Source organism: Balaenoptera acutorostrata, chromosome 3 (assembly GCF_949987535.1).
Source record: "Balaenoptera acutorostrata chromosome 3, mBalAcu1.1, whole genome shotgun sequence".
In the NCBI taxonomy this organism is placed as follows: domain Eukaryota; kingdom Metazoa; phylum Chordata; class Mammalia; order Artiodactyla; family Balaenopteridae; genus Balaenoptera; species Balaenoptera acutorostrata.
The window spans coordinates 135232237-135373505 of NC_080066.1; the positions used below are offsets into that span (position 1 = coordinate 135232237).

The window sequence follows — 141269 nt, forward strand, 5'->3', positions numbered from 1 at the left end:
TTCTGAAGAGGCAAAGGCCATTCCTGTCGGTAACTCCTTTTTAATACTCATAGGTTAGTCACTTACTATGGATGATTCTTTCAAGTCAGTTGGTTGCCAGGCACCCTCTTCAGAGAAGGGGTTATAGTTTCATAAACAATCCCCAGCATACAGTGACTTCTATGTATAAGCCCAGAGGGGACAGCAATGGAAAAACAGTACCAGCCACTAAGGCACTTTCAAATGTATCCTAAAGGATGCAAGACACCTTCCAATTCCATCAAGTGAGTCCTTCATGTGCACACTTCCCTCCTATGGTAGAAAACTGGATGAAAGAATTCATCTTTACACAATTAACTATTTGGTTATTTTAGAGAGGACAGGAATTATTTAGGAACCAGTTATACCTGGTTTCCTCCCTAGTTTACATAAGCCAGTCCCTGCGAGGATTCACTGCTCTGTGTTTGTCTAGATGAGTTGTAAAAGTCAGGACTTCTGTTTTGTTCCTCGACATGGATGAGCTTGGATAAGTGTCACTTTCCCTGACAGTAAAAATGAGATGATAATACTTATCTATGTCTTCCAACAAAAGGATAAGACAAAGTTAAAAGGAGAGTATACATAATTTGACTTTCCTGTGCAAAATGTACTAAGGAGTTGTCTGATAACTGCTTCAGAGTTGCTTATGCAGTTGTTTTTTTTTTTTTTTTAATAAATTTACTTTATTTATTTATTTATTTTTGGCTGCATTGGGTCTTCATTGCTGTGCACTGGCTTTCTCTAGTTGTGGTGAGCGGGGTACTCTTTGTTGCGGTGCGTCGGCTTCTCATTGCAGTGGCTTAGGCTCTAGGCACTTGGGCTTCAGTAGTTGTGGCATGCAGTCTTCAGTAGTTGTGGCTTGCGGGCTCCAGAGCGCAGGCTCAGTAGTTGTGGCGCATGGGCTTAGTTGCTCCAGGGCATGTGGGATCTTCCTGGACCAGGGCTCGAATCCGTGTCCCCTGCATTGGCAGGTGGATTCTTAACCACTGCACCACCAGGGAAGTCCCTGGAGTTGCTTTGAGACTAGGTCTATTCATTCGAAACAAGTGGTCAGCTTTTAGTTCCCCATTAAAAAGTGGTTTTTTTGTTTTTTATTGTTTTGTTTTGTTTGTATTTTACAAACATAGCAACCTATTAATTGAATTATTCATTATTAAAATTTTAATCATTTTTAAGAGGCATTAAATAGTTAACTTAGAGGGAAAAGCACTGAAAGTGATAAAATCAAACAGCCACAGGGTTTTTCTCCAGTGCCCACACTATGAATTTATTTACTTAGCAAATATTGAGTGCCTACTATGTGCCTCTTGGATTCGTCAGTGAATAATACAGCAAAGAACTCCGCGGTCACGGAGGGGAGTAGAAGAAAGTCAGGGGGAACCAACAATAAACAGTAGATATAAGAAATAAATCAATTCTATAGCATGCTGGAAATTGATAAGTACCATGAAGAAAAGAAAAATTAGAGCAGGGTAAAGGGGGATGAGCAGCATGAGGGACTGGGGAACGTTTGAGCTGCGATTTTGAATAGGGTACTAAAATATTGAATAGTAGACTCACGGAGAAGGGCCATTCGAGCAAAGACTTGAAGGAGGTGAGAGAGTTGGTAATGGGAGGAGAGAGTTTCACATATGGGGACAGCCGGGCAAGGATGCTAAGGGAGCGAATCTTGTGTGCAGGGAGGAACAGCTGGGGGCCCTGGTGGCCCCGGTGGGTAAGCAAGGGGAGGAGAATAGGAGGGAAGTCAGAGTTAAACTCCAGATATAAATGTTTGTTTCCTTCAACTTTCTTAGGGGCAATACAGCTTTATATATTACATATCCTTCATTCTCTGACATCATAGGGCCCACGCAAGCAACATTGTCAGGCTACCTGGGTCACCTTAATGTAGTGTCGGAGTTCATAGGAACGTTGCAGCCCATCGTGAATCACACATTTTAAAAACATTAATGTATCTTAGTTTTCAGAGTTATTTACGGATACATGGAGTGATAAATATTTATACATCTAAATATATTTTGGGGGCATAAAAGGTAATTTGGACTTTTCATAAATTTCTATCCTTCAATCCTATTGTATCAGAGATTACACCACGAGGCCACATTTCCATTTTCCACTTTGGTTTACTGAGTGAACTCATTGCCCAAAACACAGAACACATGTAACTATCACCAAGTTACATCACAACTCCCAGTTGGCCAGTTCTAGAGAGGCCTCCTTTGTCCCACTGTGGGACTATGGCTCCCATAGTCTGTTCTGGTATAGAGCAGAGCCCTTCCCAGCCCTTCCCCTGCTCAGTGCACCCCAAAGAAGTAACCTGTGTGGACCCCACTCATGCTAACCAACCAGTGTGCCGGCCACCCCACCTCACTCCCCTACCCCCCACCCCACCCCCCGGCAGATGCAGCATCTGCCCGCCCCTTGGGAAATATCCATTACCTACATGAGGGAACTCCCAGTGCCAGAGGTTCTCCCTGGGGAGATCGCTAACGTCGGTCCCGGGAGTCTGCTCTGGAAATCTGCAAAGAGCCAGAAAGTCCTGGGGTGTGTGCAGAAGGGGAAAGGACAGATGCCTCACACCCCAAAGCTGTATTTTGTCACTTGGGCCTTGATGCCACTTCTCAAAAAGCTTTCACAAAGACAGCCCCATCAGCTTCTGGCCCCATTCCTCTCTCCCTGGGGCTCCAGCCCAGCAAAAGTGGCTGGACTGGAATTGGTTTCGACATCCCCTCCCTAGTTCTTTGTCCCTACTCCATTGTCTAGCACCAAGTCCTTTCCTCCTCTAGCCAAAAACCCAAAAGCTCCCAGACACAGGTCAAGCAAATACGGAGGCTTTCTCACATATGCTATCAGCCAGACACAGAATCCCACTATAAGATAGAAAACTGTCCCTCAGAATTGAAACACTGGAATCAAAAGAGCAAGTCTGCTCCTCTGTTCTTTCAGAGATCATTTCACTGTGAGGTCAATTCTTCTTTCCTTTTCTGAATGATGCCCTCCAACTTCTAAATCTACCACTTTTTGGTGGCCTGCTGGCAGTGGCGTTTTCCCTCCCTCCCTCCTTTCCTTCCTTCGTTCATTGGTGTATTCTTTGTCTCAATCTGTGGAATAGCAAATCCCATTTCCAAAGGCTTATTTCTTAGACCCTGACATACTTTCAACTTGATCTGTGTTGTGATCTTGGTCATATCTAATTCTCTATGCCTCAGTATTTTCATATTTAAAATGGGGATAAAAATACCTACCCCCCCATATATGCATGTAAAGCACTAGGTATAATACAAAGCACATAAGAAGTGCTTGATGAATAGTAGCCATTAATATTATCTAAATTTCATTTACATATACATATAAAATGAGATATATTTGTATATAATGAATATATATATATATATATATATATATATATATATATATATATATATATATGAAATGATTACCACAATAGTTACCACATCCATCACTTCACATAATTACCTTTCTGTGTGTGTGTGATGAGAATATTTAAGATCTACTCTCTTAGCAACTTTCAAGTATTGTTAACTATAGTCATCTTGCTATACATGAGATCCCAGAACGTATTCATTCTGTAACTGGAAGTTTGTGCCCTTTGACCAACATCTCCCCATTTCTCTCATCCCCCAGCCTCTGGCAACCACCAAACTATGTTTCTGTTTCTATGAGTTCGACTTTTTTAGATTCCACATATGAGTGAGATCATTTCAGTATTTGTCTTTCTCTGACTTACTTCACTGAGCATAATGCCCTCAAGTTTCATCCATGTTGTCACAAATGGCAGGATTTCCTTCCTGCCATTTTTTATGACTGAATAATATTTCACTCTGTGTGTGTGTATGAATGTGTATAGATATAGATACAGTATATAGCTATAGATATATATCTCACATTTTCTTTATCCCATTCATTCATCCACGGACACTTAGGTTGTTTTCAGGCCTTGGCTATTATAAATAATTCTGCAATGAACATGGGGGAGCAGATATCTCTTCAAGATAGTCATCTGATTTCCTTTGGATATGTACCCAGAAGTGGAATTGCTGGATCATGTGGTAGTTCTAGTTTTAAGTTTTTGAGGAACTTCCATACTGTTTCAATTTACATTCCCACTAACAGTACACAAAGGTTCTCTTTTCTCCACATCGTCTCCAACACTTACCTCTTGTCTTTTTGGATAACAGCCATTCTAACAGGCATGAGGTGATATTTCATCGTGGTTTTGATTTGTCTTTCCCTGATGATTAGTGACGCTGAGAACCTTTTCATGTACCTGTTGGCCGTTTGTATATATATATATTTTTTAATTATTAGCACCTTTAATTATTATTTATTTATTTATTTGGCTGTGTTGGGTCTTCGTTTCTGTGCGAGGGCTTTCTCTAGTTGGGGCAAGCGGGGGCCACTCTTCATCGCTGTGCGCGGGCCTCTCACTGTCGCGGCCTCTCTTGTTGCGGAGCACAGGCTCCAGACGCGCAGGCTCAGCAGCTGCGGCTCACGGGCCCAGCTGCTCCGCGGCACGTGGGATCTTCCCAGACCAGGGCTTGAACCCGTGTCCCCCTGCATTAGCAGGCAGATTCTCAACCACTGAGCCACGAGGGAAGCCCCATTTGTATATCTTCTTCGGAAAAGTGTCTGTTTGGCTCCTCTGCCCATTTTTTAATCAGATTTTTTTTTTTTTTGTAATTGAGTTGTATGAATGAGTTCCTTATATATTTTGGATATTAACCTCTTCTTTGGATATACGATTTGCAAATATTTTCTCCAATTCTGTAGGTTGCCTTTTCACTTTGTTGATGGTTTCCTTTGCTGTGCAGAAGCTTTTTATTTATTTATATTTATTTATTTATTGGCTGCATTTGGTCTTCGTTGCTGCGCGTGGGCTTTCTCTAGTTGTGGCGAGAGGGAGCTACCCTTCGTTGCGGTGCACGGGTTTCTCATTGTGGTGGCTTCTCTTGTTGCGGAACACAGGCCCTAGAGCGCATGGGCTTCAGTAGTTGTGGCTCGCTGGCTTAGTTGCTCCGAGGCAGGTGGGATCATCCCGGACCAGGGATCGAACCTGTGTCCCCTGCACTGGCAAGCAGATTCTTAACCACTGCGCCACTAGTGAAGTCCCTGTGCAGAAGCTTTTTAGTCTGATGTACTTCCACTTGTTTACTCTGAGCTTTTATTGCTTGTGTTTTTGGTGTCATATCCAAAAAAATCATTGCTAAAATCAATGTCAAGGAGTTTTCCCGTTTTCCTCTAGGAGCTTTATAGTTTCAGGTCTTACATTTAGGTCTTTAATGCATTTTGAGTTAATCTTTTTTTTTGAAGTATAGTTGATTTACAATATTTCAGGTGTACAGCAAAGTGATTCAGTCATATATATATTATTTTTCAGCTTCTTTTCCATTATAGGTATTACAAGATATTGAATATAGTTCCCTGTGCTTTACAGTAGTTCCTTGTTGTTTATTTTATATATAGTAGTACGTATCTGTTAATCCCAAATTCCTATTTATCACCCCCCCCTCACTTTCCCCGTTGGTAACCATAAATTTGTTTTCGATGTCTGTGAGTCGAGTTAATTTTTGTGAGTCTAAACTTAAAAAAAAATTCATCTTTGACATCCTTAGCCATTTCACTCAGCTATTACCCAGCTAAATGCTACCAAACAAATACCATTTCTCTTGGAAGCATCATTACTTGTTGTAACAACCTTTTTGGAGCCATAGCTTTATTTTATTTTATTCCTGCCTTTTCCAAATATACACTTGTATTTAATTCTTCCCTCCTTTATCAGGACCCTTCCCAATAGGAAGTGATTCACTATTTCAATCATTCATTCATTAAACAAATATTTACCAAACACAAGGTAGATGCTAAGGAGGCAGTAGGGAGCAAACAGCAAAACAATTTAGGGCTCCTAGTCTGAGGTGTGTACCCACCTCACAGTTCATAATGGGAATGAAAGCAAGGCCAAGAACATGGAGCATCTCACCTAGCATCTCAGAAAACTGTGACCCAAGTCACTGTGCGAAGGCTTTGACGCTGAGAAGGGATTTAGGTAAAGTAAATGCAGAAGGGCTGAGAGTGCCTGAGATTCAGGCAGAAAAAGAGTACACACGGTTAAAGCAAGTAAGCAAGCAAAACTCCCCAAAGAAGCACACACAGAAAGCTTCGCCGACTCTCCCTATCTTGGTCTGAGGAGTTAGCAGGTGAATCTGGTGAGAGGGCGGTGAACCCTGATCTCCAGCGGCTGCGGAGGGGACCGACTGGACGCTGCGGGGATGGAGGCCTCGGGTCAGGGTCCCACCCGCCGCTGTCCAGAGTCAGGCGTCTTCTCCGCGCCCTGGAACCGCGGCGCCCGGGTGTCCAGCGGGGCCGGGGACTCGCCCCGCCTCGTCCGCAGAGAGAGGCCGGGGGTGGCGGCCCCGCCCCGGGAAAGGCGGGCCTGGCCCGGCGTATTTGAGGCGCAGAGCCGGCCGCCGCCCAGCCAAGAGGACATCACCTCTGCCGAAGCCACCCCTGCGACGCGCGAGCTAGTGCCGAGGCGTCGGGTGAGTGGCGCGGGGCGCCGGGACGGGGGCGCGCACGGGCTTGCCGGGGGCTGAGCCTGGCAGGGCGAGGGCGCCCGGGCGCTGCTCAGTGCGCGGCCGCCTTTGGAGGGCTGGGCCGGAAGCGTGGCAGGGGCTTGACTTCCCGGGGGCCCGCGGGAGGGCGTCGCCGAGAAGGGAGAGCGGAGTCTGAGACTCGGGGAAAGTTAGCAACGCCTTACAAGGACTCACCTGCATTTACTCGCGGCGGACGGGTGTGTTACCCTCTGCGGCGACTGGGAGGCTCAGCTGCGGTGACTGGGAGGCTCAGCCCCGGCGTCGCGCCCTCCCGTCCGCGGCCGCCCGGGGCCGCCGGCGGTGAGGGGTGGGCGCGCGCGCATCACCCCAGCCGCCGGCTCCAGCTGGGCGGGAGGAAGCAGGTCCTCCTGCCCCCAGTCCACAGAGGGTACTGCTCCCGGTCTCTGTCGGGCGGCTCCACGACCCCTGACTTGGCTGTCGACCCCTTGATCTTGCTGTGGTATGGGAATGAGCTCTGCTACCAGGCCAACAGGGTCAGGGTCTGCAGCCTCTCTCTGGATGCTGATCCCGCAGAAAACGGTGCTGCCCCAAGGCTGAGTGGACATGTGCCCGGCTTGACAAAGACCGTACACCCTCAGTTTTTGCAAATCAGTGACTCATCCCTGTCCAGATTTGGGCATTAACGATCTCACATCTGTGCCGGGGATATGTGGGGTGTGGCAGAATGTTGGTCCCAGGGTGCAGAGGCCTAGCTGAGGCGGGGGTCGGGAGACTTTTCAAACATGTTTGAGGATCTATTCTGGATTGTGAGTTGCTCTAATCAAAGCACTAAAATGCATGCACTTTGAGGAGTAGGAGCTCAGGGACGCAGGGCTTGAGGTCGTGCCTTAGGCTTCATGCCCTCCCCTTAGCGATTCCTATTCCAGATACTGGGGAATATTTGTAAAGTGACTCCTGGGAGTTGGGTTGCTGGGCAATGAGGACGGTTGGACCTCAGTGACCCAGTCTGTTTCTAGGATTCTGGAAAGGGAATGGAAGAAAGGCTCATTTAGTTCTGAAGAAAATGATAGCAATGAAAATTGACCTCTTGGCACGGAGCATGAGAGAAAATTTTCACCAGCTTCCAAAATTCTGACTCATTTGCCTCAAGTTTATAAAGTTTATCCTTCATACTAGGAAACTGTTTCCATAAAAGTTAAAGTTTAATGATAAAAATTTATTGTTCCACAATAGTCTCCTTTTCAGACATTGATGTTGAATCCCTAGAGGAGAGTCTTTCATTCCTTTGATGGCTGTGCCTCATCCTTGATCTATGGGAGATTGGAGCTCTTTCCTAAGTTAATAATGTGTGGGTGTTATACTTAGAATCAGCATTTACTTCATATCCTTGGGAGAAGTTTGATGATGGGTCTTGAATGTTTTGAGCTTAGAAATATTAGGTGGTGCCTCACTAGGTTACATAAGAAGCAGAAAAGGAGGAGCATTGCTTGATAGATTGACCTCAAAAGCTAGTTTTTTTTTTTTAAGACATGCTTTTCTTTTGTAAGTCACCAATGCTTTTTTATTTTTATTTATTTATTTAAATTTATTTAGTTTTGGCTGTGTTGGGTCTTCGTTGCTGTGCGTGGGCTTTCTCTAGTTACAGCGAGCGGGGGCTACTCTTCGTTGCGGTGCGTGGGCTTCTCACTGCGATGGCTTCTCGTGTTGCAGAGCACGGGCTCTAGGCGCGCAAGCTTCACTAGTTGTGGCTCGCGAACTCTAGAGCGCAGGCTCAGTAGTTGTGGTGCACGGGCTTAGTTGCTCCGTGGCATATGGGATCTTCCCGGACCAGGGCTCGAACCCGTGTCCCCTGCATTGGCAGGAGGATTCTTAACCACTGTGCCACCAGGGAAGGCCAAAAGCTAGTTTTTAAAAAAATGGAATAGCAAGTCTCACTCTGTTGAGGGGTCCTTAACCAATGACATTTTGCTATGCCACAAATATGCAGAAGTGCTTTATAAAGACTTTTTACTTACTGCTAGTGAGGTCAAAGGCCAATATTGGTCTCACCTATGATTTAGATACTGTTTGCCTAGAACCTTCATCAGCCAGACTCTAAATTTTAACTGTAATAGAGATATATATTCATATAGTAAAACTTGAGACTCTTATGTTACCTTAAGTACCAGTTGGCTTGTAAACTTCATGTACCTGAGACTCATAGTAACTGATCTAAAACTTAGCCTCTCTTTTTTTTTTTTTAAATTTTATTTATTTATTTATTTATTTATTTATGGCTGTGTTGGGTCTTCGTTTCTGTGCGAGGGCTTTCTCTAGTTGCGGCAAGTGGGGGCCACTCTTCATCGCGGTGCGCGGGCCTCTCTTGTTGTGGAGCACAGGCTCCAGAGCGCAGGCTCAGTAATTGTGGCTCACGGGCCTAGTTGCTCCACGGCATGTGGGATCTTCCCAGACCAGGGCTCGAACCCGTGTCCCCTGCATTGGCAGGCAGATTCTCAACCACTGCGCCACCAGGGAAGCCCAAACTTAGCCTCTCTTTCCTGTGATAGTTTGGGACACAGGCTTCTGCTGAGAACAGCTAGTTAACATTTTGTGTCTGGTGCCTGAATGGGTTCTTCTCATTAAATTCTGAGTGGTAAGCCTGCCAGGGCAGTAATTCCAATTTGCTGCTGACTAAGTATCATGTGTTCTCTCTTGACTGATGTTCAGCTTTTCCATAGGGAAAAAAAAATCAGTAACTGAGAGGCACAAAGTAACTTTACCTTCCTTGATGCTGAGGAACAATGATGAAAAAGAAATCCTAGTAAAGGACCAGTTTCCTTTATTCTAACCAGCATCATTGAATTTGGTTTTGGTGAGTGGGCGTTCCTCAAAGCCTGTTCCGTGTTTCAGTAAGGCCAGGATGTAGACTGCCTGTCCTGTGTTCTTTGGGGAGGAGCGTGGGCAGTGCTTGGGGTTCTGAGGAAATACGTTTGTGATTTACTTCCCTTACAGCTCGTGTAAAAGCTGGGGCCCTTTGTGGGCAGAAATTTCAGAAGTGCTCCTGGGAACCCTGGCAACTGAATTAATTGCTACATGGGCCTAGAATAGCATAGTACAGTGGATAGCCACTCTTTATTAAAGGGCAGAGCTGCAATTAACAGCCGATTAAAGTGGTCTGCGTTCTGACTCATGTCTAAATTCCTTATTCCAAAGCAATACTGAACTACTTCCTGTAGGTTTTTCCAAATGTGAAGACTCAGGTAGTAGTTTTTAAATGTTTTTGTCTTTGATGTAGTGTTTCTATCCTGACTTTTCAAAATTCTCTGATTCTGGGAATGCCAGAGTTCACAAACCTATAGTACCTGTGGAGTGGGAAGATTTTTTAAATTTTACATTTGATTGTCTCTATAAGCTACTCCTCTAAAAAAAAAAAAAGAAAAAGAAAGAAAATTTCCAGGCGAGTAGGGAAGATATTTATCCAAATAGATGTGATTTTTTAAAATTCTTTTTTGGTTCTTTTTTTCATTTTTCAGTTCTAAGGTTGCTAACCTTGATTTCAAAAGAACATTGGTTAGATAGAACCTGTTTCATCAGAGATCTGATGGTTGGGAGTTGACATAATCAAAACAATGCTTACCCAATTTTTGGAAAAGTAAGCTTTATCGGTTTAAATGTGGTTATAATTAGCAAAGTGACTGTGCAAAATGCCATCCTTGTATTCAATATCACTGCACACTGAGTCACCCAGCTAGTTTTCTGACAAAAACATGATCTATTTTTTAATTTGTTTACAATTTCAGCATGTTTATGCAGTTCTGAATGTTTAAGCCAGAGAATTAATTTCTAAATGAAGTAACTAACACTTTCGAAGGACTATACTTTAAAATTTCAAAGTGTGAGGTTTTATACTAGTGTAAAATCAGCCTGAATTAGGAGTCAGGATGCTTGGACCCTGGTCCTTGGCTTGCCAGTGACAGAATGACTTTGGGTCACCACGTTACCTCTCTGAGACTCAGTTTCCTCACCTTTAAAGTGAGGATATTAACTTTTCCCTGTCAATCTCATAAGATTATTATCAGAATCAAAATAGGTAAGGTATGTGAAAGTGCTTTGTAAACTGAAAAGCACCACAAAAATGCAGGGTGTCGTTATTCTAATGGGCTTGTCTAATGTGTCACAACACAATCCAAACTGTCATCCTTGGTGTTATGTGAAACACAGTAGAAATAAAGTGGAATCTGCTTTGTTTCTTAAATTGTTTTGGGCTAGTTGGAAAATAAACTGAATATGCTTGAACAGAAACTTTGAAAAGAATAAATGTTACATTTTTGAAATGTAAATGTAAATGTCTTTGTGTGAGTTTCTGGTTATGATCAGCCTTTAAACACATCTAAGTTTAATTGGATTTATGTTAATAAGACACTTTATGAGGCCAATAGAACAGACTTAGCTAGTTTTAACAATTGAAACTACCTTTCTGTTTTTTATTGACCTGCATAGGTACATTTATGTGAGGATACATATGCTAATTAGCCTACACGAGTGGTTCTCAAACCAGGCACAATTTTGCCCTCTTCCCGATTCCCCCAGGGTTATTTGGCAACGTCTTAAGACATTGTGCGTTATCACAATGGGGGGGAGGGGTGCTGCTGGCATCTTGTGTGTTGAAGCCAGGGACGCTGCTGCACATACTGCAGTGCACGGGACAGCCCCTCCCTACAGAGTATCCCACCTGAAATGTCAGTGGTGTGAGGTTGGGAATAAGCCCGAACACAATGGGGATATTTAAAAGAAGTCAAAACACTTACAGTGTTATTGCTGAGGCTTTGATACGTTGCCCAGGAGTGGAAGAAGAAGTTGTGTCATCAAAGGAACTAAGCTTTCTGCCCACTATGAACAACACAGCCAAAAATAAAAATTAATTAATTAATTAAAATTATTTTTTAAAAAAAAGAGATGGGCCAAAAGAAAAAAAAATTCAGTGAAAGATAATATTTGCGTGTTATAAATAACAGCAGAGTAGGATAAAATATCTGGTGTATAAATAAAACATACATTAAGTTCTAGGAGGAGGTCTGCCTGTTTGGTTTTTTTAACAATAAAATCTAATATTTTACATTTTTAGGACCTATCAAGAAGCCACCATTTACTCAATTATTATTATTATTTTTTAAAAATATTTATTTATTTATTTATTTATTTATTTATTTATTTGGCTGTGTTGGGTCTTCGTTTCTGTGCGAGGGCTTTCTCTAGTTGCGGCGAGCGGGGGCCACTCTTCATCGCGGTGCGCGGGCCTCTCACTATCGCGGCCTCTCTTGTTGTGGAGCACAGGCTCCAGACGCGCAGGCTCAATAGTTGTGGCACACGGGCTTAGTTGCTCTGCAGCATGTGGGATCTTCCCAGACCAGGGCTCGAAACCGTGTCCCCTGCATTGGCAGGCAGATTCTCAACCACTGGGCCACCAGGAAACCCCAATTATTTTAAGAATAATAATTGAATAACTATCACAAATAGGCGACTTAAGGAAAAAGAGATTCTGATTGTTAAAATCCAGGTAATTTTGGCCACAACACTAGTGATCCTGAGCTGAGAAAACTCACCCAGGCCTGAGGAGTCCAAAGCTACCCTCCTCCCCTCACCGCTAGAGAGCACCAGCGGCGGGAGCAGGTGTAAAGCATCCTGTTTGGATGGGGACTTGGCACAGGCGGAGGGGCAGGAGAAGCAAGAATGATGTCTCGGGGCCACCCTTTGAGGCAGCTTTGGGCAAGGCCAACCCTCTTTGGTAGCATCCTACCCAAAAATATTTTCCTCCACATTGTCTGACTCTTTTTTTTAACTTTAGTTGTTTGTTATACTGCCAGAGATTTCATTTGGAATAACAAGTATCTTTAAAAAAAAAAAAAAAAGGGAATCACCTTGTGCCCGCCTTTCTTCTTTATTGCTCCACATCCCAATCTCACCTTTCCTTCAAGGTTTAGCACAAGCAACACTGTCTCTTCCCGTTAGAAGTCACCTGTGACTTCCCACAGCATGCAGTCTGGCTCACAGCGTCCATCACTTGTGACCCCTTCTGGCCTCTGGACCCTTTGGCCATACATCTTGGTCGATTTCACCTTCAAACCCAGACAGGAGCCCCCCGGTGCCTGGCCCAGAGTAGGCATAAATGTGTACAAATGAAGGAATAAATCAACAGCAGCAACTAGGTCTTGGCGGGTGGGGCGGGGAAGGCAAGGATTGTCTTTCAAATCTCAGTAGAAAGAACCAACTGCTTCCTCCCAAAACCCAGAGGAGGGCGTGGGGCTGTTAGAGGGAACCGGAGGGGAGGTGGGTGAGATTAACGCACTGAACACTTTTTATGAGGTGGTAGAAAAAGAACACAGGAAGGAAGGTGAAGGAGGACCAAAAACCCAGGACTGTTTACATTTGTTACCTAGGAAAGGGGCAGAGCATTTTATTCCCCCCTCTCCCACCTGCGTTGGATCGCCTGGTACTCCCAGGTTTCAGGCCACAGGCTAGTGTGATTAGAGTTTAAAGGTATGAGTTAAATAGGGCGTGGTGATCCAGGTGGAGTGCATCTCCACCCTTTGATGAGACATTTTTGTGGTTCCCTGCTAACGATTTCAGCGTATTTGAGGAATAGACTGGCTTGTGTTAGGAGAATGCCTGTACATTGACTAGACCTGCACAATGAGCTGTTTGTGATGTTAAATTCATACGGAAACCAGTGAGGAAACCAGTGAAATCTTTTAGGATCAATAACCTGTGTTTGTTTGTTTGTTTTTTCTCTCCTTTCAGGAAAATGGCAGACAGTTTTTCGGTAAGTGTTTTATGTCTGTTTTCCTAACCTAATATGTATACAGTCATGCAGGTGGAAGGTTGTTTGTTTTTTTTTTAACCACTCAAGTTTCCCTAACTCTCCCACCACGTGGCTTCCTCTGGCCTCACCCGTCCAATGAGGGCTCGTTAGCTGGAGTCTTGTTTTTCCAGCAACAGATTTGGGAAGAAAGCCAGGCAGAGAGAGGCCTGGGCCTCACTAATAGTAACCCCTTTACCGAAGGCCTAGGACAGAAGTGGGTGGATTCCACTGGCAGGAGGTGAGAAACCAGCTGAACAAAGGGCAGTGTGGTACAGTCTGAGCATCCTGATTTTTTTTTTAAATCCTGCAGTGCTCTCTACTCCTCCTCCTTTCCCAAATGCTGGAGTAAGAAGCAGCCAAAATAAATTCCTATTAGCATGCTTATGTATTCTCAAATTCCTTAACAGAATGACTCACACCACCTACAGCCATGAGCTTGAGTTGTTTTCTAAATCCAGTTTACTTTCCATCATCATCCAGCCCTCTGTTTATCTCTCCCCCTCCCCCAGACCCCATGGGCTCCCTTCACAGCCTTACTCTGCTGCCCCGATACCAGGTCTGGGGTTGGGTTCCTGATGCACCAAAGGGTCAGACAATCCTGGCAGATCATATTCAATCAACATAGAAGTTTTTACTGAGTATCTTCACTTACCACCTAGCACTCTGCTAAATACTGTAGAAGTCAGAGAGGGAGAAGGCAGAGTCTCTTCCTGGAGAGAAAGGACACAAACCAACACTGGCACAGCGTCTTGCAGTCTATAAAGAGCCGTCCCAAATGCTGCCTCATCTGTTTGTCACAACAATCACATGAGATAGATCATTATCCCTGTTACACAGACAAAGACACTAAGTCCTATACAAGTGACATGATGGCTCCAAGAGTTTGGAGCTCTTGAAGGACGGTACTGGATTTCAAACCAAATCTTGTGATTCCACATCCCAGGCTCCTTCCTGTGTACAAGGCAGCTTCTCTGATACTAGCCTGGCTGCCACTAAGTGGTGACTAGCCTGGTGCACCCGAAGTGCAGTAGACATCCAGTAAAGGGAAGGCCAAGGCAACCAGCGCCAGCTTGGTGGAAGTTTTCCAGCCCAAATGCATCTTGATTTTTGTGATTGTTTTTCTCATGTCAGTTAGAAAATATGTGCTTTTACATAGAGGATGGCTAGCTCCTGACTTTAGCAAATTACGAAAAGGCAACCCTTAATGATCTGAGATGATGGGAAGCAAGAATCAAATGATAAGGCATGTATAATCCTAAAGTCTAATTTTAGGCTTAGGAACTCAAAACTAATAGGTGGGGAAAATTTTATTGATATGAATTTCATATCTTCACCATATCACTCTAATTCTTAGATCACATATTCCTGAAAATTCTGTTGTTGTGAATGTCTTTCATCCTGTAATTGTTTATGTCTTTCTTTCCAGCTTAACGATGCCTTACCTGGGTCTGGAAACCCAAACCCTCAAGGGTGGCCTGGTGCATGGGGAAACCAGCCTGCCGGGGCAGGAGGCTACCCGGGGGCATCCTATCCTGGGGCCTACCCCGGACAGGCACCACCCGGCCCCTACCCTGGCCAGGGACCTCCTGGGGGTTACCCAGGCCAGGCACCTCCAGGGGCCTACCCTGGCCCAACTGCACCTGGTTATCCTGGCCCAACTGCACCTGGTTATCCTGGCCCAGCTGCACCTGGTTATCCTGGCCCAACTGCACCAGGTGCCTACCCCGGGCCTGGGGTCTACCCACCTCCTGGACAGCCAAGTGCTCCTGGAGCCTACCCTGCTGCTGGCCCTTACGGCAGCCCTTCTGGACCCCTGGTAAGATGGTGTTAGTCATTTCGTATGCTTGAATGTGACCAGGACAAAGCTAATGAAGCACGTAGCAATTGTCTGGAGCGGTGGTACCATCACTTTGTAGTGCTCTGGCTGAGAGCTGGCCCTGGGTACTGACCTGCAAAGGGCTTCCGGGAGAACTGAAGCTTTAGACTCACTGCTTAGAGCCACTTTGCAAGGACCAGCCACAGTGTATGTTGGTCCAATAGAAAAAAATCGTTGCTCATGTTGAGTTTAGTATGTGTACTGTTAGAATAAGAGTAAAAAGAAGCTAATGCATCTTTTGAAGGCATCTGTAAAGCAGCTTTAATATAAATCAAGTTAAGAGCATAGCGATGGGGGAAGTTTTGGTTATTATTATTAATAAACACTGAGTATATAACGTGTGCCAGCTGTGTGCTTCTACACGGATGATCTCATTCAACCCCATAAGCACCCTCTAAGATACTGTTATTATCCCCACTTTACAAATGAGGAAATGGGGCAATAAAGAGTTATACAACCTTCCCATGGTCGTAGAGGGAACCTTTGGGGGAACCTCGGTAATCGGGTTTTTAAAAACCTTCTAAAGATAATTTTGTGATCTAAGGATTAAATTTTCACTTACATTAAAACCCATTTTAATAAATGAATTCTAAGCATAAAACTCTGTGGGGCTCCAGACACATCTCAGACACAGACCCTTCCCTTCCAAATAGTGTAGTTGGGAGAAAAGATCCAGATGTGAGGAAAGAGTTCAATAGCAGTGTGGGATCAGCCCCTTTCAGGACTATGATAGCACAGGGCGCATTTGCTCTGCTTGTGGGTCAGCTTAGAGGAGACCAGAGAGAGAGCGCTGGGGGCATGGGAGGCGTTGAACAGGACCTGGACCACAGGCAGGTAGACAGCTGAGACGGAGGATATGGAGGCTGTGGAAAGGAAGAGGCGGATGGGAGAGAGATCTCAGAGGAAGAGCCCCAGCATCTAGTGGTTAAGTCTTAGGAGTCAGAGACGACTCTGGCTTTTCAAGGCTGGGCAAGGAGAGCACCAGGAGCTCAGGGTCAGCCCAAACCAGGAACTCAGGAAGGGGATCGGATGGGGGAGGGGCAGGGGAGACAATTCCAGTTCACACCTGTTGGATTTGTGGCACCAGTAGCAACTCCAGACGGGAGGAAGCACAGGACTAGTACAGATCAGACAGATCAGGGCTAGAGAGAAAAGACTTGGGTGATGGTTGAACCCAGGGGGAAACAATTTTACAGGAAAAAGAGAAGAGGCCAAGGACAGAGCATTGGGAATATTTACAGCGTCTTGAACATAGAAGGTCAATAAATATGTGTAAAATGAACTGGGGAAGGTATTAATTGGAAAGTGTCCATTCTACAAATAGCAAGTACCTGCCACATTCAAAGCACTCCTCAGGGCCTTGTGTGAGTGGAACATAGGGGGCCTCAGAAGCCCAGAAGGTACCACAGTGCCTGCCCACAGGGAGCAGAACAACCCGACAAAGAATGTTATATGACAAGGATCTTTCCAAAAAATAGGCCAAGTGGATGAGTTATAGATTGGGATGGACCTTGTCATGAGAGATACAGTGCTCTGAAAGGGAACGTGTTCTGCCTTTGGCACCAATTAACTGATGGCCTTATTCTCGATTAGTAGCTGCAGTTGTGTAGGGAGCCTTCTCTCTTCAGGCCCTGGGCAAGGTGGCCTGAGAGTCTGAAAAGATGGCTAAGGTAGGGTTATGTGTTATTCACACATATTAAAAGTGGTTGAACTTTAGCGATATCTTTTTCTTTCTTCCCTCAAGAAAACATGGCTCTTTATTGATATATATATATATATATATATATATTTTTTTTATTCCCAGAATGTGCCTTATGACCTGCCTTTTTCTGGAGGAGTCATGCCTCACATGCTGATAACAATCCTGGGCACAGTAAAGCCCAATGCAAACAGGTAAAGAGCAAAGTCAGCAAGTCTAACATATTTATTGATTGCTTTTGGAATAAAGGGTGATCTGTATTGAATTTTGATAGAGTTTTTAAAATTGCACATTTAGAATCTTGGCTATACCATAGTTTGGGATTTTTCCATAAATCAATATGCATTCCCACCAAGAAGACAAGGTTTCCCTCACTAAATCTTGTGTTTCTCCCAGAACCAGAATAGAACAGAGTTCTACTTTGTGAGGACAAAGAGGAAGAGCAGGAAAACCCATTCTGTTGGTTCTTCTAGGCAGTGAAAGCCTTAGAATTAAAGGAAAGTAGAGCCTTTGTAAGGTAATGTTTGGCCATCCCTCCACCTCTGAGCCATAGATTGTCTAAAAAACAAAGCGCATCAAAAATTAGTGTCAGGGACTTCCATGGTGGTTCAGTGGCTAAGACTCCATGCTCCCAATGCAGGGGGCCGGGGTTTGATCCCTGGTCAGGGAACTAGATCCCACATGCCTCAACTAAGAGTTCTCAGGTTACAACTAAAAAGGATCCCACACGCCACAGCTAAAAGATCCTGCATGTCGCAACGAAGATCCTGCATGCCGCAACTAAGACCCGGTGCAGCCAAATAAATAAATAAATAAAAACTAGGGTCAAAGACAAAAAGATGCCTAGTTGATCTGAGAGCTTAAATATCATACCTCTCTGTCCTCATACTGGTACAAATCTCCCTGCAATTGTGCCGGTCTTGGTGCACTCTCAGATTTGTGAGCTTGGCCGCCATTTCTGTCTTCATAATGGGTGAAACAGCAGAGTCACAGATTCCCATGTTGTTGGCCTGGTCTACAGATGATAAGTGACAAGGTGGGGAACCCCAGTCTTCTGAGAAGACACTGTTTACTTAAAAGGTTTGAAAAGACTCTACAAGTTAAAGACTTTGTAAAAATAGATCAGCCTCTGCCATTGGTACTGGTTAGGTTGAGGTGAGCTCGGGGCGGGTAAGACTTTGAGCTCACTTAGGAAAATCCATGCTGATTTACAGGCTGCCCTGGGATGCCTGGCTCTGGTTATCACCACTGGTTATATTTATATATAATACAAGCAGGCTAGGGCTATCCTGAAGCTGTTCAGTATGTCTGTCCTTGAGGTTAGTAGTACTATTAAAGCTCCTAGATTAATTATTATCTGTTTCTGGGTCTTACAGACAGTACACAAAAGGTACAGATTCAAGCTGTGTACACAGGTTTATTTAAGAGTCTATAAACAGCCTCTGTGAGAGCCTGTCATCTCGATCCTCATGAATCAGCAGGAGCAACTTCCTGCGTTACCAGGAGGTGGACTCAAGATTCTGATCTGATCATTTCACATTCAGCTAACCAGTTCCCTCCACCTCCAGCCAGCCTTCTCTGGTTCTCCGTGGTAGTCACTACCCTAAGCCAGCTCTTCCTTCCACACAGCCTATACAGCTTCTCTCAGCACAATACTTCCCTACACAATAAAGCTTGTCTCACAGCAAGTTACACAATATATATATCCTCTGCCTGTGTCCTTATCCATCTTGCCTCCCAAAATAACATAGGACCCAGCACCCTGAGCCTCTGCAGACAGCACTCACGATTCAGTAATATCTGCTCTCCTCCTGCTGCAGCTGCTGTCACGCAGGACCACACTGGTATCTTTGCCTTATTTATGACTGTTGCACTAAAAAGGTTAGTTCCAATAACAATAGAGATGTCGACTAAGACTGTGGCAGGTCAAAACCAATTTTGGTTGAAATGATTAAGGTGGTAGTAAACTGAGAAATGTATTTTCTTTGATCTGCAAAATCTATGTGAGGAATTACATGAAAGAAAATCCTTACGGTGGTAGAGTTGACAATTATCTTCCTTTTCACTGCTGAGAAAATACAGGCATTGCATATTTAGTCAAATACAAATTCTATTGCCATTTGACCATATTGGTCCTTTCCCTGTGAATTTAATCATTGGTAGTTGTATGTGTCTGTTACTGGGTGAATGAAATACCCAAGGAATCATTGTTAGTAGGTCTAGAAAGCAGACCTTGCTTTTTTTTTTTTTTACTCAATTGAATTTTCTTTTTTTAAAAATTTATTTTTGGGCTTCCCTGGTGGCGCAGTGGTTGAGAGTCTGCCTGCTAGTGCAGGGGACACGGGTTCGGGCCCTGGTCTGGGAGGATCCCACATGCCGCGGAGCGGCTGGGCCCGTGAGCCACGATTGCTGAGCCTGCGCGTCTGGAGCCTGTGCCCCGCGACGGGAGGGGCCGCGATAGGGAAAGGCCCGCGCACCGCGATGAAGAGCGGTCCCCGCACCGCGATGAGGAGTAGCCCCCGCTTGCCGCAGCTGGAGAAAGCCCTCGCACGAACCGAAGACCCAACACAGCCAAAGATGATAAATAAATAAATAAATAAATAAATAAGAAAATCCTTTAAAAAAAAAAAAAATTTATTTTTATTTATTTTTGTCTGCATTGGGTCTTTGTTGCTGCGCACAGGCTTTCTCTAGTTGTGGTGAGCGGGGGTTACTCTTCGTTGCGGTGCACAAGCTTCTCATTGTGGTGGTTTCTCTCGTTGCGGAGCACAGGCTCCAGGCACGTAGGCTTCAGTAGTTGTGGCACATGGGCTTCAGTAGTTGTGGCTCACGGGCTCTAGAGCGCAGGCTCAGTAGTTGTGGTGCACGGGCTTAGTTGCTCCGCGGCATGTGGTATCTTCCCGGACCAGGGCTCGAAACTGTGTCCCCTGCATTGGCAGGTGGATTCTTAACCACTGCACCACGAGGGAAGCCCGCAGACCTTGCTTTAAAACAAGAGCACCAGCTGCTTCTGAGGTTAGCGCTCTGGGGAGCACACTTTGAGAAACTGTGGGGTAGGGGTAATACTTTAACAGCCAGATAACTTGTGTTTGTATTAACATCCAAGGAGAGGGAATAGGGTAGAAAGTTTATCCAGCACCTCCATTAATTCCACTTCACATCATGGAATGTTTAGTACATTTATTATTATGACTTTACAACTTAGCAATAGGATACTGAATATTAACTATGTTTTCTCATTCTAGCTATTTTAGGACTAGGTTTTTGGTTAACAGTGAGGAAGCCAGGTATTTGATAGCACTTTTTTATGTGACTGCCTTACTTTTAACAGGGATTAAAAGTAACCTGGCAGGGCAGGAAAAAGGTAGCCATCATTTCCACAATGTCAGGTATAAAGTGCCCTCAAAGTGGCCCCAAATCTCTACAAGGAAACCTTGACCCATTTTTTGTTTGTTTGTTTATTTTATTTTTGGCTGCACTGGGTATTCGTCGCTGCGTGCGGGCTTTCTCTAGTTGCGGCGAGCAGAGACCACTCTTCATTGCGGTGCGCGGGCTTCTCATTGCGGTGGTTTCTCTTGTTGCGGAGCACGGGCTCTAGGCACCCGTAGTTGTGGCTCGCGGGCTCCAGAGCGCAGGCTCAGTAGTTGTGGCGCACGGGCTTAGTTGCTCCGCGGCACGTGGGATCTTCCTGGACCAGGGCTCGAACCCGTGTCCCCTGCATTGGCAGGCGTATTCTTAACCACTGCACCACCAGGGAAAAAAAATGGAACGCTTCATGAATCTGCATGTCATCCTTGCGCAGCGGCCATGCTAATCTTCTCTGTATTGTTCCAATTTTAGTATATGTGCTGCCAAAGCGAGCACACCTTGACTGTTTTTATGTGTAGAGAGTAAAAAGGGAATTATAGCTGAATAGAAGGATATGACCAAAGACAACGAGGCCAAAAAACTGAACACATATCGTCTTGTTTACTTTGAGATACTGTGGTAGTACATCGAATGCAGTAGTCCCCCCTTATCTGAGGTTTCGCTTTCCACGATTTCAGTTACCCAGGGTCAATCGCGGTCTGAAAATGTTAAATGGAAAATCCCAGAAATAAGCAGTTCATAAGTTTTAAGTTGCCACTGTTGTGAGCAGCGTGGTGAAATCTCACGCTGTCCAGCCCCATCCTGCCTGCCCAGTATGTGAAATCATCCCTTTGTGCAGCATATCTGGCCTATTAGTCACTTAGTAGCTGTCTCAGTTATCAGATCCACTGTCATGGTACCCTGGTGTTTGTGTTCAAGTAACCCTTATTTTACTTAATAATGACCCCAAAAGCAAGAGTAGTGATGCTGGCAATTCATATATGCCAAAGGGAAGCTATAAAAGGCTCCTTTTAAGTGAAAAGGGGAAGGTTCTTGACTTAATGGAAAGAAAAAAAGTTGTATGCTGAGGTTGCTAAGATCTATATAGTAAGTACAAATCTTCTGTCCATGAAATTGAGAAAGGAAAAAGAAACTCATGCTAGTTTTTTTTTTTCCTGTCATACCTCAAACTGCAAAAGTTACAGCCCCAGTGCATAAGTGCTTAGTTCAGATGGAAAAGGCATTAAATGTGTACAATATTTTGAGACCACATTCACATGACTTTTACAACAGTATATCGCTGTAATTGTTCTATTTTATTATTATTCTCTTACTATACCTAATTTATAAATTAAACTTTCTCATAGGTATACATGTATAGGAAAAAAGTGTGCGTGGATAGCTAGCCAGCTAGCTAGCTAGCTAGCTAGCTAAATAGATATTTGATTCGGTACTATCCATGGTTTCAGGCATCCACTGGGGTCTTAGAACATACCCTCTGCACATGAAGTGGAACTACTATACTTGGCCCAGTATACTTTCCACTTTGAACCCATTCTCTGGTTTATTTGCTTTGTTTAGAAATTTTTCCTGTATTTTATAAATGATTTGCTCTTTAGAAAATTGTATGTTCTTCACTTGATACAAATGTACAACTTAAATAATTTTACTAACTCTGGTCCTTGGTTTAAAACAGACTTGCTTTAGATTTCAAGACAGGGAATGATGTCGCCTTCCACTTTAACCCACGCTTCAATGAGGACAACAGGAGAGTCATTGTTTGTAATTCGAAGCTGAATAATAACTGGGGGAAGGAAGAAAGACAGATGGTTTTCCCATTTGAAAGTGGTAAACCTTTCAAAGTAAGTTATTGCTACTGTTATATATTGATAATATATATTTCTCATGGGGAATCACTCCTAAACCACAATGCACTGGAAATGAATTTTCATCAGCTGTCCTGGGACACCTAACCAGTATATCTGCTCTGCATACCAGGGGACTGGTCTCGGAAATAGTGGCACTGTCCCCAACTCCATTCAGGCACCTTACCATCACCCGTTACCACCCTTCTGAGTTTAAGCTTTTCTGGAAGTGAGAAAAATAGCATCTTTAATTAAAAAAAGGCAGAAAGTCTTTATGGTACAGTTGGGCTGAGACTTAATTCCTCAAAACAACATAGTTAGCATGGCAATCAAAACGAAATTTTTATTGGATTTCCCTGGCGGTCCAGTGGTTAAGACTCCGTGCTTCCAATGCAGGGGGCATGGGTTCAATCCCTGGTTGGGGAACTAAGATCCCACATGCCGTGTGGCGTGGTCAAAAAAAAAAAAACCTAAAATTTTTAAATTCTAAAAGTAATACATACTTGTTTTATGAAAAGAAAAATTTATAGATTTTTAAAATTAACTAAAAAGTCCTCCATCCTTTACCGCTTCCCCCATCCTCACAAAGGTTGCAACTTGAGTACCTTTCCAGGGTTTTCTGTGACAAGCAACACACTTTTTATTTTTAAGCACTGCTTCAACAAATATTTATTAGGTCCACAGTATCGGGTAAGGGTTGACTATAGAGTGGGTTATAAAACAGCTAGATAGCCAGCTCCTCAGGGGCAGGGTCTAACAGGGACTATATTCTACATTTGGTGGACATCTTTCCTTGTGAGAACATTGCCACCTAATAGTACTTCATTGTTCAGATGTGTAATAATTCAGCCAGTACCCTACTGGTGAAAATTTGGAGTATGGAAATATTCCAAATAAATAAAACCGGGAAAGTTCTATTTATTTTACTAAAATACTGTGATAGCTATCCTTATAAATCTTTGCTTCCTAGAATAACTTCACTCAAAGAATATACACGTTTAAAATTTAGATAAGGATATTGCCAAAGTGCTGCTTCCAAAAGGATGTAAGGATTAACACATTCTCTAACTACTGGGAGAGTCTGTTTCCCCTACTCTTGCCAAAACTGGTTATCATCTATCTTCATAACATTTGCCACTCTAAGTAGAGGATTCCTATTTTAGCATTTATTTTTAGTTTTAGTTTTAGGTGTTTGAGGCCATACAAAAACTTTAAGTTTTTATGTAGATAAATTATTAATCTTTTCCTCTGTGGCTTCAACTATATATCCTTCTAACAATTTTATCATTTTGTTTTGCTTAAATCTTGAATAAGTTGGAGTTTATCTTTGCTGTAAAGTTACTTTTTCTGACTTTAATTAGTTCTACAATTGATCATAAAGGTGAAATGCCAGACATCCTGAGCTCAGGCCAGACTGGTTTTGAGATGAATGGGCATTCCTAACAGTTTTGTGTATGTGCCATTTCAGATACAAGTCCTGGTTGAAGCTGACCACTTCAAGGTTGCAGTCAATGACGCTCACTTGTTGCAGTACAGTCATCGGGTGAAAAATCTCAGGGAAATCAGCAAACTGGGAATTTCTGGTGACATAAATCTCACCAGTGCTTCGCACACCATGGTATAAAGGGGCAGATACTTTTTAAAGAAATGAAATTGAACGTAAACCTTACACATTTAAAAGTTTCATGTTCACTATGAGTGAAAAATTTTACCTTTATTCATCAGTGTCCTTCTTGCAAATCATCCATTTAATAAAGAGTTACCTGTCTTTATATGTCATTTAATTGGGGCAGTTTATTCTTGATAATGCGCAGTGGACTCAATAGAAAAGGACTCAATGGAAAAAGAAATATGTAGCAATGTTAATACTGCATTAGGGTCTCCCAAAGTTTTCAATATTTGCTAAACTATTTTTTAAAAAGGGGGGACTTCCCTGGCGGTGCAGTGGTTAAGACTTCGCCTTCCAATGCAGGAAGTGCAGGTTCGATCCCTGGTCAGGGAGCTAAGATCCCACATGCCTCATGGCCAAAAAACATAAAACAGAAGCAATATTGTAACAAATTCAATACAGACAAAAAAAAAAAAAGTAAATAGGAGTAAATACTACCCCCAAATTAACCTCTCCAACAGATGCTACAAAGAAATCGTTCTATTTTCTTACTTCAGGAAACATAATATATTCAGGAAATGAGAAAAGCAGAAAGAAAAAGTTTACATATAGAAGACCCATAGACAATTACTGTTAGCATTCTGGTATATTTCTCTGGACTCCTTTTAACTATTTCATCTCTCTAAACTATACTTCACTGCTTTCAAATCAGTAATTGATACCAGTATCAGACAATCTTCCCGTGGGTTCTTCTTTTGGTTTTATGAAATCTCCAGATTTGTAGAGGGAAAAAAAAGTAGGTTTTTAATTAGAAATGTATCAGCTTGAAAAAGTTAATAGCTCCCATTGTTAATACTCTCACCCATGCCTTTCTGCCCTTCCTCGTTACCAGCAAGGCCAAAGATTAATATAATTTCAAAACCAGGATGTGCTCACATCACCTCATTTTATAGGAGACCAAATATTATTTGATCTATTATTGTTTCTACAATACCATCTTCTCAAGTATTTTGTTGCCACAGGTTGGGTCCCCCAGGAGGCAAAGAGATTAGAATGCAAGAGGTTTATGAGGGAGTGTCCTTTCTCTCAACAGGCGTGGAGATGAGAAGGCGCACAATTAGGCAGAGTAAGAAGTTGAGCATCCATGCCTCAGCCTACACTATAGGGGTTATGAGCTGGGATGATGTTTTGGAGCTGTCAAGAGGGCGATGCCTTCATATTTTCACTTCAGTCAGTGGATACAGGCCACCTAGGAAGCAGTCTGATCTTGGGTGAAGTGGCTTTCTTCACCTGAGACAGTTCTCACACGGGATGATTCCCAAGGACTGTCTGCTAGCAGCACTGATAGCAACAAAAGAAATGAGTCCTTCAGTCCTAAAGTGGGATGTGAGCAGCACATCACGGCTCATTTCAAAAAGTATGTTAATTCCTTATTCTAACATTCTCATCTTGACTGTTCTACTCAAGTGATTAAACAGAAGAACACAGTAAGCTATGGAGAAAAAAGGAAATTTGGTTTATACAAAATTACTTAAATCCTCTGAGCCTTGGTTCCGTTGTCTGTAAAACGAACTGTATAATACATTTTATAACACACCTTTTGTCTATAAAATGGGTTACTATGACCATTGAATAAATATTGTTTGCAGAGAGGTTGTCGTATAGTAGGTCCTCAGTACATGGAAATTCCATTTTTTTTAATTTTTGGAAAGGCTCTTGTTCTACCCAGTTTTCTTTCATTTTGTCTTTAAAGATTTTCTTAATACCTCATAATTCTAGAGTCCAGTAGCCCAAGGACACTCTCTCTAGTTGTAGGAGACACTGATGGCTGCCTACCCAACTCATTCCCTGCTTCCTAACAGTCCTGGTTTTACCCAGGTATAATCCCAGATAAAATAGGGAAACCTGATTAGTTTAAGCAAACCCCAGCTGATCTGCAGATGGAGATGTGGCATTAGCTGGCCTAACCAGACTAAAGGGAAGGACACAGCTCTGATTACCACTAGCAGCCATCACGTGGCTCCAAAAGGACCCAGCTTTAGAGACACTGACACCAAGGATGCCAGAATGAACTATGAACAGATGTTGGACTTCGATGCCATCATTGAGCTGTTGATTGTAAAGTGCCTGAAATCACCCTGACAACTTGTGAAATAATAAATTTCCTTACTGTTAAGCCAATTCGAGTTCAATTCATTATCACTTAATAGCCAAAAGCTTTCTAAATGATTCAATAGTACATCTTATTAAACCTACAAAAAAAAATCATGTTTACTCACATTGTTTTATTCTCATCTACTTTATCCTTGGGGGCAAATGTTATTTTATTATTATGTTGCTTTTTTTTTTTTTTTTTTTTTTATTTGGTTGAGCCAGGTCTTAGTTGCGACAGGCAGGCTCCTTAGTTGTGGCTCCAGGGCTCCTGAGTTGCGGGGCTTGCCAGCTCCTTAGCTGCGGCACACGGGCTCCTTAGTTGTGGCATGCATGTGGGATCTAGTTCCCTGACCAGGGATCGAACCCGGACCCCCTGCATTGGGAGCTCGGAGTCTTATCCACGGCGCCACCAGGGAAGTCCCATTGTTGCATATTGCTTTATATAGATTCTAAGTCTTGGGTTGCTTTGTACCCATCTCTTTTACATGTTCATGGCCCAGGACCCTTAGAAAACCCTAACTTTTACATAAAATGTTTCTTTGTTCTGAATGTCTTGCTTGAATTATTCATTAATGGGCTGTTAAAGCTGCTTTTATATTTTGTTAAGACTAGGCATTCTGAGAATATGCTTCTAAGCCAGCACCTCACATAGTCTCCTAACTGCTCACGTGGCCTTGATAATAAATACTGTCTTTTCCACAAGCCTAACATACCTTCCTCTGACAACAAAAGTAGATGTGCTTTCCTTTCTTGTTTGGAAACTCCTCATCTTAAAGGACTAGCCAGAAAGTTGCTGCTTGCTTGGTGAATACCTCGAACACTCACCTCATTTGCAAACAGAAATAACTGGATCCAGGTCTGGTGACAAGCTTTAGCTACAATGAGTCATCTTGGTGCTCTGTTATTCTGATGACCTGTCTTCTACAAATCCTGTAGTTAAGAGTTTTATAAAAGAGAAAATATTTTGAACGCATTAAGTGATATAATTCTCTTTAAGGGAAGGCAGCATTTCCTTCAAAGGCTGTCAGTCACGTCAAGGGGAAAATGAAAAAAAAAAAAAATACAAGAATTTAATGGGGGGCTTCCCTGGTGGCGCAGTGGTTGAGAATCTGCCTGCCAAGGCAGGGGACACGGGTTCGAGCCCTGGTCTGGGAAGATCCCACATGCCGCGGAGCAACTGGGCCCGTGAGCCACAACTACTGAGCCTGCGCGTCTGGAGCCTGTGCTCCACAACAAGAGAGGCCGCGACAGTGAGAGGCCCGCGCACCGCGATGAAGAGTGGCCCTCGCTCGCCGCAACTAGAGAAAGCCCTCGCACAGAAACGAAGACCCAACACAGCCAAAAATAAATAAATAAATAAATAAAATTAAAAAAAAAAAAAAGAATTTAATGGGAACTGCTTATAATTTAACCATTTGAAACTGCAGCATGTAAACTGACTTCAGAATCCAGAAAGCTCATCTAAAGAAAGTCAACATACCCTGGAAAATGCAATATGCAAAGCTGTTCAACATCAACAAATTTAAGAGTTCAAATTAAGAATAAAGTATAAAAGAATGCAAATATTTCTGTCAAAGTTTAACATTGTATTTTGATTAAATGAAAGAATGTTCATAAGCTCTGAGTAGGTATACTTAACTTTTAAGCTTATACATTTTAAACAAGAGAGGCAAGGCACAGTACATTTTTATTCTGCATGGTTAATATACAAAATATCCCCACTTCCCTTGAGAAACAGTATCATATCTAAAACATACTTTGATGAACACTGAATATTGAAATAGTATACAGTTGTTCCTCAGAATCTTGGGGTGGGGGGTACTGGTTCCAGGACGCCCCCCTCCCCTCACACACACGCACGGATATCAAAATTCAAGGATGCTCAAGTCCCCAACAGTAGGCCCTCAGTATATGGAGGGCTGCTGTATGACACTATATAAATGGATTGAATAGAAGTGAACACAAATACATATTCTTCAACTTTTCAATATTCTAAGAGTATACCACAGCACTGATAACATGAAGAAAAATGTCTGGATTTCTTTTTAAATTCAAAATTCTTCTGGTTGATCTCCACTGAGGGGCCTTAGAGGTGAAAACGTAATCAGGTTACCACCAAAGGGAATGTGTCTGGTATGTTCTTGATGTCTTCTTTCCACCTGAGTGAATGTATTACTGCAGTTTAGGCCTGGCTAGAGAATAAATTTAGAGAAGTCACTAAAGTAACCATCAAGAGTTTCACCAATTAAATTTTCAACATTGCAAATTAGTAATGGATTAATTAATAATATAAATGATATTTCTTATACACAATAAAAAATTATTAATAACATGATTATGCTACTTTCCATGGATCTAATTTCAAATATATAGTTTTTAATTGAAAAGTATATTAGGAATATATGCCTTAAAAGGTGATTAGTAATATGTAAATGGACTTCAGCAACATATGCAGGATGAATAAAACTGAGGCCACTTATGCAGATTCCACAAATCCTAATCCATATAATTGTACTTAATAGGTCTTTTACTAGTGTGATCCTGCTGGGATCCTTTTCTTTGTTCCCTCTCAAACCCTACTTCAAGTTCAAATGATGCACAGAGCTAGTAATAATGTGGGTCTAAAATAGACAGGTGGACCTATTAAAAAAAAAAATTCTAAAATTTATGGAAGTGGAAAACAATTCACAGGGAGACTAAGTTATAAGATACTAAGATTTATCAACAAGATAATATATGATAACTGTGAAGCAATTTTAATCATATTACTAATATATCAAAAATAGAATATTATGATTAACATCCAGATTTACTTATAATAACACATATTATCAGAACCAATCATTCAGAATTCAGCTCTGAGAACAAGTTTAATCAGGTTTATATAAATTGGCCTTATGCTGAAATCCCTGTCCTTCTAGGTCTCAGCCTAGGATTAAAGAGGCTAAGACTGGGACTTCCCTGGTGGCACAGTGGTTAAGAATCCGCCTGCCAACGCAGGGGACGCAGGTTCGAGCCCTGGTCCGGAAAGATCCCACATGCCGCAGAGCAACTAAAGCCCGTGAGCCACAACTACTGAGCCTGTGCTGTAGAGGCCGTAAGCCACAACTACTGAGCCCGCGCGCCTAGAGCCCGTGCTCTGCAACTTACAACGAAGAGTAGCCCCTGCTCGCCACAACTAGAGAAAGCCCGCGGGCAGCAATGAAGACCCAATGCAGCCGAAATAAATAAATAAATAAATAAATTAATTAAAAAAAAAAAAAAAAAGAAGCCTTCGACTGGGACTTCCTAGTGGTGCAGTGGTTAAGAATCTGCCTGCCAGTGCAGGCGACACAGGTTCAAGCCCTGGTCCGGGAAGATCCCACACGCTGCGGAGCAACTAAGCCTGTAAGCCACAACTACTGAGCCTGCACGCCTAGAACCCATGGTCTCCAACAAGAGAAACCACCACAATGAGAAGCCTGCGCACTGTAACGAAGAGTAGCCCCCGCTCACCACAACTAGAGAAAGCCCGCGTGCAGCAACGAAGACCCAATGCAGCCAAAAATAAAATAAATAAATTTATTTTAAAAATAAATAAAGAAGGCCAAGACTAAGAACGAACAGTGTGGTCGCAGTAACACATTCCATTCAGCTCCTGAGATGCAGCCAGCCCAGAAGGCTGAATACAAAGAAGGCATCTTTGAAAGATAATAAAAGTCAACATATTCAGAGGTCCTTAAGGAATTAGTGGCTTAAGGAAGCCAAGCATTCGCCAGGCTTCATGAGGTTAACAAAAATTGTTTCTGTTTGATCCTACATTTGCCTTAATGAATTTTTTATATTCTGAGATCGAAGATGAGCAAACCAAAGCCACTCCCTGATTCATTTTAGCAATTGGTCCTGGAAAATTTCAAGGTAAGGTTATAAACCAGAGTTGTTGACCATGGCCACATGTTAGAATCGCCTGATGAACGACCTAATCCAGATCATTGAAATAAAAATATCTGGCAGTAGGGCTGAAAGCCAATGCAGTAAACACTTAGTAGGCAAGACAGCACTATTCCATTCATGCCCTACTATTCAGTACCAGCACCCATGAATGCGAATCAGACAGCTCTGCCTAAAGAGGAATTTATAGTTAATAAGGGAAGTAGATCCCTGAAAGTACAATATGTTTTAGGAATACAGTATCATTTATTCATATTATACTCTTTTTTAAAAAAATTTATTTATTTAATTTATTTATTTTGGCTGTGTTGGGTCTTCGTTGCTGCGCGCCGGCTTTCTCTAGTTGTGGCAAGTGGGGGCTACTCTTCATTGTAGTGCGCAGGCTTCTCATTGCGGTGGCTTCTCTTGCTGCAGAGCACGGGCTCTAGGCATGTGGGCTTCAGTAGCTGCAGCACGTGGGCTCAGTAGTTGTGGCTCACAGGCTCTAGAGCACAGGCTCAGTAGTTGTGGCGCATGGGCTTAGTTGCTCCGCGGCATGTGGGATCTTCCCAGACCAGGGATCGAACGCGTGTTCCCTGCACTGGCAGGCGGATTCTCAACCACTGCGCCACCACGGAAGCCCTATTCATATTATACTCTTAATAAGAGATTCAACGTGTGCACTGTATGCATTGTGCACCTGTGCCTATACAGAAATTAACATGCGAGAGATGAGAGCTATTACAGGAAGGCTTCACAGATGGGCAAATGTTTGAACTAGATTTAGAGGCAAGAGGTCACTAAAAGTAAAGGCTGGGGAGCTTCCAAATAAAATAGCAGGACATAAATATAGTAATCTAAAAGAACTAGAATGAAAATAAGCAATGACTGAAGGTAGGACAGACATTATCTACACAACTGTAAGCTTCAAAAAGGTAGAAACCTTGCATTATATTTTTCATACATCACTGGGAACTACCCAGCATAATCCAAGCTACATATTAGATATTCAAGTATTCAACCACTTTGTCACAAACAAATTTGATACATACACCATATAGAGAATTAAATCTTCAGAGTTTAATACTAAAGCACACTATATTTTAAAGTATTAATATCACTTAATACAATTTTTCCCATTTTGAGAAAAAATGAATAAAAGTGGATTTCAGAGTAAATAAAACAATGACAAGACGTAAACTTTGCACATAAACTGAAAAGTGAGTAATATTCATTTTATAAAACAAATCTGGAATATAAAGAACTTTTCAAATCAAGTTGGAAAACTTACTGAATCAAGAAGATGGCATTCAGTAGTGAGACTTTTATTATCAAATAGTACTGAAAAACAAAAAGGAATAATTTTTAACTTTTAAAGTAATATTCTCACAGTTAAGGGTTGTTAGAAATGGACAAAGCCTTGAAAGATGAAAAATTCCATACATCATATGCTAAGAAAAATATGGATCATCTTATGCTATAATATTTTTGAAATGTAGTTAAATTTCTTTGTAAAATTCTCATCCTTAATTTCAGTATAAAAAAAGTCTTCTATAAATAAATCTCATGCTTGTAATTTAAAGGTACCCAAAAGATGCTAGAAGAACATAGCTGGAGTGCCGTAAATGTCTGACCAAGGTTATAATGTTTATTTTGCCTTAGACCCCAGCCAGAAGAGCACCATGCAGTAGCAGATGAAAACAGTAGGTGAAACCATCACACATTATATTATAACAAAAATACAAGAGCCATTTCCTACAATCACAACACAGTAGGTAGGAAAAGGCATTAGGGCAGAAAAAGAGGGTGTTTTGAAGAAAGGTTTGAGGATGTTTGATGGAAAAGAAGAGAACTAAAAAAACTTCAGGGAATTCTTCTGAGTCTTCACAAACAACAAAGGTTCCCACATAGTTAGGTCTAATGTAAAGTGCTGCTGATATCCAATATGCATTAGTATCTGTTGTTGATTTTTAATGGGTCTACCTCAAAAGGTTTGGGTGGATAGTAGGGTACCACAACACAAACTAATTCTCACAAGATATTTACTGCAAGTGTCCAATTTCTCAACCTTCATTCTTGGAAACTGTATCCCGAAGTGTTTATAATAATCTATACTTCAGTCCAAGTTCATTTATTTAACAAAGCCTCATTTAAATACATTAAAAGACTTTACCTGACTGAGAAATTTTTGTTTCTTCTTCCTGTGAGATGTTATTTTGTGATGGTACATTTTTTTCAGGGCTAATCATCAAAACATCCTGTGCTGTAACTGAATTTAGTTCCATTCCATACACAACATCTGAAATTTCTTCCTTTTTGTTAGTATTAACATCATCTGCCACTTTGCCAGCAAGGAGAGCCAAATTCATTCTTTCACTAGGTAAACAATTTATTTCAAAGTTTATCTTATTTACATCCTGGAAGTAAAAATGTTATTACATTTAATTACCCAGAACTGAAATAAACAGAAAAAGTCTTATTGCTATTAAAAATAAGAAATAATAGAAGGATGACATTCTGAGCACAAGCTAAAGAACACTGTAAATCCTACTACCTTGCTTCTTGAACAATTAGATCATATAATATTACAGCAATAGTATAAATGAAGGAAAGTTTCTTAGCAAGTACCAACAGTTCAGCTCAGAGATTGGCAAACATTCCATGTGATGGGCCAGGTAGTACAGTTGACCCTTGAACAACATGGGTTTGAACTGCGAGGGTCCACTTATACACAGAATCTTTACAATGGTAAATACTACAGGATCCGTGGTTGGTTGAATCCGCGGAGGCGGACCCACAAATATGGAAGAACCAAGTATAAGGGGTGCACCAACTGCTAGTTATACGTGGATTTTTGACTGTGCAGAGGGATGGCACCCCCCTCATGCTGTTGTTCAAGAGCCAACTATAAATATTTTAGGCTTTGTGATCCAAAGAGTCTCTGCACAAACACGAACACTCTACCGTTGTATTTTGAAAGCAGCCAGATACAATACATAAACAAATGACTGTGATACCATAAAACTTTATTTACAAAAATAATCTTGATGTGAGCTGAAAACCAAATTGGCACTATGATCTCAAACAAGCCAAAGGTCTTTGAAATAAGAACTATCATTTTATATGACTGCTTTAGATTTCCAATGGAAATTCCAGAGGTTGTTTATGGAGTTACTATATATAATGATATAAACAGATAACATACTGGGCTATCTAATGCACTGGAATAGGACTTACATGGTTTACTTCAATTAAATCTTGTAATCCAGGACACTTAGCATCTTCTACTATGCTGTTCCTGAAAAGGAAAAAAGCAGCACTGTACTCCGATAATTAAACAGTTTGCTATCTTTTGTCTTGTGTTTTGAGACTCTCCTTATGGGTCAAAGGTGGAGCCTCATCCAAGATCAGGCCTGATCCAAATAGATTAGTTTCGGATGACAGCTACTGCAGGATGGCCTTACAAACCAAAGGCATTTTCCTCGGAAAGCTCACAAGCCTGTGACCATGCTGGTCAGTCTACTGGCAATCTTTTGAACCTCGGCCAAATCCAGAGCCACATACTAGAGAAAGTCAGGAAAAAGCTTACTTCTGGGGAATTAAAGCATCAACTCAATTATTGTATGGCTGGAGTTGCCTACATTTACTTGTTAGCTAGTTATAGCACAATATATTCTAATCCTGAAGTTCTTAACTTGCATTTTACTAGAAACATCTGTCTCAACCTCTTGGAGTCATTTCAAAATATGTATATATACTCTATTTTTCTGGTTTTCAGCTTCACTTTGCCTTCATTGTACGAAGTTGTTTATTTGTAAGATGCTCTTGCAGGACTATTATCGGAAATAAAGTAAAAAAAATTTTTAAAGAGTACTTGTAATATCACTTAAATACAATTTTGGATCTTCTTAGTACAAGATAATGAACTACAGGGTATACAAAGTAAAGTAACTTGCATTTAAGAAATGACCATAAATTGGTATTTTATAATCCACAGATTTCTAAAACATCTAAAATATTTTAATCCCTACAAAGGCTAAATATACTTTAGTTTATACTGAAAACTAGGAATTTTATAACTTGTTCCATGAAATATTTAAAAAGAAAAACTTTCATTTGTTTCCCCATTGAAATAGTCAATGCATAGGGTGTTCTTTATTTTTTGACAGCCTTGTTTGGTGTGACGGCAGAATATTCAATGCTGTCCCATCTCCAGATTAATAATAAATCCAACAGTCCTATCTTGGCTCCAGACTACAATTTTATTTCCTACTTAAAGTATCTTTTTCCTATCATATTTCTGGTACATTTATGTTCCACGAACAAGGACTATATAGGTAATTTTGATGCATCTGTGCAGAGGCAGTACTATGTAGCATAAAGAATGTAGGTAACATCCACTCCCACCAACTGTAAGCTGAATTTGGGTAAGTTACTAACTTTTCAAGTTTCCTCATTTTTAAAAAATGGAGATCTAGTACCTCACATGGTTGTTTTGAGGATTAAATGAGATAATATATGATAGGAACCTTGAACAATGTCCAGCCCATAATAATTGTTCAGTACATATTAGCTCCCCCTTCTCTCACTCTGCCATCTGTCAAGTCAGCAACCTCAAGGTACTTTCTATAATGGCTGGTACAAAAGTGCCTACCTCTCAACGACCCTGCAGGGAGGTATCAGCACTGTTTTGTGGATGATGAAACTGAAGCTTAGTGAGTTAATTAAACTTGTCCTGAAGTTTCATAGCTAGTATGTCATAGAGCTGGTTTTGAGCTCAGATCTGTCAAGCACCAAAGTTTCAGGCCGTTTATCAACAAAGAACACTATATTACTTCTTTTCTTCTTGGTTCTGCAGCATTTACTTTGCCCATCTAGATATGACCATTTACCAATCTGAAATCTGAGGCCCTAATTTCCTCATTTGTAAAACAGAAGTATTGCCTATATGTTACAGGGTCATTGTGAAATTTAATAAACAATACATATCTTGCATACTTAACCAGGTTAACAATCTGAAATGGAATTTAATGTCTGCATCTGTTAAACTCTTAATAACATATTAAAGAAATACCTGTTTCCAGGAATATCTGAAATCAAAGTCTTATCAGCATGTTCACTTTTGGTACCCTGAGGATCAGGATTCTCTGGTGATGTAGTTTGTCTTAGAACGCCCATCTCAGCCCTGCTCTCAGATGCAGCTTTGCTGACAGACTTAGGTATTCTAAGTCTTTGAGAAAGACATTCAGAAGAAAGTCCTAGAAGATGAGAGAAATCATCTTAATACCAAAATCCTCTTTCATTCATTTTTCATTATAACTAGGAAGACAGTGCAAATTCTTCCTATTCCCCTACCTTTCTCCTATAAAATAATGTTTGTTAAAGTCAATGCCTGGGACTTTCAGTTAAAGATAGTACTGAATACACACACTAAACTGCTTCCTCTTGACATCCCACTACTATAAATAGTAACAGATAATCTTGAAAGGTTGAATGCTACAAGGACAAAGCATCCTTTTTTTTAAGGTCAGTGGCTTTTAAAATTTGAAATATAATTTTCAAGGACAAAGGAAACTAAACCAGAAACAACAAAACTCAGAAAATTTTGGAAGCGTAATGCAGATAGATGAGTGGGATATTACTTAGTAGACTCAAGAAAATAAATCCTAAGCCACTAGTCAGGTTGATGTGAATCAACCCAGTTTATACCACAGCACCTCTCAAAAGAATTGGTGGCCTCAAGAATCTCTGCAAGCAGAGGTAAAAACAGGATTGGTTCAAAGTCAGTTTAAAGAACAATTAGAGTCAAGATTCCTTTCCTCATTATCCACAGCTGGGAAACTTTCACCAACCCCCTCCCACCACCAAGATAAAAAAAACTAGAGGCTTATCTCCCCAAAAAGGTGAAACAGGGCGTCTCTGGTTTAGGGGATAAGGTTGAGAGACGGGTACTATATGGAAAAGGGGGGATTAAATGAGTATTTTTTAAATTGTTGATACACTCAGTTTCCCTCCCCCCATGTGGCTCCTGAAAGACTGGAAGCCAGAATAATACCCTCCAGGCAACAGATCGGAAGGGTCTTCTCTGGGGAATCTAACTAGCCCATGAGAAAAGACTTAAATACAGTGATGATGTGCAGGTTCTCAGCGTAACGGTGCAGCTAAATCACCCCACAGTAAAGACCTTATTACCCACATGCTGTCGTGCAGAGTCCTGCTCTTAACCATGAGCAGGCAGTGGATGATCATCGGACACCCGATGGAAGCCTCTAATACGAGAGACAGAAACCAAAACCAAACAGATGAGAGTATCTTGGAACAAACTATCCAGGGGAAGAATACATAAAAGCTATCGTTAACATCTGTAGAAAAATAAGACAGTGCACTTATGAAACAAGTACAGAATGTTATAAAATGGAACATTCAAAGACTAAGAAAGAGTTCTTGGGAATTAAAAACATGATAGCTAACAGGAAAGTTGAAGAAAGTCAGGAAGTAGAAGAAAATGACAAGTACAGGAAAGAATGATAAAAATAGTCTATTTACCAGGAGAAAGATATGAGTTTCTGAAAGAAAGATCAGAGAAAACCAAGGAAAGTACATCAAAGGAATAATTCAAGAAAAAAATCTACACCTTGTTTAGAGAGGGCTGCAAACAACCCAAGACTCCTTTAAGCACTGGAAGTGGTTGCCTTTAGGAAGTAACAAACGGGATGAGTGGGGCTTCTTGGGGGACCTCTGTTTTGTAACAAACCTCATATAAACTATGAGTTCTACAATTAAAACTTTATTGAGTTCTATAATTAAAACTCAATTTCAGAAAGATCAATTTTGGTCAAAAACCTTGATCTCTCTAGTCATAAGTGCCAAGATGACTACCTGAAAGAACAGACAGCGGTGGGCCCATAGTCATGGAAACCACTAGGATCCTTGGGAAGTAAGTAACAAGGACACATGCCATTAGCAGTGAGGCAATTCCTGGAGTCCAGGGAGTGCAGCTGCTTGGAGTAAAGGAAATACACCAAAACCACACACTAGGTGTGATACCTAAATTGACAGGGAGGTAATAATATACTTGAGGTGATAAATTTACATTTTAATGTAAATATTAAATAGCAACTCAAGTTTATGGTCAGAAATCTTCCTAGTGGACACAGTTAAATAATAGGAAAAAAAAATCCCTTCTGCTGATTAGCACTTAAAGATGACTTAGCCCCTTTCTCCTTGAAAATAAACATCTAGCACTTAAAGCATTAATAGAAGTGTCTACCAAGATTGAAGGAACAGATTACTTCAACTATGACCTCTTATTATATGGCTTATATATAATTTTAATCTAGGTAAATAAATTCAATCTAATAAAGATAGCCTATGAAAAACAGCTATTGAAAAATACAACCAGAGTTAGAAAATCATAAGAAAGAATGGTTTTCTGAAGTAGTAAAAGCTGGTTACACTGCAATATTTTAAAATTAGGAAAATGGGGGACTTCCCTGGTGGTTCAGTGGCTAAGACTCCACGCTCCCAATGCAGGGGGCCCAGGTTCGATCACTGATCAGGGAACTAGATCCCACATGCCGCAACTAAGAGTTCGGATGCCGCAACTAAGACCTGGTGCAGCCAAATAAATAAATTTTTTAAAAAAATTTTTTAATAAAATAAAATAAGGAAATCGGTGCATTTACTGTATTTCAAAAAGATTGGAGGAAAATTTTTACTCCAAATGAAAATTAAACCAAACCCACCTTCCATAAGCTATTTCTCAGAAATCACAGAAAACACATAAATCTTCATGTGAAAACTATTTTTCATCTCTTACACAAGCTCCCATCCAACCCAAATATTTCCCTTTAGTAGTCTCAGCAGAAAAACTAACCTGAGAATGATTTAACGGGACTTTCAATTCTGAAAAATCCAGCATCAAACACTATTTTATCCACTTCGTTTGGCATTGCAGAGGCTGCAGCCTCAGCATGTTCTTTCTGCTTAATTCTCTCTCTCACTGCATTTTTTATGGCAGCTAGGCGATTTCTAGCTGCAATTCTTCCACCATCATCCTGTTTGGGTTTACTCGCTATACCTGAGACAACTTTTTTCTGTGAAGAGAAATTATGACTTACTAAAGGGATTCATTACCATCTTATAAGAAAAACAAATAAAGCATACATGAAATACTCAACACATTCATCATATACTTACCAAGCTCCTAGTACGTGCTAAAATGCTGGGGGGGGGTTGGACTTCCCTGGTGGTGCAGTGGTTAAGAATCCACTTGCCAATACAGGGGACACAGGTTCAATCCCTGGTCCGAGAAGATCCCACATGCCGCGGAGCAACTAAGCTCGTGCACCACAGCTACTGAGTCTGTGCTCTGAAGCCCATGGGCTACAACTACTGAGTCCGAGTGCTGCAACTACTGAAGCCCGTGTGCCTAGAGCCCGTGCTCCACAACAAGAGAAGCCACTGCAATGAGAAGCCTGCGCACTGCAACGAAGAGTGGCCCCGCTTGCTGCAACTAGAGAAAGCCTGCATGCAGCAATGAAGACCCAAAGCAGGCAAAAATTTAAAAATAATAAATTAAAATAAATAAATAAATAAATAAAATGCTGGGGGTCAAAAGGTAAAGGACAAAGTTCCTGCCCTCAAGGAGTTCTCAGCTTCACAGTGGAAGAGCTAGATAAGGACACTGAGAAGAATAAATGTCGTGTTAGAAATAAACTCAGAGGGCTGAATTTATCAATTAATCAACCTTCAGAGGCACCAAGAAAGGCTTATAGGAAATAGCACCTGAGCTGAAATCACAGCTAGGTGGGCTACAAGATGGGATGAGGAAAGGGCTAGGTAGAGAGAATAGCATGTTTGCAAAACCAGAAATGAAAGAAAGCACAGAGGAGTTGGCAAGAGGTAAGTAACAGCTAATTATAATCCCTCACATGTAACCATTTTGAGGAGCTACATTTACACAGAGGACAAAGTAATAGAGGTTACTGATGATTTTTAATCAGGAGGTTAACATTATCAAATTTGCATTCTGGAAAATCACTCTGTGTCCAACCTGGAGAATGGATTGGAGGGTTACAAGCCAGTTAGGAAGGAGATTACTTCAGTGATACTGGAAAAAGATGCTAGTAGATTATGGAGGGAAAAAATGGAAAAAAGTAAACAGATTCAGGAGATATTTAAGAGGAAGAATTGGGAGGACTTAGCAATCTTTTAGATAGGTGCAGGTGAAGGTGGTGAAATACAGAAAGGAAAGGACCACAGAAGATAGCCAGGTTTCTATCTTGGGCGCCTGGAGGGATGATAACACCATTCTCTGAGACAGGGAAACATCAATGTGTGTGGAGATGACTTCAGTTTGGGATATACAGATTTTAAAGTATTACTGTGTTAGCAGTAAGAGTGGTTTGAAATACAGATTCGGGAATCATCGCCGAGTGAGTAAGATTGCGCATGAAGAATATGGAAGGAGAGAAGAGAGTTGAGGTAGGAACTGGAGTATCACAAACACTTAAGGGATAAATGGAAAGGAACTTGCAAACATGACTGAAGAAAAGGTACAGAGGTAGGAGGAAAATCAGTATAATACAATTTCAAGAAAGAGGGAGTAGACTGTATTTAATACTGCAGAGGGACTAGATTTTATAATTAAGTACCTAATAACTGCAGCAATTAGTGGATCAATAACCTTGGTTATAACAGTTCTGGAAGCATAGAGGGGGTGAAGCTAAATTGCAGTGAGTTGGAAAGGTAAGTGGGAATCAAAATAGTAAAGACAGAGTATAGACAACTTTTTCAGGAAGCTTGTCTGTGAATGGGAAGAAAGAAATGGGAATAGGGAAGAGGAGGTACAGATAACTGGAAGAGATGTGGACCTCACAGGTTTAGTTGTTGTTTTGCTTTTTCCTAATGTAAACAGAGATAAGACCCTTAAACATATCTAAAAACTGATGGAAAAAAGAGGGAAAGATGAAAACAGGATAAGTGATGGAATGAGAGGCAATGAATAGGAGGTAGAAGGGAATGGTATCAAAGTATAAGTAAAAGATAAATTTTATTTTATTTGTTTGATATCTTAACAGCAGACTATAAATAAAGTAGGAGGAGAGAGACACCTGGTGATAAGGGGCAGAATTACAAGGCTCTGATATACTGCTGTACTGATACAGCCATTATCTGCATCACTGATGATATTAATGTTTCCAGGACTAAGTACTCAATAAGAAATATCCACAGTAGCTTCAAAATGTTCAAGCATCCTTCATTGTTTAGTAGATTTAAAACTCAATCAATTTTGTCAATGTCCTTTGAGTCTTTTTCATAACAATTAGTAAAATAATTTTATTAAAATGTTTCTTTAATACTCTAACAGCTTAGGGGCTTCCCTGGTGGCGCAGTGGTTGAGAACCTGCCTGCCAATGCAGGGGACACGGGTTCGAGCCCTGGTCTGGGAGGATCCCACATGCCGCGGAGCAACTAGGCCCGTGAGCCACAACTACTGAGCCTGCGCGTCTGGAGCCTGTGCTCCGCAACAAGAGAGGCCGCGATAATGAGAGGCCCACGCACCGCAGTGAAAGAGTGGCCCCCACTTGCCACAACTAGAGAAAGCCCTCGCACAGAAACGAAGACCCAACACAGCCATAAATAAATAAATTAATTAATTAAAAAAAAAAAAAAAGAAACCCACAAACTTACCCGAAAAACTTTTTTGCTTGTATTGTTATTGTTTTGCCACCCAGATTCCTCAAGTTTGGTCAGATTGTTGAATTTTTGATTTATGTCTTCTATCTATTAATAAATAAAGCACAAGTTTATCAGATTAATGCTAACCACATTAAAATTACAAACTAATAAACTGAAGCTTCAAAAAAATTGAGAATGGCAACATAAAATTAGACTAAATCATCCTGAATTTAGTATTCAAGTGAAAAACTCTTATAGTAAAATCGTTCATTGTTATTTTTGGTCTTACAAACCTTCAAAATCTACATAAAGAATGTCATATATGAATAACTCTCCTAAATTATTTTTGATCACTAAAATGGTAGGAGAGATATCCTAAATGTTTTTGTTTCCTAAATTACACAATATGAATACAATCTCTCTCTCTTTTTTTACAGTTTGTTTATCCATTCCCCTACTGGAGGACATCTTGGTTGCTTCCAAGTTTTGGCAATTATAAATAAAGATGCTATAAACATCTGTGTACACATATTTGTGTAGACATATGTTTTCAGTCATTTGGGAAAATACCAAGGACTGTGATTGCTGGATTGTATGATAAGAGCATGTTTAGTTTTGTTAAGAAACTGTCAAACTGTCTTCCAAAGTGGCTGTACCATTTTGCAATGTACCACCAGCAATGAATCAGAGTTCCTGCTGCTCTCCATATTCACCAGCATTTGGCGTTGTCAGTGGTTTGGATTTTTGCCATTCTAACAGGCATCCAGTGGTAGCTTATTGTAGTTTTAATTGGCAATTCCTTAATGATCTACGACGCTGAGCCTTATCTTGTCATCTGCTTACTTGCCATCTGTATGTCTCCTTTGGTGAAGGGTCTGATCAGGTCTTTTCTCCATTTAAAAATCAGGTTGTTTGAAGGGTTCTTTGTATATTTTGATACAGATGTTTGTATCAAATATCAGATGCATCTTTTGTAAATATTTGTCTCCCAGTCCGTGGCATGCCTTCTCATTCTCTTCACACAATCTCATTTTAAAAGATTCAAATAATATCCCCATCCTTCTGGTATTTCCAATCTCCTCCAAAGAGGTAACCACTGTCAAGAGTTTGGTAAACTTGCTTCAAGTCCCCTTACTATGCATTTATATTCATATGTACTCTCAATCTCTCTCTCAAAAAACAAAATTTAAATGTCAAAACGACTCAGGATTACATTTATGATCACTGATTTTCAACAAGGTGCCACTGTAATTCAATGAGGAAAAGACAATCTTTTCAAGAAACAGTACTGGGAAAATTGGATATCCTCAAGAAAAAAGATGAATTTAGACTCTTATCTACACCATACACAAAAACGAACTCCAAATGGATCAGACCTAACTGTAAGAGCTGAAACTATAACCCTTTTAGAAGAAAACATAAGAGAAAATCTTTGTGACCTGTGGTTAGGCAAAAAGAGTTCTTAGACATGAACACAACATAAAAGAAAAAAAACTGATAAATTGAACTTCATCAAAATCAAAAACATTTGGGACTTCCCTGGCGGTCCAGTGGTTAAGACTCTGTGCTCCCAATGCAAGGGGCACGGGTTCAGTCCCTGGTCAGGGAACCAAGATCCTGCATGCCATGCAGTGTGGCCAAAAAATACAAAAATCAAAAACATTTACACTGCAAAAGACATCATTAAGAAATTATAACAGAAGCCACAAATTGGGAGAAAATATTTGCAAATAATATTTCTGATAAAGGACTTGTATCCAGGATATATGAAAAACACCACTCAATAATAAAGGCAAACCAATTTAAAAATGGGCAAAAGATTTTACTAGACATTTTGCCAAAAAAGACATATGAACGGCTAATAAGCACATGAAAAGATGCTTAACATCATTATCAAAACTATAGAAACACTTCTCACCCACTAGGATGGCTATACTAAAAAAGACAGACAATAACAAGTATGGATGTGATGAAACAGGAGCACACATTGTTGGTGGAGACATAAAATGGTGTAATCACTTTGGAAAACAGTTTGGCAGTTTCTTAAAAAGTTAAACATAAATTTACTATACGATCCAGCAAAATCTAGGTATCTACCCGAGAGAAATGACAATATATATCCACACTAATATTTGTATATGAATATTCATAGAAGACTATTCATAATCACCAAAGAGTAGAAACAATATAAATGTCCATCAATTGATAAATACAGATACAAGCTACAACATGGATGAACCTCAAAAACATCATGCTAAGTGAAAGAAGTCACATACAAAAGACCAAATATTGTATTATTCTACTTAATGTGAAATGTCCAGAAAAGGCAAATCTACAAAGACAGCAAGAAGATTAGTGATGCCTGGGGCTAGGAGTGAGAATGGGGATTGACTTGTAAATAGGCAGGAAGGATCCTTTTGTGGTGCTAAAAATGTTCTAAATTTGGATTATGGTCATGGTGTACAACTCTGTAAATTTACTGACAATCACTGAATTGTACACTTAAAACAGGCAAATTTTTTTTAACGTCTTTATTGGAGTATAACTGCTTTACAATGTTGTGTTAGTTTCTGCTGTATAACAAAGTGAATCAGCTATACGTATACATATATCCCAATATCCCCTCCCTCTTGCGTCTCCCTCCCACCCTCCCTATCCCACCCCTCTAGGTGGACACAAAGCACCGAGCTGATCTCCCTGTGCTATGTGGCTGCTTCCCACTAGCTAGCTATTTTACATTCAGTAGTGTATATATGTCCATGCCACTCTCTCACTTCGTCCCAGATTACCCTCCCCCTCCCCCCTCCCCGTGTCCTCAAATCCATTCTCTATGTCTGCTTCTTTATTCCTGTCCTGCCCCTAGGTTCTTCAGAACCATTTTCTTTTTTTTTAGATTCCATATATATGTGTTAGCATACGGTATTTAAAACAGGCAAATTTTATGATACACAGATTATACTTCAGTACAACTCTTAAAAAAAAAAAAAGGCCCCAGCAGCCAGTTTGAAGAGGCTGTCACTGGCCAAAGCTGAGAAATGAGTATCAATAAAGATAGTAACTGTAAATAATGAAAATACATCAAATATCTTTAAATCCATAAATTAACAATGATATTAAGAAACACAGAATTAATTGATCACCATCAAAGGATACTACTTAACCGACTCATCAATATGAAAACTGGTAAATATATAAAAACTGCTCACAAAGTAATGCTTATATTATGACTACATAAACACTATTCACATCTGGGCCATAAAGTTATTGAGACTATTATGTTCCCTTACTCACTTTTCTCTAGACTTAATAACTGTTTTGCTTTTTGCTTGCTTAGTTGTTCATGTGTCTATCATCGATTCAGTCTAAACTCTGCACAGTAAGTATAAATCTCCTCTTAAGGACTTCCCTGGTGGCGCAGTGGTTAAGAATCCGCCTGCCAATGCAGGGGACACGGGTTCGATCCCTGGCCCGGGAAGATCCCACATGCCACGGAGCAACTAAGCCCGTGTGCCACAGCTACTGAGCCTGTGCTCTAGAGTCCTCGAGCCACAACCACTGAGCCCACGTGCCACAACTACTGAAGCCCATGCGCCTAGAGCCCGTGCTCTGCAACAAGAGAAGCCACAGCAATGAGAAGCCCGCACACCGCAACAAAGAGTAGCCCCTGCTCACCACAACTAGAGAAAGCCCACGCGTAGCAACGAAGACCCAACACAGTCAAAAATAAATAAATAAATAAAATGAATTTTAAAAAAAGAAAAGAAAAGAAAAAGAATGCATTAAATATCCTCTTAAGAAAAAACAAATCAGGCATTTTACTCAATTCAGCTTTCCAAGGACAGGTCTGGTAGAGCCCCTGGTCCCCCTGTGTTGATCAGGAAGTGCTGCTTCCTAAGCGTGCTTCACACATTCTTGTCTCCCCTCGGCCTCAGTTCTCTTGGCCCCTTGCTGGGGATCCAGCCCACCTCCTCCTCCATTCTTGGCTTACTCCCTCATTTTTGTGAGGTACTTTCTCACTTAGCTTGCTGAGAAAGAGTGCTTGGGAGGTAAAATCTGAGACTGTGTGTGTTTGGGAAATGCCCTTCTACCCTCATACTTGATTGGTTGACTACAGAGCTCCAGTTTGGAAGCTATTTCCCTCAGAAGTTTGAGGGCATTGTTCTCCCAGCTTTAAATGTTGCAGTTGAGAAATCCAAGGCTATTGTGATCCTTGACCCTTTGTATGAAACTTGTTTTCTCTCTGGAAGCTTCTACAGTTTTCTCTTCATCCCAAGAGTTGTACAGTTATGCTTAATGGCATACGTTGGTGTGGGTCTACTCTTGATTCACAGTGCTAGGCACTCAGTGGGCTCCTTCAATGTGGAACTCATGTCCTGCAGTACTGGGGAAAATTTTTAAACCATTTCATTGATGATTTTCTATTTTTTCAGTACTCTTTTTCTGGAATTCCTATTATTTGGATACTATACTTCCTAGATTGCTCTACTTCCTCCATCCAAATACCTTTCTTCTTATTTTTGCCTTGGCTTCTTTCTTTTAGGTTTAAGGCTTTCTTGAAATGTCTAATAGTTGTTGACTATAGGTTCTTGAAATAGTAATTTATATGCTTATTTCTAAAATATGCTCAAAAAGCTACAAAGTATCATCTCCTCCCATGCCTTTACTGATCTTCCTAGTGATCCCCTCTCTCATAGCACTTTTTTACATTAGATTGGAATTATATATTTTGTCTAACTCACTAATCAAACTACAAACTCCTTTGGGGCAGAGAATGTGCCTTATTTTATCAACTCCTAGTACAATGTCTGGCACACGGTAGGAACTCAGAAACTGCTGGATGAACGGAACTACTAAAGACTAGATTTATTCATCTTCTCACATATAGAATCATTACAGATTATTCAACAGTTGAATATAATCTCAGTTTCCAACCCAAATAGAAATCATACTGACAATATAGGGGGGGAGAAGATATCAGTCATCAAATTTAGACAGCACTTGGGACTTCCCTGGTGGTCCAGTGGCTAAGACTCTGCACTCCCAATGCAGGGGGCCCGGGTTTGATCCCTGGTCAGGGAACTAGATCCCACATGCTGCAACTAAGAGTTCATGTGCCGCAACTAAAGATCCCTCATGCCACAACTAAAAGATTCCCAAATGCCACAACTAAAAGACCCCGCATGCCACAACAGAGATCCCGTGTGCTGCAACGAAGACCCGACGTAGCCAAATAAACAAATCAATAAATAAAATAATAAAAAAAATTTAGACAGCACCTTACAGTTTATAAAGGTGCTAATATCTCATTTAATATTACAGGCACAAGGACTTCCCTGGTGGCACAGTGGTTAAGAATCCGCCTGCCAATGCAGGGGACACAAGTTCGAGCCCTGGTCCGGGAAGATCCCACATGCTACAGAACAAAACTAAGCCCGTGCGCCACAACTACTGAGCCTGTGCTCTAGAGCCCATGAGCCACAACTACTGAAGCCCACGTGCCACAACTACTGAAGCCCGCACGCCACAACTACTGAAGCCTGCACACCTAGAGCCCATGCTCCGCAACGAGAAGCCCCCCCCCCACCGCTCGCCACAACTAGAGAAAGCCCACACTCAGCAACGAAGACCCAACGCAGCCACAAATAAATAAAGAAATACATAAATAATATTACAGGCACATAAGTAGCTAATACTAACCCTTTTACACTACTGTTACCTCATTTTCAAAAAAACCAAAAAAACAAAAAACAAAAAAAACAGACTCAAAGTTAACATATTCAAAATACTTGACCACATACCTGAAAACTAAGCATATCCCAAAATCCATCCAGATCTGTACAGGTAGTTTCCTTTTCACCTCGTTTATATTCACAATTGTCCACCAGTCCTTCAAACTGTTTGAACCTTTCTCTCATAAGGAGTCTTGTTTGACCAACTGCTGTGCGAATAAGATCTTTAGCTAAAAGAAATATGAGGTTTTTAAAAGTTAAAGGACAAGACAGGACCTTTATTGCAAGCCAACCAGCTGATAAGACGACCTCATTCCAAATATCCTACAGTTACAGAATCAAATTCTTACTTTAAAGCAAAACAAAAAATATCTACTACAAAACTTTGTCATACAAATATTGAGCATTTACTATCTGCTTCAATTCCTGCTAAAAATTAGCAATATACATTCTCATACATATTGCTACACAGTAAAGAGCATTCTACCTCTCCTTGTATTTTATAAGAATTCAACATCGAACAACTCATTGCGCATCAGTATCTAAGGACTGATGTGGCAGCACACAAATGACTTTTTTCTAAATAGCTTTCCTGAATAGGTAAGGTTGGAACTTTTCAGAAAACTTGATTGATTTTGATTTGATTTCATATTGATGTAAGTAATTTTTGTTCAGAAAATATTTTTGTATAATTAAGCAATACTAGCTATAGCTGTCATTCATAAAGTCACAGTAAAGAAAAATCTAATAATAAAATAGGCAAATGTCTAACTCTCAGGAATCATAGTCAATATTCTAACTACTTATATCTTTTAAGTCAGGTACCATTTTAGCACAGATATTAGTGAACATATGTGAGATATGAAAAATTCTTGCTATTTTGAATAACAATGAAATTATAAAGTTGGACAACACTGGATTTTTGTGTTTCAAATAAATGTAACCATATTAAAATAAATAAAGGTAAGACATAAATAAATACAAATGTTCCCTCACCGTCATCTGGAATGTCCAATTCAAGCTTCCTGTCCCACTCAAGGCAGTGTGAAGTTAACTTCTCAGTTTCTGACTGGAGAATATTTCTAAAATGATGACATACATTAGCACTATGACAATTATACAACGTTAACTTCCCAGAGCTGATGCTTAATTATTTTATGAAATGTGATATGTTAAAATCCATAAATACAATTTGATATTCTATGTATGTCCATCCTTCCACACCTAAAACTTAACTGGATGGTTAATGCCAAGAGCCCATTTTTCAAGCTAATATTTCTAGTCTTTTCTGTTCTTATTTTTCAGTGGCTAAGCAGAAAGAATCAGTCATTCCTTAGTTCTGTTATTTTCCATGGAACTAAGATGAATTCAATTGCCAAGAGTAAGATGAAGCTAAAAACATTTAAGTCTCAAATTACTGTTAAGTCTCAAATTACAGAGATAGGGCCTTACAGATTCTATTAGGCTTCGCTTGTCCAAAGGCAGTGGTTTTCAACTGGGTGAATTTTTCCTACCAGGTAGTATTTGGCAATATCTAGAAGCATTTTTGATTGTCACGAACTGGAGGAGTGCTACTGGCCAGGGATGCTACAAAACATCCTGCAATGCAGGGGACAGACCCCACAACAAGAATTATCCAGTCTAAAATGTCAGTAGTGCCAAGGTTAAGAAACCCTGGCTCAGGCTTCCCTGGTGGCGCAGTGGTTAAGAATCTGCCTGCCAATGCAGGGCACACAGGTTTGAGCCCTGGTCCGGGAAGATCCCACTGCCACGGAGCAACTAAGCCCACGCCCCACAACTACTGAGCCTGTGCTCTAGAGCCCGTGAGCCACAACTACTGAGCCTGCACGCCCAGAGCCCGTGCTCTGCAACAAGAGAAGCCACCGCAATGAGGAGCCCACACACCGCAACAAAGAGTAGCCCCTGCTCGCCACAGCTAGAGAAAGCCCGCGCACAGCAACGAAGACCCAACCCAGCCAAAAATACATTTGAAAAATAAAATAAAATAAATAAATTTGGGCTTCCCTGGTGGCGCAGTGGTTGAGGGTCTGCCTGCTAATGCAGGGGACACGGGTTCGAGCCCTGGTCTGGGAAGATCCCACATGCCGCAGAGCGGCTGGGCCCGTGAGCCACAATTGCTGAGCCTGCGCGTCTGGAGCCTGTGCTCCGCAACAAGAGAGGCCGTGACAGTGAGAGGCCCGCGCACCGTGATGAAGAGTGGCCCCCGCTTGCCACAACTAGAGAAAGCCCTAGCACAGAAACAAAGACCCAACATAGCAATCAATCAATCAATCAATTAATCAATAAAAAAAAATAAATCTTTAAAAATAAATAAATAAATAAATAAATAAATAAATAAATTTATTAAAAAAAAAAGAAACCCTGGCTTAAGGTAAATTTAATGTTTCTTTACAAAAACATCCGAGCAGGAAAACTGAGGACAGTTTTTCTTAGAAGAATAATTTAGCTGCCTGTGTCCAGTGGCAACAGAGAACAGCTTAATTAATGAGAAAGAGACCTGGCTTAGATCTCACATTATTTAGTTGGATAAATTGTTTATCATCTCAATGTCTCAGTTGAACAACACAGTGGATTAGCTAATCTCTGAAAGACTTTATAATTCTAAAACGTAATGCTCTAAAAACAATTGAAGTGGTTCCCAAAAATATAAAAAGATACTCATTCATAATAGAAAGAATGGATATTAGAACTTGAGTAAGGGGAATTCCCTGGTGGTCTAGTGGTTAGGACTCTGAGCTTTCACTGTAGGGGGCACAGGTTCGATCCCCGGTCGGGGAACTAAGATCTCATATGCCATGCAGTGCAGCCAAAAAAAAAAATAGAAATAAAAAATAAATAAATAAAATAAACTAGAGAAAGATAATATTTTTATCTGTTTTGATTGGTAAAGCTCAAAAATTGTTAACATTGTATTGGAAAACGTATGGGAATTTTCTTGCTATATTCACTCAAAGATAACAGAATGTAATCATTTTCTGTGTGATGTGGAATGTTAAGGCCTTTCTCGAAATGCAGGCCTCTGATATGCTTCCAAGGCGTTTAGGTGACATGTTGAAGTTCCCCAAACAGGATGTTAATTTTCAATTCACAGTTAGAGGAACATAATCCTATCTCATAATTTGGTGGGCCAAAGAGCCTCCTACCATCTCCCATTATCCTTCTTTTATAAAATAAACTTTAATTTAGTTCTTTGTGGGGGAAAAAAAAAAGGTATGAGAAAATAGGAACTCCCATACCTTGCTGGGGGGAATGTAAATTGAGGTCCTTATATATTTGTACATGAGAGAATTGAAACATATACAAGTTTGTTGTTGGCAGCCTTGATTGTAATAGTAAGAGACTGAACCCAATGTAAATAACCACCAACAGAGACCTATTAAGTAAATTATGGTACATCCATATTATTGGATACTATGTGGCCATTAAAGAACACACACACACACACACACAAAGCTCTTTAAGTACTAAAATGGAATGTCTACTACATTTAACATTAAATGAAACAAAGTAGTATGCTATTGTTTATATTTAAAAAATATATATATATGTTTATGTTAGTTTACATATGCATTATCTACCTCTGGAAATATTCACAAGAAATGAGTAACACTTGCCTCCGTGGAAGGTTCGAACTATCCCCTGGGAGGCAGAGTTGGGAAAAAGACTTCTCACTTGTACCTTTTTCTACCTTTTTAACTAGGAACCACATGAATGTACTAGTTATTGAAAAAAAATCATTAAAATTTAAAAGATAAATGAAAATCACCAAAATTCAATTTCCCCCAACTCATCTATTATATTCAGGTTAAAAATAGTATAATTTTGGTTTTCAATGTCTAGACATTGATACAAAATTCTTACACTAGGAACAAATGGACAAACCTGAAATACGGCACATCATGTTGTGGCTGAGATACCTGATCTGCATGTACTTCAAGTGATGGGACTTCTTCTTTTATTGAAAGGCCATCTGAATTTTTATTAGTAGTTTCATTTTTATTTAAAACATGGTCTATAGATTAAAGAAAATATTACATATAAATTTCAAAGCAGCAACTCATAAAATGACATCCCCCACAAGACAAATTTTTTTTAAATCCTTTAATTTTTTTCAATGTTGAATTTTAAAATTTTATTTCTGACTCAATTTCATTCACCACAAATCCTCTAAAGTGTCTCCTTATATTCATCTCCTCAAATTTACATTTATTTCCCCCCATCTTCTCAGTCTGTATTCCTTATTCCAACTCTTTCTCTCTCCAGATATCTTTCCCCATGTTTTCCCATCTCTCCTGACCCTGAGATCACATCCCTGAACTATATGTTGAAAAGGGCTCTAAACAAATGTCTGAGAAATCACAATCCACAAAATCAAGTAAAAAATTAACTAAAATACAATACCTTTATTCCAAACTGTTAGAGAACCCAAAGGACATTGTAATTTACTTGAATCTTGATGTACTGTCTTGGCAGACAAAGTTTTACATTTTTGTGCCAAGATTTCTTTTGTTGCTTCAGTCTTATCACTAAAAACAATAGCAAAAAAATACTTTATGAAACATGAGCCTCATATATCCAATTGAAGGATTTCAAAATGATGTTACTTTTTAAAAACCTGGGATTAAATAGAAATATGTTTCTATTTTTTTTTAATGTGTCTTTCTGAAGGGGAAAAAATTTAAACACCTATAGTGGGAATGTCCATCTTTACTAATTATAATGAGATCCAAAGACTGTGAAGATCTCTTCATGGAACATAAGCACTCATAGCCTTGGATGCTGCTGAGCAGTTTCTAGTAAATTTGCCGCCAGCCAGTCTTTGCAAAACAACCTTGCTGTTTCTCTTAAAGATTCCAACTGATCTTTCCCCCACTTTGCAAGTTAATTATCTTTGGCTTTAGAAGTAGTTTTTCTAAAGTAATACTCGGCAAAAAAACAAACAAAAAAACCCCAAACCATGTCTGAACTACAGTATTATAGAAATTTCTTCCTTCTAAACATTTATTTCTAAGTATTATAAAAGCAAAAAAACACAAAGTGTACCATGAAAATAATGATAAAAACAATGTATAGGAAATATCAAAACTGTCAAACACATTACTGTAGGCTTCTGAAGAATTTTTTAAAAGACCAAATTTTCATGATTTATAATTAATATAATTTACTAACTAAATAATAACTTTTAAAAAGCACAGGACAAATCTAAGAAAGGCATTTGTTAACCATCTTAGCAAGGAATTCATTATTAACATTAAATTCTTACACTTCTGTGTTTAAAGGGGTCCAGGTATAACTGGGTGTCAAGAAAGCACTGGCACTTCTGGGAGTCATAGGTGTTACTTGATAGGTCTTCAGACCATCTAGTGGCTGAAACATAAAATCTTTAGGTGCAAAGGAATTCTTCCCCTTCATTTTTGCACTATTTGTCTTAGATAAATTTTCCATTTTTGATAAGACTCCATCTGGATCCATTCCAATTGTTGTACTGGTTTGTGAATCCAAAGTACTTTCTTCACTATCAACTTTAAAAGAAATGGCCTAGATGGGAGGAAACAGAATGGAGTAAGAATTTCTCTTCTGGGGATATATTCAAACCAATTTTTACAGGCCTGAAAATATGAAAGCTGAGATATGTGTCCCTTGTGCATAATTTAAGAGAAAAAAATAAATACAATTAAATGTAAATATGGACTCAGTAGCCAGCTAACTAAACCACTGTCATGATCCAGAGAGAGACAGAACCAATCCTCATTAAAAGGACTAAATAATAGGTTTTAAGTATTAAAATTAAATATATGTAAACTAAGTTGGAAAAATTACCCACTAACAAATACCTACCTTTTTATTTAAATTATGTTGATAATTACAATGGTTGAGAATCAGAAATCCAATGTTTATTGGATGACTACTATTGTCAAGGACCAAATCCTCTTTTAAAATAACCTTGATTATAAATAAATTTATCATATGAGAAAAATATTTTTCAGTGTGACACAGTGAGATTAACCATATAAAATGTGAAGCTTATTTTCTCTGTCAATTTAATTATTTGGTTTTTTTTAAAACTGAGATATAACTGACATATAACATTATATTAGTTTCAGGTGTGCAACATAATGATTTGATATTTGTATATAGTGCAAAATGATCTAGATGATGAGTCTAATGAACATCTGTCACTACACAAAGTTACAATTGTTTTTTCTTGTGATGAGAACTTTTATGACCTACCCTCTTAGCAACTTTCAAATATACAACACAGTATTATTAACCATAGTCACTATGTTTTATATTACATCCCCAGGACTTACTTTGTAATTGGAAGTTTGTAACTTTTGACCACCTTCAGCGATTTCACCCACCCATATAAACATAATTTTTAGAGGTTTTTACATTTCTGATTTTTAATTTTTAGTTAAGAATCTAGCCACATTTCTTATACTTTGGCATAACTCTTTTTTTTTTTAAATTAATTTATTTATTTATTTTTGGCTGCGTTGGGTGCTCATTGCTGCACACAGTCTTTCTCTAGTTGCAGCGAGCAGGGGATACTCTTCGTTGCAGTGCGTGGGCTTCTCATTGCAGTGGCTTCTCTTGTTGCGAAGCATGGGCTCTAGGCACATGGGCTTCAGTAGTTGTGGCACACAGGCTTAGTTGCTCCGCGGCATGTGGGATCTTCCCGGACCAGGGCTCGAACCCATGTCCCCCTGCAGTGGCAGGCAGATTCTTAACCACTGTGCCACCAGGGAAGTCCCTAACTTTTTTTTAAGGTTAAGGAACTGTAGCATGGGTTATAAAACAAGGCATTGGGGCCTCAAAATTGTGGCTCTTTTTTGAAGACTCTACCATGTACTATGGTAGACGCTATCAGAAATGTTAGGTTATTTAATTCTTAAAACTACGCTATGTAGGTATTAGAGGTTGGAGATGGGAAAACAAATCCCTAAGTTGTCCAAGGTCATATAGCTAATTGGAAGCAGAGACAATATTCAAACTCAGGCCTAACTGAATCCAAAGTCAATGCATTTCACCCTACTCCATCCTATCTCTTAGCTAGTTCCCACATGAAGGTTTCTGTCAGCTGTGTTTTTATCACTTTCCTCTATTTCCTGTTAATCAAATTATGCTTTCTCTACCTATGAAACTCTGAGGATAAGACACCTGAAAAACAACAGTAAATCCTCCTGATGTTTCTTTATGGTTCAAGAGATTTTAACACATGTGTAAGTTAACTTCTTGAAGCAGTTCTATATGCTTAATTTCAATTTATGAAAGTAGCAGTGAGATTTTCAAAGTACCTAGAAATAAACAGATGTTTATACTCTACCTTGTCAGGTTTTGTTTCTATCTTTTTGGCAGGTCTTCCTTGATTTGGTGCCTCTGTTTCTGCTTCACTATCTAAAATAAAAGTGAAATAAGCCATCCATTTAGACTAGATAAAAAATGCTGCATTAAGGATACAAAATTAATGCACAGAAATCTCTTGCATTCTTATACACTAATGATGAAAAATCTGAAAGAGAAATTATGGAAACACTCCCATTTACCATTGCAACAAAAAGAATAAAATACCTAGGAATAAACCTACCTAGGGAGACAAAAGACCTGTATGCAGAAAACTATAAGACACTGCTGAAAGAAATTAAAGATGATACCAACAGATGGAGATGGATGTTCTTGGATTGGAAGAATCAATATTGTGAAAATGACTATACTACCCAAAGCAATCTACAGATTCAATGCAATCCCTATCAAATTACCAATGGCATTTTTTACGGAACTAGAACAAATCATCTTAAAATTTGTATGGAGACACAAAAGACCCCGAATAGCCAAAGCAGTCTTGAGGCAAAAAAATGGAGCTGGAGGAATCAGACTCCCTGACTTCAGACTATACTACAAAGCTACAGTAATCAAGACAATATGGTACTGTCACAAAAACAGAAACATAGATCAATGGAACAAGATAGAAAGCCCAGAGATAAACCCACGCACCTATGGTCAACTAATCTATGACAAAGGAGGCAAAGATATACAGTGGAGAAAAGACAGTCTCCTCAATAAGTGGTGCTGGGAAAACTGGACAGCTACATGTAAAAGAATGAAATTAGAACACTCCCTAACACCATACACAAAAATAAACTCAAAATGGATTCGAGACCTAAATGTTAAGACCGGACACTATAAAACTCTTAGAGGAAAACATAGGAAGAACACTCTTTGACATAAATCACAGCAAGATCTTTTTTGATCCACCTCCTAGAGTAATGGAAATAAAGACAAAAATAAACAAACGGGACCTAATGAAACTTCAAAGCTTTTGCACAGCAAAGGAAACCATAAACAAGACGAAAAGACAACCCTCAGAATGGGAGAAAATACTTGCAAATGAATCAACGGACAAAGGATTAATCTCCAAAATATATAAACAGCTCATTCAGCTCAATGTTAAAGAAACAAACAACCCAATCCAAAAATGGGCAGAAGACCTAAATAGACATTTCTCCAAAGAAGACATACAGACGGCCACGAAGCACATGAAAAGATGCTCAACATCACTAATTATTAGAGAAATGCAAATCAAAACTACAATGAGGTATCACCTCACACCACTTAGAATGGGCATCATCAGAAAATCTACAAACAACAGATGCTGGAGAGGGTGCGGAGAAAAGTGAACCCTCTTGCACTGTTGGTGGGAATGTAAATTGATACAGCCACTATGGAGAACAATATGGAGGTTCCTTAAAAAACTAAAAATAGATTTACCATATGATCCAGCAATCCCACTACTGGGCGTATACCCAGAGAAAACGATAATTCAAAAAGACACATGCACCCCAATGTTCATTGCAGCACTATTTACAATAGCCAGGTCATGGAAGCAACCTAAATGCCCATCAACAGACGAATGGATAAAGAAGTTGTGGTACATATATACAATGGAATATTACTCAGCCATGAAAAGGAACGAAATTGAGTCATTTGTTGAGACGTGGATGGATCTAGAGACTGTCATACAGAGTGAAGTAAGTCAGAAAGAGAAAAACAAATATCGTATATTAACGCATGTATGTGGAACGGTACAGATGAGCCGGTTTGCAGGGCAGAAGTTGAGACACAGATGTAGAGAACAGACATATGGACACCAAGGGGGGAAAACTGCGGTGGGGTGGGGATGGTGGTGTGCTGAATTGGGCGATTGGGATTGACATGTATACACTGATGTGTATAAAACTGATGACTAATAAGAACCTGAAGTATAAAAAAACAAACAAAACAACTAATACTAAACTTTCATTGGGTTATTTGTATGGAAATATGTTAATATAAATGTTTCAGACATTACATGAAATTTCTAAAAATCTTATATGTTCTGCTATAATGTTATAAGTCATAATTCTAGTTATTACTTTAAAATGTGTATCTCAGAAATAACTAAAAAAAAAAAAATTTATTACAAAAGAATGGCTATATTTCCCTGTGCTGTACAATAGATCCTTGCTGCTTATCTATTTGAAGTTCTTAAAATACACCCAATGTGAAACATGCTAATCCTAAAAAACAAAACAAACAAACAAACAAAAAAGATGGGCATGATATTCTGCTGAGTTTAATCTCTCTCTCATCTCCCTGTCTCTCTCTCTCCCTCTCTCCCTCTCCACCTGCTTACCATCCTCTGTCCTTGGGAAAAATAATCCAAAGGGAAAAAGTCATTAGGTGCTTTCTTACACACAACACACACACACACACACACACACACACACACACACACACACACAGTCCCTCTCTCTCTTACTCTCTTTATTTCTCTCTCTCTAAAGTAGTTGATATTGAGGTTTTGTTTTGTTTTGTTATAGTAGAGAATGTAAGATTTTCAATTCACTTACTATGTAAAATAAAGTCAGGACCAGAATGCTTATTTCATAAATTAAGTCAGTATTTTAAATATAGAAAAAAAAAATGCTGCATTAAAAGTACTAGGTAATTTGGGAAGGGAAAAAAGGCAATAGGAATGTATGCCTTAAAGAATTTTATGATTAAAAGTCACATTATAAAATAGGAAAAAAATAGATGAAATTTCCTGCCAAGTTTAGGCCATCTGTTTTCAAAACAAAACAAAAGTGTTAAGGTATTTTACCTTTTGCCTCTGAATATCAAATATGTATTTATTATAGAAAATTAGAAAAAATTTTAAAAAGCACAAAAACAACAACAATCAAATATTTTACTCAAGCTTACACTACTCAGTGGTAATCACTATTGACACTTCAGAATACGTTTTCCCAGTTTTTTCCTATGTTCACATTCACATACATATTTTAGAATTTCAATCATACTCTTCAGAGTTTGAGTTTGATTTTCTTTGCCCACTTAATATGATTAACCATGTCATTAAGTGTTCTTTCATACATTGTTCTTAAATGGTTACATTGTATTCCAGCAAACGTATGGACTGTAACTTATTGGGGCCATTAATTTTTCACTTTGAAGCACTGCTTACACCAATTCAGTACTTCAACATTTGAGCACCCACTGTGTGCTAACGGGATATCGGGGCACAAAACCTATCTTCGGGAATTAGAATCTCCATTTCCTCCTCTCCTACCCAAAGAAGTACATGATGATTTAAAAAATTGAACACAGGGGCTTGCCTGGTGGTGCAGTAGTTAAGAATCCACCTGCCAATGCAGGGGACACGGGTTTGACCCCTGATCCGGGAAGATCCCACATGCCACGGAGCAACTAAGCCCATGCGCCACAACTACTGAGCCTCTGCTCTAGAGCCCAAGAGCCACAACTACTGAGCCTGCGTGTCACAACTACTGAAGCCCGTGCGCCTAGAGCCCATGCTCCACAACAAGAGAAGCCAATGCAATGAGAAGCCTGTGCACCACAGCGAAGAGTAGCCCCTGCTGGCCACAACTAGAGAAAGCCCGCGCGCAGCAACGAAGACTCAATGCAGCCAAATATTAATTAATTAATTAATTAATTTTAAAAAATTGAACACAAAGAACCTCAAGTACCAAAACATCCTAGCTCAGTCACTGATCAAGAAATGTTCTTACCATTAGTAGCCCTTGTCACTGGCTTTCTTGCTGTAGTAGGCAGGACTGTTCTGGCAATCTGCTTTGCTGCTTGAGTAGCCGATCGAGTCATTCTCACTGGCGGCATTACAGGTTGTATAGCTGTGGGAACAAATAATAAAATCAAATGTTTGTGGTAATTTTAAATTATTGTTGTGGCAACATCAGGACTTACCTTTTTTCTCTTTGTCCAACACTTTCTTTTCAGAAGCTTGTCTTTGACTAGGTCGGATTGTTCGAACATCACTCCCATTATCAATCTATTCAAAAGATTAGGTACTATGTGATTTAATTGCATAATGAATCAAACCACCATATTTTTTTTTAACCACCATATTTTTAATGTGTAAATTGACCCCTCATCTGAAACCTGATATTGTAAATGACTCAGCAAAAAACCCACTACCCCAGATAAAATGAGATGAAGAAACAATTTTTCCATTATATACATTTCCTTACAAGCTTTTTCAGAATCCTAGAATTTAGAAAATGCTAATAACCTAAGCTATTAAAAAATAACTGACTATAATCTTCTGAGACTCCTTAAACATACCAGGCATGTTTTCAATTCAAGACCTTTGAATTTTGTCTAGAAAATTCTTCTCCTGGAAGAAAGCTCTTTCCCACAGTTCACTCTTCTACTTCCTTAAAGACTTCATTTAAAATGCCACCATCTGGGGACTTCCCTGGTGGCGCAGTGGTTAAGAATCTGCCTGCCAATGCAGGGGACACGGGTTTGAGCCTTGGTCTGGGAAGATCCCACATGCCACGGAGCAACTAAGCCCGTGCACCACAACTACTGAGCCCACGCACTGCAACTACTGAAGCCCACATGCCTAGAGCCCGTGCTCTGCAACAAGAGAAGCCACCACAACAAGAAGCCTGCGCACTGCAACAAAGAGTAGCCCCTGCTTGCCGCAACTAGAGAAAAGCCCGCACACAGCAATGAAGACCCAATGCAGTCAAAAATAAATAAACAAATAAATTTATAAAAAATAAAATAAAATAAAATGCCATCATCTCAGTGAGGCCTGATCAAAATTCCACCCTACACCTACTTCAAAACTCCCCACCTCCCTTATTTTTTTTTTTAATCTCCCCCAAAATACTTAATACTTTTGACCATCTGACACACTATATAGTTCTTTTTTTAGTACTATCTCTCATGTAAGCTCCTTGAAAACAGGGAATTTTGTTTGTTTTGCTCACTGTTATATTCTAGAACCTAGAGGAACATGGTAGTGACTCAAATTCATTGAATACATGAAACTTAGCTTCCTCACCTGACAAAGAGGCATACTATTTCCCTCTTGGCCCACTTGACTTTATTTTAGCAATCCTCCTAATAAGTTTATCCATAACCATGTTTTGAAGGCCCATAAGTTTATAACACTCACCCTGTATGCTTTTTATTTCTATCTGCACTTCATGGTGACATGGGATGCATAATAGAAGCCCGGTAAACAAACAAACATAAAAAGAGTGTGGCACAGAGTTTAGTATAGATCTCATAAGGGATGTCTGGGCAAAGAATATTTTAAGTGATTATTTCCTTAGCATCTAGCCAAATCTGCTCTGTCACCATACCAAAACAGTGATTTTGGTAGTACTATTGACTCTAGTAAAATAATCACTATGCTTGAAGATGGTATTAGATTAAAAATAAATTTACTTACTCTGAGGAAAAAAAGTACAATTTGTCATTTTAGTAACAATGACCTACTAACTATCAACTATACCTTTGTCAGCTCCATTTGGTCTTTGGCCTTTGACCTTGTAATCCGTACAGAAGATGGAACAGCCTTAAAACAGTCAAAAGAAGATAAAGTTAAAAAAATAAATAAATAAACTGGCAAAATTTACTTCCATGTCTCATTATGAAATAAAGTTCCCACTTTAAAGTTAAATTTTATCCTTAATCATTTATGGCAAAAAGATACTTGCTAACTTAAATTAATTGTTTTTTCTTTTTTCTTTTTTAATTTAAATTTTAATTGTTTTGGCCGTGCCGTGCAGCTTGCGGGATCTTAGTTCCCCAACCAGGGATTGAACTCGGGCCTCTGGCAGTGAAAGCACTAAGTCCTAACCCCTGGACTGCCAGAGAATTTCCTAAATTATTGTTTTTTCTGGTTCTGGCTTGATTTAAATTACGTTTAAGTTAAAACTTCAGAACTTACCCATATTTCTCAATGAGGAGAGAGAAGAAATTTCAAAGCATATTTTCCAAGTATTAGGATCCTCATTAATATGATTAGCTAGACATATTTGAAAGGGGGTAGATGGACAAACTAGAGTATTAGGATCTTTTTTTTCTGTTTATGAAAAGATACTGTACAGCTTACTTCCCTAGTTTTGACAACTTGCCTTCAAATCTCATGATTATACACCTGTCCATTGTCAGTAAGAAAATGGAGACCTAATCACAAAATGTGAAAAAAATTTACCATGAGAAAGACCAATTAAAAAATTATAAGGTATTTATCAACTCTGTAAAATTTCTTAAGAAACATAACCAGGGACTTCCCCAGTGGTCCAATGGTTAAGAATCCACCTTCCAATGCAGGGGACATGGATTTGATCCATGGTCGGGGAACTAAGATCCCACACGCCACGGCGCAACTACGCCCATGCGCCACAACTAGAGAAGCCCACATGCAGCAACGAAGACCCAACGCAGCCAAAATTAAACAAATAAAAAAAACCCCATAACGATGTGTCTTTTGTTCCTCCTACATATATTTTTAAGATATTTTAAAATAGTTGTTTACAGTGTAGACCAATGATTGGTATCTACATATTCCTAAAAAGACAGCTTAAATCTAATCCCTTCCAAGAGGTCTTCTTTGATGTTCCTCCAAATATAAACGATCTATCCTTCCTCTAATATACAGAACATATTTATCTGTATCTTTCCACCTTGAACTACAGTTTATTAATTATGGTCTCTTCTACAGTGTCCTAAGATCATACAGAGTAAATAAATCAAAGATCTGTCAAATTAATCACTGAGATTCATGAAGCCTAGAAAAACAAGCAATATCTTGGGCCTTTATATTATTCAATTCTTATTTAAATCAGGAATGAGTATACAGTCAATGAGATCTTTTATACATATCTTTAAATAGCAAATCAGGGACTTCCCTGGTGGCGCAGTGGTTAAGAATCCGCCTGCCGGGGGCTTCCCTGGTGGCGCAGTGGTTGAGAATCTGCCTGCTAATGCAGGGGACACAGGTTCGAGCCCTGGTCTGGGAGGATCCCACGTGCCGTGGAGCAACTGGGCCCGTGAACCACAACTGCTGAGCCTGCACGTCTGGAGCCTGTGCTCCGCAACAAGAGAGGCCGCGATAGTGAGAGGCCCGTGCACCGCGATGAAGAGTGGCCCCCACTTGCCGCAGCTAGAGAAAACCCTAGCACAGAAACGAAGACCCAACATAGCAATCAATCAATCAATCAATCAATCAATAAATCTTTAAAAAAAAAAAAAAGAATCCGCCTGCCAATGCAGGGGACACGGGTTCAAGCCCTGGTCCAGGAAGATCCCACATGCCGCGGAGCAACTAAGCCTGTGTGCCACAACTACTAAGCCTGAGCTCTAGGGCCCGCGAGCCACAACAACTGAGCCTGCGTGCCACAACTACTGAAGCTCGTGCGCCTAGAGCCCGTGCTCTGCAACAAGAGAAGCCACCTCAGTGAGAAGCCTGCGCACCACAACGAAGAGTAGCCCCGGCTCGCTGCAACTAGAGAAAGCCCACGCACAGCAACGAAGACCCAACACAGCCAAAAATAAATAAATAAATAATAATAAAATAAATAAATAGCAAATCACCAGTGACTAGCAAGTTAACAAATCCAACTGATCTGTTCAAACTTCATCCTTCCTGATTCACTAACCATTCTCTTTAGATCACCCCTCCTTTAGCTTCTATCCTCCATTTTAGCTCTGCTGCCACTCTGACCAGTCCTTTTCAGCCTATCACTGCCCACCTGAAGGTGTTCTCTAGACCTCACTCTTTCATAATTTTATATATCCTAATTGGAATGGTCTCATTTAGTCCTACAGCTTAAGTGTCCATTCATACTCCCAATATCATATCCAAAATCCACATCTTAGCATGGATCCTCATCCTGATTTCCTAACTTTTATTCCCAACTGCCTGATGTCTAGATGGTCCAAATAGGATTTTTTTTAAAAAGGGTATTAATATTCACCCACTTAAGCTTTTCTTGCCTTCCTCATCTCTTTTAGCCACAGCAAAATTTGTATTATTGATCAAACTATTATCTTCAGAATCATCATCTTATCTCTAACTCTTCAACTTCCTCCACCCCTCACCATCTACTTGGTCACCAGTCCTATCAAATTTATCTCTTAAGATGTCTTACATGACACCTGTTAGAATGGCTATTATCAAAAAGACAAGAAATAATAAGTGTTGGTGGGGATATGGAGAAAAGGGAACCCCTGAGCACTGTTGGTAGGAATGTAAATTGGTGCAGGCACTATGGAAAACAGTATGGAAGATCCTCAAACAATTAAATTTAGAACTACCATATGATCCAGCATTTCCAATTCTGAGTATTTATCCAAAGGAAATGAAAACACTAACTCAAAAAGATATATGTATCCCCATGTACATTGCAGCATTATTTACAATAGCCAAGACTTATAAACAACTCAAGTGTCCATCACTTGAGTGAGGTGCAGGGTAGGTGAAATGGGTGAAGGTGGTCAAAAAGTACAAACTTCCAGGTTTAAAATAAGTAAGTCCTGGGAATGTAATATACAGTATGGTGACTACAGTTAATAATACTGTATTGTATATTTGAAAGTTGCTAAGAGAGTATATCTGAAATGTTCTCATCACAAGAAAAAAAGTTTTGTAACTATGTGTGGTGATGGATGGTAACTAGACTAATTGTGGTGATCATCTTGTAATGTATACAAATAATGAATCATTATGTTGTACACCTGAAACTAATATGTCAATTACATCTCCAGAAAAATGATGTCTTAAACCTATTTCTTCTTTTTAAACCAATGGCTCAGTCCACTTATCTCATCTCACCTATTCTATAGAGAATATTCACAATATAGACTCACAACTGGTCTTCCTATCTATAAATGCTTCCCTTTCTAGACTATAATCCTCAAGTCCAGGCTAATCTTCCCTGAGTATTACTTTGATAATGGTACAACCTCGTTTATAAACCTCCCTTGACTCTCCATATCCTAGAGGATAAATGCCAAATACTTTGGTATAGCATTCACTGTTCAGCCTGGCTCTACCAGCTTTCCTAGTTTTATCCAATCTCAACCTAAATATAGCTACATCAAGAGACCCTGTTTTCATCTTCTGAGTTACTATTATGTCATTCCCACCTCCTACCAACTAATTAAATGAATAAAGGGACTCAGGGGAAATGGTTATTTTAGTCATCTAATCTCCTAAAGAAAATTCCAGTTAAAAGGAACTATTCCTCTATATCAAGTTAGGATACTAAACTTACCTTTTTTGGCTCAGCTTTCATAGTACTCTGGTTTGAGAAAAGAAAACAAGGAATATCAGGTCTATAAAGACCCACTTTAAATACTCCTCGTTTAGCTTTCTCTCTCTGCTCTTTCAATTTTTGAAGCTGCTTTTCTTCTTTGTATTTTTGGAGCATTTGTTTTCGTTGATCACCTAGAATAGTTTTCACTGACTCTAAGTAGGAAAAAGAAAAAAAGAAAAAAACAATATATAAAACATTTCAGATAAAAAGGCAAACATCTTAACTTCTAACTTCAACTGTTGCTAAGAAATGCTTTTAGTAACTTCTTGTTAATTCCTTAGCACTTCAAGTTATTTCCACCCCTATTTTAAAATTCCTATTTCTTTCACCTTCATTTGTTCAAATATATAACTGTTTACTATGTACTAGGCATGTATTACTTCACTTTTAAATTAATTAGCTTCTATGATAGTCTCCAAGCTGACCTCCAGCAATTCTCACCTCCTGGTAGACATGCCTTGTGTCATCCCCTCCCATACTGAATAGGGCTGACCTGTGTAACCAGGAAAGTACTGTGGAAATGATACAGAATGACTCCCACAACTAGGTCATTAAAGACATCGCAGCTTTTGCCCTGCTCTCTCTTGGATCACTTGCTCTAGGGGGAAGCCAGTGGCCACGTGGAACCTTAAGGAGACTCAAGCGGCCCCATGGAGATGTCCACATGACAAAGAACTAAGGCCTCCTGCCAAAAGCCAGCATCATCTTGCTGGTAATGTGAATGAGTCACCTTAGAAGCAGATCCTTTACAATAACCAAAACAGGGACTTCTCCGGTGGTCCAGTGGTTAAGACTCCCAATGCAGGGGGCCCGGGTTCAATCCCTGGTCGTGGAACTAAGATCCCACATACCGCAACTCAGCCTGTGCACCACAACTAGAGAAGCCCATGTGCCGCAACTAAGAAGCCCGTGTGCCGCAACTAAATAAACCGCGTGCCGCGACTAAGACCCGGCGCAGACAAAAAAAATCCAGTGTCCTTATAATGATGGCCCTCAGGGCTCTATGGGAGCTAACCTATTTGCCTTCTCTAGCCATGCTTACCTACTTGCTTTCTCTGGAACACACCAGACCCACTCCCACCTCCAGGCCTTCGCAAATGAGGAATAAAAGATATTCTAATAGCTTACTGACAAGGTTAAATTTTGTTTGAAAGATTTTGGTCGAGGAAAGAAGCATTTGAGAGGGTACGAGTAGAGGCAAGGAGACAACTCAGAAGGTAATGTCATCTCTTCTCAGACAGAAAATGTCTAGTTCTTCCTTCAAAGGCCATCCTATATAATCCTACGACCCAGTGTTCATTTTCTCTGAACTCCTAAGAGATGTTATTCTTTACTCTATCCCCCTCAACCACCAACCCACTTCCTTTGACCTTCAAACATAAACTGATCACTTCATCTCAAAAACAAAAAAGTACCCTATGACACTTTAATCCAATTCCTTTCTCTCACTTTTCTTTAGAATCACAAAAATGACAAATCTGGAAGAAATAGTTTAGCCCAACCTCCCCTTTTACAGAAGCAATTAAGCTGAATATGTTGAGTGTCTTGTACGCGTCACACATTACACTGGTTCTGGAAAAATGATAAAACTGAAGTAGTGAACATGTAAAACAACTTGACATCTCATTTCTTTCTCTATAAAACTTCTAAGACTTCATCTTTCTGCCATTTCTTCACAATTTATCCTTGCTTTATTTCACTGCAATCTAGCTCCTAGTGCCTGCTATATAAACACAACTAAATAGGAGTCCAATAAGTCCTTCTGATTAAATGCACGTCATTTCCCTGTTCTCTTCCTTCTTTTCTATAGCATCCCTTGCCTTCTAAGACATTCATTTTTATTATTTTTATCTCTTGCTGAGATCATTCTCCTTTCTGGTTGGTTCTTTCCCTACTAATTACCCCAAATCCTTTTGGGCAAACTACAGGGATGAATCCTTCGCTCTTCCCTCTAAGAAGTGTTCCCATTGGCAAAGTATCCTTACTTCATGGATACTTCAATCAATTCTATTTTTATGTCCCTTATTAATTTATCTTGTCAATATTTATCTTATCCAAGCTCCAGAAGTAAGAACTTTAGGATTCCTGTAAGGCCATATAGGTAAAAAGTGTTATAATACTCCATAGGTGAATGGCTTTAGCCTAGCTAGGACGTTCACAGCCTTTACTTGAGTGCTTTTTTTTGGGGTGGGGGGAGAGGGGGGCATGCCAGGCAGCCTGCAGGATCTTAGTTCCCCGACCAGGGATCAAACCTGGGCCCCTGGCAGTGGAAGTGTGGAGTCCTAACTACTGGACCATCAGGGAATTCCCAACACAGCCTTTACCTGAAATAGACAGTATTTAGTTGTAGAAAACACCAAGTTATTTAGAATGGCATTTCAAAACTCCATTATTCCGGTCAGGGTTTTTTTTAACCTCAGGTATTAAACCAACTTTTATTCACTCTTCAAACACTTGAAATTACAATAGACTTTTACTTACTTGTCTTGACATTGGCCTTTTCTGGAACAAGCTCATGAGATGTCTCATCTAATTCAAGAAGAAATCTACCTTCCAAGGTTGGAACGTTGACATCTTTCAAACCAAAGTGTCTATTTCGTTCATATTCCTTATGTCTGTTTTCTTTCTGAGACAGTGATTTCCTATGAGCAATTTTAGTTCTAATCATGTCGGTACTTAATTCCTTTCTGTGTCGATTGGCAAAATGTGATGAAGCCATCCTATCAGGAAAAAGAGAGAAAGACCAACTTACATGAAATTTCATTTGATTATTTAAAAAGTTAGGATTCCAGTTCACCTCCTACCCCAGAGTCTTCTGAAATAAAAATATTAAAATACAGCTCTCTGGGCTCAGACCTAGGTTGTGGCAACATGGCTAAACGCACCAAGAAGGTCAGAATCGTGGGTAAATACGGAACCCATTATGGTGCCTCCCTCAGGAAAATGGTGAAGAAAATTGAAATCAGCCAGCACGCCTAGCACACTTGCTCCTGTGACAAAACCAAGATGAAGAGACAAGCTGTGGGCATTTGGCATTTCCTACATGAAAGCGGTGGCTGATGGTGCCTGGACCTACAACACCACTTCTGCCGTCACAGTAAAGTCACCAGAAGACTGAAGGAACTGAAGGACCAGTAGCAGGCCACCATTTGAAACATTGCTAGCCTATAATAAATGGGTTAATTTACGTAACAAAAAAAAATACAAAATAGAATAAATATGTGACTGAAGAGTGGGAAGGAGGTTATCAAAAGATAAAACACTACAACCTATTTTGGGGTTCTGAACAGGAACTTGCTTGACAGATGAAGTGAAGCCCAGGAAGCTAAAGTCCAGAATATAAATAAGAGGGTCTAGGCTTACCATAGAGAACACTGCAAAATAGAATAGGAAGTAAAGGTGAAAATAGGGATATAGTATACAGACTAGTTTCCTTAACTTTCCCCTGGTGATGAATGCAAGCAGGCTGGCATTTTTTCTCAAGCCAAAAAACAAAACAAACAAAACACGCAAGATGCCTATTAGGAAGGTAGGAATGATAAATAGGCAGTTAGATATACGAGACTGAGAAAAAGAAGGGTTTTCAGAAGTACCATGGTGATGCAAAAGGATAATCATATCAGTTTGCCCTGGTGAGGGCAGAATAAAATTCTTTTCGGCCATGTAAGAAGTCATACAGTGTACTTGGCATATACTCTTTTCTTAGAAAGATCCTTGGGAGAACAAGAAAGACAATGTCATGAGTTCCAAGAAACCATGGATCCAACTGAGGAAAAGAATAAAGGAAAGTGGAAAGTCTAAAGGCATCTCCTATTCAGCTGGTATGGAGAACAACCAAGCCAAACTGGAGAAAGAGGACTGATTCTCCAGGGAAAAGTCTTGCCAGCTTAAAAGAGAAGGGGGAAAAAAAAAAAAGGACGGAGGTCTGCCATTAGGAAGTTAGGGCAGGAATAAAGAGGTAGACATAGAGAATGGACTTGAGGACATGGGGTGGGAGGGGGAAGCTGGGGCGAAGTGAGAGTAGCATCGACATATATACACCACCAAATGCAAAATAGATAGCTAGTGGAAAGCAGCAGCATAGCACAGGGAGATCAGCTCAGTGCTTTGTGACCACCTAGAGGAGTGGGATAGGGAGGGTGGGAGGGAGGCTCAAGAGGGAGGGGATATGGGGATATATGTATGCATGTGGCTGATTCGCTTTGCTGTGCAACAGAAACTAACACAGTATTGTTAAGCAATTATACTCCGATAAAGATCTATTTAAAAAAAAAAGATATAAGCACACTATACCTTCAACAACAAGAAGAGAGTCCACTAGAAAAATGCAGATAAAAAAACTGCACAAGAAATGTAACAAATTAAAATGTTATATGATTTTAGGCAATCAACAGCGTATAAAAACATGAGAATTGGGGAGCTTCCCTGGTGGCGCAGTGGTTGAGAGTCTGCCTGCCAGTGCAGGGGACACGGGTTCGAGCCCTGGTCTGGGAGGATCCCACATGCCGCGGAGCAACTGGGCCCGTGAGCCGTAACTACTGAGCCTGCGCGTCTGGAGCCCCTGCTCCGCAACAAGAGAGGCCGCGACAGTGAGAGGCCCGCGCACCGCGATGAAGAGTGGCCCCCGCTCTCCGCAACTAGAGAAAGCCCTCGCACAGAAACGAAGACCCAACACAGCCAAAAATAAATAAATTAATTAATTTAAAAAAAAATTCTATGAGAACAAAGTTTAAAAAAAAAAACAACATGAGAATTCATCTGACCTGGATGCTAATAACATTCTCCTTTAAGGGCCCAGGGGAAGTGACAAAGGACTGTGCTCTTTTTTATCAAGAACTCTCCCCTACTATTTGATTTGCCACTTCTCGCAAACATTAAAGAAAAATTAAAATTACGTATTAGGTATTTAAAAATACAGCACAGAACTATACACGGCAAAGAGAAGAGAGAGAGAGAGAGAGAGAGAGAACGAACACCGAAGGCATATTTAATTATCACCTAAACCCTAAAAGGTATTTAGTATAACTGCCGTTATACAGATGAGGTAAATTAACTGCCCACATTTGCACAGCTAAAAGGTAGTGGAGCTGGAATCCCAAGCCAGGCAGCCTGGCTCTTCACACACATCTAAGTTCTCTTCTTTGGCTGACTGTAGTTTCTTCCAGCTTGAAAGTCTAGAATGCCTTAGTTTTGCTTGCCAAGGTTGTCAACCCAGGCGTTTTTAGTTGTCATAGAACCTGGAAAGAGCCACTGGAATAATGTTGGGGCCAAAAGCCAATAACGCCCCGGTGGTGAAATGATGCTGCTACACAGATCATGGCAACAAATATTTACTCTTCCGAAGGACTGCGTCATTAGCTTCGGGAAGGACAGGACGCTCCCCTGAGCGGCGTACAGCTCGCAGCCGCCGGTCCTCAGACCCCTCTAGACCTTCTAGAAGGAAGCGGACCAGCGCCCTCCCCCAGCTCCCCAGCATCCACATACCTGAGGCAGCTTCTAGCGTGAAACCTCAACCAAACTAAAAGTAAAGGAACCCGCTGGGCCTGGAAGACCACCGCCGCCTCCGAAGAAGGAACGCCTACGAGACTCGGCAAAATTCAAACTTCCCTCACCGAACTTCTGATTGGAGGTATTTTAAGCAACACTTCCGGTAAAGGTACCCGCCTCTTCCCTTCTACGAGGCTTGCGATTGGTTCGCTCCTTGCCCTATTTGAATTGATTGAAAGGCGAACCCTGTTCAAAGGGTGGCTGTGAGCGGAATCAATGGGCGGGTCTGCGATGCGATATTGATGAGGGGCGGAGCGGTGGGAGCGCTGTGGCTGGCGAGGAGCTACAGTGGCCGGCGGTTGACAGCGGGCTACGCCTGAAACCGCCCTGGAGTTCCCGGGGCCTCGCGGGTATTCGAGAAAAGACAGAGGAACTCGGATGGAGAAGAGGGGACTCAGAGTCTGCAGGGCTTTTTTTTTTTTTTAATTAATTTATTTATTTATTTATGGCTGTGCTGGGTCTTCGTTTCTGCGTGAGGGCCCTCTCTAGTTGTGGCAAGTGGGGACCACTCTTCATCGCGGCGCGCAGGCCTCTCATTATCGCAGCCTCTCCCGTTGCGGAGCACAGGCTCCAGACGCGCAGGCTCAGCAATTGTGGCTCACGGGCCCAGTCGCTCCGCGGCATGTGGGATCCTCCCAGACCAGGGTTCGAACCCGTGTCCCCTGCATTGGCAGGCAGACTCTCAACCACTGCGCCACCAGGGAAGCCCCTGCGGGGCTTTTTAATGTCATTATTTAATTACATAAATCCAGCAGAGCTTATTGGAATATTTTCTTCACTTAACGTTTTAAAGAAAGGGCTTATTACCACATGAAATTTCTCCTTACATCTTTTACCTTTACATTTCAGCGTTACCAGTCTTTTTTTTTTCTCGTCCTTTTTTTTTTTCTTTTTAAATAGAGGTAAAATTATCAAATACAGTGAAAAGCATAGTATTTTTAGTATATGATTTGATGAGTTTTGCTAAGTGTAAACAGCTGTGTAACCACCACCCAATCAGGATATAGAGCATTTCCATCACCCGGTTCTCTCAAGCCCCCTTCCAAATCTCCCACAGCTTAGACAATCACTCTTCTGATTTCTATCAATCACCTTAAAAATAGGAGTGGTAGGTACTCTTTCTTGTCTGCCTTCTTTCTCCCACTGTAATGTTTTCGAGATCCATCCCTACTGTTACATGAATCAGCCGTTGTTTTTATTGATGAAAAGTGTTCCATTGAATACTTTGCTTATCCATTCTCCTGTTGATGGATATTGGATTGTTCCGATTTTTAGCTATTATGAATAAAGTTGCTATAAACATTCTTGTACAAATCTTTTTGTGGTCATGTTTTATTTCACTTGGGGAAATGTAGGTGTGGAATTTTTTTTTTTTTAAACTGAGTTATAATTAACATACAGTATTAGTTTCAGGTGAACAACATAGTGATTCAATATTTTTATACATTATGAAATGATCACCACAATAAATCCAGTTACCATCGGTCACCATACAAAGTTGTTACAATATTATTTACGATATTCTGTGACATTTGTTTTATAGCTGAAAATTTTTACCTCTTAATCCCCTTCACCTATTTGGTCCTTTCCTTGACACTCCCTCCCTGGGCAATGAACAGTTTGTTTTCTGTATCTATGAGTCTGTTTCTGTTTTGTTTGTTTGTTTGGTTTGGTTTTTATATATAAATGAAATCATATGGTATTTGTTTTTCTCTCTCTGACTTATTTCATTTAGCATATTACCCTCCAGTTCCATCTATGTTGCCACAAATGGCAAGATTTCATTCTTTTTTAATGGTTGAGTAACATTCCTGTGTGTGTGTGTCTGTGTGTGTCTGTGTGTCTGTGTATACTACATCTTATTACACCACCAACTCATCCATTGATGGACATTTAGGTTGCTTCCATATTTTGGCTATTGTACATAGTGCTGCAATGAACATAGGGGTATATATTTTTTTGAATTATGTTTTCGTTTTCTACAGATAAATACCCAGAAGTGGAATCGCTGGATCATATGGTAGTTCTATTTTTATTTTTTTACAGAACCTCCATACTGTTTTCCATAGTGCCTGCACCAATGTACATTTCCACTAACAGTGCAAAAGTGTTCCCTTTTCTCTACATCCTTGCCAACACTTGTTGTTTCTTGTCTTTTTGATAATAGCCATTCTGACAGGTGTGAGGTGCTAGCTCATTGTGGTTTTGATTTGTATCAATATTTCCCTGATGATAAGGGATGCTGAGCACATTTTCATGTGTCTATTGGCCATCTATATGTCTTCTTTGGAAAAATGTCTATTCAGGTCCTCTTTTTTAATCGGGTTGTTTGTCTTTTTGATATTGAGCGGTATGAGTTCTTTATATATTTGGATACCAACCCCTTTTTGGATATATCTTTTGCAAATATCTTCTCCCATTCAATAGGTTGCCTTTCCATTTTGTTGGTGGTTTCCTTCACTGTGCAAAAGCTTTTTAGTTTGCTTTTGTTGCCCTTGCCTGAGGAGACATATCCAAAAAAAAATTGCTAAGACCAATGTCAAAGAGGATACTGCCTATGTTTTCTTCTAGGAGTTTTGTAGTTTCAGGTCTTACATTGAAGTCTTTAATCCTTTCTGAGTTTATTTTTGTATATGGTGTATACAAAAATAAAAAAGTAGCCCAATTATATGCTTTTGTATGTAGTTGTCCAATTTTCCAGCACCATTTATTGAGGAGACTATCTTTTCCCCTTTGTTGTTCCTCATTCCCCATTCTTGCCTCCTTTGTCATAGATTAATTGACCATATAAGCATGGGTTTATTTCTGACCTCTCTATTCTGTTCCAGTGATCTATATGTGTCTTTTTGTGCCAGTACCATACTATTTTGATTATTGTAACTTTGTAGTATAGTTTCAAGCCAGGGAGTGTGATACCTCCAGCTTTGTTCTTCTTTTTCAAGATTGCTTTGGCTATCTTTTGGCTATGAATAAAGTTGCTATAAACATTCTTGTACAAGCATGTTTGTGGGCATGTTTTATTTCTCTTGGGGAAATATAGATGTGGAATTTCTAGGTCATTCTGGGTATGCTTAACTTTATAAAAAATTGCCAAGCAGTTTTCCAAAGTGGTTGTACCATTTTACATTCTCACTAGTGATGTTTAAGAGCTCATGTTGTTCCACATGCTTGCCAACGCTTGGAGTTCTCTTTAATTTTAACCCCTCTAGTGGTGTAAAATGGTATCTCATTTTAATTTTATAGTTCCCCAATGACTAATGATGACGAGCATCTTTTCATGTGCTTATTAACTATTTTTTTAATTAATTAATTTGTTTATTTATTTTGGCTGCTTTGGGTCTTCATTGCTGCACGTGGGCTTTCTCTACTTGTGGTGAGCAGGGGCTACTCTTCGTTGCAGTGCACAGACTTCTTATTGTGGTGGCTTTTCTTGCTGTGGAGCACGGGCTCTAGGTGAGCGCGGGCTTCAGTAGTTGTGGCACATGGGCTCAGTAGTTGTGGTTTGAGGGCTCTAGAGCACAGGCTCAGTAGTTGTGGTGCACAGGCTTAGTTGTTCTGTGGCATGTGGGATCTTCCTGGACCAGGACTTGAACTCGTGTCCCCTGCATGGCAGGTGGATTCTTAACCACTGCACCACCAGGGAAGTCCCTTAACTATTTTTATATCTTGTTTTGTGAAATTCCTGCTCAAGTCTTTTGCCTATTTTTTTTTAATTAATTAATTTATTTATTTACTTTTGACTGCTTTGGGTCTTCATTGCTGCGCATGAGTTTTCTCTGGTTGCGGTGAGTGGGAGCTACTCTTTGTTGCGGTGTGGGGGCTACTCATTGTGGTGGCTTCTCTTGTTGCGGAACACAGGCTCTAGGCACGCGGGCTTCAGTAGTTGTGGCTCACGGGCTCTAGAGTGCAGGCTCAGTCGTTGTGGCACATGGGCTTAGTTGCTCCATGGCATGTGGGATCTTCCCCAATCAGGGATCGAACCCGTGTCCCCTGCATTGGCAGGCAGATTCTTAACCACTGCGCCACCAAGGAAGTCCTGCCTATGTTTTTAAAATTGAGGGTTATCTTTTAAAATTTGTTTGTCTTTTTAGTATTCAGTTGTAGCAGTTCTATCTATTCTAGGTGCAAGTCCTTTTTCAGATATATGTATTTTGAGTATATTTTCCCGGTCTGTGGGTTGACTTTTTAAAATAATAAACCTTTAATTTTAGAATAGCTTTAGATTTACAGAAAAATTACAAAGATAGTAAAGTGAGTTCCGATATGCCCCACATCCATTTCCCCCTGTTACATTAGTATGGTACATTTGTTACAATTAATGAACTGATACAGATACATTATTATTAACTAAAGTCCATACTTTATTTAGATTTCTTTAATTTTTACCCAGTGATCTTTTTCTGTTCCAAGATACCACATTATATTTAGTCATCATATTGCCTTAGGCTCCTTAGACTATGACAGTTTCTTAGACCTTTCCGTATTTTTGGTAACCTTGACAGTTTTGTGGAGTACTAGTCAGGTATTTTGTAGAATGCCCCTCAATAGGAATTTGTCTGATGTTTTCCTGTAATTAGACTGGGATTATGGGCTTTCGGGAGAAACACCGTAGAGGTGAAGTGCCATTCTCATATCACATCAAGAGTATATCTTATCAACATGATTTATTACTGTTAATGTTAACCTTGATTTTTTTGGTTGCAGGAGTGTTTGCCAGATTTCTCCAGTGTAAAATTACTCTCTTTCCCCCTTTCCATACTGTACTCTTTGGAAGGAAGGAAGTATGGGCAGAACACACTTAAGGACTGAGAAGTTATACTCCATCTTCTTGAGCACAAAATATGAACATAAAAACTACTTGTAATTATTCTGCATGGGAAATTTGTCTCTTCTCTCCCATTATTTGTTTATGCAATCATTTACATTAGAACTTGTGGATATTTATTTTCTACTTTGGGTTATATGCTAATACTACTTTATTTTGTTGCTCACATTGTTCTAATTTCAGCCATTGGTAGCTCTTTCAATTTGTTCCTCCATCACTTGGACATGTCCCCATTCTTGTGGGTGTTTTGTTTGTTGTTTGTCTCTTTTTGTTTATTTGTTTTAGTATTACTTTACTTTCTGGCTCTACAAGATGCTCCAGGTTCATCTTATATTTTCCTTGCCTCAATACTAGAATGAGCCATTTCTCTAAGGAGCACTGGTTCCTCTTATTGGAGAATGGTACTAGAAACCAAGATCTGGACAGTAGGTGTGCTCCTTGCTACTGGGGAGTTTCTCAGCTGATAGGGTGAGAAACTAGACTAACATATGTATATACAGATCTATAAATATTTCTATATGTAAACATCTGTACCTACATTAAGCTAATCATGAGTTCATGCTGATGTCTCCAACTCTAATCCATTACCACATGGATCATTCTAGCCTCCTCCCCTTGCTTATCTGTAACCTCCCACCCTAACAGTAGAAAACCTGGCTCTGTTGGTTGCCTTTGCATTTTCTTAGCATCACTGGTGAGCAGAGGGTTTAAGTTTGATGAAGTCTAATTTAATTTTTTTTCGTTTTATCTTTAGTGCTTTGTTTCCTCTCTAAGAACTATTTGCCTACCGCAAGATCATAACGTTATTCTCCTACGTTTTTTTCTAGAAACTTGGTAGTTTTAGCTCTTATGTTTAGGTCTGTGATCCATCTTGCATTAATTTGTGTGTGGTATCGTCAATCTTTTCTCACTTTTTTAATACATTGTCCAGCATCACATGTAAATAAAACCTGTGTGTATAGCTGTTTGTGGGAAAAGTTCCCCCTGCAAAGCCTCAGATGATTTTTTCGAGTTAACTAAAACTAAAGCACTTTAGTGCGTTAAGAAATAATAAAGCAAAGCATAACATATGGAAGGACACAGCATTGCATGTTCAATCCGTTTAACAGCAAGAGTGTGATTGGCAGCTTTGGTGAGAATTATTTCAGCTGAAGGATGGTGGCAGAAACCATACTGCAATGTTTTAAAACTTCATTAGGAATTACTGAAACACAGGCAGAGAGTATAACTGAGGAATTAGCAGCTTTAGTGATGGAAAGGACTTTGAAGATCAGTGACTTGTATAAGATCCCACAGCTAACTAAGTAGCAGAATCAGGACTCAAACTGAGGTATTTTCATTTTCCTGGCTGGAAACATAGCTTGTTTCCATGTTGATTTGAGAATGGAAAAAGGCATAGGCTTTGGGGTCAAATGGATGGCATTTAAAATTGCCACTTCAGGGCTTCCCTGGTGGTGCAGTGGTTGAGAATCCGCCTGCCAATGCAGGGGACACGGGTTCAAGCCCTGGTCTGGGAAGATCCCACATGCCGCGGAGCAACTGGGCCCGTGAGCCACAACTACTGAACCTGTGTGTCTGGAGCCTGTGCTCCGCAACAAGAGAGGCCACGATAGTGAGAGGCCCGCGCACCGCGATGAAGAGTGGCCCCCGCTTGCCGCAACTAGAGAAAGCCCTCGCACAGAAACGAAGACCCAACACAGCCAAAAATAAATAAATAAATAAATAAATTTAAAATTGCCACTTCACATTGGCAAGTTTTCTGCACTTCTCTGAATCTCCATTTCCTTATCTACCTCTTAGGAATGTTAGGAAAATTAAACGAAATAATTAGTTCCTGTTCAGCTTCCTACAAGATGCTGACAAAGTAAAGTTACTAGCTCCTTCCCCCAAGATCAATCTCAGAGGAGCTACAGAGAGAAAAAAAACAAAAAACAGCCAAGTTACCTGGTAAACACCCAAATACCAAGGAAATAGAAAATTCTGGGGCAATATGGCTGTCCTGAACTGGTGTTTATGGGATAATACATATGGCATGGGGCATAAGGCAATGGAGGATAAAATATGAAAGAAATTGTTTGGCTTTTGTGTCAAACCTGCTATTCTCTTGGGACAAACTTCACCTGCTTCTATATAGCAGCAGGTACAGAGAGACAAACATATTTTAAGATGAGCAAATACCTTTGTAATATTTGTTGTTGTTTAAAAACTGCTACGAGCAAAGGAAAAGGAGAGCATATATTTAAACTAACCTAGAATGAAACACTCTAGATAATAACAAGATATGGAAGGTGGAAATGAAGGAAAAACAAGGGATATGAAGATGTCATAAAATTCTTGTCTACTATATCATTTTTTAAAGTAGAAAACATAAAAAAGTAAGATAAATTGAAATTACAAATTAAGATGATAGAAAAAGTTACAAATATATCAATAATTATAGTAAGTATAAATGAAGTAATCTCACCAGTCAGAAGACAGATGGGATTTTAGAAATCCAGATATATTCTGTTTAAAAGACATATGCCCAAAGAACATGGATATAAAGAGTGAAAAATAAAAGGATAGTATATACTATGTCAGGCAAAAACTAACCAGAAGAAAGCTGGTACATTGTTAGGGGTGGAGAAGGTCATGGTGGAATGATAAAAGATTCAATTCACCAAGCTAGAGCAGTCTGAGACATGTATGCATCTAACAAAATAGCTTCACAGTAGATGAAGCAAATATTTATAGAGCTACAGAAAAAAATTGATAAATCCACCATTATTGTGAGCAATTCTATACACCTCTCTCATTATTAATAGGCCAAACAGACAAAATTTTAGCAAGGACATATGGAAGATGTCAACAAAACAATTAACAACTAGGCCAAATAAACATCCAACAATCAGAGAATACATATTTTTCTCAAGTATACATGGAACAGTTACAAATAATCATATATTAAGCCATGAAGAAAGCTTCAACAAATTTCAAAGCATAGATGTACAATAAAGTTAGTCATTGAGGGACTTCCCCGGTGGCGCAGTGGTTAAGAATCTGCCTGCCAATGCAGGGGACACAGGTTCAAGCCCTGGTCTGGGAAGATCCCACATGCCGCAGAGCAACTAAGCCCATGCACCACAACTACTGAGCCTGCGCTCTAGAGCCCGCAAGCCACAACTACTGAAGCCTGCTCACCCTAGAGCCCACGTGCTGCAACAAGAGCAGCAACCACAATGAGAAGCCCACACACCACAAGGAACAGTAGCCCCCACTCGCCGCAATTAGAGAAAGCCCACACGCAGCAACAAAAACCCAATGCAGCCATAAATAAATAAATAAATAAATAAATAAATCTAAATAAAAAAATAATTAAAAAAATAAAGTTAGTCATTGAAAACAAAAAGATAAATTAAAAATCCCAGTTCAATATTTCTTGGCTGAAGAAGAACTTATGATGGAAAATTTTAAATGTCTAAAACTAAATGACAATGAAAAGAATACAAATCAGAATTTGTGAGATAATGCAAAATAGACGTTTAAGGGAAATTTCAAGCCTTAAATGCTTATGTTAGAAAAGCAGAAAATCTCAGAATTAATAAGTTATGTGTCCCCCTTAAGAAGTTAGAAAAATAACAACAGAGTAATGTCAAAAAAATAGAAAGAAACATAATAAAGGAAAGAAAAGAAAGCAGTGAAATAGCAAGATACAATAAGAAAATCAACCAAGTTAAAACTTAATCCTTTGAAAAAATTAAAATAGATAAAACTCTGGCAAGACCAATTCAAAAAACAAGACACAGATATCATCATGAATGAGGATACACAAAGGGGACTATACAAGTTATCTATTGCTGCGTAACAAATTATCCTAAAATTTGTAGCATACAATGACAACTGTATTATTTGATCTTGATTCAATGGGTCAGGAATTCCGGCAGATATCAATGGAACAGTTCATCTCTGCTTCACGTCTGTAGTCGCAGCTGGGATGGCTTGGTTAGGTGCTGGCGGGGATGGATAGGGCTCTCTCCTCTCATTCTCTCATCTCTTTGTCCCAATAGAGCAGGAGGATTCAAGATGGTCTCACCCACCTGTGTGGGGCCTTGTTACTGACCATCAACTGGGGCCACTCTTTCTACACGGTTAGTCTTATTCTCCAGCAGGTTCTCCATTTGGCCTCTTTCTTCAGCAGACTATTTTGGACTTCTGTACATGGCAGCTGAGTTCCTTCTCAGCATATGTGGAAGACCTCTTAAGACCTGGGTTTGGAAGTCCAAGAATGTCACTTCTACCTCATTCTATTGGTCAAAGAAAGTCACAAGGCCAGCCCAGATTCAAGGAGGTTCAATCTTATGGGAAGGGTAGCAGAGTCAAGTTCAAAGAGGATTGGGCACAGGAAGGAATGATTCATTGGGAGCCATTTTTAGCAATCCACAGGAAAGGCATAATTACAGATAAAGTACTAAAAAGACAAGAAGAGAATACCATTAAGACCAATATGCCAGGACTACCCTGGTGGCACAGTGGTTAAGAATCTGCCTGCCAATGCAGGGGACATGGGTTCGAGCCCTGTCCGGGAAGATCCCACACGCTGCAGAGCAGCTAAGCCTGTGAGCCACAACTACTGAGCCTGTGCTCCACAAAAAGAGAAGCCACCGTGCACTGCAACGAAGAGTAGCTCCTGCTTGCCACAACTAGAGAAAGCCAGCACGCAGCAACGAAGACCCAACGCAGCCAAAAATAAATAAATAAATAAATAAATAGACCAATATGCCAATTTTGAGAACTTAGATTAATGAATAAATTCAATAGAAAGCTTAAGTTGTCCTATAACCAATTGAAGAAGTTAAAACTATGGTTACATATGTTTCCATAAAGAAAGCAGCAGGCCCAAATGGTTTTACAGATAGGTTCTAAGAGATTCCTCCTCCAACTCAGTTCATGGTAAATTCAATAAAAGGAAGAAAGTTGGTATAAAGAATGCCATCTTCCTTACTAAAAATAAAATCAAGAACCTCTAAGTTTCCCACTGTAAGTGGTGGCAGCTCGTCTTTGCAACACCAACTTAATCTCCCTGAAATATACCATCCTTTAGGGATCTTTAGCCCACATGGTCAGTCCATTGATTACTTGTAACTGAAACAAGGCTGGTTTATTTCAAACAGGGCTTTAGTTTAAATGCTAGGGTATTATGAAAGGACAATGTCTATCATGCTGTATTTCTTAGACATTTTCCATTGCATAGATCTAAGGGTAGAAGGGAGTTCATAGTGTCTCCAGTGGTCTGAAGAAGCAGCCCAAAGTGGTCCATCTCATTCTAAAACTGCCAAACTCTCCCATTTTTCCTTAAAAATCACCTTGATGCATTTTTCTTCATGAAACGTGAACTCTATATGGAATTTATTTAGTATTTTATTCCCAAAATCTTCAGCAAAGGTAGATGCTCCAGGAAGCCCCATAATTTTCCTGTGATTAGGTATTTTTCAGTGTGCAAAGCACTGGAGATAATCTGATTTGGTACAGACCTGGTACAAACCCAAGGGAACCCAGAAATAAAGAGATCTTGCATAATTTTTCCCTCTTTGCCTTCTTGTCTCCCTTCATATTTGGGGCATATCTTTTAAGTCCACCACCCAGAGTTGTTCCTACAGTTCTAGACAAGACCTGTCTACTTTTCTAGAGTTGGCCTGCACAGTTCTAGTTTCCTGGTAGAAGAGCCACTTCTTCCTGGGGAAGATCTCATGAGTAGCCCCCTCTCGCTGCAGCTAGAGAAAGCCCGCACAGCAGCAAAGACCCAACACAGCCAAAAATAAAATAAATAAATAAATAATTTTTAAAAAGAAGCAGGGGGAGGGCTTCCCTGGTGGCGCAGTGGTTGAGAGTCCGCCTGCCAATGCAGGGGACACGGGTTCAAGCCCTGGTCTGGGAGGATCCCACATGCCGCGGACCAACTGGGCCCGTGAGCCACAATTACTGAGCCTGCACGTCTGGAGCCTGTGCTCTGCAACAAGAGAGGCCGCGATAGTGAGAGGCCCGCGCATCGCGATGAAGAGTGGCCCCTGCTTGCCGCAACTAGAGAAAGCCCTCGCACAGAAACGAAGACCCAACACAGCCAAAAATAAATAAATAAATAAATAAATATTTTAAAAATGTATTTATTTATTTCCGGGAAGAGCTGTACTGCTTCCATGATGGATGCCCAGGATGGCTGCCACAGCCTGGGTGAGGTCCTTGAGCCTCGCTTCCCTCTGGTCCAGGTCCAAGGACCTGGCAGTCTCATTGCTAAAACTCAGAACAGCTGCCAAATTGGTCACTCCAGGCCTGGGGCACAGTCCTAGGGGTTGGCTGCAGCTGGGGGGTGGGGCCCATCAGGCTGGGCCAGGCCCCACCTCCCGGCCTCTGAAGTTCTCTCTGCTCAAGCCCAGGGGCGTCTTGTTGGCTTAAAGGATGGCTCCAGGGTTTCCCTGTGGGACAGCTGGGGGCTGCTGAGTGGGAATATCCCATCTGCTCCCCAAAAAAGCCAAACTGTGTGATGAGCTGGAGGGGGCTGGCCTGAGATTCTGCCCCCCTTCCCGGAGCCCCAGAGCAGGCTAGTCCTGGCACTCCCACTCTACAGGGAGCCCACTGGTAACACTGCCTGAGGGGCCCTTCAGTGGGTCTCTTTCTGCACGGCCAGAAAGAGACATCTTCATCTACATCTCCAACCTTATTGAAAAGTAAATTATCCCTACCTTCCCCCCACCACAAATTCACAAAATGATAATACACTGAACACGGATTGGAGAAATGATTCTGGCAGCAGCCTTGCTGCCTAGTGTCCACCTCCTGCATGCTGGGCCCGCTGGGCACGGCCAGTGGCTTCCTGGTCCTCTGGCTTCGAGGACACAGGCTGAGAGTGAGGCTGAGAGCTGGTGTCTGAGGCTGGCCTCTGAGCAGACATAGCTTTGGCTGCCCCATGAAGGCCTCGCCACTCACCTGTTTCTTTTTAATGTGGCTATTAGAAAAACTTTAATTGCGTGTGTGGCTTACATTACATTTCTACTGGAAAATGCCGTTGTAGTTTATGAGAAACTTCGCTGTCTGAAATATCGAGGAAAATGGAATGTCTCACCCCCTGTGGGTTACTTTGACACAGGGAAGCAGCCTCAATTTCCAACCCAGGGATTCAGAAAAGAGGTTTTTAAACGGTAGTTTCCAAGGAAACAGGTAATCAGACCAGAATATTTCTAACAGAAGTTTAAAAAATGTTTCCAACAGGAGGAGGCCAAGGCCACGTAAACAATGTTTCTCCTCAGGCTGTACAATTCCTCTCCTTTGGAGTGATCACTGCTTTTTCACCAGTGACATCACCTGCTCTGCTTTTGCTTCCAGAACAAAGATGACAGAGAAACCTCAATGGCTAAAGTGCCCGTGTTCGTGACAGCACCAGTCCACAGTGGGTCCCCGCTTCTTCTGCTTCCCCCTCAGTATCACTCAGCACTGGCCCAGGCCCTGAGGTAAGCCCCTCCCAAGTCTCTCTTGCCCAGACATCCCAGGATCCCCGGGAGAGGCTGCATGCTCTCTTGCAGCAGCAAGTTAATAAACCAAACTTAAACCACAAGTGTGTTCCTGGTGGTCTTCGTCTGATGGGCTTTATCTGTGGACCTCTTGAAGTGGAGTCTTGAAATCTTGAAACTGGATTACCAAAAAGGAATGAATCATTCATTGATGCAAGAAACACTTATGATGTAAAGGGTGGAGTTTTAGAGTCCAACCAACCTGGGCTGAGTCCTGGGTTGCTCAGTGTCTGTTCTCAAACTTCATTGATGCAGGTTCTATCAATACCTACTTGGTAAGTTTGTCGTGAGGATTAAATGAAATACCCTATCTGAAGAACTCAGCAGAGCAGCTAGCATACAGCGAACACTTAGAAAATGGTAGTTACGGTTAGTTGACCACAAAGGGGAAAAGTTAGGATGAGAACCAAATCCTGTGGACATTCCTGTGTTCTCTGGACCAGCCCTGTTTCTGACAAGGCAGGGAGAGGGGGTTGGGTGGCAAATGGAATTTAATTAATTAATTAATCAATTTGCCTGTAAGAGTTAAAGTTGAAAGGAGGGTGAAAGGGCCTCTAATCTCCACTGGAATTAAAGGGTGAAGGAATTACACACAAAGGACTCTCCTTTTCTGTTTTCCCAGGTTTTAAAGATGCTCTTACTTTATATGCTTAATAAACTTTTTTTTAACATCTTTATTGGAGTATAATTGCTTTACAATGGTGTGTTAGTTTCTGCTTTATAACAAAGTGAATCAGCTATACAAACACTTATATCCCCATATCCCCTCTCTCTTGCGTCTCCCTCCCACCCTCCCTATCCCACTCCTCTAGGTGGTCACAAAGCACCGAACTGATCTCCCTGTGCTATGCGGCTGCTTCCCACTAGCTATCTATTTTACATTTGGTAGTATATATATGTCCATGCCACTCTCTCACTTTGTCCCAGCTTACCCTTCCCCCTCCATGTGTGCTCAAGTCCATTCTCTACGTCCGCATCTTTATTCCTGTCCTACCCCTAGGTTCTTCAGAACCATTTTTTTTTTAAGATTCCATATATATGCGTTAGCATACGGTATTTGTTTTTCTCTTTCTGACTTACTTCACTCTGTAACTCAATAAATTTTAATTCCTAGTGGCTCCAGGGTCCATGTAAACCAAGCCTTGGATTAGCAGGCTACCAAGATGAGTACAGCATACTGTGGAAAGAGTGTGGGCTTTGGCTCCATAGATTTGGGTTTAAATCCCAACACTGCCACTTTTTCAATCCATAGGTTAAAGGCCACACAAGGCCTTGGACAAGAGACTCAATCCTTCCAGAGCCTCTGTTTGATAACACCTTCCTCATGGAATTTTAAGATAAAGATACATTATATAAAATACTTGGCGGAGATTAACCAAGATGGCGGAGTAGAAGGACGTGCTCTCACTCCCTCTTGCGAGAGCACCAGAATCACAACTGGCTGCTGGACAATCATTGACAGGAAGACCCAGGACTTCACCAAGGAGGACACCCCACGTCCAAGGACAGAGGAGAAGCCACAGTGAGACGGTAGGAGGGGCGCAATCAGAGTAAAATCAAATCCCATAACTGCTGGGTGGGTGACTCACAGACTGGCGAACACTTATACCACAGAAGTCCACCCACTGGAGTGAAGGTTCTGAGCCCCACCTCAGGCTTCCCAACCTGGGGGTCCGGCAAAGGGAGGAGGAATTCCTAGAGAATCAGACTTTGAAGTCTAGTGGGAATTGATTGCAGGACTGTGACAGGACTGGGGGAAACAGAGACCCCACTCTTGGAGGGCACACACAAAGTAATGTGTGCATCGGGACCCAGGGGAAGGAGCAGTGACCCTGGGGGAGACTGAACCAGACGTACCTGCTGGTGTTGGGGGGTCTCCTGCAGAGGCGAGTGGTGGCTCTGTTTCACCGTGGGGATAAGGACACTGGCAGCAGAGGTCCTGGGAAGTTCTCATTGGCGTGAGCCCTCCCAGAGTCTGCCATTAACCCCACCAAAGAGCACGGGTAGGCTCCAGTGTTGGGTTGCCTCAGGCAAAACAACCAACAGGGAGGGAACCCAGCCCCACCCATCAACAGTCAAGTGGATTAAGGTTTTACTGGGCTCTGATCGCCACAGCAACAGGGAGGGAACCCAGCCCCACCCATCAACAGTCAAGTGGATTAAGGTTTTACTGAGCTCTGACCGCCACAGCAACAGTCAGCTCTACCCACCACCAGAGCCTCCCATCAAGCCTCTTAGATAGCCTCAACCACCAGAGGGCAGACAACAGAAGCAAGAAAAACTACAATCCTGCAGCCTGTGGACCAAAAACCACAGTTACAGAAAGACAGAGAAGATGAAAAGGCAGAGGGCTATGTACCAGATGAAGGAACAAGAAAAAACCCCAGAAAAACAACTAAATGAAGTGGAGATAGGCAACCTTCCAGAAAAAGAATTCAGAATAATGATAGTGAAGATGATCCAGGACCTCGGAATAAGAATGGAGGCAAAGATTGAGAAGATGCAAGAAATGATTAACAAAGACCTAGAAGAATTAAAGAACAAACAAACAGAGATGACCAATACAATAACTGAAATGAAAACTACACTAGAAGGAATCAATAGCAGAATAACTGAGGCAGAAGAACGGATAAGTGACCTGGAAGACAGAATGGTGGAATTCACTGCTGCGGAACAGACTAAAGAAAAAAGAATAAAAAGAAATGAAGACAGCCTAAGAGACCTCTGGGACAACATTAAACGCAACAACATTCGCATTATAGGGGTCCCAGAAGGAGAAGAGAGAGAGAAAGGACCAGAGAAAATATTTGAAGAGATTATAATCGAAAACTTCCCTAACATGGGAAAGGAAATAGCCACCCAAGTCCAGGAAGCGCAGAGAGTCCCATACAGAATAAACCCAAGGAGAAACACGCCGAGACACATAGTAATCAAAGTGGCAAAAATTAAAGACAAAGAAAAATTATTGAAAGCAGCAAGGGAAAAACGACAAATAACATACAAGGGAACCCCCATAAGGTTAACAGCTGATTTCTCAGCAGAAACTCTGCAAGCCAGAAGGGAGTGGCATGAAATACTTAAAGTGATGAAAGGGAAGAACCTACAACCAAGATTACTCTACCCAGCAAGGATCTCATTTAGATTTGATGGAGAAATCAAAAGCTTTACAGACAAGCAAAAGCTAAGAGAATTCAGCACCACCAAACCAGCTCTACAACAAATGCTAAAGGAACTTCTCTAAGTGGGAAACACAAGAGAAGAAAAGGACCTACAAAAACAAACCCAAAACAATTAAGAAAATGGTCATAGGAACATACATATCGATAATTACCTTAAACGTGAATGGATTAAATGCCCCAACCAAAAGACATAGACTGGCTGAATGGATACAAAAACAAGACCCATATATATGCTGTCTACAAGAGACCCACTTCAGACCTAGGGACACATACAGACTGAAAGTGAGGGGATGGAAAAAGATATTCCATGCAAATGGAAATCAAAAGAAAGCTGGAGTAGCTATACTCATATCAGATAAAATAGACTTTAAAATAAAGAATGTTACAAGAGACAAGGAAGGACACTACATAATGATCCAGGGATCAATCCAAGAAGAAGATATAACAATTATAAATATATATGCACCCAACATAGGAGCACCTCAATACATAAGGCAACTGCTAACAGCTATAAAAGAGGAAATCGACAGTAACACAATAATAGTGGGGGACTTTAACACCTCACTTACACCAATGGACAGATCATCCAAAATGAAAATAAATAAGGAAACAGAAGCTTTAAATGACACAATAGACCAGATAGATTTAATTGATATATATAGGACATTCCATCCAAAAACGGCAGATTACACGTTCTTCTCAAGTGCACACGGAACATTCTCCAGGATAGATCACATCTTGGGTCACAAATCAAGCCTCAGTAAATTTAAGAAAATTGAAATCATATCAAGCATCTTTTCTGACCACAACGCTATGAGATTAGAAATGAATTACAGGGAAAAAAACGTAAAAAAGACAAACACATGGAGGCTAAACAATACGTTACTAAATAACCAAGAGATCACTGAAGAAATCAAACAGGAAATAAAAAAATACCTAGAGACAAATGACAATGAAAACACGACGACCCAAAACCTATGGGATGCAGCAAAAGCGGTTCTAAGAGGGAAGTTTATAGCTATACAAGCCTACCTAAAGAAACAAGAAAAATCTCAAGTAAACAATCTAACCTTACACCTAAAGAAACTAGAGAAAGAAGAACAAACAAAACCCAAAGTTAGCAGAAGGAAAGAAATCATAAAGATCAGAGCAGAAATAAATGAAATAGAAACAAAGAAAACAATAGCAAAGATCAATAAAACTAAAAGTTGGTTCTTTGAGAAGATAAACAAAATTGATAAGCCATTAGCCAGACTCATCAAGAAAAAGAGGGAGAGGACTCAAATCAATAAAATCAGAAATGAAAAAGGAGAAGTTACAACAGACACCGCAGAAATACAAAACATCCTAAGAGACTACTACAAGCAACTTTATGCCAATAAAATGGACAACCTGGAAGAAATGGACGAATTCTTAGAAAGGTATAACCTTCCAAGACTGAACCAGGAAGAAACAGAAAATATCAACAGACCAATCACAAGTAATGAAATTGAAACTGTGATTAAAAATCTTCCAACAAACAAAAGTCCAGGACCAGATGGCTTCACAGGTGAATTCTATCAAACATTTAGAGAAGAGCTAACACCCATCCTTCTCAAACTCTTCCAAAAAATTGCAGAGGAAGGAACTCTCCCAAACTCATTCTATGAGGCCACCATCACCCTGATACCAAAACCAGACAAAGACACTACAAAAAAAGAAAATTACAGACCAATATCACTGATGAATATAGATGCAAAAATCCTCAACAAAATACTAGCAAACAGAATCCAACAACACATTAAAAGGATCATACACCACGATCAAGTGGGATTTATCCCAGGGATGCAAGGATTCTTCAATATACGCAAATCAATCAATGTGATACACCATATTAACAAATTGAAGAATAAAAACCATATGATCATCTCAATAGATGCAGAAAAAGCTTTTGACAAAATTCAACACCCATTTATGATAAAAACTCTCCAGAAAGTGGGCATAGAGGGAACCTACCTCAACATAATAAAGGCCATATATGACAAACCCACAGCAAACATCATTCTCAATGGTGAAAAACTGAAAGCATTTCCTCTAAGATCAGGAACGAGACAAGGATGTCCACTCTCACCACTATTATTCAACATAGTTCTGGAAGTCCTAGCCACGGCAATCAGAGAAGAAAAAGAAATAAAAGGAATACAAATTGGAAAAGAAGAAGTAAAACTGTCACTGTTTGCGGATGACATGATACTATACATAGAGAATCCTAAAACTGCCACCAGAAAACTGCTAGAGCTAATTAATGAATATGGTAAAGTTGCAGGTTACAAAATTAATGCACAGAAATCTCTTGCATTCCTATACACTAATGATGAAAAATCTGAAAGAGAAATTATGGAAACACTCCCATTTACCATTGCAACAAAAAGAATAAAATACCTAGGAATAAACCTACCTAGGGAGACAAAAGACCTGTATGCAGAAAACTATAAGACACTGATGAAAGAAATTAAAGATGATACCAACAGATGGAGAGATATACCATGTTCTTGGATTGGAAGAATCAACATTGTGAAAATGAGTATACTACCCAAAGCAATCTACAGATTCAATGCAATCCCTATCAAATTACCAATGGCATTTTTTACGGAGCTAGAACAAATCATCTTAAAATTTGTATGGAGACACAAAAGACCCCGAATAGCCAAAGCAGTCTTGAGGCAAAAAAATGGAGCTGGAGGAATCAGACTCCCTGACTTCAGACTATACTACAAAGCTACAGTAATCAAGACAATATGGTACTGGCACAAAAACAGAAACATAGATCAATGGAACAAGATAGAAAGCCCAGAGATTAACCCACGCACCTATGGTCAACTAATCTATGACAAAGGAGGCAAAGATATACAATGGAGAAAAGACAGTCTCTTCAATAAGTGGTGCTGGGAAAACTGGACAGCCACATGTAAAAGAATGAAATTAGAATACTCCCTAACACCATACACAAAAATAAACTCAAAATGGATTAGAGACCTAAATATAAGACTGGACACTATAAAACTCTTAGAGGAAAACATAGGAAGAACACTCTTTGACATAAATCACAGCAAGATCTTTTTCGATCCACCTCCTAGAGTAATGGAAATAAAAACAAAAATAAACAAGTGGGACCTAATGAAACTTCAAAGCTTTTGCACAGCAAAGGAAACCATAAACAAGACGAAAAGACAACCCTCAGAATGGGAGAAAATATTTGCAAATGAATCAACGGACAAAGGATTAATCTCCAAAATATATAAACAGCTCATTCAGCTCAATATCAAAGAAACAAACACCCCAATCCAAAAATGGGCAGAAGACCTAAATAGACATTTCTCCAAAGAAGACATACAGACGGCCACGAAGCACATGAAAAGATGCTCAACATCACTAATTATTAGAGAAATGCAAATCAAAACTACAATGAGGTATCACCTCACTCCTGTTAGAATGGGCATCATCAGAAAATCTACAAACAACAAATGCTGGAGAGGGTGTGGAGAAAAGGGAACCCTCTTGCACTGTTGGTGGGAATGTAAATTGATACAGCCACTATGGAGAACAATATGGAGGTTCCTTAAAAAACTAAAAATAGAATTACCATATGACCCAGCAATCCCACTACTGGGCATATACCCAGAGAAAACCGTAATTCAAAAAGACACGTGCACCCGAATGTTCATTGCAGCACTATTTACAATAGCCAGGTCATGGAAGCAACCTAAATGCCCATCAACAGACGAATGGATAAAGAAGTTGTGGTACATATATACGATGGAATATTATTCAGCCATAAAAAGGGACGAAATTGAGTCATTTGTTGAGAAGTGGATGGATCTAGAGACTGTCATACAGAGTGAAGTAAGTCAGAAAGAGAAAAACAAATATCGTATGTTAATGCATGTATGTGGAACGTAGAAAAATGGTACAGATGAGCCAGTTTGCAGGGCAGAAGTTGAGACACAGATGTAGAGAATGGACATATGGACACCAAGGGGGGAAAACTGCGATGAGGTGGGGATGGTGATGTGCTGAATTGGGCGATTGGGATTGACATGTATACACTGATGTGTATAAAACTGATGCCTAATAAGAACCTGCAGTATAAAAAAACAAACAAAACAACTAATACTAAACTTTCATTGGGTTATTTGTATGGAAATATGTTAATATAAATGTTTCAGACATTACATGAAATTTCTAAAAATCTTATATTTGTATTTGTATGGAAATATGTATGGAAATATGTTAATATAAATGTTTCAGACAGTACATGAAATTTCTAAAAATCTTATATTTGTATTTGTATGGAAATATGTATGGAAATATGTTAATATAAATGTTTCAGACATTACATGAAATTTCTAAAAATCTTATATTTGTATTTGTATGGAAATATGTATGGAAATATGTTAATATAAAAGTTTCAGACATTACATGAAATTTCTAAAAATCTTATATTTGTATTTGTATGGAAATATGTATGGAAATATGTTAATATAAATGTTTCAGACATTACATGAAATTTCTAAAAATCTTATATTTGTATTTGTATGGAAATATGTATGGAAATATGTTAATATAAATGTTTCAGACATTACAGGAAACGTCTAAAAATCTTATATGTTCTGGTATAATGTTATAAGTAATAATCCTAGTTATTACTTTAAAATGTATATCTCAGAAATAACTAATTTTCTTGTCAACTGCATTATTATGAACTTTCATCAAATCTTTAACCATGGTCATTTTTAAGTCTTTTGTCATTTACAGACAGTTCTGGGTGTACTCTGATGATTTTGCAAATATGTTCCTATAAAAGAGTTTCATCTTCAAGAAATTCATGGAAAAGACTCTGACAAGTACAGGTTTCTGATAACTGACTGTACTGCTGAACTGAATGAATAAGCATTTTCAGAACTCTAATGAAAAACTGATGAACTCATAAAAGTGCTAACAAAAGATCAAGATAAAAAAAAGAAATTAATTACATGGGACTGAGTGAACTGATGAGGATGAGTATAATTTTTGTGACTTTCTGTCTGAATTAAAAAAAAAAAATCCCACAAGGACTCAGAGGAAAAGAATATACAAATCAATTTTCACTGCAAAGTAAAGGAGCTGTTACAGTGGAGGATTACTGGACTGAATGTCAATGTTATGACATAGTATAAGTGTGTTTCATGTTTGGTAATTGCAATCATTGTTGCTTTTGTTGTGGTCATCCATGTACAATGCTTGGTGTCAGTCTATCTATCTCTTGTAAAAATAAAATACAGTGTGTGTGTGTGGAAAAAAAATAAAAAAAAAAAAATAAAATAAAATAAAATACTTGGCAAATAGTAGATTTTCAGCGAATGGTACTTTAAAATAATAACAGTGACAAAAATAAGAATAATAACTGTATCCTTGAATCTACCAATAGAAACTATGCACACTTCTAATTAAAATATTGAGAAATAAAGTGCAAGACGTATTGCTATCAAAAATTAGTAGAAATGACAAAGTTAACGTTAGTTGGTCAAAACTATAAACTGGTAAAGTCTTTCCAGAAAACAAGCATAAGAGGGCTTCCCTGGTGGCACAGTGGTTAAGAATCCGCATGCCAATGCAGGGGACATGGGTTTGATCCCTAGTCCGGGAAGATCCCACATGCCGTGGAGCAGCTAAGCCTGAGTGCCACAACTACTGAGCCTGTGCTCTAGAGCCCATGAGCCACAACTGCTGAGCCCACATGCTGCAACTACTGAAGCCCATGCACCTAGAGCCCATGCTCCGCAACAAGAAAAGCCACTGCAATGAGAAGCCGGCGCACCGCAACGAAGATAAGAATAAAACACAGCCAAAAATAAAAATAAATAAAATAAATTAATTTAAAAAAAAAAGAAAACAAGCATAAGAGATGTTTCCCAATCAGTCTTACTTGTTTAAAGGGTGGGTAAGATTTCACTTAATTCATAACACTGTAAGCCATTGCTTTGGATCAGCATTTTCACCCCTAGATGCCATTTTGAAATTTAAAAAAAGAACTCATTCACTTATTGCTGCTTTGTTTCCACTTATTGCTGCTTTGTTTCCACCAATCATTAAAAGCTATTGATGATTCTTCCCTCAGAAACTGAGAAAACATAGCAGAAATGCAATAAATAGGTTGATTGACATTTTTGTATGTAGATGTTTTATATAAAGTGACAAATATTTCATTTTTTATGGTGCTGTGAACCCATAAAATATGATTGAAAACACTTTTTAAAAAAGCTCTGGGGGGCTTCCCTGGTGGCGCAGTGGTTGAGAATCTGCCTGCTAATGCAGGAGACACGGGTTCGAGCCCTGGTCTGGGAAGATCCCACATGCCACGGAGCAGCTGGGCCCGTGAGCCACAGCTGCTGAGCCTGCGCGTCTGGAGCCTGTGCCCCGCAACGGGAGGGGCCGCGATAGTGAAAGGCCCGCGCACCGCGATAAAGAGCGGTCCCCGCACCGCGATGAAGAGTGGCCCCCACTTGCCGCAACTAGAGAAAGCCCTCGCACGAACCGAAGACCCAGCACAGCCAAAAATAAATAAATAAATAAATAAATAAATAAAAATTTAAAAAAAAAAAAAAAAAAAAAAAGCTCTGGGGCTTCCCTGGTGGCGCAGTGGTTGAGAGTCTGCCTGCCAATGCAGGGGACGCGGGTTCGAGCCCTGGTCTGGGAGGATCCCACGTGCCGCGGAGCGGCTGGGCCCGTGAGCCACAATTGCTGAGCCTGCGCGTCTGGAGCCCCTGCTCCGCAACAAGAGAGGCCGCGATGGTGAGAGGCCCGCGCACCGCGATGAGGAGTGGTCCCCACTTGCCGCAGCTGGAGAAAGCCCTCGCACAGAAACGAAGACTCAACACAGTCATAAATAAATAAATAAAAGAACGTGAATTTCTTTAAAAAAAAAAAAAAAAAAAAAGAGGCATCAGGGAAAAAAGCCCTGCCTTGGTGAAGCAATTATTTAAAAAAAAAAAAAAAAAAAAAAAGCTCTGTAAAATTTAAGCACACACCTCCAAAATCATCTCTGAAAATGTGTAAATACAGAGTTGGCAGATTGCAATGATTTAAAAGTTATGCATACACACTGACAAAGCCTGGAAGGAACTGTGTGATGTGGCAAGACTGTGTGAACCTTTCTTGTATTTTAATTTTTAACAGTGTTGTAATAATTTTTGTACAATAAATAATAGCTTAAAAATTCGTGCAGGGCTTCCCTGGTGGCGCAGTGGTTGAGAGTCTGCCTGCCAATGCAGGGGATGCGGGTTCAAGCCCTGGTCTGGGATGATCCCACATGCCATGGAGCAACTGGGCCCGTGAGCCCCAGTTACTGAGCCCGCGCGTCTGGAGCCCATGCTCCGCAGCAAGAGAGGCCACCGCAATGAGAGGCCCACACACTGCAACAAAGAGTGGCCCCCGCTCACCGCAACTAGAGAAAAGCCCGCGCACAACAACGAAGACCCAATGCAGCCAAAAATAAATAAATAAATATATATATATTTAAAAAAAAAAAAAAAGAGAGACATGTACCACAATGTTCATTGCAGCACTATTTACAACAGCCAGGACATGGAGCCAACCTAAATGTCCATCGACAGATGAATGGATAAAGAAGATGTGGCACATATATACAATGGAATATTACTCAGCCATAAAAAGAAATGAAATTGAGTTGTTTGTAGTGAGGTGGATGGACCTAGAGTCTGTCATACAGAGTGAAATAAGTCAGAAAGAGAAAAACAAATACAGTATTCTAATGCATATATATGGAATCTAAAAAAAAAAAGTGGTACTGATGAACCTATTTGCAGGGCAGGAATAAAGATGTAGACACAGAGAATGGACTTGAGGACATGGGGTGGGAGGGGGAAACTGGGGTGAAGTGAGAGTAGCATAGACATATATACACTACCGAATGTAAAATAGTTAGCTAGTGGGAAGCAGCAGCATAGCACAGGGAGATCAGCTCGGTGCTTTGCAATGACCTATAGGGGTTAGATAGGGAGGATGGGAGGGAGGCTCAAGAGGGAAGGGATATGGGGACATATGTATGCATATAGCTGATTCACTTTGGTGTACAACAGAGACTAACACAGTACTGTGAAGCAATTATACTCCAATAAAGATCTATTGGGGCTTCCCTGGTGGCGCACTGATTAAGAATCTGCCTGCCAATGCAGGGGACATGGGTTCGAGCCCTGACCCAGGAAGATCCCACATGCCGCGGAGCAACTAAGACCATGCGCCACAACTACTGAGCCTGAGCTCTAGAGCCCACAAGCCACAACTACTGAGTCCGCGTGCCACAACTACTGAAGCCTGTGCACCTAGAGCCCGTGCTCTGCAACAAGAGAAGCCACAACAATTAGAAGCCCATGCACCTCAACGAAGAGTAGCCCCTGCTCAGCACAACTAGAGAAAGCCCGTGCACAGCAATGAAGACCCAACACAGCCAAAAATAAATGAATGAATTAATTAATTAATTTTTAAAAAAGATCTATTTAAAAAAATTAAGATAAAAAAGTTAAAATGAAAATAAAGAAGTCTCCCTCCTGTTCCCAGCTACCACCTCTCCTCCTCATCCCCTAATTCACTTCCCAGAAATCACCCCTGTTAACAGTTTCTGCTTCATATTTCCTCAAGTTCTATCAAATTTAACAGAATCTATTGATATTCTATTATGAAAGGTTAGGAATTTATCACAATCTAGCTACCTTTCCATCTCTGGATTTTATTGCTTATTTGTTATATTTTTATTTTCTAGTGGTTGCCTTATTTACTTTTTTTTTTTAAGTTTTAGTTTTATTTATTTATTTATTTTTATTTGGTTGCACCACGTCTTAGTTGCGGCAGGTGGGCTCCTTAGTTGCGGCTCACAGGCTCCTTAGTTGTGGCTTGAGGGCTCCTTAGTTGTGGCATGCAAACTCTTAGTTGTGGCATGCATGTGGGATCTAGTTCCCTGAGCACGGATCGAACCTAGGCCCCCTGCATTGGGAGCACAGAGTCTTACCCACTGTGCCACCAGGGAAATCCTGCCTTATTTACTTTAAATAACATGTTTAAATGTTTAGGTCTTGATTTATCAAATTTAGTATGGGTTGAGTACCCCCAATGAAAAATGAGAATAATACCTTCCTTTCTATTTCTCTCTATCTACCTCCCAGTTTCTCTTAGTTGTATTCATATGTGTTTGAATTATATTGTATTTTCCCTTTTCCATTTCTCCATTCAAGCAAGTAACAGGCTCTGAATTCTAGCACTTCAGGGGAAGTATAGGACAGGGAGGAAAGCAGAATTAGCCTGTAAAATTTGTTATGGCTTTTGTTTTCCATAAGCCTAAGGTCATTGAGGAGCTCAGGATTTGAGGGAGAAAGCTTGATGACCTGGAGAAGCAGGAGGTGGGGATAGGCTTCTCCCCTAGAGATTCCATGAGCGCTGGGTTGTGGTGATGATTTGTGTGCGACTCAAACACTGCTCCATGATGGAACTCTGAGGAGAAGGCAAGCCTCGGAAGAGGTAGCGATGTCAGGTATCTGGAGAAGGCAGGACCCTAGCACAGGGTTCCCAACCTCTGCTAAGACTCCCATGCCACACATGGGGCCTCAAAGGAGCAGAGACCTGCTGCATTGGAAACAATCATTCACTGAGGCTCTCAGTTACCTGGGTGTACAGATTACTAATGTCTGGACAGTGCCCGTTCTCTCTGATGCTTTGGCAACTGTATACCTTGACAGGACCCAGGGAGAGCAGAGAAACCCCAAGAATATCTGTGCTCACATTTCCCATCAATCAGGGCTTATGGGGGAGGTTGGAAGAGAAAGGGAATACTTTCCAGAGGCAAAAATTAAATTGAAGTGTAGAGAATAAAGTGATATTTCTTAAATACCTGAATATGTTGCCTGAGATTTATACCCTGCCACATAATTTTTTTTTATTTTTATTTATTATTTATTTATTATGTTTATTTTTGGCTGTGTTGGGTCTTCGTTTTTGTGTGAGGGCTTTCTCCAGTTGCGGCGAGTGGGGGCCACTCTTCATCGCGGTGCGCGGGCCTGTCACTATCGCAGCCTCTCTTGTTGCGGAGCAGAGGCTCCAGACGCTCAGGCTCAGTAGTTGTGGCTCACGGGCCCAGTCGCTCCGCGGCATGTGGGATCTTCCCAGACCAGGGCTCGAACCCGTGTCCCCTGCATTGGCAGGCAGATTCTCAACCACTGTGCCACCAGGGAAGCCCCCACATAATTTTTAAATTGTCATGGTTTATGACATTTATATGCACATCTGTAATATAATTATTAAATCTCCTGTGCTTTGGGCATTGTTTGATACCCAAAAGTGAAAATGAATAGCTAGCACATATGCTGTTATGATTACGTAAGTATTATTCACTGTGAACCAAATATTGTGCTTGGACTAATTTAGAAGGAAACTGAATCCTACGACATTAAAAGTTTGCTGCTGGGCTTCCCTGGTGGTGCAGTGGTTGAGAATCTGCCTCTCAATGCAGGGGATACGGGTTCGAGCCCTAGTCTGGGAAGATCCCACATGCCGCGGAGCAACTAGGCCCGTGAGCCACAACTACTGAGCCTGCGCGTCTGGAGCCTGTGCTCCGCAACAAGAGAGGCCACGACAGTGAGAGGCCCGCGCACCGCGATGAAGAGTGGCCCCCGCTCGCCGCAACTGGAGAAAGCCCTCGCACAGCAACGAAGACCCAACACAGCCAAAAATTAATTAATTCATTCATTAATTTTTTTTTCCACACACACACACTGTATTTTATTTTTACAAGAGATAAATAGACTGACACCAAGCATTGTACATGGATGACCACAACAAAAGCAACAATGATTGCAATTACCAAACATGAAACACACTCATACTATGTCATAATATTGACATTCAGTCCAGTAATCCTCCACTGTAACAGCTCCTTTACTTTGCAGTGAAAATTGATTTGTATATTCTTTGCCTCTGAGTCCTTGTGGGATTTTTTTTTTTTTAATTCAGACAGAAAGTCACAAAAATTATACTCATCCTCATCAGTTCACTCAGTCCCATGTAATTAATTTTTTTTTTTCATCTTGATCTTTTGTTAGCACTTTTATGAGTTCATCAGTTTTTCATTAGAGTTCTGAAAATGCTTATTCATTCAGTTCAGCAGTACAGTCAGTTACCAGAAACCTGTACTTGTCAGAGTCTTTTCCATGAATTTCTTGAAGACGAAACCCTTTTATAGGAACATATTTGCAAAATCATCAGAGTACACCCAGAACTGTCTGTAAATGACAAAAGACTTAAAAATGACCATGGTTAAAGATTTGATGAAAGTTCATAATAATGCAGTTGACAAGAAAATTAGTTATTTCTGAGATATACATTTTAAAGTAATAACTAGGATTATTACTTATAACATTATACCAGAACATATAAGATTTTTAGAAGTTTCCTGTAATGTCTGAAACATTTATATTAACATATTTCCATACATATTTCCATACAAATACAAATATAAGATTTTTAGAAATTTCATGTAATGTCTGAAACATTTATATTAACATATTTCCATACAAATAACCCAATGAAAGTTTAGTATTAGTTGTTTTGTTTGTTTTTTTATACTGCAGGTTCTTATTAGGCATCAGTTTTATACACATCACTGTATACATGTCAATCCCAATCGCCCAATTCAGCACACCACCATCCCCACCTCACCGCAGTTTTCCCCCCTTGGTGTCCATATGTCCATTCTCTACATCTGTGTCTCAACTTCTGCCCTGCAAACTGGCTCATCTGTACCATTTTTCTAGGTTCCACATACATGCATTAATATACGATATTTGGTTTTTTTTAAAAAAAAGGTTTGCTGCTTAAATCCTTCCTTAATTTTTTCTGCTTCTGCTTAGTTGCCACCATTGTTGTATAACCTGATGTCTTGGATTCTTATTTTTGTGCTGAAGCACTTCCTCAAGTAATTTTTTTCATGTATGGAGCATGAGTGGTAAATTTTTAATTCCCAGATATATTTATTTTGTCCTCATGCTTATTTAATAATAAGGCTAAGTTAAAAAAAATCTTCCCTTAGATCTTTGAAGACATTACTGCACTTTCTTCTTCTTTTTTTTTTTTTTTGGCTGCGCTGCCTGTGGAATCTTAGTTCCCCGACCAGGGATTGAACCGCGGCCTTTGGCAGTGAGAGGGTGGAGTCCTATCCACTGGACCGCCAGGGAATTCCCTGCACTTTCTTCTATAGTCTTACTTTTTCTCCACTTGCTAGAGATTAAGAAAAGTGAATTGGAGCCTCTATTTCTTGTGTGTTTCTATTTCTCCTTGTATCGCCTATAGTTTTGCTTTATGAATATTAATGCTATGTTCTTCAGTGGATAGATTTTATATCTCCATTGTGAATTTCCCCTTCAGTATTATAAAGTATCTTGTTTAATGCTTTTTTGGCCCAAATTCTGAAGTTACTACGAGTCTGGCTTTGATTTTTCTCTGAGGCGCCAATACTCTTACCAGAAAGCATCCTTCATGAACTGCACTGATGGTCGCTCCACAGACAGCTGCTCTCTTAGAATTTGCTGTTGCTGAGCCTCTTAGAAGGAACCTGGCTTGCCTTTGTCCTGAGATGCAATTTCTTCTCTTTTGATTTTTTTCATGAAATTCAAACCCATTTGCTTTCTATTTTCCAGGTAGTCCTCAAATTTTCTGGTACACTGATGATACTCTAATCATTGTCTACTGATATGGCTTTGTGCTTTAAAAGATATGTCTTATTCCAGTGGGAGGGTGTGGGGTTTGTCATGTGTCACAGTCTACACCTGGACCTGGAATTTTTCCTAGAGATTTTTTTTTTTTTTTCCACACCGCACAGCTTGTGGGATCTTAGTTCCTGGACCAGGGATCGGACCCAGGTACTTGGCAGTGAGAGCACAGAGCCCTAACCACTGGACCGCCAGGGAAATCCACCCTTAGAGCGTCTTAATAAACACCAAATTTATAGGAATAAAACACTGTTTAGCGTCTATCCATTTTCTTCTTCCTTCCTTTATTCTTCAACATGCATTGCATATACACACAAAATCATTTAATTTATCATCTGTACGCTTTTCCTTAATATTCATTAAAATTCTCAGTGCCGGGCTTCCCTGGTGGTGCAGTGGTTGAGAGTCTGCCTGCCAGTGCAGGGGACACGGGTTCGAGCCCTGGTCTGGGAAGATCCCACATGCCGCGGAGCAACTAGGCCCGTGAGCCACAATTGCTGAGCGTGCGCGTCTGGAGCCTGTGCTCCGCAACAAGAGAGGCCGCGATAATGAGAGGCCCGCGCACCGCGATGAAGAGTGGACCCCACTTGCCGCAACTGGAGAAAGCCCTCGCACAGAAACGAAGACCCAACACAGCCATAAATAAATAAACTAATAAATTTAAAAAAAAAAAAAGAATGTTTAAAAAAAAAAAATTCTCAGTGCCTTAGTTCTCTTTTCTCCCCATAAATGTAAAAACTGGAAAATGTAAAATACTGGAAAGACCTATTTGAATGATGTATCTCTAGTGAGCTTTCAAAAATTTCAGCATACATTTTAAGACATATTACTATACTATTATGTGACCATTGTAGTAGAATGGCATAACTCCAAAGGGGATTACAGCAATCTATAGTCAGAATACAGTACAATAATTTTTAAAAATGAATAAGTTCAAAGGTTTGAATAAATTACTTGCATGTAATTTTATTCTTATACTTTCCATACATTACCAGCTTCAAGGCATTTTACAGCTAGCAGTTGATATTATTTGCAATGTCATTTTTTTCTTTATATGCTAAATATACAAGCAGAAAGTTATATATTCAATTTAACTATAAATATATGTGATGTCATTATCTACCTGATCTTAAATCCTCATTTTGGAAGATACATCTTTTTTCTTTTTTAATAGAAACGTTAATTCACCTACTTTGTTAGCTGCATCAGAATCTGTGTTATCACTTTTCATTTTGGAAATCTAATTGAGTCCTTCTTTAAAGGAACCAAGTTGCAGTATATCAGACTTACCACGTGGTGGCACACGAAAGTCCAGAAACCAGCATCATACAGACCTGTATCAGGCCTGTATTTAAAAATTTAGGCAGACAGCTATCTTGTAGGTAGCAACAGGAAACAAACAGAGCTGTGAAACAGTCGTATTAGAAGATGCTAGGGACTTCCCTGCTGGCGCGGTGGTTAAGACTCCATGCCCCCAATGCAGGGGGCCAGGGTTCAATCCCTGGTCAAGGAATTAAATCCCACATGCATGCCGCAGCTAAGAGTTCACATGCCACAACTAAAGAGCCCTCGAGTTGCAACTAAGACCCAACACAAACAAATAAATAAATAAATAAATATTTATTTTAAAAAATAAATAAAAATGCTAAAAATGTTCTATAGCTTGATCAGGGTTGTGGTTACATAGGTGTATACATATATAAAAATTCAATCAAGCTATATATCTAAGATTTGTGCATTTTACTATATGTATATTATACCTCAATAAAAAATTTTTGTGATTATAAATGAAAAACATTTTATATAAGCCACCTTAAACTTTTCCCTATTATTGAACACAACAACAAAAAATTTCAGAGGGAGGATTTCCTCGGTGGTCCAGTGGGTAAGACTCCATGCTCCCAATGCAGGGGACCCGGGTTCGATCCCTGGTCGGGGAATTAGATCCTGCATGCATGCTGCAACTAAGAAGTCAGCATGCCGCAACTAAGAAGTCTGCATGCTGCAAATAAAAGATCCCACGTGCTGCAACTGAGATCAGGCGCAGCCAAAATAAATAAATAAATAAATATTTTTTAAAAATTTCAGAGGAGTACTATATATTAACAGTTTCCCTAAACATTATGAAACTATTTAATAATAGTTATTTTAACTTAGTGCAATAAATTTAAAACATTCTGAAACTGTCAACGTTAAAATTGTCAATTGCAGTTAAAACTGGACCATCAACAGCACAACAATACAGTGGATGGATAAATCATGGGTATAATCACATATTGGAACATTATCCGGTAATGAGAATTAGGGAAGCACAGCTACATGCATCATCATGGATAACTCTCACAACACAAATTAGGTGAATGAAACAAGTCACAAATGTCACATATATAAACTTTTATATAAAGTTCAGAAATAGTCAGAATAAACAATATTGTTTATGGATGCATGCATAGGTGGTAAACCTAAAGAAACACCAGAATGATTATAAAAGGCAGAATAGTGGTTACCCCTTGAGGGGAGGGAGGAAGATGCCATCTGCAGAGGAGAACACAGATGGCTTCTAAGGTCCTGGCATCATTCTGCTATATTTCTTCACCTGGGTGGTGGTTACACAGGGGTTTGCTTTATAATTTCTCTTGAAGAGTAAAAGAGGCAGGCTTAAAGGTAAAAATCCAATAATCAGGTTTTTTACAGTCCAGAAAGCCCAGGGGTTTGTCTTCTGGCAAACTGAAAGTAGTCACAGGCATCTGGCATTATATGTAGGGTTGCCAGATTTAGCTAATAAAATAAGAAACTACAGCAAATAACAATCAGGAAGCTCAGTTAAATGTGAATTTCTAGTAAACAACGACTAATTTTTTAGGATAAGTATATCCCCATTCAATATCTGATCCCATGCAATATCTGGGATACTTACTTAGCCTGGCAACACCAGTTATGTGGTGGCAACACTAATTATGTGGCAAGTTGCACAAGCAGAACCAGTTCTCAGTGGGCCATTGAGTGGAGTAACCAGAGGAGGATCAAGGAAAGGAAAGAGGAGGAAGAAAAGTCCTTTTTTTTTTTTTGAATTTTAGAATTTTATATATTTTTTTATACAGCGGGTTCTTATTAGTTATCCATTTTATACATATTAGTGTATATATGTCATTCCCAATCTCCCAATTCATCACACACACACACACACACACACACCCGCCACTTTCCCCCCTTGGTGTCCATACGTTTATTCTCTACATCTGTGTCTCTATTTCTGCCCCTCTGGTAACAAAAGTCTTAAAATAAATTAGCCTGATCCTAAACCCCTATTTGAACAACAGAGTAATGGATTTGCTGAGTTTAACCATTATTGCAATAGTTCAAGAGCAATGAATCGACATAAGCTATTGAATAATTTCTGCCAACAAAAAGCAATATCAGCAACTATTTAATAGAGCCACCAGTGTTTTTGCTAAATATTGCATCTCTCTCACTGCATCAGCATCTCTTCTGATGATTTTGGATGAAGATATTGTGGAAGATAGCCCTGATGATGTTCATTCTGTGACTAAAGTTTTTCTAATTCATAGGCAATGATTAGTAGGAGTGTGAAGTTGCAAGTGAGGTTGTTTTGTTTTTATTCTACAAATATTCTCTGACAGCCAGAACCCAACTTAGACCCAAAGGACAGGATAATGAATGACACAGACATAGTCGTTTCCTGTGGAACTCAGTGTCTAGGCCCTAAGGGACTGTAAGATGATGACAGACAGGAAGACAGACATAGATAGATAGATAGATAATTATGTGCACTAGGGAAAATATTATCTAGCAATATTGGATATCTGCTGTTTGCTGGCCAGCGTTCCTCTTTCTTTTGGGAAATCACCAGACCCAGTTCTATGTTATTTGGTTTGGGTGGAACTGACCCCAAGCCCATGACCACAGTTGATGATGACTGACTCAAGGATAGGCAAATAATTCAATTATAACTGATGAACTCCTGAGAGACATTAAGTAGAGGCTTCTGGAAAAGTGAAGCATTCACTCTTGCCTTTGGTTATGGTCACTATGTTGCTAATTTGAGGGAAGCCATCCAGACAATCAGGACTGTCAGATACACACGGGCAGAGGGCATCAATTACAGGTGTAAAAGATAAAGTCAGCCCCCAGAAAAAGCATCCTGGTGACACTGTTTAGCCCTGATTCAAGATGAACTGAAACTCTTCACAGACTTTTCAGTTAAATTGAGCCAATAAATTCATTCATTTTTAAGGGCAGTTTGAGTTTCAGTTTTCTATCATTTGCAGCAATAGAGTCCTAACTGATACAATAAAAGTCTAAGAGGAAATAAAAGATTTCTTTCCTATTCCCCAACATCCAGTTTCATCCCCTGAAGATAATCACTGTTACATTTCTTTCAGACATTTGTTTGCCTTTTCATGCGAATAAGATTGTATTCCACCACTTGCGTTTTTTAATCTTACGTTGTATCGTGGACATCTTCATTTGTTGATGCAAAGTAGTCTGTAAATGTGTCATCATCAATTTAATGTCTTCCACTGATAGAAATTAATTTTCCCTCAGTTTTTACCTTAATAAACAATACCTTGATACATGTCTTTGTGAATTTATGCAATTATTAAAAAACTCTAGAAACGGAATTGCTCTTTCAAAGGGAATGTATGTTAACAATTTTGCCCTCCAGAATAATTAAACCAATTCACACTCTTCTCAGAAACAGAAAATGTTTCTCCTCACCATTGCGAACACTGCATTTTGTGAAATTTAAGAAATTTTGCCAATATGAAAATGAAAAGCAGTATTGTTCTCTTGATATGCATTTCTTTAATGAATGTATAACACACAAAACACAAATGGAGAGACCCATACATACTTAGGCTATTTTATAAATTAACTATTTTCCTATAAATTCCCCATTCATATCCTTTGCCAATTTTCTTTTGGGTCATCTGTCTTTTCCCTATTGATTTGTCTTTATAAATTAAGAAAATAAACCCTTTGAAACCTCTCTGGCAGTCCAGTGGTTAAGACTCCACGCTTCCACTGCAGGGGGCATGGGTTCCATCCCTGGTCGGGGAACTAAGATCCCACATCCCACATGCAGTGGGGCATGGCCAAAAAAGAAAGAAAGAAAATAGAACCTTTTCTCGCATATGGTTTGAATATATTTTTCCAAGTTTGTTGTTTGTCCTTCAACATTTCTTTATTTCTCTCCCTCCCCCCCTCCCTCCCTCTCTCTCTCTCTCTCTTTCTTTCTTTCTAGTATAACATTTCAAGCATACAGAAAACAGGAGAGAATTATGTAATGAGCACCTGTATGCCCACCATTCAGCTTTAAAATGTCATCCTTTGCAATTTTGCTTCACTTTTTAAAAATGAAAGAATAAAATGTTACAGATACAATCAAAGCTTCTTTTATATTCTCACTGATCCTATTCCTCTCCACCTCTCCCCAGAGGTAATCACCACCTTGAAGGTGATGTGCATCTGTTTTTGGAGACCCTTTATATACTTGAAAACCACCTCTTATGCACCAAAGGTTTAAATATTTTCCTACATCATTAAAAAAAAAAAAAAGACAGCAATAACAAATTGACTGTTAACAGTTGTTCTCAAGTAAGTCTCATCAGGATCTGCAAGCATCTTTCTAAGATTAATTCACATTATTCCAATAGTAGGGTTTGCAAAGCTCCCGTGAGAAGCTCTTCACAAAGTGTGCCAGCCTTCTGATTAAGGTTGCTAATAAAGATCAAAGAGGAATCTACCCATCAAACTTGACTCAAATGAGGTTATGATTGGATATATTATATATTATACTATAATTTATTTTAACTCCAGGAGAATTTATTTTTTAAAGGGTCATAGTACCACATTTTGCCCACTTTGAAACATACGTTAATTTGGGTCAAAGCCCTGTATATAAGCAGTGATGGTCATGGGGCAGGGGTGTTCAGATTCACTTGAACATATGAAAAGAAGAAATTTCTTAAATAGAGTGATGAAACCATTGTGGTCATGTCTGAACACTTTGGCAGAAAGAATTAAAAGAGTTTTTAAAAGATCTTTGAATAATCTCTAGTCTTTTGAAAATATTCTGAAACTTCTACCTCATTGTTTATTTTTTAAAACTATTTTATTAAATAAATAGTTTTAAAATATTTATTTGGTTGTGCTGGGTCTTAGTTGTGGGCAGGCAGGCTCCTTAGTTGTGGCTTGAAGGCTCCTTAATTGTGGCATGCAAACTCTTAGTTGCAGCATGCATGTGGGATCTAGTTCCCTGACTAGGGATCGAACCTGGGCCTCCTGCATTGGGAGCGCAGAGTCTTAACCAGGGAAGTCCCATCATTGCTTATTTTTAAAAGATCCCAAATTAGGCTTAGCCTAAACGAGGGAGTCACCTGTGATTTTGACAAGCGTCTGAAACAGTATACTTCTATGGCTTTATACTTTTTTCACAGATCTCTTTTAAAATATATATAACATAATTTTGTAAAATTGTAAAGTTTGTAATAATTACTTCTTACTGTGCATATTCTTCTGCAGCTCATCGTGGTTATTCAGCATGACTTCAAAATTTATCCGTGTCGATACATGTATTGAATAGCTTGAGTTGATTCATTTTATCTATTCAATAGTATTCCCCCTGTGAATTTGATTTTCAATTTTTTAATTAATAAACATTTAGATTCTTCTTTTCTCTTCTGGTAAAAACAGTGCTGCCTTGAACAAATCTCCTTGTGCACATGTCTGAGAATTTCACTAGTTTGTCTGACTACAAGTGAAACTGCTGCTTTGTGAGACCCACATCTCTGTACTGGATATTGTCAAATTGCTCTTCCAAAAGGTTGTATCATACACTTTCTATTTTCCCTGGCAGTAAATGAAGGTTCCTGTTTACCCATATCCTTTCTGTTTCTGGTATTTTTGTTTTGGAGTTGTATAATTTTAATAGAAGTACTTTTAATCAAATTATTGCCTTGTGACTTCTAGCCTCTGTGTGTGTATATGTGTGTTGTCATGTTTGGAGGGTGGGTTTTGTTTTTTGTTTTTTGTGTTTTTTTGATCATGTTTAGTTTAGGTAGCTATTGCAGCTAACTTTCAAATATAGCTTTGTTGTTGTTTGTTTTGTTTCACAATGAAACAAAGAATAGTGCTATTTGTTCAGAAATCTGGTAACCCTGCATTATGATGCTTTCCAGATTGTACAACTCTTTGCCTGCCAAATATTAAGAGGGGCTAACAGTAAAATTAAATTAAATTCAGAAAACTGTGATTTGAAAACTGTCCTAACCACTATGTATAATAGCCAAACATTTTTCATTGAAAGGTTTTTGCTCACTGCACAGAACCGGGTTATCTGATAAAGCATTAATAACTGTATGAGGTCCAGGGTGAACAGTTAATCTGGAGGGTTCCAGTACTGATGTTTCTTTCCCCCTATCTTCCTTGTCCTACTTCTTTTGAACAGTGTTCACTTTCTCTTCCTTTTCAGGTCAGTCTTAAAGTTTCAGTAAAGTCTTAGATGTAACAAAGTTCAGGTTAAAATTTTTTGCAGTGTAAGCTCATTCAAGGCACTGAACTTTCTCATGCCATCCCAGCTAAAAAAAAGCTAAAACTCCAAACCTGTAGGATAACCAGATGTGACATTTGCTGAACTGTCTGGTATAAATAAGCAATAAATTACAGAGTGAACAAGGACTGTAGCAGGTGTGGTAAATTAGGAATGGCTTTTTGACATAAACTGATGATATTTTTACTTCTTCTGGAACAATCAGAAGTATTTTTTTATTTTACATGCTTAATCTTTTTTGTGAAACATTCTTTCATAACAGTATAAAATCTAGCAACACTTTATCACAGCATCCCTGGGTGGGAGGTGTTGCTTTCTTTCACCATCTAAATGTCCCTAAATGAAGAATTTTTGCCTCAAGATGTGCATTCCTCCAAATTATTTGTGAAATTTCCTTTGAAGAGAGTCCAGCTACTGTAGAAAAGTTTAAATCCCGCATAAGGATAGTCATTTTGTTTTCCAATATTTCACAATTTTTAGAAAGTGGCAAAGTCTTTAAGCTTTTTTGTCCAGACCTCGGCTTTTTTAAATAAGAATTTGAAGAAAACCAGTCTTCACTCAAGACACATGGAAAGACATCCCTAGTTTACAAAGTCTTCTCAGACCCTTATGGTAAGGTATCCATAATCCTATTCTCTCCACAGAAAACTGCAAGGCACTTTTGGTTACAATTTGTGTTGCAACTTCTCTTACTTATGTATTACCTTTTGGTTATTTAATTATTGGAACTCACTGTTCCATAAATCTGTGCCTGTCATTTACCTTCTGTTCGACTCCCTGATTCTTGACTCCTACCTTCCTTCAACTTCAGCTCTCAGGTGAAATGCGTAAACTCAGACTTGAAGATATATTTAATGTCTTAAATTGCTTTTATTATCGTCTTCGATGGTATATATAGAAAAACGTTAATAGATCCTTTCTTTCACATCGGGAAATTATAAGTCAATCCTGTTTAGTAGTATGTGTCTCTCCATGCTCACTAATAAACTCATAGCAGCTGATGGTTGGTATTAATCTCTTTCTAATTAGGGAAGCACATGCTCTCATATCATTCTGAATAAGAGCAATGGTGTTTAATTTCTCTGACCCTTCTCACTTTATTGTCCATTAAGCAATACATGATGATTGTACAGCTTGTCAGAGAGAGTATGGGATGGTAGAATAACATGGGATTTGGAATATATTGCTTGGATTTGAGTTGTACACCATAACCAAGAAATTTATCCCAGAAATGCAAAGTTGGTTTAATACCCAAAGTGAATTAATGTAATATACTTTATCAATAGAATAAAGGACAAAACCATAGATGTAAGAAAAAGCATTTGATAAAATTCAATGCCCTTTCATGATAAAAGCAATCAATAAACCAGGAATCGAAGGGAACTTTCTCAACCTAGTAAAGGACGTTTACAAAAATCTTTCTCCTGGGAGCCCACACCTTCCTTTGTTCTTCCATTCCAAAAACTACTTTTACCTGATTTTATGTAGAGAGGTCTGGGATAGTCCAATGTCTGGGCCTGGGTGAGATTGTCTTCTAAGTGTGGGACTCAGTTTTAAGAAGTCTACTTGCCCACAGGTATATGCCATATTATCCACTCTAGTCTTTATTAATAATAAAGGTGATATTTTTGGTTCATCTCAGCCCCAAATGCCTTAGACTTTATATTATTCCTCAACTGTCTCAGAATTGAGGCAGGGAAGAGGGGTGATAGTGTTGGGTCCCTTTAAAGACCCCAGCATGGGGCAATAGAAGGAACAATTTACAGACAAGTTTTAGACATGCACAATAGTAATCGCCAGAGTAATGACTAGAATCTTAGACTGTTTTTTAAAAGTTGGAAAGGATCCCAGAGGTCATCTAGCAGCTAGATTCTAACCAACAGGGGTTAAGTAATGTGTACAAGACTACCCGGCCATCTAGTGACATATCACAACTAGAATCCAAATTTTCTTTCAGCCCACTGCACTTTCCACCACACCCTGCTACTTCCTTAATATACTGAGATAAAAAATAGCACTTTATGCTATTTGTTATCATCTTATCTGCTTCCATGAAGGTCAGAATTTTGTCATTGCTATAGATGAAGAAAGAAATGCACTTAAGTTAAATAACTTTCCCTCGGTAATAGTGCTTATCAGAGGTAGCACTGGAAATGAAAAATAGTACTCTAATTTTAGTTCAAGGCTGTACTTATGAGATCATTTTTTCTGTCAAAATGCCAAACTGAAATAAATAGGAGAGTGGGGCAGCATGGAAATACAGTCATTGCAGCCGAATCTCTGGTTATGTTAATTCAGCTGACAATCTTTGGTTCCTTTTCTAGCATGATGTCAGAGTATGTTGTGGTATTAAAATTTCCTCCTATAAGAATAGAAGGAAATAAGTAGAATGGGGTGTCACTGCCTAACTCCAAAGCCTGTGATCTTAATTAACTATGATGTTTACTGCCTCCCCAGATGCATAAGGCGCAAAGGCAAATGTTTAGACAATAAAATGAAAGTTATTCATAAAAGGAATAGAACTTAGCACTTGGCTATTACAGCTTTCTTTAAATAATCGTTCCTGTAAATTTATTGGTGGAAACACAATAATGTGAAAGGAACACATAAGGCCACTGAGATGACAGCAGATCTGTTAATCAGGCCACTACTCTTTGCTTTTCTACAAAATCTACAAATGAATTTGGTTCTCTACAAAAAAAAGATCTTTAATCCTATCTGCTTGCCGTGTTGAGAAGTCATTCATTCATTCATACGTAGTTTTTGAGCACATACTGTGTATCAGGCACAGCTGTAGGCACTGGAACTGGGGTTATAAATAGAACTAAGTCCCTGATCTCATTGAGAAGAGGGTATTATGAAACATGATAAAATCCCTTATTTGCTGATGTTAGAGATAGGCATTACTCTATTTAATAAACTTGTAATATTTGTGTCCTTAGAAAAGAAAAAAAACCGTGGTCAAATAAGTTTGGGAAATAATGCAACTATAGTCTCTTCTTAATGCTTCAAATTACACAGTGGTATATTAAAGCCCCTAAGATATTAGCCAATAAAAGAAACTCTTTAACTCCATTTCCCTGACTTATTTGACCATTTAGGGTTTTTTTTCCCTCATTTTTGGGATAGCATTTAACCTCCTGTGGAATGAATGTTCCAAAGAAGCCAGTTTTAGAAAATACTGGACTGTAAGAGCTCTTCGTATTGCTGTTTTTCTGTTTATATATGTTCTATGATTCTTTTTTTAAAATTATAGTTGATTTACAAATATTGTGTTAGTTTCAGATGTACAGCAAAATGATTCAGTTATATATATATTTTTCCAGATTATTTTCCACTATAGGTTATTACAAGATGTTGAATATAGTTCCCTGTGCTATACAGTAAATTCTTGTTGCTTATCTATTTTATGTATAATAGTTTTTATATTCTATGATTCTATATCAGTTTTAGTTTTATTTTATATGGTTAAGTTTTGGAAGACAAAAATGGACCTGCACTTGCCCAAATACATAATAATAATCAACTATATTATATAAGGGTCTATTCGGGCTTCCCTGGTGATGCAGTGGTTAGCAATCCGCCTGCCAATGCAGGAGACACGGGTTCCAGCCCTGGTTCGGGACGATCCCACATGCTGCGGAGCAACTAAGCCTGTGAGCCACAACTACTGAGCCTGTGCACCTAGAGCCCATGCTCCCAACAAGAGAAGCCATCACAATGAGAAGCCTGTGCACCACAACGAAGAGCAGCCCCTGCTCACAGCATCCAGAGAAAAGCCTGCATGCAGCAACGAAGACCCAATGCAGCCAAAAATAAAATAAATTAAATAAATAAATAAATAATAAGGGTCTATTGGACATACTTTTTTTCTTACCTTTTCCAGATTGATTTATCTCTGTAAACCACTGTAACTTTTTAAAAAGTAGAGGGACTTCTCTGGTGGTCCAGTGGTAAAGAATCTACCTTACAATGCAGGGGACGCAGGTTCAATCCCTGGTCGGGGAACTAAGATCCCACATGCCGGGGCAACTAAGCTCGTGTTCCACAACTACTGAGCCTGCATGCAGCAACTACTGAAGTCCGAACACCCAGAGCCCGTGCCCCACAACAAGAGAAGTCACTGCAATGAGAAGCCCACTCACCGCAAAGAAGAGTAGCCCCCGCTTGCCACAACTAGAGAAAGCCTGCGTGCAGCAATGAAGACCCAACGCAGCCAAAAAGAAAAAAAGAAAAGAAAGAAAAAGAAAAAAACCCATCTTGTTATGTCTTTTAAATCTCTTTTAATCTACAAGTTCTCCCTCTGTCCTTTCTTTTCCTTATATTTTATCTGTTATAAACTCAGTCTGTTTGGCACATAGACTGTTCTACCAACTGGATTTTGCTGATTACACACTCATGATATAGTTCAGCACGTTCCTGTGCACTCTGCATTTCCTAGAAGCTGGCAACTGGATCCAGAGGCATCATCAGGCTCAGGTTCGATTCCTTTGTGTTCTTTTTTCAAGAAGTCTAGTTTTTCACTCTTTTTTCCTTTTAGCATTAGCAGCCATTGATACTCAATATTTAGATTCATTAATTCATTGAGAGTTGCAAAAAGATGATATTCTATTTCTACCATTTTGCTTTTATGTATGACTTTAGATACATGATATTGTATAATGAGGTGCTATCCTTCATCTACTATTTGGTTATCCAATGGAACAGTTTTTACAAAAAAGGCAGGAAAAATGTTTGAGTTTTCCCATTTACTTCCCTAGTTTTTGGTACAATGAATTGATTCCCTATCATGTTTTAAAATTTTCAGTGAGATTTTTAAAATATTATAATGAACTTAAACATATTTAAGGGACTTCCCTGGTGGCACAATGGATAAGACTCCGCACTCCCAATGCAGGGGACCGGGATTTGATCCCTGGTCAGTGAACTAGATCCCACATGCATGCTGCAACTTAGGAACCAACGAGCCGCAACTAAAGAGCCCACCTGCTGCAACTAAGACCTGGCGCAACCAAATAAATAAATAAATAAATAAACATGTTTAAGAGATTTCAGCTTATTGCAACTCTAATCCATTTTTTTTTAGGCCACACTGTTTGACATGAAGGATCTTCATTCCCCGACCAGGGATGGAACCTACGCCCCCTGCAATGGAAGCTCAGAGTCCTATACACTGGACCGCCAGGGAATTCCCCAACTCTTATCTTTTTTGAAGTTTCAATTTTCCCTTATTTGACTGTGGGGACTCTTCAAATTGACTCCTTGGACATGATCATAATAGTTTTCAATAGCATTCTTGCCAGCTGGTATGTCAAGATGCTCCATTTTCTGCCACGGACTTTGAACCCTAGAATCAACTATTTTCCCGAGGACTCCTGGTTTCTTTGAATGGGAAATGTTTCAAGACCACAACATAGTTGCTATTTCTAAGCATCTTTAGTAGAATATATATTACCTTACAAGTTCATATTCATATTTCTGTTTTAAATTCAGGACGACATAGTTTTTACTTAACCTCTTCTAATATATTACATCTGTATCTTCTGTCTTCCACACCAAGAACCCTGGTTCTCAAGGTAACAGGGGATGATAGAGTCAGCATATTCCATAGTTTTCATTTACTTTTTCCCACATGATACCAACAACAGTCCCAGAATAACAATACTAGTTGTCTCAGAATAACAATACTGGGACTTCCCTGGTGGTCCAGTGGTTAAGACTCCGTGCTTCCACTACAGAGGGCACAGGTTCCATCTCTAGTCCCTCATGCCACACGGTGCAGCCAAAAAAACAAACAAAATAAAAACCAAAAAAAAAAAACACCTAATACTACTACTGATATTAATATTACTAATATTATCACCAATTACTAAGAAAATAGAAAAGTTATCTAACCTGACTGTGGTGCTTCTTCTTGTTTTTATGTAATGTTTAAAAAATATGACTGCTTTCTGAGATTTCCTGACCATGTTCCCCTCAACTACTTTTTATCTGGATCTCCTCTTTACTTCATCAGTGTTGTCCCTATCCTTATCAGTTTTTATTCCAAGGCCAGTAGCTTCTCCTCAGAGGTATGTCCTGGAAGGGAGGTTTGGTTGGTCAGCATTGAGAATTCATATGGGTGAGACTGTTTCCACCCTTTCAGGTCTTATGAAGACTCCATTGCACTCATCTGCTATTGGAATGGACAAAACCCCGCCCAGTTTCATTTGCTATTCTCAGATTGGCTTTCCAGCAAATACCTGTTTCTCTTTGGGATTCTCCAGTTTTCTGGTTCATTGAATATCTAATTGATTGATTCCTCTCCTCTCTTGCATAGACTCTAATATCATGGTCCTGTGGTTGTTGGTGATTTGTCCCCACCTGCTTATATTTTGTGGGGATAACTTATCATCTTGTTTTGTTGTAAGTGTTATCCATGGGTTTTAATTTTGCTTTTCAATTTCTCTGTTGGTATGTAGGGTTTTGAGAAGATCCAAAAACTATGCTGTTACTTCCTAGAAGCCCAATATAACTTTCCATGGACTGAAATTTAATTATTTTTATATTACACATTATGCTTTTTCAAAATAACTATTATAAAATCATTTCACCCTTACAGAAAATTGTAAGAACAGTATGAAGGATTTTAGTTTGCCCTTTACGCAGATTCTCTAATCAGTTGTTAACATTTTACCCTATTTATCTTATTCTCTCTCTCTCTATCTCTTTCTCACTCAATTATTTTGTATGTATAGTAAAATCCAGTAAAATCATTAAAATCGAGAAATTAAAATTGACACAAAACTACCATCCAACCCATAGCCTGCATTAGAATTTCACTAGTTATGTACCATTAAATCACCCGTTCCCTTCTAATCCCGGATCCAATAGAGGATCATGTGTTGTACCTAATTTTATGTGTCTTTAGTCTCCTTCTTGGAGCAGTTCCTCAGTTTTCCATGTCTTTCATGATGTTGACTATTTATTTATTTTTTGGCCACAGCACGCAGCTTACAGGACATCTTAGTTCTCTGACCAGGGATCAAACCCCAGGCCCACAGCAGTAAAAGCACCAAGTCCTAACCACTGGACTGCCAGAGATTTCCTGATATTGACTTTTTAAAAGAGAATAGGCCAGTTACTTTGTAGAACGTCCATCAGTTTGAGTTTGCCTTATACTTATTATGATTGGATTCAGGTTATTCATCTTTTTGGAGAAGTACCAGAGACATGATGCTATGTTCTTCTCAGTGCATTATCAGGAGGCAAATTAACAAGTGTAAATTTGTCCCATTTCTATCAGTGTTGACTATTATCATTTCATTAAAATGATATCTGCCAAACTTCTTCATTGTAAAATTAATAAGTATCTTGTACTTATTAATTAATACATTGTTAATAAGTATTTTATGGAGAGCTACTTTGATATTATGTAAATGTCCTGTTCCTCATCACATTTTCACTCCCAGTTTTCATGTCCATCGTTGGTCCTTTGCTGAACCAATTATTACTATAATGGTTGGCAAATGGTGATATTCTAATTCCATCATTCTTTCTACATTTATTAGTTGGCATTGTCATACTCTAAAATAAAGCTTCTATTCTTGCCCCATTTATTTATTTACATATATTTACATCAGGATAGACCCATGGATTCCTATTTTATCAAAAGAATCATAATCTGTTGCTTTCATTATTCGTTTTAAGTTTAAATTGCCCCAGGGGCTTCCCTGGAGGTCCAGTGGTTAAGACTCCGTGCTTCCACTGCAGGGGGCCCGGGTTCAATCCCTGGCTGGGGAACTAAGATCCTGCAGGTCACATGGTGTGGCCAAAAAAAAAAAAAAAAGTTTAAATTGTCCCAGATTTAGCTAACAGAAACTCTTCAGTCTGGCTCTTGTCCTCATAAGCCTCATCATTTTTCACCACATGTCCTCATCATTTTTCGGGTACTTCTTTACTTTTATGCTCAACAAGATGTTCCAGGAACATATTGTACTTTCCCTGTCCCAGCCCTGAATTCAACCACTTTTTCAAGGAGTTCTGGATCATTTTAGTGGAGAACAATATTCAGAAGCCACCCTCTGGGTGCTAGGAGTGCTCATTACTACTAGGGGATCACTTCTTCCAGGCCAAGTTTTCTTCCTTTCCACATTGAGAAGTCTAGCTCCCATTGTCTCAATATACTTACTTAATCTTCCTGTATGTCATCAATCTCCAGACCTAATGGCAGACTGAGACATCACCCCCCACTGAGGCCAACGTGTAGTGGAAATGAGGCCTCTCCCAGTCAGCCAGCTCCATTTCTCTTCCCATTATAACGTGTGAATTGCATTATGCCAATACAAAGCACATGAGATACTTTTTTTCAACTCATTCCTATTCTTCATGCAAAAGAGAGTATATCTGAAACTTGGGATTCCATTAATATAATTTATCATAACTTAAAAGATTCATTTTACTGTAGAAATTAATGTCATAAATATTATAACTCAAATTTTCTTATCTGAAATTTCTGGTTTTGTGTTTATGTGTTTGTTATGACACAGTGAGAATATTTGCTCAACTGCTTTCTCGGTATACATCAAACAGTCTGATAGATGAGACATGACCAGTAGGAAAAAAATATAGTGAGAATTAAAAAAAATTCAATTAGCCACAAAAATCACTTCTTGTACTGAAAGACTGATCTTAAAAAACTAACACAGAGCACAATGATGTGAATGTGTTTATTAATACCACTGAACTATACACTTAAAAATGGCTAAGATGGTAAATTTTATATTATGTATATTTCACCATAATAAAAAAAAAATGGGAAAAAAAAAAAAGCTAACACAGGGACTTCCCTGGTGGTCCGGTGGGTAAGACTCCACACTCCCCATGCAGGGGGCGCAGGTTTGATCCCTGGTTGGGGAACTAGATCCCACATGCATGCCACAACTAAGAAGTCCACATGCCATAACTAGGAGGCTGCATGCCACAACTGTGAGCCTGCGTGCTGCACTAAAAGATCCCACATGCGGCAAGTAAGACCTGGCACAGCCAAAATAAATTTAAAAAAGGAAGAAAAGCTAACACAAATTTAACTCAATAAATGTGTCTCTAAAATATTAACAACGTTATTGTAAGCTTTGCCGTAATCGACAGCTACTGTTTGCAGATAATAACTTTTATCTATATGAGCATTACTGCTTATAAAGCACTTAACAACTGTTGATATTATCTCAATTAATCTTTTTCCAGCTCTGTGGAGTAGATGATATTATCTCCATTTTACAGGTAAAATCACAGGCTTATAGAGGTTATGCAATTTGTTAAGGACTGCCCAACTATTAGGTGGCAAAAATAGGATGTAAACATAGTTCTTTTAACACATAACTTATTGTTTCCTTTTCACTATATCATTCCTCTGAATTGGGATTTTTCTCTCATCTCACTCCTGTCCTGTTGGCCAGATTACAAATGGATAACTACTTTCCCAAGTAATTTACTAATTAGCCTGAGATTATTCAATCAACTCAGATCTCATTTCTCCAGCACAGCAGAGAGTGCTTGTCCCCCAATATTAATTTTCCCCTCATTCTGCAGTAATAGAATGGTTAGCCGGGAAAATGGCCACCCAGAGTAAAGTTCATTCCCTAGCCTAGCTGGCAGGTAAGTATGATCATGTGGTAAGGTAGCCATGTGTGACAGCTTCTAGGAACCTTCCTTCAAATGTGCCCCTTTGCCCTTTTTTTGTTTGTCACTTCCTCCATCCTGCTGCCTGCAGGAGCGATCTTCCCTTGGACAATGAGAATTAGGGCTACACCCTAGGAATGTCATTAGGATGGTAAGCTGGAGCGAGACTTCTGGGTCCCAAGGACGTTATGGAGCAGAGCTGCTGGACCAATCCTGTGCTACAAAGTTCCAGACTCTTAATGGAGAGAGAGAGATTGAAAACTTCTACTTTGTTTAAGCTAATGATACTTTGACTTGTCCAGTCACATCCTAATTCAGTATCCATTTGTGGAATCCTAGTTGTCTTCCCAACATTTGTTTAAGCCTTCTGCCATTAGGAACCGGCCTGGTGGTTGAGTGAGATTGACCATAAACCCCACAACTAGAGGTCACATGACTGATTACCAGCCAATCTGGGTTATTGCCATGTGAGGTGGTAAGAGTGATTGGTTCAATGATGAGCACCTAAGGATATCAGCTTATGGCTTTCCCCTGGCCCTAGCAGCTGGTTCAGGTGTGATACAAACAGTGTGATGTTTGGGAGAAGGATGTAACCCTAGATGTAAACACTGAAGCAGGTAGCTTTAGAGAAACTGGGGTGAGGATATAGCTGGCTTGTGGAGGAAGGTGAAGAGAAACCAAGAGAAATGTGGATAAATGGTGTTTTCCCTAAGTTTGGACCAACCCTAAAGCCTGCCCATTTAGTGGTCTTTTCAGGAAAGTGAGCCAGCAAACTTTCAGTTACATTGGTTAAGATAATTTGAATTGGTTTTTATGTTATCTGCATCTAAAGACATCTTAACTAATATACCTTCCAATGGCTTCAGGATTATATCAGTATCCAATAATGCAAATCAACATTTCCAGGGAAGTATTTTTGACAGGAGGTCCTAGTTTAACACAACTTGTTCATACTGGTGACCCTGTTGCTTTATACTCTAATTTTATTTTCAAAATCTTGAAGGATCCTTTTGCAAAGGCTGAGGTGTCTGTGTTAAAGTCCAAATGTTGGGACCCCCCCCCCCGGCAGTGCAGCGGTTAAGACTCCACGCTTCCACTGCAGTGGGTGCAGTTTCCATCCCTGGTTGGGGAACTAAGATCCCACATGCCCTGCAGTGCGGCCAGAAAAAAAAAAAAAAATCAAATATAGAGTTCATCCTTTCTGGAAACATTCCTTGGTTTTCTTATGCTGTCTCATTTCTCACCTTTTTCTCTGCCCATTTTTCACATTGTTTCTGTACTGACCCCTTTGTTTTATTTTCTCTGTTTTCTCTTCTAACTCCCTAAAGGTGGGCATGTCCTAATGTTTAGTCCTGGACCCCCTGATTTAATACGAAGTCTTTCTCAGAGGTGCTGCTCACTCTTATGACTTCAAGTCATGTCTTCGGCCCTCTCCTTTTGTTTCACGCCTCCATTTCCACCTCCACTAGGAAGTACGGGAGCCACCTAAATGCAATGTACCTAAAACCTAAAAAATTTTTCATCTAAAACTAGCTCTCTCTAGGAAGTTCTCTATTTTTGCCTCTGCACCATCATTCTCTCAGTTTCTCAATTCCAAAACTTGTCATCCTTATGTTCTACTTTCCCTTTTCTACCACACGTACCCTGTAACCAAAGTGTAGTTTCTTCCTTTGTGATGTTTTCAAGGACCACTACCCTGGCACAGACCTTCACACCCTCACATCTGGATAACTGCATTTATTTTCTAACTTGTCATCCTCTCTCTACACCTCCAATCTATTTTATATGTGAATTCTGAAAAACTGTCTTGCTAAAAAGCTGGGACGAAGTGAGAGAGTATCATGGACATATATACACTACCAAATGTAAAATAGATAGCTAGTGGGAAGCAGCCGCATAACACAGGGAGATCAGCTCACTGCTTTGTGACCACCTGGAGGGGTGGGATAAGGAGGGAGGGAGGGAGACGCAAGAGGGAGGAGATATGGGGATATATGTATATGTATAGCTGATTCACTTTGTTATAAAGCAGAAACTAACACACCATTGTAAAGCAATTATACTCCAATAAAGATGTTAAAAAAATAAAATAAAATAAATAAAAAGCTTTAAAGACTCTTTAAAGCCTTTATCCTGGCATTTAAGGCCTCCCAAATTGGTACTTGCTTACATCAACCAGCACAGTGGTGTACTCATTTCTTCCCAACTGCTGCATTTATATCTTCTTTGCTCACATCCTTCTCCACTTTCCAAAATGCCCTCTTCTTTATCCATTGTCTAATGTTTCTCCTTTAAGCTAAGCTCAAGTTCTGCTTCCTCAAGAAGTAGTTTTTAGGGTGGTAGGATAGAGGTCCCCTCTCCAATTCCTCCCTTTCTCTCCCAGAGTTAGATACATGTCAGGCCAGCCTAGTAGAAGACATCCAGCCTTTTAGTAAACCTTCTAGCAAGTGCAGGAAACACCTACAGGATTTTAAACCATATCTATGGATGATCTGATTATTTTACAGATACCACAACCTGAGTGCAGACCACTAAGTTCTCTTTTTTCTCTTTCCATCTTGAGCCTCCAAGGTTGGAAACCCCAAGGGACTTGGTCAAAAGACTGACAATTGGCACAAGAAGAAATGGGTCCCTGAAGCCAGAGAAAGGGAGATTAAAAAACAAAAAACTCTGTAGCTATAGGGGAGGAGGCTTCTCTGATAAGGAGGTGGGGGAGGGACAGGTTGAGGTCTGGCTCCAGTGAAGGAATTTGGGGAGTAGAAACTGATATAAGAAAACAGAGGAGTCACTCCTGTATCTCCCGTGCTAGATGTTAAAGGCTGTTTTGCACATTCCTACAGTCTGTGTGAACTAGACCTGTCTCCAAGTGGTAAGACTACTTGGGGACAAGTACAGTACAATCCCCTCCTTTCTAGAATATCAATATAATGTATCGGTCAGCGTGCTGGCCGGACATAAATGGCACACTCAATGGGGTTAACTGAAGAGTTTAAACAAGGACTATTGTCAGAGGTGTGGGCAGGGTTAAGGGTCCCGACACAGTGCTGGTAAAGTACCCAGGGATTAGCAACAGCTGAGAGCTGTTACCACCATAGATCTGAAAAGGCAAGGGAAGTGAGCAGTGTCAATAGAGACTCGGGGAGCTGGAACCATGGAAGAGAGACTCCCTGGCAGTAGGTGCGGCCATAGAGTAACATGACCTCTGCCAGACCACGCAGGGTTGTAGGCAATGAGTTCCCATATCTCTCCTTCCCTCCCTCCCATTATCAGGAACAGTGCTTCTCTTTGGCTATTCCCAAGGGAGTACAGGGCATGCAGTCCTCGGAGGTCATCCTTCTAAGGCACAGAAAGCAGGGCAGAGAAGAGCAGATAATGAATTTGTGGTGAGCGGACCAACCCAGAGCACCTCACACACTGGAGTTAGAACAACGATTGTTCCCTATTCTGAATCCCACAGCACTTACGGCTTACATCCTCGTTTCAGTTTTCATCAAACATCTCCTGAGCACTTTCCATAAATATTAGATGCTTTGGGATGAAATTAACCAGACGTGGGTCCCTTAGGAACTCAAATCTAATGGGCAACCCCTGGACATTTGGAATTTGCTTGGCTTTGGGGTGTGCAGAGGATTGCACATTTCAGATTGCAGGAGCAGAGATGTGTTCAGAGATGTCTTCTCTTGGGATGTGAGTTTTATGTCAGGCTCCATTTAGAACTAGAACGTTAGTCCGGATATTGTGGCAAATCTGGCAATACCACAATGGCTTTTGCAAGAATCACCTCTGAATCAGGTGGTGTGGCTCTCTGTTCCCTGCTCTTGTCTCTCTCCCTTCTTTAAAAAAAATTTTTTTTTGGCTGCATCGTGTCTTAGTTTCAGCATGTGTGATCTTTCATTTCGGCATGCAGGCTCTTCGTTGTGGCACGCAGGTTTCTCTAGTTGTGGCACTCAGGCTCAGTAGTTACAGCATGCGGGCTTAGTTGCCCCTCAGCACGTGGGATCTTAGTTCCCTGACCAGGGATCAAACCTGTGTCCCCTGTGTTGGGAGGCAGATTCTTAACCACTGGATCACCAGGGAAGTCCCTTGTCTCTCTCCATTCTTGTAACCCTACTTTTCTCTGTTTGCTAACTGCTCATCTCTTTGTATGTCTCACTCAGATTCCCTGAGACAGGGTTATACTGTGTCACTTTGACCCTTTATGTCCCTATTAGAGTTCTTCTATAAGCCACTTCAAGGGCAAATATTTTCCTTATGTTTAATCTATAGATGAACCATTATGTCCTGTGTAGCCAGGTCACATGATCCAAGTATGGCAACTGTAATGAGCATCTGTCATTCATGGTTGCCCCAAATCTTCTGATCATTCTCTCTCCATAATCATACTTCCTCACAGTAGAAATCCTGCCTTCTCAGTGTGGAACCATTTCCCTTTCCCAGCTTTCCTTCTTGTTAGGGTGCAGACATGTGATATAAATTCTGCTAACGAGATTCAAGACTTTGTTTCAGAATGGAGTTCTATGCACAAAGAGAGAGAGTTCAGGGTATGCATTTTGCAGCTGCAGATCCTAGCAAATGTGGTGTGATTCTGGAGCTGGTGAAGTGAACCATAGAAACAAAAGAAGAGATGGGCATCAACAGCTGCTCTTACTCTGTATCCCAGTTCCAAAAAGCCTTTAGTCTCCCAGAGGGTGAGGACTATGGAAAGAAAAGAAAAGGCCATCAAAACAGTTGACATCTCACAGCCAGAGGAAACTTCTTAAAATGCAAAGACTCCCTTCTGCCTCTGCCGTTGCCAAGGGAATGTGTGACTGGGCTTTTCCGCTGTTCTAGGAGGAAGATATGGAACAGGTAGGGCAGAGCTCAGTGCACAGCAGGGTCCAATCTACATCAGCTGATTCCCATCTGACCCAGAGATACACTGAGCTAGTCTAGCCCCGCCTACCCTACATCCACTCACCCCAAGACACATGAGGAAATCTAGCCAAGATCAGCAGCACGGCCCAGATCAGCCCAGATCAGCTCACCCCCAGGTAACCTTGAGACATGTAAGCAAGGCCAGCTAGGGGCCATCAGACCTACTCATCCCTGACTAGTTAAAACCAGCCAATGCCCAGATGACCCACAGTTTTATTGTCAACAAGACTGAGCTACTCATTGAGCTGGACCAGACCTGGGTACCCCATGATTCAAGGACCAGGCTCTGCATTGAGGTGATGCTCACATGGCCCAATACTCCCGCCGCAGAGAGGAGCATCCATCCAGCACACAACAGCCCCTAAGATTCTCACTCTGAACAACAGCACCTGAAGGCCTTCTGGGTCATCAATCATTTTACCACTATATACAGGCGTAGTTTGAAAATCATGCTTTCTTTGATCCCAGTTGGACTGCACATTCTTGAAACGTGAAGACTTTGAAAATACCACTTGCTTCTCCCTTAGTTTTTTTTTTTTTTAATTTATTTATTTAATTTATTTTTGGCTGCGTTGGGTGCTCATTGCTGCCCATGGGCTTTCTCCAGTTGCAGCGAGCGGGAGCTACTCTTCGTTGAGGTGCATGGGCTTCTCATTACGGTGGCTTCTCTTGTTGCGGAGCATGGGCTCTAGGTGCACGGGCTTCAGTAGTTGTGGTATGTGGGCTCAGTAGTTGTAGCTCGCGGGCTCTAGAGCACAGGCTCAGTAGTTGTGGCACACGGCTTAGTTGCTCCGCAGCATGTGGGATCTTCCCAGACCAGGGCTCGAACCTGTGTCCCCTGCATTGGCAGGCAGATTCTTAACCACTGCGCCACCAGGGAAGCCCTCTCCCTTAGTTTTAAACGTAAAATTAGTGAAGTTGAAACTCTGTAACCCCTTCAGCACTTCTCCTCACTCACATTCAAAGGCCAGCCAGACACAAACCAAGGAAGGGAGCTGAGAATAGGGAGTTTTCTGTGAGCTTTGTGGGCAGGATAGGCCTCCAAGGCCTCAGAATAAAATGTTTACTCAAAAAAGGGAGAGCCATTGGCCAATGTTTTACTGGCTCTTCTTCCCCACTTCCATTGAGGTCTATGCCTATTGCCAGCCACTGGTTTGGCTCTGGGCCAAATGATCTGGTGTGTTCTCTGCAGTCTGAGGTAGCTGGCAGGGTCCTGGGAACATGAAGTGTTCCAAGAGATTCTCTGTGTCATACAGGTCCCAGAGACACTGTGCCAGGTGGTGGCAGCACAGACAGGGGAATGCAGACCTGGCCCAGATCCTCATGGATTCCTGGAAATGATGTACTTATATTCATAGTCATAGTTTTAATTATTAAATGCTACTTTATGCAAGTAGACAGAAAGAACTGGCTACTGGAGTCTGTGCCCTTCTGGAGACAGACATCTAGTTTTTGACAAGCTTAGCCTCATTCAAAAAGAATTTAGAAAAGGCTACATGCTGTATGATTCCAACCACATGACATTCTAGAAAAGGCAAAACTGCAGACACAATAAAAAGATCAGTGGTTGCCAGGGGTTGTGGAGCTAAAAGGAATGAGTAGGTGGAGCACAGAAGAATTTTAGACCTGTGAAACTATTCTGTATGAAACTATAATGAGGGATACCATTTGTCAAAGCCCAAAGAATGTACAACATTAAGAATGAAGCCTAATGTAAACTATGGACTCTTGGTGATAATGATGTGTCAGAGTAGGTTCATCAGTTGTAGCAAATGGACCACTTCGGTGGGGGATGTTGATAATGGAGGGGTGTGTGTGTGGGTGTGAGAGAGAACAGGGGGTGTATGGTAACTTTCTGTCCCTTATGCTCAATTTTACTGTGACCCTAAAAGTGTTCTAAAAAATAAAGTTTATTAATTAAAAAAAGCAATCTGAAACTTACAGAAAAGTTGCAAGTACAATACAGATAACATTTTATCTTAAACCATTCGGGAGTAAGTTACCAACCTGATGCCCCCATCATCCCCCAATAGTTTAGGGGTCTGTATAAAACATTCTCCTTCATAGTTACAATACAACCATCAAAATCAGGAAATTAACACTGATAATACAAACCAATCCTGAGAGCCCATTAAATTTTATCAAATGTCCCAGTAGTATCCTTTAATGCAAAATAAAGGATCCAATTCAGGAAAAAAAAAAAAATTAGAAGCCTCAAATCAACTTTAATGGATGCCACATTTGAGGACAAATGATCAGAAATATTAAAAACTGGAAATCATTAATAAAGAGTTGGAAATTTCCAATGCTTTTTTGGGGCTTAAAGAAATTGAGAAAAGAAACGAAAGAAGAGAAACGTAAACACTTAAAACAAGTTGAGCTGATGATTGATATTATAAGAAAGATTCAGTCTTTAGAATGTTACCAAGTTCTAGCTCACTCTGCTCCCCGCAGGACAGGCCAATAAATCAGGAGGCAAGGTGTTGAGGCAAGGAAGAGCAACTTTATTCGGAAAGCCAGCAGAAGGAGAAGATGGCAGACTAATGTCTCAAAATAACCATCTTATGGGGTCTGGATGCCAGTTTCTTTTATAGAACAGAGAGAGGGAGGAGGTGAGGAAGTAAAGTAAAAATGCCATTAGTTTTGCCTGGTTGGCCAGCATCGGGGATAGGATGTGTTACTTTCTTCTTTTCCGTAGCCATTCACAGGTGGGCAGGGTCAGATCATCTCCCTGTGAGCTGAACAAAGGCACTTTAGTTTTAAATTCAGGCAGAGGGGCAGGGTTCCCTGAGGCAGGCCATTATGTATGATTATAATAACAGAAGCAACAAAAAGCAAAGTTAAATTCAAAGAAACAGATCCAACATGGAGTCAAAATTGGCTCTTCCCTGTTACAAGAAGAGGCATCAAAACACAAAATTTCAAATAACTGCAACCAAAACAGCCTTCAATATACATGACAAGAGTGAGAAACAATTTCAGGAGCACTAAAAGATGCTTTGAATGAAAATTCTGATTTTCAGGGAAACATAAATCTCTACTCACAAGAAAAGGAAGAATAGAAAGGAAGAATGACCAAACTAATCCAAAAGAAAAAAAAAAGTTAGAATATGCTAAAATGCCCATGGAACAAGTTCTGGATGATAAAGTCAGAGCAAGGCTCTGGTGAGCATGTGCTAACAATGAGCCATCAGGCTGCCATCCTTAAGACTACACACACGGTGGGCACTTGGAATTGGATATAACAAATGCTTTAGAAAATGTTCACCTCCTAGAAGATGAATGAAAGGGATTTTGAAGAAGTGGATTGATACATGTGAGTTAAATATTTATTTAAAACTTTTTAAAGAAAAAAGAAACCAAATGTACACTGAATTAATGGAAGAAGGTAAGTTACTTGATGCACTTAAGATCACATTAAAAGTCTGTTAATGTAAGTGCCTTTAAGTGAGACAAAAAAAAAAAAAAAACAGGGCAAGGGAGGGGCCAACGGTCTGGCTGAAACTCCAAGTTCTTTCTGAACTGCATCAAGAAAAAAAAATGAATTTTTACCAAATAACCATTTTACCCTCGGAAGATAGAGGAAAACCTTTTCAAAGCAGATGTGAAGATCAGCTACGCATGTGAAGAGCTGAAGTCCTACGAAATAGAAACCAAAATTCTTTCAGAAAAATTCAAAAGAACTGCTGGCTATTATCAATGCTAGTTTATTTTCCATGAGAGAAAGGCTCATGTAATGGGTTGAGAGCTGTTGGCTGAGAGAAACTTTGATAATTTAAGAAGAGAAAAGCATGCTTTAAGACGTTTGGAAAAAGATCCTTATGTTCCTGGTCTTCCAAATAGGATATTTGGCAGCGATCCATGAGGGCCAGGGTCCTATACGGACCAAATACCACCCCCAAGGGGTTGTTACCACATGCAAGTTCCTGTGCCCGATGCACAGTGAGGCCAAACAATCCTAAACATCGGAGTTTGGAGCAGAGAAATGTTTATTGCAGGGCCAAGCAAGGAGAGTGGGTGGCTCATGCTCAAAACTCCCCCCTGAACTCCTCAGTGGTTTTGGGGGAGTTTCTATAGGTAAAATTTAGGGTGAGGGCTGCAGGGCGTGTGACCTTCTCCTGACTGGTTGGTGGTGAGGTAAAAGGGCCGTGTTCCAGGAACCCTGTGCTCAGCCTGAAGTTACCATCCTCCTCCTGGGTGGGGGCCTTAGCTCCTGCAGAAGAACTCAAAGATATTATTATGTATATTCCTTGAGAAGGAACCAGGTCTCTGCCCCAAGACTGTATTATTGTTTCCTGACTGCTCCTCCCTTGTTTCTGCGTTCCCTCCCTTCCCTGATTAGCAACAGTTTGAATCTGCCCTTTGGAACGCAGGGAAAGTCCAAGAGGCTGAATGAATCCTATTTCCTACAAACAAGAAAGGGGTGGGAGGGGAGGGGTAGACCGAGAAAGGATTTGTGCCCGGAAGGGCCCCACAGGGTTCTGCTCCGTTTCAGGGTCTGGATCCCAGAAAAAGGATCCACCCATAAGGCCAACTTCATCTTTTTTTTTTTTTTTTGGCCACGCTGCTCGGCTTGTGGGATTCTATTTTAGTTCCCAGACCAGGGATTGAACCTGGGCCCTCGGCAGTGAGAACATGGAGTCCTAACCACTACACAGCCAGGGAATTCCCAGGCCAACTTCATCTTGATATGGATCCTCTACCAGGAGCAAGACAGAGTTTTCCTGGTGCTCCTTACACTGACAGATGCTTAGGATCTTTTTCTTTTTTTTTTTTTTTTTGGTTCAACTTCCCACTGAACTGGGAGCCTCTGACCCAGGCAGTTCCTCTCTCATCCTCCTGTCAGGAGTTAGATGTTGCAGGGGGGACACACGGCAATTTCTAAGAAGTAGGTCCCCCTATTCTTCCCTTATTCTGGAAAGTAAGGACAAAGCTCCCCAGGAATTCTTTCCACACTCCCCTGGGCAAATTCCTGACCCAGCACATCCCACTGGCAACAAAAAAGGTCTGTACACCAAGGCTCAGTCTCTATCCACACAGCCTGAAAACAAAGTGTATCACCTTCCAAGTTGATCTGCAGTCAATGAGTCTACTTTTGAAGATCCGAGACCACAGCTGGTTACTTTTTTTCTCTCTTCTAAAGTAAATTACATTTTTTTCTTTTAGTTTTATTGCTACTAAGTGATTATACAGTGGCTCAAATGGAAGCTTGATAGTATTATAAATTCTTAGGATAATGTTTTACAATGGTAGATCTTTAAAATGTGAATCTCAAAAATCAATTGCTGGACTTCCCTGGTGGTTCAGTTGTTAAGAATCCGCCTTCCGGGACTTCCCTGGTGGTGCAGTGGTTAAGAATCCGCCTGCCAATGCAGGGGACACGGGTTCGAGCCCTGGTCCGGGAAGATCCCACATGCCGCGGAGCAAGTAAGCCCGTGTGCCACAACTACTGAGCCTGCGCTCTGGAGCTGGAGAGCCACAACTACTGAGCCTGCGCGCCTAGAGCCTGTGCTCCACAACAAGAGAAGCCACCGCAATGAGAAGCCCGCGCACCGCAACAAAGAGTAGCCCCCGCTCGCCGCAACTAGAGAAAGCCGGCGCGCAGCAACGAAGACCCAACACAGCCAAAATAAATAAATAAATAAATAAATAAATAAATAAATAAATTTATTAAAAAAAAAAAAAAGAATCCGCCTTCCAATGCAGGGGATGTGTGTTCCATCCCTGGTCTGGGAACTAAGATCCCATATGCCATGGGGCAACTAAGCCTGCATGCTGCAACTACTGAGCCCGAGTGCCACAACTAGAGAAGCCCGCATGCCACAACGAAGAGCCCGCAGGCTGCAACAAAGATCCTGTGTGACGCAACTAAGACCTGACACAGCCAAATAAATTTTTTAAAAAATCAATTGCTTTCATTTTACAATATTTGTAGATAGAATAATTACAATATTTTCATCTTTGTTAATAGATTCATTAAAATAATTCAAAACACATGAGTTTTTGCTTCTAAAATAATATTTGATTTTTTATTTTGTTTAAATGATTATACAATAGCTCAAATAGAAACTTAATAGGAGTATAATTCTTTTTACACTACATAGATGTGAATCTTATTAATAGATTGTTTCCATCTTATTTGATTTCTAGCTAGTGTATGGTATTTTTGTATTGTTGTTTAACAAGTCTCTTCTATTGATCCAGAAACAGCATTTTTTTTTTTTTTTGGTCTCTCTTACAGTGTGATTTTGAATTTTCTCAGTTTCTCTGCTATAGTTAAATAGTTATACACTTGCTCAGAGATAAGCTTGATAGGATTATAATTCACAGGATAGTGTTTAAAAATGTAATTATTTAAAAATGACTTTCACAAGTGAATGGTTTCCTTTTCTTCTATTTCTGGATGGTATGAGGACAACATTTCTGTTGTTTCTGTTTAACAAGTCTTCCATAACATGAATTGTTGTAACAATTTTATATGAGATGTCTCACAACCAGAGACATTTGAAACTCGTAGTTTATTTCTATACACCAAAGACTAAATTTACTCTAGTTATGAGACTGATAAGTCTAAATAAATTATTATTGCAAAAATGACCTACTTTCAAATATTAATTATTAGTAAAGTGGAAAAAGATATAATTCTATTTATAAGAGTGATATTTAAAAAATAAATTTTGGTTTAAAGAATAGAGTGGAAAAACAACAAAAAAATAATTTTAAAAAATTTAAGAAAAAAAAAAAAGAAAAACAGTAAAGAATAGAGTGGAACTGAAACCGTGCACCTCAGATTGGGACTTGAACCCACGTGCCAGGACTCAAACCCAGCCAAAACCCAGATTGGGACTTGAACCCACATGGCTGGGACCCGAACCCAGCCAAAACAGACAGTCTTCCAACTGAGATCACACACCTGGTTTCAGGATTTAATGAAGCTCAGGTTCTTGAAGTCTCACCGCAGAAAGAATTCAGTGAGAGACAAAGTGATAGATAAGAAGTGGATTTATTTAGAGAGACGCACACTCTGCAGACAGAGTGTGAGCCATCTCAGAAGGTGAGAAATGCACCAGGGTATGGGGTTATAGGGGTGGGTAATTTCATAGGCTAATGAGTGGGAGGAGTATTTCAGCTATTTTGGGAAAGGGCAGGGATTTCCAGGAATTGGTCCACTGCCCACTTTTTGATCCTTATGGTTGGCCTTGGAACTGTCTTGGTGCCTGTGGGTGTGTCATTTAGCTTGCCGATATGTTACAGTGAGCGTATACTGAGGCTCAAGGTCTAGTTGAAGTCGACTTGTCTGCCATCTTGGACCCATTTGGTTCTAATCAGTTTATGTCATGTCCTCAGGCTATGTCATTCTTTCAAAGGTTGTGCCTTGCCCCCTTCCCTCCTGTTTCAGAACAAGGAAAAACTGATGAAATTGTAGATAAGTCATGGTTTAATATAATGTTAGTTTTCCCTCATAGTCTCATGAGGAAATGATCTTTGACTTAAGGCTCTATGGTATGTAAAAAAGCCCCAGGATGTAATTTATTGCTTTCTCACCCCTGACTGTAACTTCATCATCAAAAGCTCCTAAAGGTGGTTGCTGGAGCTGGCACTCAGGAGCTTGTGGGGGCCGATTATGCACATCTCTTTCCAATTCCACATTGTCTCTTCACATTAGTAACTTGAAATTGGCCAGGGTGGGAGTATTTACACCAAGAAACAGGCACATGCTGTATGAATCAGAATCCCTGGAATAACCCTCCCCCACCCTCAAGAAACACTTTACCAGCAGATCCCTGGCCCTATAGCAGCAATTCTTAATCTTATTGTGCGCCAGAATCACAAATGCCTGGGCTCCTCCTCCCAGAGATTCTGATTCAGTTGGTCTGGGTGGTGCCTTGGCATCCTACTCTTCAAAAACTCCCTGGGTGATTCTAATGATAGCCAAGGTTCAGAACTACTGCCTATAAATAATTTCAACCAGCCTTTGATCTATTTATTGTGCAAGAGACCTTTGGATGTTTCCTTAACACTTCTTTATGGAAAAATAAATCTACCTTATCAAGTTCTGAGTTCTCATTTCCTGGGACCTCTCTTTCCTGAGGCAAGTAAACACAGTACGTGAGAAGACTGTAGAATGCCTTGCACAGAGCCAAGGGCTTTTCTCAGCTGGAAATCCCTCCTGAGGATGCTTGGGTGTTATCAGTTCTCCTTCCCATCAGCTCTCTAACATTATCACTGCATGGTTTCTTTATGCTGCACCATTGCTTTTGACTGTAAGTCCCTGGCACGAACTCATTTAAATAAGTAGGGCCTTTGCTCTTTGCTTTTTTTTTTCATAAGACTTTTAAATCTTTCAGGCAAAAGTAAAAGGTTTTAATGATTAATCAGCTTTTTGTTTAGAGCTTACTGAGACTTCATTAGCCCTAACAATATGTTTGAAATTTATTTTGCATGAAGCATAGGTGTCAAGGGTTTGGGCATTTGGTGGGGTGACCATAGACAGTGCCTTTGCCACAGCTCCGTAAAGACACATGATGGAATCGTGTGGGTGTCTCCTTACATGTGTCTTAGCTTCCTGTGCCCTCCAGAGTGCTTAGTCATTGAATGATGCTTTGTCATAGGTGAGACATATATTTCTGTGCTTTGTTTGTGTACAGCTCTAGAGGGCATGGAACTAACCAAAGAAGCTGATAGGGACTTCCCTGGTGGTGCAGCGGTTAAGAATCCGCCTGCCAACGCAGGGGACACAGGTTCGAGCCCTGGTCTGGGAAGATCCCACATGCCGTAGAGCAACAAAGCCCATGCGCCACAACTACTGAACCTGCGCTCTAGAGCCCCCGAGCCACAACTACTGAGCCCGTGTGCCGCAACTACTGAAGCCCACAGGCCTAGAGCCCATGCTCCACACAAAGGGAAGCCACTGCAATGAAAAGCCCACACACTGCGAAGTGTAGCCCCTCTTCACCGCAACTAGAGAAAGCCCATGTGCAGCAACAAAGACCCAACACAGCCAAAAATAAATAAATAAATAAATAAATTTTTAAAAAGTAAAAAAAAAAAAAAAAGAAGCTGATAGGAGGATGATTTAGGGATGAGAAGAGAACTTTGATACTCTGTCTCACTGCCAATTCTGTGTGTGCTTTTAAACCTCTTTATGGAAGCATTTGCCCCTAGAGTTCACATTCCAGGTGGCTTATAAATGCCTGAGATTTGTTATTGCCTTCTCACTGGAAAAATGGAGCAGTAATGCCAGGGTAAGTAAAGACAGAAATCTTAACTTCACTTCCTCCACTTAACAAAGAAGTATCATTTTTGTACAGTAAGACTTTTACATGTTTCACTAATAGTGTCATAAATACTTTGGGGGAAGAGGGGAAAAAAGAGGAATGAACTGAAGGATTTTGCTTTGCATCAATATTACCTATAGGTAATAAGTAAGTTAATTGGTTTTCTTCCCAAGGGTATTCTTCACATCACAACCTCTTCTAAAATTTTCAAGTGAAAATTTTTCATTTACTTGTTAACATTTATGAAATACGTCTAAGATGCAAAAGAAAAATTCAGAATAATTTTACAAATATCTATGTATTCACCATTTTGATTTTTGCAAATATTAACAGTGAACCACTCATATTTGATTCAGATATTTTCTTTCTTAAATAGATAAAATGTTCTGATATGATCAAAGTCCCTCTTTGTGCCTCTTTCTAATAGTTTCTTCTCCCTTTCTTCTCAGAAGTAACTATTATTCTGAAGTTGTTTTGGACCCTTCTCACCCATGTCTTTATACTTTTATTGCGATTGTAGCTGTCCATAAGCAATACTTAGCATTGTTGTGTGTGTGTCTTATTTGCATGTTTTTAAGATTTGTGTAAATGGTAACGTATAGTGTGTATCCATCTGCAACTTGCTTTTTTTTTTTTGCAACTTGCTTTTATCACTGAACCAAATGTTTTCTGAGAATTACCATGTTGATACATATAGATCTAAATGATTTAATTCTAATACTGTTTCTTATTCCATTGTATGACTATATTCCCACATAGTCATCTATCCCCTGTTTGTCCAGATCTCCTTTTCTTCTTTTTTTACACCTATAAATAAGGACAAATTATATATACATGAGAATAATTTTCTTAAGTATTTGAAAACAGCTTTCTTCTTCTTCATCCTCGTCTTCTTCCTCCTCCTCCTCTTCCTTTTTCATTAGGTGCTAGTCATTCCTGCTCTGGATTTAAACTTGACTGACAGTTTTATAAAAATGACAAGGGAAAAAGAGAAGGGGGAGCCCGACTGGAATAAAATTTAAAGTTGGCAGGCTCAGTTACTGCCTAAATGAATATTAAATTGTGCTTTTAAAACAAATAAGAAAACAACACTTGCCACAAATTCATTAAATTGTAATTTAATAATTTTTAAAAAGATCCAAATAATTCATCTTTGACAACAATGCACAAATTATAGTCCAATACAGGATAAAACCCAATGTTAATTTATAGCATCAGTGTCTCTGGAGAGAACATGTAAGTCATTTTACCTTTGAGAAGTCACTGAGGAAAAATGTGAGCCTTTGGAAGGCCAACAAGCAGCACTTCAGGCATGAAGACAAGTAACCACTTGGGGAAGAATAACAAAGCTATGACCATTGGAGAGGGTCATGTTCTTTAATTTGGTTCCATTTAGGTAAAATTGACAAGTTTGGCAATTTAAATAGCATTGCACTTAATGAAAGGATATTTTTACCGCTGAATATTTTGATATAGTCAATAAAAGTGTTCTCGTAGCTCATTCATTCACTGATTCATCAAATCAGTTTATGTCTTTAAAGAGTTCACAGGGGAGAAGGCAAGCTCTATATACATAATATAGTACACTGAAATGTTTTAAGTGAAGTAGCAAAAGTGGAACAAGTTACCATGAAACATAGATTGGGAGGATGACAAATTTTGCTTAGGGATTCAGGGAATGAATCATCGGAGTCGTGATATTGTAGTAGGTAAATAACATGTTTGTATGAACCACAGCACTTGTGTCTTCTCTGGGCAGCTGGATAGCCACCCTAATGTAAGAGCGATGGCAAAAAGGTAAAAGATGAAGAATACCCGTTTTATTCATTTTATGCCTCTTAAATGAAGAGTGGCTTAACCAATAATTTTGGAGCTTGAAAAACAATTTTTTTTTCCTGTGATGTTCCAACAAGGCTTTTATCATCAGAGTACAACTTCCTCTGCAAAGCAGGAAATTAAGAATCAGATGTGCCAACATACAGAATAACACATATGTGGAAATATATTTAGGGCATTTCAGAGAAGTGTTTAATGAACTTAAGAATGAGATTCTTACCACACATATTAACCGCACATTGATTTTATTCAGAGAGTGGAGCTCTAGAGCTTTAGCCAATACTGGAAATGTGAAAAAAATAATGCATGCAGCCATGCAAAAGTAGCCCCTGAGTAGCAGGGAATGAAGGAAATCACTGAGAAAGAGAGAGGATTCAAACCTACACTCAGTATGTAGAGACTTGCATGGTATCATGTATGGACCAACAGGAGTCTTCTTCTCGACTAGCAATGATTATAGAAGTCAAGTCATTTGGTAAGAAAGTCGAGAAATATGGGAGGTATAGTAAGGGCAGAGGCAGAAGAGAGAAGGACAACATACAGAAAGCTGGAGAAGTGCAGCAGTAGTCAAAGGAACAGATGGCAAAGCCACAGGAGCAATGAATGGGGCCTTAAGGAGCATATAATCTGAGAGTGAAAATGGGGGCTCCGAGATAAGAAAGCCAGAGTGGCTCTGAATGAGAGGGTTCAGTCAGATGCTCCCACTCTTTTATAAGGTCATTATGCCACTTTGAAGGCACGCTTTGGCTTTGTTGAGAGGAGGGGCACTTAAGAAAGGACAAAACAGGCTCAATTTGCTTTAACAATACATGTATGTATTGTTGATCACATATGTCTTGCTGAAGGCACACCAAAACATTACATATAACCCAGCAGTCTTAAGAAGGGGTAAGAAGTGAGGTGTGAAAAATTGGTGGGATTCTCTTAGAGTAACGGTAAACTCTAATACAGTAGTGTGATGGGGTCCATGTGGTGGTGCATTCAAAAGAAGCCAACCACTGTATACTTTTCCAAGGAAAATATCTAGTTGATTACTTTAATATTAGTACATTACTCATTGATAAAACAAATGATTTAGCAAGGAAATGCTGGTAACTGAGCTCTGTACTTTTTGCAAAGTATCTTTGGTATTTCAAAGTAAGACTTGGCACTAAGAGCATAGTTACGCCTGGTAGAAAATGTCAGCAAATTCTAAAATTGCAGAATATGTTGGTGGCTTTTTTTTTTTAAAGAACTCACTTTTGAGCAAAATCTATGCCCTGGACCATTTTCGCAAGCTGATGTAACTACGTTACTTTAACCAGGCAGCCTTTCCTTTGCTATAGCAGGTGCCTGTGAATTAGGTGTGCTAGAGCTGAGGAAGAATTAGGACAGGCTGGCTAGTCTTGTGCTAATGCCACAGGCTCCCCCAGATTAAATTTCAATGATTCAAAAATATCATTTTCTTAAAGATTTCAAAGTGTCACGAGTTCCTACTCATTTATTTAAAGAACACAAACAGGGCTTCCCTGGTGGCGCAGTGGTTAAGAATCCACCTGCCAATGCAGGGGACACAGGTTCGATCCCTGGTTCGGGAAGATCCTACATGCCATGGAGCAACTAAGCTGGTGTGCCACAGCTACTGAGCCCGTGTGCCACAGCTACTGAGCCCATGTGCCACAACTAGTGAAGCCCACGTGCCTGGAGCCCGTGCAATGAGAAGCCCATGAACTGCAAACAAAGAGTTAACCCTGCTCTCCACAACTAGAGAAAGCCCGCACTCAGCAACGAAGACCCAATGCAACCAAAATAAATAAATAAAATTAATTAATTAAAAAAATAAAGAACACAAACATGCATTGACAGACAGAGATTCTTTTCCCACTGGTTTTATCAACTTCTAGTATCATTAGTTTAAGATTCTTCCAGAAGCATAGCAAAACAAAATTATTTTATTATTAGGTTATGGTAGCACTTGTACCCAAAGATATAGGTTAGTGTCTCTCCCCACTGATTTATTTTCTATATGACAAACTCCCGCCCACAAATATATATTATATGTATCAGGATGTTTTCAGCTACTTTCAAATTTTTTAGGAAGTCCTATAAATGCCTTAAATAGTAATATAATTTATTATTTCATATAAAAAGAAGTCTCAAGGACTGTTTTAATCAGAAGTTCAACGATGTCATCAAGGATGCAAGTTACTTCCATGTTTCTGCTTTGCCATTCTCTCATGTTCTCTGCAGCTAACAACTCTCATGGTCCCAAGATGGCAGTCACAGTACCAGGCACCACATGCAGACACAATGACATCTAGCAGCAGATGAGGGACTTTTTCTTCTTGTGTGTTTCTCTCTGTCTTATTGTCCCTAAATATAATTTTATTTAGGAAAGTAATGCATTTCAACCAAAAATGAACGTTTGTTAATCAAGGGTAAGAAAAACAATTTCCAGAAGTATCTCAGTAAACTACCCATTGCATTTTATTAGCTAGATTTGCATCACACACCTGTGCCTGAACCAAACCCTGACAAAGAGTTCGGGACCACACCGATTACTTTAGTGCAGTGTGTCTCAAGCTTAGCACCTTCGGCCTTTGGGGAGGGATAATTCTTTGTGGCGGCAGTGCCGAACCGTACATTGTAGGCTGTTGAACAGCATCCCTGGCCTCTCCTACTAGATGCCAATAGTACTTCCCCCCGAGTTGTGACAATCAGAAATATCTCCAGGCATTGCTGAATGTCCCTTGGAGGACAAAATCAATCACCCCACTGAGAACCACTGGCTTAGGTCAATCATTATTCATCCCATGGATCTGGGCCCACCTCCCCTCAAGCACACAGAAGGTGCCCAAAACCAGGATCCTGTTAGCAAGGAAGAAAAAGGAAATTGCTATTTTATAGACAGCCAATGGACAGTGACTCCTCCCTGCCCCCACCATTTTCTTTCTTGTCATTTTTCAACAAACGGATCAGAGCCTTATTAAAAATATGAAAGATATAAGAATGAGTTACCTGGTATTACCCAACGAACACTAGTTCCCGTCTAAATGCCAAGTAGGTAGTATAAATATACTTACAATCAATTGGTGAACCAGAAAATTTGATCAAGCGTAATTTGTGTTGAAGCACTAAAATCATGACTGGTTGGTCGGGTTCTGCAGGGTTCAGATGTTCCTACTTTTGGTCATTTTCTTGTACCAATACCTTAGATTCCGACTTTATTCAGGTTCTATTTCTAATGTACAAGACCTTCTACTCTTGTTGCTTTTATTAGTCATCCATTGGTGATGAACATATGCATCCTGGATTAAGTTGTTTGGTGTGAAAAAGTATGAACATTTAAAATAATTCAACAGATATTTACTGGGCGCCCATTATGTGTCAGGCATGAATACTGTGAAGGAAAGTGACAAGGCTGAAATACTCCATAGGAGAGTTAGAGAAAGCTCTCTGAGGAGGTAACATTTCAGCCAAGACAAGGGGCAGAATGGAGAGAGACTGAGGAAGGGGACATGTCTAATTATAATGTGCTGTAGTAAAGAGTTCCAATTTTATGCTAAGAGCAGGAAGAAGGATTGATGGGTTTGGGGATGGTGTGTGTGTGTGTGTGTGTTTGATGAACTGCTTTCCTTTTGCCTGTTGTATGTTTGATAGAATGCAGCATGATTCTTGAGTGGGTTTAATTTCCTTTGTGCTGTAATAATTAGCAGGATATGCAAACCTGCTTTCTCCTTTTTAAAAAAAAATATCTATCTATCTATTCATTTTTGGCTGCGCTGGGTCTTAGTTGTGTCACGTGGGAACTTTATTTGCAGCATTTGGGCTTCTTAGTTGCGGCATACGAACGCTTAGTTGCAGCATGCATGTGGGATCTAGTTCCCTGACCAGGGATCGAACCTGGGCCCCCTGCATTGGGAGAGCAGAGTCTTACCCACTTGACCACCAGGGAAGTCCCTGTATTCTCCTTTTGTGATTTTCTTTTCCTTCTGTTTCTTTAGACAGCATTGCAGCTTGGTTTCTAGTCTCTTCCCCACCCACCACCCACCATGTGGCATGCAGAACTTCCCCGACTAGGGATCGAACCCATACCCATTGCATTGGAAGCACAGAGTCTTAACCATGGGGCCACCAGGGAAGTCCAGGCTTCTAGTCTCTTAAGCACAGCTGTTCTCCTGGTTCTGTAAGAAGCCCCACCATCTAGCTTCAGACTTGGTGTTCTCACATCAGTGGCTACAGGCTACTGAGTCTATGGTCTTATCTGGACCATCACTTTTGATCTTATTCCACTAGCTGTGGAGAGAATATCTCCTGGGGAAAATCCCACTAGGAAGATTCTTCTAGGAGCAGGAAGATCCTTCTATTTTTTCTACCTCCCTTCAAAAATTTCTACCTCTCATAACTGCAGGAGTTAAGCCATTCTGAATATAGACCACTGCTGTCCTTGCAGAAAAATCTTTCTAGCATTTAAAAAGAAGTCACTCAAACATTACTCACTGAGTACCTTCTAAGTCTCAGACACTGGACTTGGCATTGAGATAGAGCAATGAATAAAACTCAGTCCCTCTACAGGGAGTTACAATAAATAAAAAAGTAGTGTAATTAGTATTATGAAGTTTTGTGAAACAATTTTGTGAAAGAGGGTAATTTGGGAGATGTTGCTGAACTCAAGTTCAGTTCCTCACCACTGGAAAGCCAATATTTGAGAGACAAGTGCTGGTAGGAAGAGAGAGGTTACTTTATTCAGGAGGCCGGCAAGGTGGAGAAGGTAGACTCATGTCCCAAAACCAACTCTGAAGATTCTGCTCAACTTTGAAAGTTTTTAAAGGGAGAACCAAAAAAAAAAAAAAAGGGAGAACCATTTGGGGAGAAGTTAAGGGTCTTTGTTATTTTCCTTATCTTCCATTGTGTGCAGACTTTCTTCTGATTGGTTGGTGGTGAGGTAATAGGGTGGTGCTCCAAGAATCTTGTGCTCAGCCTGAAGTTACCATCCTCCACCTGGGTGGGGTCTTAGCTCCTACAGAAGAACTCAAAGGTATTGTTATGTACATTCCTTGAAGAGGAACCAGGACCCTGCCCCTTGGCTGCCCTATTGTTTCTTTGTTTTTTTTTTTTTTTGGTCATGGGATCTTAGTTCCCAGGGATCTAACCTGTGCCCCCTGCAGTGGAAGCATGGGGTCTTAACCACTGGACTGCCAGGGAAGTCCTGCACTATTGTTTCTTGACTGCTCCTCCTTGTTTCTGCATTCCCTCCCTTCCCTGATAAGCAATTGTTTGAACTTGCACTTTGGAACTCAGGGTAGGTCAAGGAGGCTGAATGAAGCCTATTTCCTACAAACAAGAAAGGGGGTGGGGGGATGGGGGGAGACACAGAAAGGATTTGTACCTGGGAGGGCCCCACAGGGTACTGCTCTCCTTCAGAGAGACTAGATAGGATGGCTAGGGAAGTCATGGCTTGAAGAGGCTTTAGCTACCTCCCCATGTGACCCCAAATCAAAATAAAACCTAGGGGAAGGAAGGACTGGGAGATTGGGATTAGCAGATGCAAACTATTATATATAGGATGGATAAACAACAAGGTCCTGCTGTATAGCACAGGGAACTATATTCAATACCCTGTGATAAGCCATAATGGAAAAGAATATGAAAAAGAATATATACATGTATAACTGAATCACTTTGCTATACAGCAGAAAGTTTTGTACAGCACAACATTGTAAATCAACTCTACATCAATAAAGTTTAAAAAATATATAAAATCTAAGTAAAAACTGGATTTGCTAGGCAAATGTACTTTAAGCCAAGTTCGCCAGCTCACCTTCCTCTCCCTCCAAGGTCCCTCTTAAATATATTGTGGCACTTCCAATGCTCTGAAGAGCTTTTAAGCCAACATGTAAAGTAGTGTCGGAGCTAACCAGGTGCTGAGAGGGGAAAAGGGGCCCTCCAGGCTGAGGGATGTGTAGGCTCAAAGGCCTTGAGATGGAGCAGAGATTGCCTGATTTGATAAACGACCTAACAAAATGTTTCTTGCTGAACTACTCTTAGATTTCATTGACAATACAGAGATTTAGAATATAGGAACATCAGGAATGCAGATTGTTGCTTATGCCTTTATTTCTGGTAAAAAGTCAGACATTAGGGAGGGAGACCATTGTGGCAGGGTATCAAATCTACCCAAGTGTTAATTATGATGATAAGAATGTGAAGATTTCTGGAGGGATTCCCTTTTTTTTATGTTATCAAGAAGTGGGATACATATGGAAATTGCTGTGGTGTTGCAATTTGTGTTGCAATTTGTGTTGGTGTTGTAGAAGCCATCATCTGAATGTTGCTGAAAGGTCAAAGGGCACTGACAACAATGGGATCTGTTTTTTAAAAATTTGTTTATTTAATTTATTTATTTTTGGCTGCTTTGGGTCTTTGTTGCTGTGCAGGCTTTCTCTAGTTGTGGTGAGTGGGGGCTACTCTTTGTTGCAGTGCGCAGGCTTCTCATTGTAGTGGCTTCTCTTGTTGCGGACCACGGGCTCTAGGCACGCGGGCTTCAGTAGTTGTGGCACGTGGGCTCAGTAGTTGTGGCTCGCGGGCTCTAGAGCACAGGTTCAGTAGTTGTGGTGCATGGGCTTAGTTGCTCCGCGGCATGTGGGATCTTCCTGGGCCAGGGCTCGAACCCGTGTCCCCTGCATTGGCAGGTGGATTCTTAACCACTGTGCCACCAGGGAAGCCCAACAATGGGATCTTTTAAGGGCAATACCTTGGAGAGAGGAAGTCCTGAGACCTTGATTTGGTTTTGCCTTGGCACTTCCCTGGAGGAGGCTGTTGTCTTTTACTTCCCTTTATAAGTGTGCAGGTCACCAAAAAGCAAGTTGATCTAAGGGACTTTTTAAAAAAAATTTCTTAATTCAATTTTGGCTGTGTTGGGTCTTTGTTGATGTGCACGGGCTTTCTCTCTAGTTGTGGTGAGCGGGGGCTACTCTTCATTGTGGTTCGTGGGCATCTCATTGCAGTGGCTTCTCTTGTCACGGAGCACAGGCTCTAGGCAAGGGCTTCAGTAGTTGTGGCGCAGGGCTCAGTTTCTCCGTGGCATGTGCGATCTTCCCGGACCAGGGCTTGAACCCATGTCCCCTACATTGGCAGGCAGATTCTTAACCACTGCACCACCAGGGAAGTCCCCTAAGGAACTTAGTTTTTGAATAAATTAAAATTATTTTCAAAATGATTTGTGCATATATCAGTTTTTGTTTTTGTTTTCTCCTGAGAAGACTCCTGGTTGTTAACTTTTATCAGATTTTCACAGGGGCACAAGATCCAAAAAGAAAGATAAGAACTATGATTTTCTGGTGTTTTTCTGGTTTCAATACTTATTCAGCTTTCTATCCCTCACAATCCACATCTTAGTTACGAGATATACTCTTCTCTCTTGGCAGTTTGCTGCCTGGTTCTTCTATTTCTCTTCAGTTGCTCTTTTATTTACTGTGAATGAAGTTCTTTCTCGTGGCTGCGTAGCCTCTACCGTCTCCATTCACCACCACCACGTTTCATCCATGCACAGGCCGGGCATAAGCTCAGCGCTTCACACATGCTCCAACGACTTCATTCCAGGCGAAGTTAAGTGCGTGCCTTTGTAAACTTTAAATTTTGGAAAGCACGTTCACTTTTCTCATTTATTTGAGCTTCATGGTAATACAGTTAGTAGGTAGGGAAAGGCACCCAGGGCTGTAGTTCTGTAGTAAAGAGACCTAGAGGCAAAGTCCAGTGGAGCCTGCCTCTTGGTTTCCTCTGTCCTGCAGTGGAGGGAGTAGGTTGGGTTAAGGATGAAGAGTTTGGGGGTGGGGAGGAAGATGAGATGGTGTTTTTCCTTTGGAGGTAGGAGTGAGCTATTGAGGAGCAAGTGGTAGGTTCTTAGTTTTTTTCTGAGCTGAGAGTCCCGGTCTATACAAATAAGCCCATTGCACTGGGTTTTAATGTAATGTGATGTTTGCTGGTTTGAGATGACTAAGTTCCAATCATTGATGAAATAACCAAAGTTATATACTACGTATATTTAGAACTTCTCTGTGGCTGTGCCATCTCAGGCCACCTTAATCTGTTCTTCCGTCAGCACCTTATCAGTCCCATGACCTCACCACGCCAGCCACACTGATGCCTAACCCCACCCAAGAGCTTCCTCCCAGGCCTGAGGCACTGCACTGGCTCTACTGGCTTGTTTCAAGGATTATTCCCATTGTACAAATGGAGAAATAGAATCAAAGGAAGGACTTGCCTCAAGTGGTTTGTGGTTTCACTGCCTCCTAGTCTGATCCTTCTCCTAGACCAGTGCTATTCGAAGTGTGGCCCACTGGCCAGCTTTAGAGCCAGCCTGTGATAAGAGCAGAAATGAGAGGAAGAGTTTCAGAAACCTTACTAGCAATTTGACTAACTTTCTGTGTGCTGAGTTTAATAATCAAGAATTTGAGCTTTTATTTTTTTTAAACAATTTCATATTTCTAGTAGTTTCAGTTTTACTATATTTTACAAAATAATCAGTTCGCAGTGTATTAAATATTAAAAAAAAAACCCACAACTGGTCCTTAACCAGAGACAGTTTGAGAAACACTGCATTAGACCACACAGACTTTTTTTTTTTTAATTTATTTTTAATTTATTTTTGGCTGTGTTCGGTCTACGTTGCTGCACACGGGTTTTCTCTAGCTGTGGTGTGTGGGCTTCTCATTGCGGTGGCTTCTCTTGTTGTGGAGCATGGGCTCTAGGCGCGTGGGCTTCAGTAGTTGCAGCATGAGGGCTCAGTAGTTGTGGCTCATGGGCTCTAGAGCACAGGCCCAGTAGTTGCGGAACACGTGCATATTTGCTCTGGGGCATGTGGGATCTTCCCAGACCAGGGCTCAAACCCGTGTCCCCTGCATTGGCAAGCAGATTCTTAACCACTGTGCCACCAGGGAAACCCCATAGACCACACAGACTCTAATGGAACTCTTACAATGAAGATGCGCTGGCCACGTGGAAACCATTGTCATTTCATTTTGATGATATTTGTGTTGTGTTTTGTAGTTTCAGTGTCTTTCACCCCTCTGAAATTCCCAGTAACAATACAGTGAGTGATATGGTAAGAATTCTGGGGTCTTTGCTAACTTTGGCTCTAATAATACCTGTTTAATCTTGGTCAAATGGTTTAACTCTTCAAGCCTGGGTTTCCTCATCTGTATGAAAATTTTATATTCCATACATATATACATATTTTATATTCCATACACATATATATATTCCATACATTCATACTGTGTGGAATTTTATATGGAAAATTTAATATTATATTTTGCTTAAACTGCAGAATATTCATAAGCTCTCAGTAGGTATACTTAGCTTTAAGGTTATACATTTGAAACGAGAGGCAAGGCACAGTACATTTTTTATTCTGCATTGGTTAATGTACAGAATATCCCCACTTCACTTGAGAAACAGCATCATTTCTAAAACACACTTTGATGAACACTGAATATTGAAACATTATATAGTTGTCCCATGAATTCTGAGGGTGATTGGTCCTAGGACCCCTGGTGGATATCAAAATTCGTGGATGCTCAAGTACCTTATATAAAATGGTATGGATATGAAGGACCAACTGTACTTATATCATAGAGGTGTTTTCTGATTAAATGAGATAATGTATACAAAACAGTTAACATAGAGTCTGGATTATACGTTGTAAACGCAATAAATGGTGGCTATTAACCAACTTCAGAAAACACTGAAAATGGAGATCATATTCATCTATTGTCATGAGAAAAGTGCAGATGATTAACATGGATTTAATTATTAAATGTTTAAGCAATATCAACTGCAAGATCCTTTGGTGGATACTAGGGTATAATCCTTATTCTCCAGCAGTTTAGAATCTAGTAGGGTGTATTAAATACACATATGCAAGATGTGCATGGAGTAAAATAAGGGCCATAAGGGAAGAGGAATCAATTATTGATTCATTGAAATAATCAAGAGGTTTTGAGGACAGTGTTTGAGATGAACCTGAGAGGATGGATTGAACTTTGAGTCAAATATTGACATAAAGAAGGTTCAAGTGATCATGATACATTGAGCTAATATTGATCAGATATTAAATAAGCCATATGGTTTAATTCCAGTATGTACAATATGACCCCCTCCAACTTTGATTAAAATTATCTATACAGATAAAAGTCTAGGTGGAGGTGTTACGTGGTTATTTCTTGGTGGTGAGATCATAGGAAATATTTATTTTATTTAATTTTTTGATATTAAAGTTTTATAATATATATATATATTTTTTAATTTTTTTAATTTATTTATGGCTGTGTTGGGTCTTTGTTTCTGTGCGAGGGCTTTCTCTAGTTGCGGCAAGCGGGGGCCACTCTTCATCACAGTGCGCGGGCCTCTCACTGTCGCGGCCTCTCTTCTTGCGGAGCTCAGGCTCCAGACGCGCAGGCTCAGTAATTGTGGCTCACGGGCCCAGTTGCTCCGCGGCATGTGGGATCTTCCCAGACCAGGGCTCGAACCCGTGTCCCCTGCATTGGCAGGCAGCTTCTCAACCACTGCGCCACCAGGGAAGCCCTATAATATATATTTTAAGAGTAGTTATAGGGCTTCCCTGGTGGCGCAGTGGTTACGAATCCGCCTGCCTATGCAGGGGACATGGGTTTGAGCCCTGGTCCGGGAAGATCCCATATGCCACGGAGCAGCTAAGCCTGTGCGCCACAACTACTGAGCCTGTGCTCTAGAGCCCGTGGGCCACAACTACTGAGCCCACGCACCTAGAGCCAGTGCTCTGCAACAAGAGAAGCCACTGCAATGAGAAGCCTGCACACGCAACGAAGAGTAGCCCCTGCTCACTGCATATAGAGAAGGCCCGCGCACAGCAATGAAGACCCAATGCAGCCAAAAATAAATAAGTAAATTAAAAAAAAAAAAAGAGTAGTTTTATAACTGGACCAAACTACTTTTTTAAAGGGCTGGCTAAAATCAAAGCTGCAGATTTAAATGAAACTTGGTACAACCTTTTAAAATGCATTTTGGCAGTTTGTATTAGTAACTATAAAAGTGGTGATACTCTTTCAAACAGAAATTTCATTTCTTGGTATTTATCTTTAAAAATTTACATTCATGAGAATGTCTTATGGTTTCTTTATAACGGCATAAAGGGAAGGAAATAAGTAAG

At 40.1% G+C, this 141269-nt stretch overlaps 2 protein-coding genes, 1 non-coding gene and 1 pseudogene across 7 annotated transcripts; 2 read left to right on the forward strand and 2 right to left on the reverse strand.

The window, feature by feature from the left end:
- The first annotated feature begins 6436 nt into the window (after nt 1-6436).
- Nucleotides 6437-23995, forward strand: LGALS3 (galectin 3). The gene is made up of 6 exons (XM_007192892.3): nt 6437-6575; nt 13368-13389; nt 14855-15244; nt 17109-17197; nt 22048-22213; nt 23685-23995. Exons 2-6 carry the CDS (start codon nt 13372-13374, stop codon nt 23838-23840), a joined length of 819 nt encoding a protein of 272 aa, XP_007192954.2. The 5' UTR covers nt 6437-6575; nt 13368-13371; the 3' UTR covers nt 23841-23995.
- On the reverse strand, nt 20761-20867 carry LOC114239232 (U6 spliceosomal RNA). The gene has a single exon (XR_003624415.1). It is a non-coding gene; the product is annotated as a U6 spliceosomal RNA (small nuclear RNA).
- A 3654-nt stretch (nt 23996-27649) lies between the features above and the next one.
- On the reverse strand, nt 27650-68581 carry DLGAP5 (DLG associated protein 5). Of its 5 annotated transcripts, none has more exons than XM_057542852.1 (19): nt 68443-68581; nt 65440-65678; nt 62917-63110; nt 59148-59210; nt 57584-57668; nt 57391-57486; nt 53649-53719; nt 51585-51859; nt 50723-50847; nt 50204-50333; nt 47297-47382; nt 46370-46530; nt 40584-40676; nt 37765-37984; nt 34963-35146; nt 33126-33186; nt 32062-32305; nt 31180-31229; nt 27650-28171 (listed from the first exon to the last, which is right to left on the reverse strand). In XM_057542852.1, exons 2-19 carry the CDS (start codon nt 65675-65677, stop codon nt 28031-28033), a joined length of 2517 nt encoding a protein of 838 aa, XP_057398835.1. In that variant the 5' UTR covers nt 65678; nt 68443-68581; the 3' UTR covers nt 27650-28030. The 5 variants fall into 5 exon arrangements, with proteins under 5 accessions (XP_057398835.1, XP_007192955.2, XP_057398839.1 ...); XM_007192893.2 differs by having other exon boundaries at nt 57391-57510; XM_057542853.1 differs by having other exon boundaries at nt 28074-28167; nt 57391-57510.
- LOC114239216 (60S ribosomal protein L37a-like) lies at nt 65830-66096 on the forward strand (annotated as a pseudogene).
- Nucleotides 68582-141269: the final 72688 nt, after the last annotated feature.

Excerpts from the sequence above, each read along its gene's own strand:
- DLGAP5 (XM_007192893.2), bottom strand. The coding sequence starts at position 65,677 with ATGGCTTCATCACATTTTGCCAATCGACACAGAAAGGAATTAAGTACC. Across the intron at positions 57,511-57,583 it reads GTTGGACAAAGAGAAAAAAG|CTATACAACCTGTAATGCCG; the intron begins GTAAGTCCTGAT and ends TTGTTCCCACAG. Across the intron at positions 37,985-40,583 it reads CAAGCAAAAAAGTTTTTCGG|AAAAAAGTTGTCTCAGGTAT; the intron begins GTAAGTTTGTGG and ends TTCTCTTCACAG.
- LGALS3 (XM_007192892.3), top strand. Across the intron at positions 15,245-17,108 it reads GCAGCCCTTCTGGACCCCTG|AATGTGCCTTATGACCTGCC; the intron begins GTAAGATGGTGT and ends TTTTATTCCCAG. Across the intron at positions 17,198-22,047 it reads GTAAAGCCCAATGCAAACAG|ACTTGCTTTAGATTTCAAGA; the intron begins GTAAAGAGCAAA and ends GGTTTAAAACAG.